Genomic DNA, 144,179 nt, shown 5'->3' on the forward strand with positions numbered 1-144,179 from the left:
TGGTTCTGGGGAATCTGGGGAAATTTAATAGTAAATTTTAATGTTCTTGTAAAGTGAAGTAAGGAATGTTTTTTATTGGAAAAAACGTAAAACTGTTAAAAAAGTTTTATAAGTATTTTTTTTGGCTCTGATTTTATATTCTGTGAAATAAATATAGCAAGTACCTTCGATATCTCATAATATCTCGATGTATTTTACCCTAGATTTTTTATATTTAAATGTTACATTTCCATTCGAATCGGGAATCTTGCAGACTTTTCGTGTTAGTTATATGTGGTTCTTTGCTAAGTTCATACGGTGCCAAAAAAATCTTCTTGACAAACCGGAAAAAAGAAAAAGAATGCACTGACAGAATGTAAAAAAGAACATAAATTGTCAATAAAACAATATAATTCAAAAATGTATAAAAAAGTAAACATCTACTAAAAAGGTACATCGCCTCACGAATTTAGCGCGAAAAATTTTTAAGACACGAATCTTGTAAATAGTTTATACGTTTGGGAAAAAAGAGATGAAAATAAGCAGGTTTCGCGCCAAAACTCGTGTAACGTGGTCTTCCAGACTCGGTGGCTTCGTGGAAATTCACACGGATTAGGTTGTGGTAATTACTGAAGTCTAATTAATAGTTCAGACTGCAGGATCTGAACCAGATTGGTTTTAAGGATCGAAGCCCCTTGCAGCACCGCGTCACGGTTTCCAGGTCAAATAATTTAAATTTCTCTTATATTCTATATAATAAGAGTCTTCTCGTAATTTTTTTCATTTTAAACACTGTGGACCTAATATAGCTCCCAAAGAACCGATTGAGCGAAATTTTAATTTCACTTAGCTGTCCTTTATTATTTTAAGGAAACAAAGTACTTTTTTTTAACGTACAGTTCTGTAATTCCCTTAATTTCATTTAGTTGTCCTTTATTATTTAAAGGAAACAATTCTGTAATTCCCTGGTATGACAGTAACGCTGGGATCAGATGCCTATTGTAAGGTATAAAACTATTTCTTGGTAGCTGAATGAAATGCCTTCTTTAAACACTTGTGAGCACTTTGTGGTCATATTATTGTCTATATTTATTTTCTTCTTAAGTTAGGTTGTTTATGAATATAAAAGTAAAATATAAAAACAAGCATGAACATTGAAACATAAGATTGATTAGTTTTGTGATACATTCAAGTTGCTGTTTAGATCTAATAAGATTCTGGGTAGAGATGCCATCCAGGCCAGTCGCCGATCCTTTTGGGAAGGATGGCAGGGCTGACACTACCTCCTCCTCTGTGGCATGTAGGCAAGCTAGATGGAGGGTCAAAAAAGATAAGAGAGGAAAGGCTTGGGGGATGCTTGAGTTGTAATGTGTCACGTTACATAAGAATGGATAGAAGTATTAGTTAAGCGAGGCAAGAGAAAAGTAGTCAAGAGAGCGAGGGTTTCTTGATGGTGCGGGGCCTGCCTTGGCCCCGGACGGACTCTTAATTTGGAAGAACCCCTTAAGATCCCCGTCATACATCTTTTCCTCGATTTTTTTACATAAATTATAATTAAGCCCCGAGTCCGATAGGGACGCCCCCGCACGGACCCTTAATTTGGAAGAACGCTCTTTTTGACAGCTGGCGATAGATTAATGTAAGATGGCTGCTGGGCTTCTTTTATACCTGATCTTAGGAATAGGAGTTACCTCATTTAAAATTTTAAAATTAGTTATAAACCCGTTATTGTTTATATTATAGCTAAATTTTGAATTACCTTTCTAGAAGTTATATACCAGAAATTGAGAGGTTATAAGTATCGAAGGACCCGCGGAAGCGCAGCCCGAAGATTAAAGGGGGATATGGCTATGAATGATAAGATTAATAAGATTATGAAATTAATGGGGCCAAACTCACCTGGATATAATTTGTAGGTATTGTGGCGGCCGCCAGATATGTGGTTCGTTTCCTCTTCTCTTTGTCCCGTTCACACACATGCACTGCTTATTTATCCACTTTATATTTTCACACGGGAAATGTATTTAACCTAGACTATTTGGTAGTAAAATTGGAAATATTGAAGGAATATTGGCGGATTACGCCAATCACATAAACAAACATGTCAAAATGTGGCAAAAGCCGAGAAAGATGTGAAATGAAGTAATCCAAGGTACCCAGAAACCTCAGAAAAAAAACTTGTGACAGTTAAATTGTGACGTAATCTTAAAGAGAAAAAGTTTTTTTTGTAATGGGTAAATTAGAGAAGTTAGGGAAAAGTAAATAGAGTAAGTAAGTAAAGCAAAGAAGAAGAGTAAGTTAGTCAGTTAAATATTAGTAGGGAATAAAGGAAAAAGCAAGCTCGTAGTAGGTACGAGTAATAAGATGAGAGAATGAATGATACAATCAATGGAAGAAGAAGACGAAAAGATCGAGGAATTTCTCTGCACTCCTACATCGTCTGACATAATCACACATATTCATGTCTCTAACAAAGGAAGGGGATGTGGTTCACGTTCTATGACGCATACTCCTAGGAAGTCCTCGCTATGACCCAAGGCTTTTTGATAGAAGGGAGTAGCGGCTGGCTCCACTAGAAAAGATGATGAGATGATGATGTCCTAAGGCTTATTTAATGAGTAGTCAACTGCTCAGTTAGTATTTACAAGGAAAACCCAAGTCGGTTTAGAGCCAGAGATGAGTAGTAGGTTTAGAGCCTACTTAACTAGTTTGTGGTAGGGGTAGACCTAAAAGCCACAGTAGAGTATAAAAGAGTTTGACCATAAGGTTTATTTTTTTGCAGAGTTGGCCTACCGCTCTGAAATATAATAAAAGAAGAAGAAAGTTGACCATGAGGCTTATTTTTTTTTCTCCAGAGTTGGACGACCGCTCTGGGGGGTGAAGGAAAGAAAAAGGAAAAAAGGGCACTTGGCTGAAAAGCCACCCAAGAATGTAAAGAATTTATTTACAGGATGAAGTAACACACACACGATGAATGACATGGAGAATGAAGATTAATGAAGGATGGACGAGCTTGAAGAAGGAAAGGGGAGCAGGACGCGCTAAGTTAGAGACTAAAGATTAAAAGAAGAAGTATGATTAGTATAAAGTTAAAGACCTATAAAACAATTCACTTATAAAAATAAAAGTGATAAAAATTCGAGTCTAGCGTAAATTGTTTAGCTGCTAAGTTAAGATTGCATAATAAGACGTGCCATATTGAGTTAAGGTAAGGTAAAGAAATTTAGAGCTTAAAACGGAATCGAACTTATGACCGAAAAGTGTGACACGCTGGGTATAATTTTTAATTTAGTGAGAAGGGCTGGAAAATATGGAGTTGGGCGCCATAACTGTCACATTACGAGGGGTATTCAAAATATTCTCGGTATGAGAATGAAAACAAACAAGTACGAAAAGTTTGATATTTTTATTTTTCAATATACTCCCCCCCTATGTTCATACACTTAAAAGATCGATCAATTATTTTTTTTAATCCCTCGTAAAAATATTTTTTATCTTTCGTGTAAAAATGCTCCTCCACTGCCGCCTTCAATGCTTCATCGTCAGAAAATTTATTTCCACGCAGATCCCTTTTAAGATTGGGGAGCAAAAAGAAGTCGCTGAGGGCTAAGTCCGGACTATACGGTGGGTGAGTAACAGTTTTAAACCCACATTCAACAATAGCTGCCTTGGCAATATGAGCAGTATGGACGGGGGCGTTGTCATGCAGAAGCAGAATACCTTTGGTTAACTTTCCTCGCCTCTTTTCTTTAATTACATCCTTTAATTGACGTAGAATGTTAGCGTAGTACTGTCCTGTGATATTTACACCTTTTTCTTTATAATCGATTAGTAATACTCCTTCACAATCCCAAAATATCGTGGCCATGACCTTGCCAGCTGAAGGGATGACCTTGAACTTCTTGGGATGAGCTGAACCCTTAATGTGCCACTGCATGGACTCTTGTTTACTCTCTGGGTCATAATGATGAACCCAGGTTTCATCTCCTGTAACTATTCTTTGCAGCACCTCATCAGGATTTTCACCGCACAGGTCAATAAAATCTTTTAGTTAACATTGTCAATTCGCACATGATGTTCATGTTTGTTCAGCAATTGCAGAAAAACAAAAGACCATCTCGGTTCGAATTATACTTTTTTTTAATGTCAATGAATAAACCTTAGCGGCCAGTAACGAAAGAAATTTTAGAAGAGGTCGTAAGATATCAATACCGAGAATATTTTGAACGCCCCTCGTACCTAAGAATGGATATAAGAATAAGTATTTAAGTGAGGGAAGAGAAAAGTAGTAAAAAGAGCGAGGGTTTCATGATGGTGCGGGGCCTGCCTTGGCCCCGAACGGACTCTTAATTTGGAAGAACCCCTTAAGATCCCCGTCATACATCTTTTCCTCGACTTTTTTATATAAATTAATGCCTTCTACACTCTACTTTTCATTTCGAATACGAGGAAAGTAAAATGCATGTTTTTTTTTAAAACATGATTAAGTAGGTATATAATTTTATAGTAAATCTTAAGGGTACTTCAATAAAAAATTTAGGCAAAAGTATCATTATTTATGGAGTGGGGAGTCAAATATCAGAATGGAAATTGTATAACAAATCCATTAAATATATTAAGCCCCGAGTCCGATTGGGCTTAGTATCTAATGGCAAGTTAGGTGTACATATATGAGGGAATAATGGGAATTGGTCCCAAATTGAAACGGTGTGCTCAATAATATAATTCAAGTACTAAGCGTCATCCCCTAATTGAGTTTCCCAACTTGGCTGAGTGAATTTGTCTTTGGCTAAAAGTTATATTAGTTAAGAACGAGCCGCGGGAAATTATTATAAAGCGGTTCGAAGATACGGAATTCGGATACAGTTTAGAATAAATTGAGCGTGGGTCGGATTAAATTATTCAAGGAGTTTGATGTCATCTTTGGTTTTGATCGTTTTGTGTATCCTTTAGCTTGATACTTTTACTTGCCTTAAATATCTAGAGTAGGTTGCTGTATGAACATAGTACTTTAATATTTTGCTTATTATCCTCCTTTTTCTATGTATCTCCTCTCACAAAACGCTGAATTGATTCTCTTCAAACATGTTGTCTGTCCCAAGGCAACCCGGAGGGGTCTCTTCAAATATATGGATTTATAATTTTGCGAGGTGTCCAGGTGAGCATGTCTGAGCATTTATTCTTTAAATATTTCGTGGTAATGGTAGTGTTAATGATAAGGCGTACTGGTTCTGGATAGTATGTTTTTATTACATGAAACCTAAGAGAAGACTGACAAAAATGGTATATCAAAAAGAACATCAAAATATATAAAAACAAAGAAATTCAAAATTACAATAAAAGTATAAAAGTAAACGTATAAAAAGGTGCATCGCCAAGAGGTAGAGAGCTAGAAACAAATATAAGTCCTTATCCTTAACCTTAGTTAATCGCAAAAACTGAGCAAAAACGCACAATTACACGCATATCTGCGATCATCATTGATCCGATAGAATCCGCTTAGCAATGTTCCATCATTACAATACCCGAATCACTAAAAGCAATGAATAACCAATTTTCTGATTAGGATCGAACTCGCTGATTATTCAGCAAGTTGTAGGTGGATGCAGAAATTTGCATGGCAGATGACAGTGTTGCTCATTAATGTATTCAATGTATGCATTCCAAGAACTTTCCCTGCATAGTCAATGAATAGTCAGATCACATACATGATACTTTACTTGCTGCAGCTTAGGTATTACAGCGATGTCACTTTGTCCAATTTAGTTTATTCATCCTACTTTCAGTTAAGTTATTCAACAAATTTCACACTAATCAAAATATACACTTCAGATCGTTTTACTTTTCGTATAATGTTCATTTGTATTGCGCTTTGAGATATTCGGCGAGAGAGAGATACTATCGCCGTCGCTCTGTCGGCACTAACTAAATCGTGTACACTCAGCGATCTCAGATCGCTGTGGTTGCAGAATCTGATGTGGTTCGGTTACCAACTTTACCAAATATTCAAACGGTTTATTCTCGGGAAGTGTCGGTGAACATTGATCGCAAATTAAATATATGTCACGTCACCGACCACCATGATCAGCAGCGAAACATCCACCTTCACTTTCTTTTAAAAACATGTATTGTTTACTCGTCGGTATATAGGCTGGTAACTGCTTCGAGGCCCAGTTGAATGATTTTAATTTTCTGATTTAATTTAATTACCAATAACATAACAGATTTAAACCGAAAATCAATTATTTTTACAGTAATAATATTAAAACTAAAGCTAAACCTAGAAATAAAATACTAACACAAACTATAAAATATACACCTACCAAAAAACCTAACCAATTATAAAGAGAATAACCCCTTCTAACAAGTCGGACTGCGGCATGGACCCCATGACACTGGCGGCGTTGCCTCCCTGTATCGCAAGGGAATACGATGAGAGAAGTACGCGCACGCCCTGAGGTCTCCTTTGTCTGTTTATATTGTGTTATAAAAAGGTAGCCGGCAACAACACATTGTTGTACCTCGCGTAACCTAAAAACCACATTATACTTATAATGTGAGCGCACGTCCCTATAGTTCTGTTTTCTGACCGACAGGAGCAGTAATGGTTTAAGATAGCGTGCCTCCCTTGCTCTCCGTTGTTCACCAAAATATAAGAGTAGTGGATTTTGTGCCCTGTCAGCCGAAACCTTATTCGTCCTCTTAAAAGAACGCCCGTCTCTATATTTATGCCATACTGTCTCAGGTTCGGAATGGCAGTTTCACAAATCTCAATTTGGTACACCCCATTCCGAACCTGTTCGCTTTAGGTATGAGCGCGCGAACTTAATTTGATACGTGCCCAGCGTTATGAGGACTAATTCGTCAATTGTGACCCTAGGAAATCTTTTTATTTCAACAACCTCTGCGTCTGTCATATTTCGGAACGCTGCTCTTTGCCTATTTATATTATGTTGAACAACATGATTTCCGAGCATGTTTGGTAGTTCCCGTCTTTCCTCTATAATTTCTATTATGTCATTGGCATATGGTGAATCACCTAAAGGCTCTTTGGAAACGTTCGTGAGCGCTGCTGCAATACGTACGTCATTGAAGGTATTTGGCAGGGCTCTATTCCAGTACTCCGGTCTGAGTAGATTGAAGTCTCTTTTGAGCAGACCGTTTATCACGTCAACAACCCACCTTTTTAGTGTTCTGTACAAAACTGTTCACGGAACACTTATTTTTTAACGGAGTGGCAATGCGTTTAAATACGGTGTGTGGGACTCGCCGCTCCTTTTCCCTCTCATTGGGAGGGGGGAGAATTTGGCCCTACCCACTAATCCCACTCTGGCGTTTCACCCTTTTAGCCGTTCGTGAGCCCTGGGATCGATGACATTCCACCGCGCACCCACTTGATAATAGTTACCAGACGGGATTTGTTGGCGTCTTCGGTGCTTAATTGTGTCTGATGAGGTAGTTTAGTAGATGGCATATGTGCCTCATACCCGTATGCCTCGTTGTCGGGGATCTAATTTCTAAACCCCCTATCTACTACAAACACATCACCGGCTTCCAGCACAGAATTCATTGGTCCGTCTACTGCTAGCTTCTCCGACATAATGTCAGCATCGGACGTTGTCGCTGCGTATGCTCCTGCAACCGTCGAGGCAGACTAACTGATACGGTTTAATCAGATTCCGGAATTTACACTAGGTATAGGTTTTTTTCGAACAGTTCCCGCGTTTTGCATGTATTTGTGTATGTCGCATCAAAAATAAGTACGGCTTTAGTACCTATGTCTTCGTATAAATGATTAGCTATAGCTAGATTTTTTCCATGATTTGTTCTCTAGTTATATGGTCCCAGCCCAAATGGTTCGGTCAAAATCATCGAGTAAGCCCTCGCTGCCTACTTTTAATTTTCTTTCTCATGTTGAGCCTGCGGGCAAGTCTGGTCGGGTTCATCCGTACTCATTTTAATTAAGTACAGACCTAGTACGGTTTTAGGGCGACGCGACCGTTCAGTGAGGGAAGGTGTTTCCTGGAGCAAGTTGTGTTCAAATTGTGCGTGATTTGGCCAACACAATAATGTAGTTCCGCGGGCGATATGTTCTCAATCTCGTCGAATTAAAAAAAAGTTTGATAAGTTTATTTCAAATTTCGCTTGTATTTAATGAGTTGAGCATATCTTGTAACTGCTCTGCATAAAATTATTCCCATTGGCCATGAGAAAATGTGCCATTGCAGACATGAGCACTCGGGGGCAGATAGAGCTTCGAATCTACAAGAACTCGAAAAAAACATTTAGATTGCATTATTTACGAAAACAAACAATTTTTTCTGAATAGGTATAGAATGTTCTTATATTTTAAACACGACACTCGTTTTATGCGCAGTTCGGTATCGAAGTCGTAGTAAAAAAATTGTCGATAAATAAATGGCCAGTCCAATAAAATAAGTAATGGATCCAAATAATTAGGTTTTTTTTAAAGTCATCTGTCTTCATTGATTCGATATGACACGTTTTAAAAAAACCTCTAGTGGCCAGAGGGCAAGAGAAGTTCAAATCTGTCACATATATTATGTGTCGTAATACACAACTACAACTTCCAATATTTTCTGGATATAAAAAATATTTCATAACAATTATAGAGAAATAAAATATAGTGCGGTAATAAATAAAACGAAAATAAATGTTCAGTCGTCAATCTGAAGGTAATTTTATATGGACGATGTCTTTTGGTTTTCTTTTATCGTCAGGTTTTCTTTGGTTTTACCAAAGCGTTTTCCCCAAAAAGTGAATCCTCTGTTGGCCACAACACACATCAGCTCTCAACATGGCGCCGGCTGCTGAACGATTTACGACTCGCCAATCACCGGCATGTGTCGCTGAGTTACGTTAGTTTGCACGAGTGTGCCCGCTGACGTGTCAAGTGCGCTGTGCCATATTTGAATAGGCCGTTGCCTGAAACTGATTAGGCTTATTGTTTTATTTTGTAATGTATGTCAGTCAGTCAGTCGGTCGATGTCAGGTCATCACGGAGGTTAGAAGCGACACACACCATTATTTGATATATAGTAATCTGAATTTTATTCTCAACCCACACCCGCTATGTTTGGTAACCAATAGCTAGTAAATTCGATGTTAAGTGTTGTCCCCCACTGCGGAATACTAATATGTAGCTAGTCTGGAGCTAGGGCTAAAGTGTCGATAGAATAGAAGTGTGGAAAAAGGTAAAGTATTTACATACCTTAAAGCTTTATTGTGTTCATACATACCGTGCGCTTCACCGTTTTAAGCATTGTTAACGGTATAAATAAGAAGAATCATTATTTTCAAAACGCAAGGAATGTTTCTTTTATTATTTGGTAGTCGATTCCTTTTCAATTTTTATAAAAAAGTTCAAAACTACGTGTTATGACCCACTTGACAATTTGTGTCATCATTCCTCAGCTCAACCTTGTCACGATCTTGCTAGGATTTCGTAAAAAATGCTGCTGAAATGATTAATCCAAACGAAAGACTATTTATCGATAGGCTTCTAGGCTCTATATGGCAGTAAAATTGCTTGTCACGCAGAACGTGTGTCGGCGTCCGTACGTGCCGAGCGACCCCTTGCGCTTCTTGAACAATACGTTTATTGTCAGCAGTTCCTTGATTTATTTACTAGCGTTTACACGCTGGCGTATGAAATGGTTTGAAAAGAACCATAGGTATTAATGGTGGTTTATTTTCCAAATGTTCACACGAAATAACTAAATCATAATATAACCAACCAATACCTATGAACTGAAGTGTTTCTTTGTTTGAAGTCAACTTTGAATTTGAAAACGACGAAATAGTCTTCACCACAAAGATTCTGCAAAACATAGATGTCTCAATATTTTTTTTCCGGCTTGGGACTTCCAGGTCTACAACGTGTTTTTATCCATTTGCTTTAACTTCGACATAGTGTTTTGAACATTAACGTAAACTTATCCCTTAAACCGTTTCACGATATTCAAATATTTACACACAAATTTAGCTTCACTGCGTTTATACATATATCTCATATTATTGTACCTATGGTGCTTCAAATCTTGTTTCCATGAAACCAAAACAGTAATTTAATACTGCAACTTAGTTTCAAAGTGACCGCCTTCATTCTCCAAACAGTCGTTCAATCGCACCCGTTTCGCGATACTTATATTTTTATTTTTTTATTAGCCTATTTGGTTTCCTACTGCTGGGCAAAGGCCTCCCCTCGTTTCCTCCACTCGACCATGTCCTCGGCATTTTCCCACCATTTGGGGTAGAATGCGTCCAAGTCACCCGCCATCTCCTTTCCGGTCGCAATACTTACTTCCCGAGTTCGTTGTTCTCTTGTAGCCGCCGGTTTTGCGTTATAACAAGAAATGTATCACCCGGAATGTGTCCTCGAAGTGGAGATTGTTACGTTCTCCTTTTTTTTTTATTTCGTCGCTTGGCGTGCAATATGAGATTGGGGTTCCTTATGCGTAATTAATATCTAAAACGCGAAAACCTGGGGAAACTTTACGCTAATTTAGCATCCTCGTTCGCTCTAATGTGCAGCAACTAAAAAAAGCTCAAGAGAATGAGGGGTATTGGGCCATGTATTCTTCCAATTTTCGCGTCTTGTTCGTGTTTGAAGGGAAGGCTGTAAGCGTCACGACGAGTGATGGAGTTCAATTTCCTCATATCTACAAAGAAAGCCACTCACTGTTCTTAGGAGTTATAAGTACCGGGGATAGCGAAGGGCTCTCGCAGGGCAAGGTAAAAAAAACCTTGTTCAGGTGTAATAGTGTTGCAATGTAGTTCGTTAAGAAAGTTTGGTTTTAATAAACCATAAAAAATAAGATAATAAGATTTAAAGCTTTCCAGAAGTCTATACCAAGAATTATGGAAGAGTGTGTTTTGTTGTTAAAGGTCATAAGTAAGGCAATATTGTATTAACATAAACTACTAATACATTTCGGTTAGGTTTATCAATTTGTAGACTTGTAAGTTTACTGTATTAAGTCAATATACTGTTTGTCATATCTCCTACTGTCTCTGTAGTTCTTAGGGGAAAATCACGTTGCGTAGCTTTTAATCCAGTTATGGTTTTGGTCTCAAGGAAAAGATGAGAGCAATTGGAAGGATCGACGGTTTGAATCATTAAGTTAATTTCGCAAACGCCTCCTCTACAAGACAAACAGATAAGTACAGTATTGGTCTTCATTTGAAAGCATTGTGTTTCACAGAGGGGAAAAAATCCAACCTACAAGAATTTTGTCATAATATTTTTAATTTCTTTCAAATAAAAGTAACATTCATTTTAATTAAAGCTTATCCACGCATAGAAATTACAAATATAGGGAATAACTGAATTATGATAAAAAAATTACCTAAAATTAACCTAAAACCCGATCCAAAGTCCCCATCATACTAGCAGCGTTGCCCCGCTGTATGGCGATGGAGACCTGTTGGACAAGCCATGACTCAGAACGGGGGTCATTCCCCTTCTCCCTGATGTTAAGATATAGGGATGCGTCAATAAACCACAGGGTAGTGTGTTGGGATGCATACTATTCCTGATATATATCAATGGGTTGCCTAAAGCATTAGACACGACGTGTGTAATGTTCGCGGATGATGTGTCTCTGATCTTTAAAAGTAATAATAGTGACCACTGTAATGTTCAATTAGAAAACACTCTCCTGACAGTAGATAATTGGCTTGTGGATCACAATTTAGAAATTAATTTTAAAAAGACAAAAATTATTCAATTTCGACCATATCAAAAAAGTCCTCTAGATCTTAACTTAACATCAATCCTTAGATGCTCAGCGAAAAAACAAATGGGTCACCACGGTCGAACAGATGGACTTTAAGCGTTCGAGCAGAAAGGCATGGAAGGTACTAAATAAACTGACAGGCAACTTTAAGTCAAACAACCACACTGAGAGCCAGAAGCTTACCGAGTCTATAGCAGCCAAAATTGTGGAAACTTCGCGAGTAAAGGGTGATCGAAAACATACTGCGAGTATCAGAAGAGCAGTTCTTAACCTGCAGAAGCAACTCCCAGTTGACGATAAACTTTCCAAACTATTTACCACTGATGAAATTAACTCTGCAATTAAACAGCTCGCCCTCGGTAAAGCTGCTGGGCAAGACGGTATCTTTAACGAATTCTTAAAGAACTTGGGACACAGAAGTAAAAAGTGGCTGCCTGAATTCTATTCCGACATACTGGAAAGAAACAAAATACCTGATGGCTTCAACTTTGCTAAAGTGATTGCCATATGTAAGCCAGGAAAGGAAGTGAACGATCCGAAAAGTTATAGACCCATTGCCTTGCTCAGCTCACTGTACAAATTACTGGAGAAGCTTCTGTCAAATAGGATCACCCCCTTAATCGACAAAGTGGTACCCGTTGAGCAGGCTGGATTCAGGAGAGGTCGGAACTGCTCGGACCAAGTGCTCTCCCTCACCACACACATAGAGGCGGGTTTCCAGAAACGACTTAAGACCGTGGCCGTTTTTGTGGATCTTTCAGCCGCGTATGACACGGTGTGGAGAGAGGGCTTGTTTTACAAACTCATGAAGACAATCCCATGCCGGCGGACTACCAGCCTTATAATAAACATGCTCGGTAACAGGGAATTTATCGTGTACTTGGGAGATAAGCAAAGCCGCACCAGGAAGCTAAAGAACGGCCTACCCCAAGGTTCAACATTAGCGCCCCTGCTCTTTAATTTGTACACCTACGATCTTCCCGATACCGTGTCCAGGAAGTTTGTTTATGCCGACGACATCGCCGTTGCACACCAACACGTGGGATTTCAGGAGTCGGAACAAACCCTTAGCAAAGACCTAGAAGAGCTAACCAACTACTTCAATATATGGCGCCTGCGGCCTAATGCCAACAAAACGGAAGTGTCTGCGTTCCACTTAAACAACAAGCTGGCTCCATACAAACCCAATGTTATTTTTGAAGGGAAAGCTCTTTGCTACAACCCCCACCCTAAATATCTAGGTGTTACACTAGACCGCTCCCTTACGTTCAATCCCCACCTAAGCAAGCTAGGTAAGAAACTGGGCACCCGAAATAACATACTGCACAGATTAACCGGCACATCTTGGGGAGCCTCAGCGGATGTTCTGCGCACGACTGGACTCAGCCTAGTCTACTCGGCAGGGGAGTACTGCGCTCCAGTTTGGCTAAACAGCGCACACACTGAAAAGGTCGATGTCCAACTGCGAAATACCATGAGGTGTATAACGGGGACGGTCAAGTCGACGCCTATTCGTTGGCTGCCAGCTTTGAGCCACATTCCACCTCCTCACCTCAGAAGACAGCACGCCTTGGTAAGGGAAAGCGAGAAAATAGTCCAGCACCCAAACTTACCCGTCTATCAAGAGTTCCTACACCCACCAAAGCACCGCCTGAAATCTCGGAACCCACCATACGAAACAGCAAAAATTCTGCGGGAATGTGGGTTCAATATAAATGAGGAATGGAGAAAGGACTGGATGTCAGATCCGCCTAGACAGTCCCTATCGAACTTCGACCCTACAAAAAAGCCAGGATGTTTTTCGTCTCCCAGAAAGGAATGGTGCCAGATCAACCGACTTCGAACTGAGCATGGACGCTGTGCCGATTATATGTTCAAGTGCGGGTGGCGAGACTCGCCAGAGTGTGACTGCGGAGCTCCAAAGCAGACTATCCACCACATAACAGTCGACTGCCCTAAGAGAAAGTTTATTGGCAACCATGAAGACTTGCTCGCTCCTAGTGAAGACGCAGCCCTATGGGCCAAGACATTGGATATAGTTCTTTAATTATTTATTACTTTCTAATACTTTAAGCGACTCGAATCTTGCCATACGATTAAATAAATCAAGTAATGGTCAAATAGAAGAAGTAGAACATTTTACTCTATTAGGCATTACAATAGACACAAACCTAAATTGGAAAATGCACATTATACAAACAAAAACAAAATTGACAAGATTTATCTATGCACTCGGTGTTTTAAAGTCCAATACTAATTATGAAACGGCACTTTCAGCATACTATGCGCACGCATATGCCTGGCTCCGGTACGGAGTAATTTTGTGGGGAGATAGCACAGATGCTGACGACCTGTTCATATTGCAAAAGAAGTGCCTGCGCATTCTCTTAAATATGTGGCATGCAGAACCATGTAGACGTTATTTCAAAGAGTATAAATTTCTCACCCTTCCATCCATTTATATTTTAGAGGTTGGCATGTTCGTCAGGGAGCACATGCACCTTTTCCGCCAAATAAAAGATGCCCCAAATAGAAGAATGGCAACTCGGCATGAAAACAGACTAGGCCTGCCGAAATCAAATTTAATGATGCATAGAAACAGCCCACATGTTAGGTTTATATATATCTATAACAAAATCCCGGAAAGTATAAAGGTCGAGGGCAAACACCACATATTTAAACATAAATTAAATAACCTGCTTACAGAAAAAGCGTATTACTCTGTTGATGACTTTTTAAATGAAAATAACTTGACTTTTTAAATGAAAATAATTTGACATGGTAATAATAATTATTATATTTAATTGTATAATCTTAATTTATAGTCCGACTTTATTTCCTATTGTATTATTTTTGGAATTGATATTTGAAATTTTATATACCTAACTTGACATGAAATATGATCTAGATGTAAGTGATTTTAAAATGTAAGTGCAATGTTTCTAAAAATATAAATAATAAATATAATATATAAAATTAGGAATATTAGATATGAGTTTATAAAATTTTTGGGATTATTGTAAATTAAAATATGTATGACATTGCAATGCCCTGCCAGGGCCCATATGACTCTAAATGTACCTAGTTATAAGATCTGTACTACACTATGGTTGCAATAAATAAATGACTAAATGACTAAAACTACGTGCTCGGATCAAGACTGCTGGTATATTCATAGTTCATACACATGCATATTAATAATAATAACAACCTACCCACACCTGAGACGCTTGCCTAGCTCTTGGAAGAGCTCACGCGCCTCCCGTCTCCAGGGCCCGGCTCTCTCGACGGCGACGGGCACAAAGTCGTAGGTGGTTTCCAAGGCAGAGTATTTTAGGCGCTTGTTTTTTGCGGCAGTCTGCTGAGCCTGCCGTCAGCAGTGTCATTAATTTTCTACAAAACATATTCAACACAACTCTCACTACTCATTCAACAGTTCCTAGGAGCTAAGATGTGTATGTAGCAAATTTAGTAGAAAAATAAATATAACAAGATTGCCACATGAGATAAACGTTTTATTTGGAAACTAGAAATAATGGAATTTATAATTACTATAGACAGAATATGGGCAGAATTAATTCTATTTTGTGATTAGCTTTGAAAATATGCATAAAATATCTTCACACGTTGACACCAACTTCATTTATTTTCCTTTTTGTCACTTGTCAAACCAGACGTCGGGAATTAACTCATAGAAAAAAGGTTTCTGTCAAAGCGTAACGCTGCAGATGTTATTATGACTGAGACAAGGAGAAACATCAAATTTTATTTTATTTTTTATTAAGAAACAAGCTGTTATTTACAATTAGGTATGCATGATAGAGAAATACATATAGATGGTCAAACCAATTTGTCAGTAAATAGGAACAAAAAAAACTATACTCATCCTTTTCTTTTGGGTGCTAGTACTATAGTGTAAGACAAAGATAGTATGACTCTCTCTGTCTATGTTCGAAATAAGACAGTCCTTTGACACACTATATTTGTGAGTGAGTGATGATCAAGTTAAGACATCGATGTCTTAAAATCTATAAAATGCCTCTGCTGCATTATCAAAGATACTGCCAGCATTCCCTCGTTGTATATGTATGTACGTATAGTAATTCTGAAGCGCTGCGAGAGGAATAAAATTTTTATGTTGTAAGCACCCACTTATACTCTCGCCGAAAAAGTCTTGAATTTTTACCCAGTTTAAAAAAAAATCTCAATGATAATTTCGCTCGAACTTATAATGAGTTTAGTACCTAACAACAGAGCTTAAAAATCTGGATCATCTGAGTTCACATGCGCAATGTTAGATGAATGTAATTACGACACTGAAACGCGCATTTTTTGTCGCACGGCAATTATTTACCCTCCCGGTCTCCGCTTACGGCAGTGGGAATAATATAAACAGTATGACAATTTAAACTTACTTAAGGGCCAAAACACGATGTGACGTCGTACTGGTTGATTCACGTTACCATATCGTAACGTTGTACGATATGCGCATAACGCTTTCCATTTCTTTTTTAGAGTATCCTTGTAAATATTATTCTATTGTTTTATGCCATAATGCACGACGTTCTTTCACTAGGGATAATAAATTGACAAACAGCGATATCATGCATCATCTTTCTATTCCTAATAGCTTAAAATGGCGGGCGGACGTTGGTTTTGACTTTTGACGACACATTGTTGTGCCGTAGGTACATCGTTCTACGATTCGACGCTGTGTAATTGGCCTTATTGTAAAAAATATCAAGTCTTATCGGTTTCTGTTTTATAAATAAGTCGCATTGACGACCTTTCTTCTTTAGCACATCTTTGATTATCACAAAAACTTGTTAAAATCTTGTAAACTGCATTCATTTTTAAAGATTTTTCTTCTTTACAACTATTTTTTTTTTATAAATACCATAACACTCTTTTCTTTTTTAAATAGTGTCAACCTTTTCGGTTTAGTGGCCAAGGAGCCCAGAGTGACTTGACGTCATTGCCACGCTTAATGATTCGAATTCACCGTGCAAGAAAAGAACCAGCCTCTGGTCTTCGATAATATTGATTTAAAACTGTCTACTGTGCCTGTTAGCTAAGTTCGTGACAACGTAAAAAGTAATTTACAACACTGCAGCGCCTGCAATGTTTTGCTTACAATGTTTTATAAGGTTTTAAAATGAGTCCGTTTCATTATCGTGTCGCCGCCTTTGACAAGACACGGTTTAATTAGATTGGTTTATACACTCGTATTTATGTAGGTAATAAAATGTATTAGCTCAGCTCGGTCTTTATATAGATATTTAATATCTGGAAGACCGAGCTGTGCTCGGAAAACATAAAAACTCAAAAGTTAGCTATTCCCCAAAATCGATCTAGCTAGGTCTTATCTCTATAAGACCTAGCTAGATCGATTTTTCGCCCCCGAAAACCCCTATAAGATAACAAATTTAATCGAAATCGTTAGAGCCGTTTCCGAGATTTCCGAAATATAATATATAATAAATAAATAAACAAGAATTGCTCGTAAAGGTATAAGATTAAAGATCACGCATTTCCACAATTATAAAAAAAATACGCGTTTTTATAGTGCAAAATAAATAAGAAGTCACATTGTGTCATATTTTAACCATAAAAAAGTATAAATTAAAGCGCATGTCAACTGGAGGATGCAAAGTCACATAAAAGTAGTAGGGTTTAATGAAGATGATATGATGATGATGATGGTGATGATGGTGATGATGATGATGATGATGATGATGATGATGATGATGATGATGATGATGATGATGATGATGGTGGTGATGATGTTGATGATAATGTTTAATACCGAACAAGTGGTTTAAGCAGCTTTAGTTTTGTAGGAATTGACCAATTTTGATCTGAATGTCCATAAGGTAAATACGGGTAAGTGTGGTTGGCCTTCACGTCACATTGGGACCTGTTAACACATTCGTGTTTGTGATTTCATTCATTTGCTACTTGCGTTTAGTGGCAAATGTATGAAGTCGCCCGAAACACTAATCAATGTGTAAACCAGCCTTATTGAAATCAAGCAACAACGGTTGCACTCCGGGAGTGCCGATAGAAGTGAAAACTCACCTCACTATGTTACCGACGCCCGGTAACACGATACGTATGTTTAGCGGAGGTATTCTATTTATTTATTATATATTATTATCATTCTCAAATAAGATCACACTTTTTCATTGACATGTTTATTTACATACTGCCATGACAACGTCAAATTATTTGAACATAGGTAAAGAGTCTTGAAAAGGAGTCCGCAACATAAATGTCAAATAACATTGAGTTTTTCTTTATTGATTTAAATGCCATTTAAATTATGAGTGGCCACCTTACGGGGCTTACGGTCACGTGATCGCCTTACGCCCCTTACGGTCACGTAATCGCCTTACGCTGTCTCGAGTTTATGATTTTTTCCCCACCTCAAATAGTGCCCAGCGCCGCTAAAGAAGTTTTCACTTCAAAAATTTTGAACCGCTCAATGTTTATAGTTCTCTGTTTTATTCATAATTCATAATATCTTTATTGCGTCCATGTTCATTTTTACATACATTAAAACATTATAAAATCGGTACTTACATGGTACCCTGTTAGGGCATGGCAATAATCTTAATATTAAATACTAATTAATGGTGACTATTTACATATAATACTAAACTTGTCATAACATAATTTGAAGAATACATTGCAAAATTCATTATAATAAAGAATAGAAAATCTTAATTAAATAGGATTTATGCGGCATATTTATGTTTTTAGAAGCTTCAAATTGTTTTTGCTTTCGATTTATTTATGCGATTCAAAGCTACAGCAAGAAATGTACAAAACGCCGACTAAGCCAACAATCTTCATTTCTTACAAAAAACGTCAATGTCATTGAATGAGTGCCCGAGGCTATCAATTTGCAAAGGAAATGGGAGCCATTTTGCAACAAGACGAATTTAATTGGTTTTAATCAAATTAGAATCTTAAATGAGGAGTTACATTTATGGTTAAGCGTTGAAGGACCTGCGCAATTTATATTGTTTCGGCCAATTATTATTATTTGTTTTGTTTCTTTTATTAGGGGCGGACGAAACAAAAATCACATTAGAATAGAATTTATTCAGCAAATAGGCCACGGGGCACTTTTATATGTCAATTTTTTACAAGCAATAAAAGTAACCAAAATTACAAAAACCAATTACAAATATGAAATCAATTAAATATAAGATAATTTATTAGAGATGTATACAGTCACTAAATGTCGAAAACACAACAAAAAAAAACTACAATAATAATAATAAAAACAACTGACAAATACTAAAATTCTTTAGAGATGTGATGATAGATGATATTTTTTCGGATGTCGCCGTCGACGGATACGTCTGGGAGGACATCATCATCATCACTTGTATATTACTTTTTTTTTCACATTAGCTTAATATTATTTATTACCTTAAATATATACACTAATTCGCCTTTTAAATGATGTTAATTTCTTCTAACTATATCTCTTTGAATTATACAGTTGTCAAGATGCTCCAAAGATGACGATCTGCACGATAACGCCCTTTGTAAAACCGACCCTGAACTGAATTACTGAAATCTTTCAGTTACATTTGAAACTAACCCTTACTGTCTTAACTTAACTGTGATTTTAAATTGAAATTTAAGGCTTACTTGACTTAAATTAAAATTTTGGGTTGGAGTTGCCATGTTTTCTTTGTTAATGGCAGACGGAAAGATAACGCATGGTTAAAGAAGTTTGTGCTCTGTGGGTTTATTGTTACGATAATTGTTTTAAACCCGGGGACAGATTGTCTTTGTTTGAGTACATATGTTATTTTTGTGAGGGTTTTGGTAAGTGGCTTGGGAAAGAGAGATCTGATTATTTCTTATTCGTGTGATTTGGGAATTGGGAATGCACATTTCAATTTCCTTAACTGTGCAGTGAATGGAGAATTAATCTTGAAGCGCGTTTAACCACCACAATTTGGTTAATTTGGTTAATTTCCATTCCAAGTTGGATAGAGTTGTTAAAATCTAGGAAATGTTATGGTCTCAATCAGTAGGTTTAGCACAGCAGGAGCGACGAGCCAGTATTTTGCTCGCGGGATAAACTAGCCATCCCGCTCTAATTCATACTGTTAAAAAAGACGGGTTATCTCGCGGGCGAGAAGCAGTCGCGCCGCACCTTTGCTTAGCTCACTGTGCCATGTCCGACGCACACACATACTTGTAGCTCGGATTATGGAAATTATGATATCCGAAATCTATTCATTCTGTTTTTAAAGTCGCTAAACCCGAATCCAACTTGCAATTTGTTTCCAAGTGGAAATTTAAATTTAATCATAATATTTAACCAACCTTTAAATTACATAATAATATTATTCTATTTTATTTAGGAAGTTTTTTACTCCATTTTCTATTTTAATAGAATATAGAATAAGTCGTAATAACACAAGTTTGTGTTTTATAAACAAATGGATTTGAGGGTGACTTTAAATAATTAATGTTTGCTTTTCACGATGTCCCGTGGGTTGAGAAAGGTGACGATTTGATCCGAAATCGATTAAACTTTTTCAATCATAACCGTGAAATATCTGTAACAACGCAAAAGATTATCCTCACTACCCAAAAGTCTTAAATCTCTACAATTGTTTCATCTAATTCTAAACTATACTTAGCTTGAAATAAGCTAGTATTTGCTGCGCAGAATTACGCAAGTTGAGAAGTTTTGAAAACAAACTTTTGACATGCCGTGTTTCGGCCGAGACGAAATTGAATATGATCTTCATTTAACTTTGTGTTGTCTTTCACTTTTGTATGGGCAAGTTTTGAAATTTGAGTGACTTTTAACGCGTTTGTTTCTTAATAATCATGTTACTTGCAGTTCGTTATTAGTTTACGAAATCATTCGAAGATAAGTATTATCATTATTGTAGTGATTTCAGTGATTAGGTTGGCAGGTATTTCATTCGTCCAAGATCTTTGTCCAATGTGTATTTGCGTCTCACATTTTGCTTTAAAAAATGTGAGATGCAATGCACATCGGACAAAGATCTTGGACAAATGGAATACTACCCTTATTAAGAAGATGAGCTTTTGGGAAACAGTTTTTTTGTATTGTATCGTATTGTTATCGTAGGTTTCCGCAACTGTAATGGTAAAGCATGTAGCAAGAATCCCTGTCCGACTCCACTACCCCTTACAAAACCTTTGTAAATTTTGAAATGTTTATTTGACTGTCTTTTTTCGGAATTTGTCATGATCATGACATGACTGTTTTAACAAGTACGGTTGAAACAGTAACTATTATACAACACATGGCGTTAAATTCAACATTTGCGACAATTAACCCCATTGTCGTGTTTTTCGCAAGGTCTACTTTGTAAAACTTAAAGTTATTTATAACATTTTTTTTTATTATATTCAGGTAGGTACCTTCGTTTATTTAGTAACTTTTTGAGACTTTTTGTCGTTATCTTCATTTGTAATAAACAACTTATTGAAGTTATCCAACGTCTTCCTTTTGTAAAAATACAGATATTTGTTTTATTTGTAGACAGATTTTTAAAGAATAAAATGGAAAAAGCATAAAATGATTATTCGTAAAAATTATACCTATATATACCTACGTACAAAAACTTATTACTGTGTTTAGAAATACACAGACAAAATTAAGCTAATGCCGCTAATAGCCAAACATTTTCAGACTGTCTGCCCAAATTTTACAAGTATAAAAAGGTCTAATAACCTAGAATGTATTAATAAAGCCCTTATTACGCTAGAGAGGCTGTAGGTAAAATACCTTTCGTTTAGCCGGCGATATCGCACGTCTTAAACTTGCTGCTGAGGCGCCGAAAACTGAGGCAGATTATAAAATTATATAGTCTGTCGCAGAGTAGTTAATGTTTAGATGGTTTTGTCTTAATTTTGTTCATTTTTATTTCTTATAATGTGGTGAAGAGAGATGAAGTTTAGTTGAAGACTATAAAAAATATTTTATGAGATAAAATATATATATATTGTATAATATTTACATGGTAACTTTGAATAACAAAATGATTACTTCAAAAATCTAGCCCTAAACTTGCCTGGGGCATTGTACCCAGGATACTTGCCGCGTTACCCCTCTGCACAGTGAGGCTGAGTTTTTGTGCAAAAAATTTCTTTTACTACTTTTTTGGTGTCTGACGACCAAGGACCGAGAGTTTCAATTGCAAGTGCCGCAAATACATAATTCGTTTTCAAGAATGCATATTTGCGACACTTGGCAATTTGGGCGTCGTCTGCTGCCGTCCCCGGCCTCCTGGCAGAGCCCCGGACGTGGGATGGGGCCAGCGTATCAACACATGTTACATCCCACGCCAGGGGCCGCCCCAGGAACCAAGGTACGAACGAGCAGCCGTCGGGCCTTTTGCCATCCGCCGCAGATAGACCAACTGGCTCCAGGGTTGCTGGTATGGAGGCGGTACCGAGTGCTCTGCGGATTAGGTCATTTAGAGCCGTGTGTCTATAAAATTGGCCGGCGCTTGATTGGCAGTGGAGTCCGTAGTGGCCATATGCGTCAACATGGCTTCACAGCGAGAGCAAGCGTGTGGCTCGCAGGCTTTCAAACCTAGCCTGAGGCATACAGCTACGCGCAGTGACGCCGGGTCTAAAAGGGAACCAATGTTCCGCGACGGCAAGGCGCGCAACCAATGCCCTGACTCGGGTTCCGATACTGCGAGCAGTCTAGCACGGTCGCGGGGGTTCGAATTATTTTCCAAAAGGTATTTGTGGGTTGTTTTTATTTTTATCAGGTCCCAGGCTGCTTGGCTGACTTTTTCGGTAGGTGAGCTCTCGCCGGGATTTCCAGCACTCCAAGTTGACTCTGCATCTGCCAAGCTCACCACTACCACACCCGTGGGATTGGTGACATTAAGAATGCCACGGATGAGATGAGCGACGCTATGGACAGACGAGAGAAAAGCGGGGAGAGCCAGATCGCCCGTAGAGCGGATACCCAGGCCACCATAATTAATAGGCAGAGTAGCCTGAGACCAGCTTTCAGGGCTGAAAGAGACGTTTAGAATTTTGCAAACCGAATTTTTTAATATGTTGTCAATGGATGACGTGAGATTTGAGAATTTCCAAACAGGGCTGCAACGTAAAATGTATAAGAATTTTGGAGAAAATAAAAACAGACGTAAGATGTAAATAGCCATATGGGCGTTAATTTTGTATAATAAATCTGAACAGTTGTGAAAGTTATCTAATTTTGAATTTATTGCTAAAGGGATGGCGTCTTCGAAGATGGGAGCACCGAGTAATACGAGGGAATCTCGTGTAACAAAGGTGAAATTGGGCGCGCCAATTATGTAACCTGTAAACCTAAGAAACTAAGGAAACTGTACCCGGCTGGTTACATAATACCTAGGCAGCCAGCATGTAATAAAGGAAAGAAAATACAAACAAGAGTCCACTTGATAGCTGTTTTATTTCTTCTTTAAAACTCCTACATACCCTAAAATTACAACTTCTAGCTCAGACTGCTAACGGTAGAGCTGTTGGTTCATTAATATCTGTATTCTTACCTTTAGGATAAACCACCAACAAACTAGTTGTTTTGCAGTAAAACAAATGTTTTTTTGCAGGACACGTATAATTTCATCACTTAAAATAAAATAAAAAACACTTTTACATTTTCACCCTGTATATCAGAGCTTGAATACGAAGAAATCCAGAGCAATGAGCATTAAGTGTTGCACGTATTCAAAAAAATGAGTCGTATTTACGAAGACGTACAGTTGAGATAAAATAAATAATATAAGTAGTTTTTTTTTGATAATACATGTATTCCAATTATGCAGCTTCCATACCATGTCTATTAATAATTTTGCTTCATCTTGATTTGCTTATTACACGAACAAAAATAATAACAAAGTACCTTGAACATTTAAAATTGTAAAACTTTACTTTATAAAACCAAAAAATATCAATCAAATAAATAAATTTAATATGTTAAATATCTTAACTAATACATTTAAATTCATGGGATTCAGAAAGTTATATTTCTGTATTTTGACTTGTATAATTATTGGCAATAAAGTAATTTAGGGAAAAAATAATTAAGTACCTACAGTTTTTTTGAGATTAATGTTTTGTTTTTAGACATTAAGTAATCATTTCAAAAATTACATTTTCAGCTCACGCCTTGCTAGGACCGCCACAGTATTCACTTAAAACTAAATTAAATTTGTTTCCACTTACAACATTTACAACTTGCAGATAAATCAAGCATTTATTATAACAATCATAATACATAGGCAAAGGGGTAGATAATACATAGGTAGGGTAGAAAAGGGGTTTCAATCGATGTGTGGAAGGACGGCACTTGCTGATAAATATCAACATGATGTCTCTAACTTCATCCCATACTCTGCCCCACCATAACGCTCAGGTGTACCGCTTTTAGCGTTTATTAAGACAAAGTTTCGCTTTCCCGGCGACCATTAGCCGTGTGCCACACTCGCTGTATTCGGTAATAGTAGTTTTCGGAACTAATTCGTTCCGTTTAGAACTTGAATGTTATGTTTACTACGTTACTAAATATAAAATGGTCGCATAACTTACATCTTTACTTAATATTTTATTAATGCGAAAGTCACACTGTCTGTCTTCCTTACTGCAAAAATATATATAGGGTAAGGCCACCAGTGAATGAACACTTAAGCAATTACCCAAGTTTGAAAAATTATTGCTCAGCATTCATCAATAATTGGAATAATTAACTGCAATTTAATCAATCCTCATTTAATAAATAAGAAAGTAAATTCTGCGATTTTTAATTATTTTCATCGTTTTTGAGTTATAGCAGAATTTATTTTACTGGTTTCAGAACATTTAATAAGCCAGTAATGGAACTACAAAAAATAAAGACTTAATCGCTTAATACGCCGACAACGTGTACATTTATAGAAGGTTTAACTCTTAATCTAACCAAATAACTAAACTTTGTACAGGTAAATATTAAATAAGCACTTCATATGTTGCACCAAACGTACACTGTTCTTATCTGGGATCTAATTTTTCCATACAAAACTTCAAATCCAGAAACACGTAGATTTCAAACGCCAGTCTCATTCCAACTGGTCGAAAATAAATTTATTACGGGTTGTTAATAAGAAAAAAATACGGCAAGCGGTAGAAATTCCTGTATTTCTTATATTAGACAAAAAACCGTGATTTTGTTCATTCACTGGGGGGTGTTCATTCACTGGAGGGTTTACCCTACTTACAGATAACATAAAAACTCAGACTCAGCATGGTGTGTTAGCCTGGATGGGCTAACGCTGGTCTTCTGTCGAGGCCATAAACAGCTAGCTATCTAGGTGACAATGTGTCCTAAAGCATGTAAACAGCATTTTTCAAAATTAATTAAGGATAGCGTTTTGTTTGGCGTTTTTTCCCGCCGTGCAAAGGCCTTTGGCTGTTGGTTCCTTGTTTTTCTATATTCCAAACACACTATTTGGGAAACATTTGATTTGCTTTAAATGTTTAGGTATGTAAGTTACATAGTTTCTTTTAGAGAATTTATGTGATGACACTGATGGTTCGATAATCTAATTTTTTTAAGCGTGATCGAACCGAATGAATGAATTAACATTAGCAAAGTTTAGACAAGACACATATTAACGTGAAATAATAATGTTGTCATGTTTGAAAACTAAGAACCAGTCCTTACATTAAAAGCGCCAAGGTCAAAGGCGTTCCGTAAGTATGACACGCTCTAGAGCACGTAATAGGAGTTTACATTCATTAGTTTGAGACCTTAGGTGTACGCGAACCCCTGGAGAGGGCCGTGGCGCGGAAATGGGTAAGACGACAAATTTAATTACCACCTAGTTGAAATTAATGCACGAGTTAGTCTTGAAAGCCATTTGGCTCTAGAGCAGCATTTTTGTGTTACGAGGAGACACTTAAAAGAAGGCTTGTAAGTACTTGTACGGTTTAGTTAAGGCAAAAAATATTGAATGTCGAATAATCATGCTGCCAAGCTACAGGCCAGACCAAAAGTGTGGAAACAAGCTTTATATGGCAATAAAAAACTTATTTTTGACAAATTTTAAATAAAATAATCAAATGATAATTTTAAAAGTAAATAACTCCAATTCTGTTTACGATAATAGCCAGTACAAATTTTCATACAGATTTCAAAAGACAACAGTCTTATAAATAATGACCTCTTAACCTTCTAAAAGAATTATTAATAAAAAAGAAAGGCATTTCTTAATTGATCAATCGCAAATTAAAATAGAAGTAAAAGGATGATTCTAATTAATATAAGGCATATCGGACAAAAACCGAAATTGCGAGCGAAGACATCTCGTTAAGTGAATTTTGAAGGCAAAGCAAAAAGAATTATGTTTCATTAAAATAATAGCCCTAATCCAACTGAAGGGCTAAGAAAACTTTATAAATTTCTTCAATAATACTCCAGTTAACTTATTAACAGATATTAATCATCTATTCTTACAAAACACGACGAATGCCCTTCATTTAAATTTCTCGAAAACAAAAAAGGGAATCTTTCACGAAATTTAATACTTAAATCTGGGAGCGGGCATTTGGAAACAATAGGCAGTGCTTGGACTTCGAAACGCCTCCTTCAAAAGGGTTTGTCATTTGAAGCAGAAATATCGTAACTTTATAAGAAAAGGTTATCAGTTACGTTCTTTTGTCGGAGGGCTAGTTGGTTTAGAATTAGCTGTGGCTATAAAATGCAGATGACGATTTAGCCCTAAACACCAGGACTGGATAAAATACAGAGGCGTTCAATGGTAGGAGGCCTGTGTTGTGTTTTTGTCACCTAAGATTAGTGCTTTGCATTCACAAATCATTTTTTTTACAAATTTTTGAGCGATTTTTATAGCTTTTTCCGTATATTTGCTTGGAATATGCTGTACTCTCGTTTTTCGTCTTCATCCACGGCCGTCGGAAGCGTGTTCCAAGCAAAACAATGCCTAGCCTGCCTGGCCGCCATGATAATAAGCTATTAGACTTATAAAATACCTAACAACGAACCCCATAAATATTTTCCTAGCGAAAAGGCTTGAGGTTTTGTAAGTGCTCGTATTCGTTACGTCAAAAATTAATCCTTTAAGTCTGGTTTTACCTGGACCGCATTTTTAACTCGCATTATTAATTTTAAAATGACGCGGTATAATTTCACCTCGAGTTAACCGCAGCTAGCTATATTACGAATATCCCAATTAAGCGTTGAAAGGCTGAAATGCCGGACACAGCCCGCTGAGGGATGGGAAAGCGCAAAGGCTCGTTTCGACTTAGGCGTCGAGATTTTATAAGAGAGAAAGCAGACGTCAAAAAACAAAATATGAAGTCCTCTATTTTTTTTAATTTTACTGTGCAATAAAGTTTAAACTCGGGGAATAAATAAATTACCCAAATAATACGTACTTAAATTTAAAATTACAGTTTATAGAGAGTTGAGCTGAGTTGAGCTTGGGTTTCATAGGGACTTTTTTTAAATCGTAGGTAATAAATTGATTATCTCACGTCTTTACATATATATGTAATTATTCAATTCACTTACTTTTTTTATTTAACACCATGGAATCAACCTTAATTTCAACTAACCTATAAAATAAAAATGAATATTAAGTAATACTATATTACAAATAAATAAAGATAGAAAACTGCGAAATAAAGTTCTATAAAACTAAAAACGATAACTATCCCACTTATAAAAAGAACGCTACGCCTAAGAGCTAGGTACCTATGCCTGCGGTGTAGTGGCAAAGGTATTTATTCATCAGCTCTTTCCTTTTTCTAACATATTGAGAGAATAATTTATTTTGTCGTAAACAATTATATATGGACGAGACAGTAAATTTTTTTTTATCTTTTTTTATATGGACGAGACAGTAAGAGTTGAGGAATCCTGTACTGAAAATTATACTCATCATTTTAATTTTCAGTACAGGATTCCTGCTTCGTCTTCGCATTCAAACGCTTTGAAACGTCGACTCGTGCCTCTGACTCTTATGGAGATAGCTCTTAAATATTACAGAAATTTGGACTTTAACTTTCAGCCAGAAATATATTTGTAAATACGCCTTACCCCATTTGTCATTAAATTTTTATCAGCTCTTTCTCGTTTCGTTAAAATGTAGTTTCGTTTCGTTAACCTGAAACAAGTTATAGTCGAATTTTCGATCAAAGTTGAGCAACAAGTCGAATGGCCCGTGCCCATCACTAGCGAGCGAGCTTCATTATAGTCTTGGGATTACGTCGGGACATATTTGTGTTACCAGCTCAAAATTAGGACACGCCCGGGATTTCTTATTTAATTTATTCACGTCCTGAAAGATGCTTGAGGTGTTAAGAGTCGCGTGCAAAGCACTGGAAATGTTAAATGGCGCTGGATGTAATTAATGTTGTAAAAACTATTAGAGGAATTCATCTTGCATATGAAAATTTATTGTTGTTACATAATTGCGTAACTGAGAGAGAGAGATAAAAATAGACAGTTTCGTTTCTTAGGTTTGGCTAGGCCTTTACAGTTTTGCCAAATGTATAGTCCGTCTGTCTTTGCGGTTTTTCTTAACCATGTTACTAAAGACGGCAAGTAGAATTAACACATCAAGCCATTTTTAAAAAAACTTCGATTAATAAATACAAAGATATTAAATCAAGTTTCCACCCGTGCATACACTTTACTATCGTGGCGACCTGGCGACTCCGTTCGCTACCTGTAGTATTGATAACATAAGTAGCAAAAGTTTTGCATTAGGAACGATACAAATAAAAAAAAAGCTTATTCATAAAGTCTCTATTATAAATAAACAATACGGGTATTAAGTACCGCATTCGGGCGAGAAAAATGTCGGACCGAAGAAAAATTACCTTTCACCTTATAAATGGCTTATTCGAAACTTTTTTTAACCTTTATAATTCTTTTGTGGGAATTTAAATAGGCCTCTCAGTGGTCCTCGATCGCTAAGTTGAAATGAAGTTTTTGTTAATTAACTTCTTTAATGATATAAGTTTAGGAGTGCCGATCCCAACTTCGTTGTTCGTATCGCGATTTTTTTCTTTTAGATTAAGGGCCTGTGTTAAGGTTCTAATGAGTTTCCTGATTGTTTTGTGGATCTGAAAGTAAAATTTAGTAGGTCATCGGCATATTTTAGAAACATTTTTTTAAATAATTATAAATAGGTACATAATTGTAATAAATACTATTAGAACTTAAGTCTAGGATATAAGTCCCCCGCACTACCTAGTTAGTAAAATCTTAAATATTAAAGATTGTAACTAGGAAATTGTAATACTATTATTATTTGAAATAAACAGTTTTTTTTAGCTATAAAAGCTACATTATTTAAAGGTTGATACATTTTGTGCTAAACCGCTTCCACGTCTTCTTAGGGATCGGAAATTCTGACTCCGTCCTGCTGCGTCGAAGCTTTTTTGGGACCCATGCGGCCTGGCCACAGTGTGTGAGACCACCTCGAATGTACGATACCTGTATGCTCTAGTAACTCATATTATGTAAAATAAGAACTGAAACGCCAATTTGCAACACAATTATTTATATCATAATAAACGCGAATACATGTTAATTCGGTAAAGAATATTGCAAAAATGAAAAGCTTGACAATGGCCGCTACTTATATAGGTTGCAGGAAACTCAAAACGCGCGATGTGTGCAGCCGCAACAATACCTAAGCTTTATCTTTTATATTTTTACTAATGTTTAATTTCATTTACCATATTTATTATCATGTATTTATTAAATTAAATTATAATATTAGGTACAATATTAAAACTTAATAAAAATATTAAGTTAAACCTAGAAATAAAATGAAGACACAAACTATAAAATATATTGATAATTTTTTACAGTGCGCGCCTTATGGTTTCGTCTTGGCAACATTTTACATGAAAATGTTTTTACGTTTACTTTTTTTGTTCATCTCCTTTCCTATATCTTTCCACACATTGTCTTTACCTAAGAAATATTAATGTTACATAAGATGAGTTAAATTTTCAGGTTACTTACCTAAGAAAGTCAGGATTCTTCGAATGAAAGCAATAGCCGAGTTTATTTGATCTCCTTTTGTTATTGTTTACTCTGGGTAAATTTGTTAACTAAAAATTTTCCTTTTCACTCCCTTTCCTTAAGTGATTGGTGACAGAGAGAGTGACCCATATTATGTTTAATATCTAAAGATCAAACTTTAGTAAACCTAAATTAAACATTTGGGTCACACTCTTTAAACCTTTAACATACCTATTTATTTAAAAAAATATGATCTACTTATTCTTAGTTTCAAGCAAAGTTGCCGTTTTGATATGAAAAAACAATACAAACCTATTACACAAAACTACTAGTAGCTGCACGGGTCGGGCAGAAGAGAAATTTAAAGTTTACTTAAACAAATAGTAACTCTTTGTTTTAGTAAAAGTTAAACTCTAAACATACAATTTTAAGTGAAATTAAGCAATCCTTTGAGAAGTTTTTATTACTTTGTCTGAATTAACAAAACCGTAACTTAAATCCAGGTCCTTTTAGTTGGCTTTGGTAGAGTAAGACCAAAGAAAGTCTGCAGCGCTAGATTAAAAGTAGTTTTTAAAAATCAGTATGTGACAACACCACAGAAAATGGATTATATAGTCTTGATACTTGTGAAATTTCTACCATATTTACTGTCTATGAAAAAATTAAGCTGTGCATAGTCTGCATTATGACTAAGTAAATTTAATTCCAACAATAGATGTCACTATTAATATGTATACATATACTAATATTGATAAATAATATTGGGAGAATATGACATTTGGCTTCATCAAAATTATTGAGCTTTTGTAATATCTGCCACGGCCTAGTGGTAAATAGGTACAGAGGGCCTACCGCGAACACCGAAGTTCGCAAATTGCGGGCATCTTTCTCTTTTACTCCCTAATGGGATTTTACTCCTTAATAGGCGTAATTAGATTGACAGAGAAATTGCCCGGAATTAGCGAATTCTTCGGAAGTTTTCGGAAAAACGATATAAACCATAAAAACAGTAAACTAGTAGGTACCCATGCCATAAGCATTAAGCATGGAGGTTGTGGGTTCGAGCTCGAAACCCGGCTAGTATAACTGAGTTTCTCGAAATGTTAGAAGTTTCTCAAAATGTTAAAGGAAATTCATAAGGTACGTAAGTATGCGTATAGCTATTAAGTGTGTTCAATTTGCTATGAAACCTTAGTCTAAACTCTAAACCAATATTGTATTATCTACATATGGTGCAAGTATTAAGATGTCCCATTCCACTTACCCGTCGCCAACTCCACATTTTGTAAACATTGTCGTTTTTGAGCTTGAATCACCTCGTGCAAATTTTTTACTAGTGTATAATTATTCGTCATGCGGAAAAGTAACTCCCGCACGCCGGTTTTTTAAGGTTTCACCATGTTTTTTCCGTTCATCACAAAACACAACGAATATTTTAAACGATTTTGACAAACACATACCATAGTGAATGACGTTTACTGACTGCTAAAAACATTGCCATATATAGTTTTTTAATTCGCTGTCAAATTATTGCGCTGCAGACTTTCTTTGGTCTTACTCTATCTATTCCGATGTACACAAGTTTTTTTCCTTACGCAAGCCCTGAACCATAGCGCGTAGATTTTCCGCTCGGCGAGTGAGTTATATCTATTTTCTGAAGTTAGGGAGCGGTTTCGTCCGTGCTCAGAATAAAGTTAGTTCTAAGATGTAGAATGTAGGATGATAATGGAATTTTACTGCTTTTGTGAAACCAAATGCCAACTTTGTAGACCATTTTGTTATTTATGTAATATTACTGGATTTACCTTTGTCACCCAGCTGACTGAATAGTTTAAAGATAATACAAGTCTCTATCATAATAGCTTCTATTTAAAACAAACAAGAAAAGTACCGAAGACTCAGATACAGCATGTATATCCTACAATTATTTGCTGTATAAACAGGCCGTTAATCGCAAAGTTAGCGTGATGACTCTGAAGCCTTATACAGATTGGGGCGGAAAGTATTATCAACAATACTAAGCAACGGTCGATCTTATTCCATTGCAATAGGGTTTACGGAGAGACAGTTAATTGTGCCAACAATAGGATGGGAAACAAATCTAACTGCTAACTCGATTCCAACTGATAACCAATTAGGTACCTATGAGGCTTTTATGGGTCTACGGTCGGTATCGAAGATAGTCACTTCACTATAGCGTTTCCTATACTGACAGATGAGATAAATTTATAATAAAATACACAACTGTTTAAAACCAATAGAAAATCCAATATTTATCTTAATGGACTTATCTTATGGACTATTCAACACAAGATAAGACTTGTACAGGCGTAATCTAATTTTAATTAAAGGATATTAATTCGATTTGGATTGGATATGAATCGGATCTTCTGTCAGTGACAAAAGTGACATTTCTTCAACCAAAAACGCCACTTTTGGCACTAACAGATCCTATCCATTATATATCTTATCCATGTAGAATTCATATCCTATAGGTAATTAAAATGAGAATACGCCAGATAAACACGATGTGTATGCGTAGACTTGAATAAAAATGTAAATGTAAGAGTTGTGTTAAGTATTCCCTCCTAATACAAGTCACACTGCTTGCGAGACGCACGCGTGCTCACGTCACACAAGCGGTGAGACCTGTCCCACGGAAATTTATGCAGTAGAAAGCGCACGTTAAATACATCTGGTGTCCTTTACATATAACAGTTTTAATACTGATTTTCAATCAGGACTAATCTCAGTCTCTGAGTTTAATAAAAAAAATCAACAATAAAAAAATAAGTACTACTCTGCAAATAAAAAAATGATAAAAAAATGATTGAAAATATGTACCTATAATGGACACGTGGTTATCGTTTGGTATAAGTATGAAGTTTTATATGAGTTAACTGCTATTAACAAAAGTAAACTTCATCACCTGGATTACATAAAAAGAAGGCATTTTTTACCTTACATGTTAGATTCTCCCACCGAATATTTGTGTTAGTTTTTGTCGGACTGTCACAACAGAATGCGCAGCTGGTGCACCATCGGGTTGAGGCCATGTTTAATTTATAACGTTATAGGTTAAAGTAATCTATCACGCGGTGCCGTTGATTAATTCTAAAAAGGTGCCGTAGCGTATTTACAGTATCGTCGTACTGGTCGTCGTAGGTTTGTCGTACTGATATGATGGTTTGAATTTGGAGGAATGAGGGCGTGAGCCGATACTCTACAGGACAATTCTAGTCTCGTATTGTATCAAATTTAGTCTAATTTAAAAAGGTCTTGAGAAGGTACTACCTAAAACTAGTCCTTTAGGGTTATAATCACCCAAATCTAAAAAATCCGAAACATTCGCGGTTTTATCGATTTTTGAGTTGGACTTTGTCCAAACGTTCAGGGAAAAGGGGTACCTGCTGATGAGCTGTGTGTCGCATAAGAAATGAATTGTTACTACTCCAGTAATGTGTATTTTTTTAGGTTCCATTTCCCATTATCTGTAAAAGTGGATCCGTCCATATCATATTACGCACAAAATTTTGGTTTTCGTCTGTCTCAAAAACCAATAATAATATGCAATATGCAAGTCGCACTGGGTAATCACGCGGGAACACGGTTTGCACTTTGTGGCCTGTGAGTTGGTCGCATTTATAACCTTCTTAATAGGCTTGGGGGCAGAAACTTGGGATACCCCGTGATACATGTTTTGCCCCACCAATCGTTGTTCATATTTTTTTGGTGGAAATGTTTCCTATTTAAATATAATATAATGTCCTCTGCGTCCTTGGGTCGTATGTTGAGCACGCGTATCCCATGAAGAACGCCCGAAACCCCCGGCAGGTTATATACTTTATATAGAACCTATCTTTAATTTCGTTCCATTCTTCTGTTGTTCTAGGAAAAAGTTTATTTTTTTAGAATGGCTGGTGAGTTAATCGAATTTATAACCTCCTTAATTGCTTTCGAGGCAGATGCTTGGGATACCCTGTGGTACATATTTTGACCCCCCAATCATTGTCGTTATATATTTTTTTTTGAGTGGAAATGTTTCATATTAAAATATATGTCTTCTGCGTCCTTTGGTCGTATGATGGTCACGTGTCCCATCAACAGCGCCCAAAATCTCGGGCGGGTTATAAATTTTACAAAACCTATCTTTAATTTTTTTGAGTGGCAATGTTTCCTGATAAAATATATTTCATCCGCGTCCTTGGTTCGTTGATGGGCACGTGTATCCCATGAACAGCGCCCGAAACGTACTTTATATAAAACCTGTTTAATTTCGTTCCTTTATTCCAAAATTCTAGGAAAATGTATATATTTTTAGAACGGACAGTGAGTTTATCGCATTTATAACCCCCTTAATAGCCTTGGAGGCATATTCTTGGGATACCCCGTGATACATACTTTGACCCACCAATCGATGTCCTTATTTTTTTTTAGTGGAATTTTTTCCTGTTAAAATAATATTACCTCTATTAGTTCTTCCGCGTATTTGGTTCATATGATGAACACGTTAGTCCCATCAACAACGCCCTACACCTCGGGCAGGTTATAAACTTCATAAAACAAAACCTATCTTTAATTTTGTTCCGTTCTTGAAAACAATGGGTACTATGTTGCTGTTGTAGGTTGTTTAGCTTCTTCTTCTGCTATTTCTTCCTATAAGTCGGTGTATTTCGGTAATTTTTCAGCTATTACGTTATGGATGGCTAAATGTATTAAAAGTGTTGTTTTATTTGTGTCGTCTACCACAGTTATATCTGGTCTATTATAATGTGTAGTTCGGTCTGTTAGTATGGCTCTTTTCGTCAACTTTTTCCTCAGTAAGGTTTCTAATTTTATCAGAGTTAAACTGGAAGTGATAAAGGTAGCCAGTTTTTGGCTTTTCTATCCTCTCTTAATGGTTTTATTGGACAGGCATTGGTTTATAGTACTTGGATTTGACCAATTATTAATTAAAATACTGTGTTTGTTTCTGTAAACGTGATACCACTTTAATAACTTTACATTTTTTGTTTACTGTATGATCACTTCTAATTACATGTACTGATATTTTCAACGTTTAGAGTGGTACATCTACCCGCCAACGTATTCTTATAATCTGTGCTCACTCCGCATATGAAAACATGGTCGGGATTGTACGCAAACCTGACAACTTGACAAGTTAAGGACTGATTGTTTTATTCATCACTGTGGCAGACCGTGACATGTTTGCACGGATAAGCTGATGTTCGACGATTTTGACACTTGTTTACGTTTGATTGGTTGTATTTGTTTAGGACACGTCCGTTAGTTAAATGTTTAGTTTTTCATTATTTTTTATTTGTAATACAGCATACATGTAGGTAGGTATACTTACGAAAACCATTTGTTGAAACTGGTTGACTAGAGTTCATTGTAATGACGTGCTTTTTAGTTGCCTCTAAGCATGTAACAACTAACAACTCACTAATAATAATAAAAGACTACTAATTTATACTACTAAATTATTTTGTTTGAAAATTTCAACATTATCTCTGCATCAATTTCAATTTAATTTCAATTATTTATTCATAAAATTTATATTTTATACGTCATAAAAGAAAATATACTACATTTACAATTATCCCTTTTTTACTTACGGGGAGCTGTTCTTATTTCGAAATAGTTTTCTTTGATAACTGGCCGCTCTTGTTATTGGTATTTGTAAAATGTTTATTAATCATTTCATGCGTACCTATACCTATTTAATTTTAATATTACCTATTTAATTTTGTTTGCGCTGAGCTGAGTATACCTACTCAGCGATACGTTCACTCAAAGTCGTTGAGGTTACACGCCGAGACTGTCACCGTGGTTCGGTCCTGTGTTTCTCAATTCTTGGGACCGAATACTGGTTTAAATACTTATTCATATTCATGTACATACTTAATTATTGTTTTGTGTTTTTAAATTTGTAGGTACCTACTAATAAAATATGTTCCTTTGTTTCAGTATATTATGTCAACATGGTAATAAATAATTACATTCGTGAGTACATATTCGTCACATACATTAGCGATGACAATTATTTCAGGTACTAAATTGCAAATGATTTACATGAAATTATTCTAACGATATGTTGCTACGTTGTATGGCGTTGAGCTAAATACTGGCCACTCCCTCTGGTCGCCTGTGCTATGGTGCCTATAAGACGCGTCACTAAATCCTTTTAGTCCCCACGGACCCCAAATAATGGGAAAAGGACAAGGTGAAGAAGAAGACTAAATCCTTTTAGAGCCGATGCGCACTTGATCCCATGGCTCCAAATATTATGATATGATGACACATGTTGAATTTTATAACAAAATCTAGTAAAATAGATAGCAAAGAGCAATGTATCACAATATTGTGGATATTAAAAAAATATATGGAAATAATACAAAAATACAGCACCTGAAAGTTTAATAATTTAATATTTTTTTTAACTTTCAAAAACGAAATACGTAAGTAAGAATACCATTCGATTCCTCACATTTTATCCAAAAAAGATTGTATAGCAAATAGTGCGTTTATGTATAGACATAAACGCAATATTTCACCGACAAAAATGCATTTTTTTTGTTTTGTTCATACTTCAAGATGCGATCTCAGTGACCTTGACGTCACGTTCATATAGCGATTTGTTAGAGGCGTTCGCGAGTGAAGTACGACTGTCAGACTTTGACTATCATTTCTGACTTTTGTAATACAAAAATTGTATTGCTTTAATGCAATGGGTCCCATATAGACATTTGATCCTAAAAACAAACCTGATTGATTGATACCATACATTAAAATTTGTCATCTAGCCTATTCGGCTCCAAACACCTCATGGCATATTTACGGCATTTGAGGTCGTCCGTTAGATAGGTGTAAAAAACCGACCGACGACCGGTCTGGCCTAGTGGGTCTGCCTGTGAAGCCGCGGTGCTGGGTTCGAATCCCAGTACGGGCATTTATTTCTGTGATGAGCACAGATATTTGTTCCTGAGTCATGGTTGTTTTCTATGTATTCAAGTATTTGTATATTATATATATATCGTTGTCTAAGTATCCACAACACAAGCAGCCTTCTTGAGCTTACCGTGGGGCTTAGTCAATTTGTGTAAAAATGTCCATTAATATTTATTCTCTTTATTTATTTGTCTTCTCTAAGTTAGGTTATTTTATAATACGGATATAAAAATAAAATACAAAAACATTTACAAAAACAATACAAAATACTTATAAACATATTATAAACATATCATATATATTATTTAAAAAAAATATATTGCTAGGGAAAGCGACACAGCACAGTTAATTTATGGACAACCTGCTTCAATCCAATGAGCATGAAAGAGCTGATAAGTGACAAGTAGGAAAAATAATTTTGAAGCAGTTGAAAATTATGCTCGTTGGATGCACACAAAAAAACGAAAGAACTTTTATCAAGATATATAAATTATGATATAATCAAACAAATATAAAATTATCATATTTTTTTTATATGTACCTACTTTCAAAATTCCTATTACAGACCTTCATTCTTTAATCTTAATATTTTTATTTAATCATTAAATAAATATTATTTTTTCTAGTGCTGAATAACAATGTGACATTCAGGATTTTTTTTTAATTATTAGCCTATAAGAGTGTGCCACTGTTCAGGAATAGGATGTCAATTAACAAACACGTTAATATAGAAGAAAATTTTAATCACTCATAATTTTAAGCTTATAACCTTAACCTTCACCTTCACCAAATAATGCCCAGTTCTTAAGTTTGCTAACTTCCAAAATTTCATACTTTTATAAGTGTGAGTGGGTTCAAATTTTGTGTCTGTGTCCATAAACCAAACTGCTAGTTCATATTAAACATACAAACAATAAATAAAAACTATATATTCCTATCGTAATAAACCAATCATTTGCTTGGCTTGTAAATACTACATAGCCACGAGCAAACCATTGTCAGTTACAACAGAAGAGCCGGTAATACTTCTCGCTCTATCGCTGGCTATAAACAGAATCAAATCAGCTACCTCCTCAGGCTCTGATATCTTCTTCAAGGCTGTATTGGATTTGAACGTCTCCCAGATTTTATCAGGGTTTGGCGCACCCGCGTTCACCACGATGTCAGTATTCACCGGACCTGGATTGATGCTGTTCACCCTCACACCATACTGAGCCAAGTCCAAAGCAGCACAGCGGGTGAAATGATCCACTCCAGCTTTCGACACGGCATAACACATGTAGTTTTTCCCTGGAACCCTTATCCCAGCTACACTTGACACATTGATCACATTACCCTTCGTCTTAATCAGATGAGGAGCGGAAAGGCACGTCAAATGCACTGTAGCGCGTAGATTTGTATTAACGACTAGGTCATAATAATTGATGATCTCTTCGTCTAACATAGAAGAAATTCCGACTATTCCAGCGTTGTTAATTAGGATGTCTAACTGTCCGAAGGATTCCACTGTGGTTTTAACGATGTTTTTGGCTTCTTCGTCTTTGCTGATATCTGCTACGATGATGAGGGGTTTAGATCCACACTCTTCGCATTTCTTAGCGACCTGGTTGAGTTTGTCACCGTTTCGGGCTACAAGGGCGATTTTAGCGCCCTCTCGCGCGAGTGCGAATGCCGCGGCGGCTCCGAGACCAGAGCTCGCTCCGGTCACTATCGCCACTTTATCGGTAAAACTCATTACGTCAATTCAAAGAGAATACTGTGGGATAAGTCTTTGAGCTGGTTACTTATATAGGTACCTAAGATGCACGTGTAAACAACAAGTTAACGTCAAATTTGTGGCTAGGTTTTTGTTTCAAGGTTAGAGTTAGAATTATTAATTTAAATAACAAATTAGTGATTAGTGAATACATCAAAACACTTAAATGTCTGTCAGTTACCTACCTAATTCTCTGGATGCTTGATTTTTTCTACAAAATGTACAAAAGATAAATACCTTAGGGTAGGTATGTTACATGTGCTATTACAGAAGTACCTATATTCAATTATTGTATTATTGCTCCAAATACAATAGGTCTTTCGTCCTAATAATGTACGCAAGGCTATTAACCTATGTAATAATTCCCCCAAATATATACTTCCTTAACCACGCATTTCTGATGTTATAAAGTGCAAATAATGTTACTCTTAAGTCAAATTCAGCAAAAAAAATTGTGTGAGTGTTTGTGTTTTCTGGACACGACACTTTATTTATTTTTATATATTGGCCAAAAACAAACATTACAACGATTAAGTAACGTTTTTTGTTTAATTTACAGAAAAACCAGAAAGGAGTTATTCACCGAGTAGTTAGAGCAACAATTTTTCACAAGAATTGTCATTATCTCTAAATCAAGACCGATTTTAGAAATAGAAAACTTTGTATGACATTTTAGTGTCTAAAATGCAGTCAAGAACACAGCTTTAAATCTGTCGGGTTATTTCTAGCCGACGGACGTATATGTGCCGGAGATGTGCTGTTCGGCGTTATTTGCTAACAAAAAAATCTCGGCTCTCTCTCAAAAATTATAACAAACAAACTTTTACTAAGTATTAGGGCTTCCAATACCGGGATCCCGGTATTTCGGGATCCCGGGATCCCGTCTTTTTAAACCCTTTTTCAATACCGGTATTTTTAAAGGCAATACCGGGATCCCGGTATTTAAAAAATGAGGGAAATGCGCAGTATAAACCCTTTAAATCCATTATATTCGGCTGTATCAAATAGCTTACTAAACGTCAGACGCATCTAGAGTTAGACCAAGAAAAGTCTGCAACGATTTTGATAGCACGCGCAGTGCAAGTGTTATATTAAATGTCAAACTTCTATGAAATTATGATGTACAAATAACACTTGCACTGCGTACTGCGTATGCTATCAAAATCGTTGGAGACTTTACTTGGTCTAACTCTAACTGGTCTCTAGCCCGCATTTTATTATTGAAACAAGATCGTTGCCTAATGCGTTGATAAATATTTGGTGGTTGGTGGTGGATGAATCCTGATGAAGTTATGTGAGTGATGAATAGGATAATATGATAGTGACATTAACATTAACATAATTAGTTCTTATAATTTTATCAAAAAATAAAACGAAAGAGCAAGGATAACTGTGATAATGGCAAACCAATTCTCTGGTTGGTTAAGTTGGACTACAAATGTGACTGGTGAGGTGAAGTCAACAAATTGGATAAAATTATTGCCAACCTGGAGTGTGAAATAAAAATATTGCAGATGGCGGCATTGATTGTTTATTGTTGTAATAGCTTTTAGGACATATCTGGTATTCCAGTGAGCCTTTCTAATTCCCCTTTTTAATAAAACTATATATTTTTAAGCGATTCATATCCAATACCGGGATCCCGGGATCCCGGTATTGATGAAGACAGTTTCGGTATTAATACCGGTATTGTGAGAAGTCCGGTATTTGGAAGCCCTACTAAGTATGTACAAAAACCTTTGGATGAAAAATTTGGCCCGTAGCGCCAATAAATTATACATGAGCGGGGGGCTTGTTGTAACAGTTTTAGGAAAAAGGCCTGCATTGTCTACAATACCTATGTATAATGAGGGTTTGTAATCTAAGTACTAATTCCTATTACAAAATAATTTTAAATGTTTACGCATCCTTTACATCAGACACTTTTTGAAAAACTGGGAGTTGTTGCAACGTAATTTTTTTTCAGTACCTGGTCGAAACAGAGCTCGTATGCACATCCACTCGCTTCGATCTCTGGCGGGGCAATGGCGGTGTTTACGTTATTCCTCGAGTTATAAGAAAGTCATTCAGCAAAAAAAAAATTAAATGTTTTTAATTCCCCGTCAAAATTGAGCGTTACTACTTACCCCTGTTACATTAAGCCCCCGGCTCCTCTACCTATTTTCTTCAATGACATACACAATATGATATTTTTGTGTATCGCCTCGAGTGCGGGTTAAATATACAACCTTTTCAAGTGTCTGCGCCTCCAAATATAAATAATGTCACGAATATAATACTTTAGCATAGAACATTATTAATTAAATAATTTTAATTTAATGTGTCTATTTTAAATTAATTTTATTTTTATTGTAATATTGTTTTAATTTTAAGTTATTATCTTTTTTGTGTTAGTGATTTTAATTTTAATGTAATATGGATCTTTTGTTATCTGTAATAAAATATAAATTGAACTGAATTGAATTATTAATACATATTTAGTTTCTATGACTTCTGTTTTTTTTCGGAGCAGGGTGACAACTCTGTTAAGTAAAAAAAATCAGAAATATATCGACTTTATTTAATTTTTCTCTAAATTTTCATGTAATATTTTTTTTTTGTTGGATGTACGTAGGTATAGTTTGCATTATTTTATTTTATTTATTTATTTATTTAATCTTTATTGCACATAAGAAAACACACTGTACAAAAGGCGAACTTAATACACATACATAAACATACATAAATATATACAAATAATATATTATGTACATAAATATATGTATGTATGTATATTATGTAAGTATATTTTATGTTCGTAAGGTCTTGCTTTCTTTTTGATGAATTGAATAAAATATGTTAGGGGTCTATGGCAATGTCATGTTAATGCCATTGGCCATCCGTATCAATCGTTATTTGTGCGATTTAGTTATTTATTATTTATTTATTTTTTTCTCGACCTTCCATTGAGTACCATATTTTTTTGCAAATTTGTACCATAAAATTCAAGTTGGCATCTAACATCACTGTACTAACCCTTCTATTGTATTGTTTGTACGCTGCCTTCGAACGCACAACATACCTATGGATTTTGTGCTTTTTAAGCTGCTTCGAAATAATGTCCCACGCTTCCATGATATTTTCGGGTTCACGAGGCTCCATGCCTCCCCTTTTCGTCACATGGCCCGGTTGTAATGGAAAAAACATCCTCTGACGGAGCCTTTAGTAAAAAAAATATTAAAACCGTTTACCAAAGTAATATCATAATCACATTTAAACTGAGAGCATATTTTTAATTTCAATAATATAATGTAAATGGCAGCAGTAAATTTACTACTATTTATGTGACATTCTACATTTATATTTTACTGATTATAATAAATTAAATAGGTATATCGAATAATATTATTAAAACTAACTAATAACTAAACTCACATTCAAATAAAACTACTTAAAAAATTAAAACTAGTATAATATTAAATGAAACTAAAACATATAAACGAAGTTATAAAAAGAATACCCCTTCTAAAACCTCCGCCTGCGGCATTGAGCCCATAACGCTGGCTGCGTTACCCCTCTGTATTGGCAGAGATTAAGCTGGCAGAAGTAAGCGCCAGCCATGGTCTCCCGAGGCGTCGACCAGCCGTGTTGACAGGTCTCCCATGAACGTTTCATGTCTGTCGATCAAGGCCCCATTGTCTCCACTGCAAGCGCCGCAAACTCATAATCTTGCAGTCTTGCAGTAAAGAGTTTGCGGCAATTTTTTTCACACTTAAACCTTTATTCCTATTTCTTATAGCCCGCCTTTAACTGTTTCGAAGATAGGCCTCTTTATTACAAGGTCATAGTCGCTGAAAAAAGATCTTGGGAACAGGGGTGTGGTGTAAAGCCAATGGTGGTGGACTAGCTGTAATTGCTGTACCTATACTATACATGACCAAGGAAGGTGACTGGCCTTACCGGTAGTTTTGTGTTCTGCAGCTGGCAGAAGCTTCTGTGGGTTGATGGCTGCTTCCTGGTTATTTACACGCACTTGAATGAAGGTTTTACTGTTTTTCTTGCGAATTAGGAGATCATTTCCTTCGCGATTTTGCGGTGACACTGAACCTGTCAGTTCTTTGATGTTTTACAGACCTTTTTTCCTGTGTCGCTGGCCAGTAGCCTCGCTACATCCAATAAGTCAGTATAGCAGTATTAAGGTGGAATACTAAACAAGGGGCTTCATGTACCTATAGCTGTATGATTGTAGGCACCACGAGTTCCGTGCCTCGTTCTCCACGCTTGTCTCCATATGAGCGGTCATTTTTGATACACGTCCGTCCTAAAAATGTTAGTATAAGTTGTATAGATTCACAGAATAATTACTTAGTACTTACCTATATGATATTATAATGATTAGGTTAAATTATATGAAAGATATGAAAAATTCAAACACTGTAAACGATCTCGCAATTATCACACGAGAATGTCATATAGCTTTAACTACCTTGAGCTTTGCAATAAAGAGTTATTATAGTCATATTTGTCGTAGGTATTTACAAGACTTGTTAACTTTACATAACCACCTTTTAGTCTTTTTTCCGCTCGTGTTGTTCTTGACTCTCCTGAAAACAAGTGTATGAAGCAACATGTTTTCAAGCAATATCAATAGTAACTCAGCTAACGGAACATGAAAGGCGCTCGCCGAACTTACACGAGCACGTGAAAGGGACAACAACCGGTATGTTTATGTGTTTAAACTAGTTTACACCTATTGTTAGCGTAACTTAGTGCAGAGAGCTCACTTGGTCACAGGGCGGACAGGCCATACATCAGAAATCATTTGCGTTTATATGTGTGCACGGCACGTCTGTACACGCGTCATTGTGTATGTGTGGGTAAGTCGCTTTACTGAGAGCACGCTAGAAGTCCGCCAGATTCATGTCGCGGGATGGTCGCGGGGCGAGGTAATGCGAGTGGGGGCGGGGCGGTGCGTGGCCATTCTGTATCATAATACTATTACTTATTCTGTGACTTGGTACTAAACACGCCCATTCGGTTATTTCACATGAGCAACGAGAAAATTACAGTAGGTATTTACAATTTTTTTTTTCAGGTTTAAGAATCTTTATATCTCAAGTAAGATATAACAAAACTTCCCTTAAATATATTTACTTGAATCGAGTTTAAATATGCACTTTATTTGGATTAAGATAAATTTATAAAAAAAGGTTGTAAGTAAATTTTCCCACAAAACTGGAGTGCCAATGACTGGCACGACCTACCAACTCTCAAAATGCCTGATGAAGCGTTTCCTTCACAAGTGGACTCTCTATTCTATTAGCTATCTGAAATTCAGTGAAACACTCCTGACATGTTCCAAGAATGCGCCCAGTTTATACAGCGGCATAAAGAGTTCTAAAACGGGAACCTTTTGTACTGTAGACAATTTGGTGAGCTCGCTAGGAAGTGCATTTTGTTAGTTTGTATTCAGCAGTGGTTTCCAAACTTTAGCGGACTTCTAGAATAGAAAAGAAAAGGAAGAATTTTTCAGATTTTATTTGCATGCTATGCGTACTAGAATCAATGTGTTTTAAATGTAAAAAAATATCTTTTTATACTTTATAATAAAATTTAAAAGCAATATATTCCGATTTTTTGATAAAATAATAGGGAAAGTAAAAGAAAATATTTTGTTATTAATATGATACAAAAAAATCATTCTGGCTAAAACATCTCTCTTCTGACCACCATTTGAGAACCACTGTTTCACATTTAGAAAGTTAAAGCTTTCAACGAGCTGAAAAAGTGGGCGATTGCCGTTAACTTAATGTCGGTGTTATATTTTAAAGCTGCTTTAAGACTACGACTTTATTAGCGTAGGATCCATTTTTGCTTTAGGTGTAGTGGAAGTAAAGTGTATTCGTTTACTTGTCCTATCACGTAAACACTCGAAGACACTGTCACACTTTTTCTCTGGAATTACACAATAGTCATCACTTAAAATGTTGTTGTATAAAGAAACTCACAAAGTACCTATTGAAATCAACCAAATAACCACTGAAAATCATAATTTCTAAAAAGATTTTAATCAAAAATCGCAGTAACGAATGGATAACCTCAAAAACATCTGACATTACGATGTCATTGTCTATGAATCGTATTGTTGGAATAACACGTTGACGTCACGTTACATAATAATACATGTATGGATCTCACTTTAAATCCTAAATTCACATTTTCATGAAAATACGAAAACTCCAAAGTTGGGTGTACAGTCACCTGCAATAATATGTTACTCTACGAAGGCCGCAAAAATATGTGACACGCTCTTATGGCTCTACAAATTAGATCGTGTCAGATATTTTTGCGGCCGTCGTTGTGTAACATATTATTGCAGGTGACTGTACAAAACTTAATCTGATAAAAAAATTAAACGGCATTTTATATTTATAAAATTATAACTTTTATAAGATTAGATATTAAAGACTTTGTTTTTCGACGTTTCTTAATTATAAAGCTTAATATTTAACAAACTCGTAATAATACGTCTATCAAAACCGACATTCAAATTATCACAGCGGCCTCTGTCTCTATCTTCCGTGTAACTCACGTTCCACAATAGTATGAGGTCTCTAGCGACTTTTATATTGATTGTCACTGTGACATGGTACGAAATCGGTCGGAAATTATAGTACAGTCGCATGTTTTAATTTATGACTTATGACCCACTTTTGTACCTTGTCACAGTGAAAGTCGCTAGAGACCTCATTGCTATTGTCACTGTGACAAGGTACAAAAATGGGTCATAAATTAAAACATGCGACTGTACATTGTTCAACGTTGGGGGGTAAGTGAAATTTTGCATACGAGGTCTTTAGATGCACGACAGCCGCAGACTGGAGTGCATTAAAGACTGGAGTTTGCAATATTCTTACCCCCGGACACACAATGTTTTTCATCACACTTGCGAAGAAAAAATTAAATTTTAAGTGAAATAATTATTAAATACGGTGACATTTCAAATATTCGTCCGCCATATAGTCGTTTCTTGACAGGTTTCGAAGACACAGACCTTCGGCATTCAGCCACGAATGAACATATTGTGTAAAAATATTTTAAACGGCTATTAAATTAAATATCTTTAAACATAAACATAAATATTAAAATATAATCGAAGTATTTTAAATGTAAACCTCCCTGATACCTTGACTTTAAACAAAGTATTTTACTTATAACCTAACTTGGTTCGTAGGAATTAGTGATATAATTAAAAAAGAAAGCTAATATAACTCCCTAAGGGATCAATATAGGCCTTTGTCCTTCAGTACACCTGCATGAAATAAGATCTTTTACAGTAGGTACATATGGGGCTACTTTTCCGCACTAGTGCGTAAAATAGCACTTTTCGTGCGTATGTCGAAACTTTAAAGTGCCATATGTACTGTAAAACGTTGTTCGATACACGTGCGAATATGTAATTCGCAACTCGTGACGATTTAAAACACTCCCTTCGGTCGTGTTTTAATTTATCGCCACTCGTTTCGAATTTCCTCTTTTTCGCACTTGTATCGAAAATAACTATTTCGAGCAAGTGTGATGAAAAATCAACAAAACGCCACCTGCACAAGAAAACAAAAGATGATCGGCATAATCGAATTTGCGCATCCGTGAGCGAAAGGAGTTTCACAAATAAGCGACTACGAGTATATTTATGGTGCTTTACTTTGAAGCCAAACCGAATCTACATCCCTATAAAAATGGATAAAATATGATTCTATAAAAACCTGTTACTCCAAACTCCAAATAGCAGATAAGGATTCTGCGCTCGATCCAAACGTCTTGTGCAAGAATTGAATCAACATAAATAGCATTACAAGATCTATTCATGACGGCTGTTCGCTTCATGCGAAAGTATTTTCCATAAATGTTTTTGTTTATTTTCGCTCTTAGGCTACCTGCTTTACCTGTTTCAGCCGCGTCCTTTTGAAGGGCGACCGCTTTCTGTCGTTGACAATTGTTGTTTTTAGGCATAGCAATATTAGATTCGTACGTTTCTGGAAATACATTGTACTTGACCGTTACTCGTGCTTGTCATATTTGCATGCAACTGTTTACCTATTTATATTTTCCATCGTTTTTTTTTATATTGATCCACACGGGGTCCCGTTGTTTCCCATAAAGTTTTAAGTCATAATTAGGGCTTCCAATACCGGAATCCCGGTATTTCGGGATCCCGGGATCCCGTCTTTTTAAACGCATTTTTCAATACCGGTATTTTTAAAGGCAATACCGGGATCCCGGTATTTTAAAAAATGAGGGAAATGCGCAGTATAACCCCTTTAAATCATTATATTCGGCTATATCAAAAAGCTTACTAAAGGTCAGACGCATCTGAAACACTGAAAACTGTATACTTTGCTCTAGCGCAGTCCTTGTTATCTTATTGTGTTTGTGTTTGGGGTGGGGCAGGTAAAACCTTACTTTTGAAAGTGGAGCGGGGTCAACGTGCTGTATTAAAGGTTATGACTAAAAAACACTTTTTATATCCTACTTCGAAACTGTATCGGGAATGCAAATTATTAACAGTAAGAGGATTATTTATTCGACAGGTTATTATAAGGAAACATAAAACCCTTGAAATTACAGAGGATGGCACCTCAAATAGGCGTCGTACAGACCATGTCTGTGAGGTCCATAGTTTCCGTCTGGCACTAGCAGGACGGCTTTTTCACTACCTGAGCCCAAAATTATATAATAAAATAAATAGACTACTTAGAATTTATAAATTGACATTTAGAGAATGCAAATTGAAGGTTACAAACTGGTTGGTTACATTAACATATGAAGAAATTGAGGATCTCCTTTCAGCACATACATACACAATTACACATACACACACACTCACATAACACACGTATTTTAAACAAAAATAGGCATGCAAATTACTTTATTTTCATATATTTAGTTTTAAGCTCTTCTTTTTACTTTTAAGTACCTCATAAATTATCATTGTCAACACACTATTACTGCTATTTTATCACTGCAACTTGTATTTCCGGGGTGAGGGCCTGGAGATCTGTAATACAGGTCTAACCTAGTTCAGACTCCAGTCCCTCACAAAGGTAAAAATAAAATCTAAGTTTATTTTGTAAAATTATCCTTTGTGAGGTGAAATAAAAAACCTTTATTATTATTACTATTCACTCTATTTATTTTTCATCACAAGTTAGGTTGTTTATAATATGGATATAAAAATAAAATACAAAAGCATTTACAAAAACAATACAAAAACTTATAAACATATTATAAAAAACCTAACCTAGGGCGCCGCCAGCAGCGGGGCAAGGCCCAAGCTGCCGGTGGTCAGGGCTGCAGAGAGAGGAACCGGCGGACTATCCGCGCCGTGTCCAAGATCACCGCCTTCTGCATCTGACCCTTGATCCAACCACCTAGCGAGAGTCTCTCAAGATGTTGGTCGAGACTCTTCGCTATTAGACCGTTCGCTGAAACAACTATCGGGACAATGATCGTCGAATCAACATCCCACATGGCGGTTATCTCGTGAGCCAAGTCTAGGTACTTACTAGACTTGTCCTTCTCGGCTTTCACGAGATTCTCATCATGGGGGATGGTGATGTCAACGAGCACGGCCCGGCGCTGCGATCGATCTATTATAACAATGTCAGGCTTATTGGCTACAATAGTCCTGTCAGTGATGATAGATCGATCCCAATAGAGCGTGGCACGACCATTCTCGAGAACTTGCGCAGGTGAATACTTGTAGTACGGTACTTCGCGGTCCACAAGGCCGTATAGAAGAGCAAGCTGCTGGTGAATAATCCTGGCTACGAGATTATGTCTGTGCAAGTACTCGCCGTTAGCAAGATGAGAACAACCGGAAATGATATGCCTGAGTGACTCTCCGGGACGGCGGCATGCCCGACAAATGTCGACCGTACCGTCCTTCAGGATATATTTCCGATAGTTGTTCGTCATCATTACTTCGTCCGCAATTGCACAGGCAAAACCCTCGGTTTCTCCGAAGAGGTCCCCGAATCGTAACCAGTTCACCGACGCGAGCAGGTCCACATCAGGTCCCGTGAGGGCCTTGTAGAACCGCCCGTGTAGCACCTTACTCTCCCATGCCGCCTTGCGATCCGCAGTACTTAGTACCACAGGTTTGCGCCAGTTCTCGTTTGCCAAGGAGAGCGGCGTGAGGTTCCTGTCTACTGCCACCACATCACGATGCATCCCACACTCGTTGTTAAGGAAATAATTCCTGAGATTGTACACCTCGCGGTTGTGGAGATCCTTGGCGTTTAGGAAGCCTCGGCCTCCACATTTCCGTGGGATGTACAATCTCATAACTGACGAGCGTGGGTGTAGCATGCGATGTGCGGTGAGCAGTGATCGGACCCTCCGATCCAGGGCGTCCAGCTCGGTCTGAGTCCACCTTAGTATGCCAAAGGAGTATGTGAGTAGGGGCATTACCCAGGCGTTGAAGGCGCACACTTTGTTGCCTCCTGACAAAAGACTGTTAAGGACTTTTGTGAGCCGACTGAAAAAGCGCTCCTTCACCGACCGTCTAATACCCTCGTCCTCAATACCCAACGACTGTGACATACCAAGGTATTTATAGGTTTCTGATTCAGAGATAGATCTGAAAGCCATTGTCTCAGAGAGTTGTAAATTTGTTGAATTTACAACCCTCCCCCGCTCTACATGTATAACCGCACATTTATCGACACCAAACTCCATGTTGATGGCACTACTGAAGACTTCGGTAGTTTTCAGTAGGTCCAACAAGTCTTGGTTATTTGGTGCAAATAATTTGAGGTCATCCATGTACAGAAGGTGAGAAATGACTTCACCCTCTCTCCGAAGCCGGCAACCTAGTCCCAAATCTTTCAGCAGGGTGCTGAGGGGATTCAGAGCTAGGCAGAACCACAGGGGACTCAGACTGTCACCCTGAAAGATTCCTCGCTCAATCCTTATAAAATCCTGCGGACCAGAGCGGTCATTCCCGCCTCCTGGTTGACGAAGGACTGTGGTCCACCGCCCCATACACGCGCTTAGGAAGGCTCTCAAAGTTGCATCAACTTTATACAGCTCTAAGACCCTCCCTAGCCATGAATGAGGCACCGAATCATAGGCCTTCTTGTAGTCAATCCAAGCGGCTGAGAGGGCCCCCTTGTTCCGCCGGATTTGTTGGCATATGGTCATGTCTATGAGGAGGAGCTCTTTAGTACCACGGGACCCAACCCTACATCCATTTTGAGCGGAAGCCAAAATATTATTTGCGACAATGTGCGCGTTGATTTTTGCTCTCAAAATGGATGTAAGGAGCTTGTAGAGTGTAGGCAAGCATGTGATGGGTCTGTAGTTTTTTGCTTCCGTGGTACTACCGGACTTGAAGAGCAGGAAGGTGACACCAGTTGTTAAGGAAGGTGGGAGAGAACCAAGCTCGAGGGCTTGTTGAAATTGTGCTGCCAAGCAGGAGTGCGAGCATCGGAACCATTTTAGCCAGAAGTTGTGCAATCCATCCGGCCCAGGACTTTTCCAGTTCTGGGTCGTGCGGATGGCACAACTTACGTCATCGGGGGTGATAGTGACTACCCCCATAGGTTCAATGGACTCGCACTCACGCTCGACAACATTCATCCAACTCCCCTCGGTGTGTCCGACAGGCACCGACCAGATGCTACGCCAGAAGTCAGTCATGACAGTAGGATCCGGCGGCTGCGTGTCGGACTCACGAAGGTTGGTTTCCTCCCACTTTCGGTACACCTTCCTTTGGTCACTCTGGAAAAGACGATTCTGCTGGAATCGATCCACACGCTCTCTGTAGCGGCGAATACGGTTTGCCCATGCATAGACTTTCTGCTTTAGAAAGTCGATGCGCTCCGTAACGTTGGCCATGTAGTCGCGGGGCCTGATATCCGTCCCCGCGAACGCCTGGTTTACAAAGCGCATTACTCGGGGGCGATTGTTGCCCCCCCTGAAGCAGATCAGCTTTGCGATAAGAGTCCTAAAGGAGCTGATACGTCGCTCGATCCGTATTTGCCATGCGGGGGCACCTCCGGCGGTCCTAGGTGCACGTTCAGAGTCCGGAAACTTGACTCGTGCAACACGGCACGCCGCGATGGCTCCGCAATACATGATCGCGTGCGTATCATCTAAATCTTTACTAGTCCGCAAATATGGCTCTAGTAAAGCGTTTAGGGCTCCCATTAGCGCTAGATTGCGTTTATTCATAGGCAAACGTGGTAATCGTGGCCTAGTGTTGGGAGTGGAGCGATACTGCGTAATCGCCTCATCCAGAGTCCTCCTCAGTTGCTCATTGGCTGTACTACTCACACTCTGCGCGATCTCCTCCTCGTCGGCGTTGAGATCCAACCGCGGTGCCCCCGGTGCCCGGTCGGGTGCGGGCACCGGATTCGGCGACGTCGCGGGCGGGTCCCGCGCCGAGGTGGAGGCCGCGCAAGCAGAGAGAGCCTCCAGGCGAAGCCGATCAAGTGTCGAGTCATCCAACCGCTTTAGCCGCTGAATGACGCGCACCTGATCCGATAATCGCTGCTCCGACACGGTGATGGTGGGTTCAAGAGCCTGAAACAGAGGCAGTATTCTTGAACGATAGGCGGATAGCTGTGTTCCCCCCTCTGTAGCCCCATAATAGGCGCGCATGACATTCTCGTTCATTTGTCGAGTCCATCTCATGCGACGCACTATACCACCGGCAGCGGGAGCCGTGGGCGGGGCAGGATGTCCCGCAGGCCCCAAGCGTGCCGGCAGCGGTGGCCGCCCTCGTCGCGCAGGTGGTCGTGGCGGCGGCGGCGGCGGCCCGCACTCGTCGCTCGACTCGCTGGTGTCGGGCGCGGTGGCGAATTCATCGCCCGACGACGGTTGCGAGGAGACGGACGAGGCGGGCGAGGGTGGTGAACGTGCGTTTCGTGGAGACGCTAGTTGAGCTCGTGTTTATTATTATTATTATTATCTAGAGTTAGACCAAGAAAAGTCTGTAACGAATTTGATATCACGCGCAGTGCAGGTGTTATATTAAACGTCAAACTTCTATAAAATTATGACGTACAAATAATACTTGCACTGCATACTGCGTATGCTGTCAAAATCGTTGCAGACTTTACTTGGTCTAACTCTAACTGGTCTCTAGCCCGCATTTTATTATTGAAACAAGATCGTTGCCTAATGCGTCAGATAAATATTTGGTGGTTGGTGGTGGATGAATCCTGAAGTTATGTGAGTGATGAATATGATGATAGTGACATTAACATTAACATAATTAGTTCTTATCATTTTATCAAAAAATAAAACGAAAGAGCAAAGATAACTGTAATAATGGCAAACCAATTTTGACGGAAATTTGAAAAAATGTTGTCTGGTTGGTTAAGTTGGACTACAAATGTGACTGGTGAGGTGAAGACAACAAATTGGATAAAATTATTGCCAACCTGGAGTGTGAAATAAAATTATTGCAGATGGCGGCATTGATTGTTTATTGTTGTAATAGCTTTTAGGACATATCTGGTATTCGAGTGAGCCTTTCTAATTCCCCTTTTTAATAAAACTATATATTTTTAAGCGATTCATATCCAATACCGGGATCCCGGGATCCCGGTATTGATGAAGACAGTTTCGGTATTAATACCGGTATTGTGAGAAGTCCGGTATTTGGAAGCCCTAGTCATAATGTATTGTTTGTCATATTATCATAAGTCATAAAACTGAAACCGTTAACATTTCAGGATTTTCGTTAGGTTATCCTATAGATAGGTTAGGTTAGGTATGTTTTATGACAATCCTGAAAAGTGAAGCGTTTCTGAACCAAATGAATTATGAGTAACGAAAATTCGGGCAAACAATACATTATGGCTTAAAACTATTTGGGAAACAATAGAGACCCTGATCACACACCTATTTTGCGACTGTTTGAGACAAAATACTGCAGTACTGACCATACAAAAAAGATGTAAACAAGTAGGTATTTGTAAGTATTTGGTTGGAGGTTGGGTTACCGGGTGCTGAGGGTCCTCTCATTTGTAGAGGCCGGATTTGGTACGCTGGCGTCTTGCTATTTCTTCTTCAAATTTTACTGAATATTATGATAAAAATGATAAACTTAATTTATATTATGTGCTGTTTTTCCGCGATTTGAAATGACACTGACTTTATGTGTCATACGTAATTTGTAAAGTAACCAAACAAAATAATCCACGTAGTTTCAATCTACATTCAAATAGTCTTTGAAACTGTATACGAGAACCAATTTCCGAAAGTACAAACTCAAATGAAAGAGCGAAAGTCTAGCCTTCAATCTCTTAAAGTCGTGACTTTCAAACGCCCTACATACGTCAGCGGTTCCCTGATATCGGACGAAAAGGTATAGTATGTAAATGTGAAATGTTTTAGTCATTGTATGGCGTTTGATCGTACTTAGGGTCCTAGTGACGAAGCGCGTCAGGGCGAGCCATTGAGGGGCAGGGCAATCATACGGTAAGGCTGTGGGTAAGGGCGAGCGGAGAGTTTTTGTTTTTGAGGTTTGTTGGTTAGGAAGTTTTTATGCAGTGAATAATGCACAGTCAGCGTCAAATATATATTGACAGCCAACGTTGTATTGTAACAAAGATGGCCACTTTATACTGTCACTATTAATTTAGTTGTGACATATATTAGTACCTACTTTCAGCATCAGAGTAGTTTTGGATAAGACTACGAGTCAAACGTTATGTTGTGTTGTGTGTCCTTTGAAATATTTACAGAATTAATATATGTCTACTTGGCGTGAACTTATTCTTGAATCTTGTACTAAATAAGTAGATATATGAAAAATAAATTTTATAAGGAATTAATGAATATTTTCTATCGTATTTTTACAGAACTTTGTTGACAATTATGATAGCTGAATAGAGGAATGCCATGATCGAATTTAACATTTTAAAAGTAGAAACCGCGCAAATAGTAGACTCAATATGGCGCTAAACAAAATAGGTTTGATCGTTGACACGCGTATCTTTTTTATGATTCGTAAAAAATAGTTAAGTAATATGTTTTTAACTACACAAATTAATTATGTCTCTACACGTAAAACAATTAATAATAATGTGGTGGATATTTATAGGCTCGTAACTGTAGAAACTAGAAATAATTACCGTAAAAGGGATGGTAGATAATTTTGCCTTTGCTGCTGACAGTACTCTAGTACACATTATTTCACCGAGATCATGTTATATGTATTCGCGGGCTTGGTTTCCGCAACTCGACGTCATATTATTGCGCCTATTTTGCGTGATGGGTTGGCGGCACTATTCCTGCCAACCCAGCTCTACCAGGAAGCCTAGCAGACCCTTGACGTTGCCGACGACTTCTGGGAGCGACCCCGGTGAGCCGAGGTGTTGTGCCCGGTATTCTGCCACCCCTGGGCATTCGAGAATGACGTGAGCGGCTGTCTCCTCTGCCTCCATGCACGCCCTGCAGAGGGGGCTATCTGTAACACGTAGGGTTAGTAGGTTTTTGTTAAATGAGGCGTGGCCGGTTATGGCCCCAGCTATAAGCCGGAGCTGTGGTCTCTTCAGCTGTCGCAGCCTCCGTGACAGATTGGGGTTCCACCGAGATCATTTAAACCAGGGATGTTGCGGATGCAGATTTTTTGACATCCGCGGATGCGGATGCGGATGCGGATATTTTAAGGCTCACATCCGCGGATGCGGATGCGGATGCGGATGTCAAGATTAGGTACTTAGAAAACGTCAAATCTTACATTTTTAGTATTTTTTTATAAAAAAAAAAAACCATACGATTAGTATTTGAGCAAGAATATAGGTGCGTTATATTCACAGACAGTCCAACCTCTAGACATAGCATAGTCGCGCTACCCCCTCTGCCACATATAGGGTAGCGTTACTCCATCTTCGAGTCAATCCCGTGCCGTGATTGGTCCGTGTCTTTGAACGGACCAATCACGGCACGGGATTCGCTCACCTCGTTCCCCCGCACGCCCGTATTTTCGGCAGCATCGGTTTCATGAAAGAATTGGCCTAAGCTCAGTCTAGAGGTTGGATTGTCAGTGGTTATATTTAATAAACAGTAACTTGGCCGACTTTTCTGGATCTAGACGATTTCGTTATAGGTAATGACGAAATTACCTAGCACTTACGCCGCCACTAAAACGTTCCTCTACCGACTTGTTTGACATCCGCATCCGCATAAGATCCGCATCGATTTGATGCGGATGCGGATGCAGATGCGGATGTTGAAAATAATGCGGAAGTTCCGCGGTTGCGGATGCGGATGCGGATGTTCGCAACATCCCTGATTTAAACCACCGCTAGCTACAGAAACTGAAACATTTCCTTCAGGTAACACGCGCCGCTGAAACCAAGGCGTGACCTCACTGCAGCCGTACAGCAGCTCAGATTGGCGCGAGACTGCGTCTCGGACGCACGCGTGCGTCACCTGCGACTAGTCGCGCGACTGACAGTGCAGTGTGTGTGATGTTCTGTGTTTGAATTGGATTGAGAAAGTAAGTTTCATTGAAATATTTTTCAAGTTTAGGTGTGGTTGATTTTGTTTGCAAGTTTTCATTCGGTAGTTTTTTTTTCCAAGTTTAAGTGTGTTTAGTATAAGAAAACACTAATTAGTGTGCTAATTTAATATTGTTGGCTTTTTATATGTTAATTATTTTTACAATTTGTGTATATTTATGGTTTTAGATAACAGGGGTACCTACCTAATTACGTTTCCGATAAATAATTTAGTTTTAACTTTGTTTAAATAATTTTGAATAAAACTTGACACCTATAACTTCAAGTTGGACTTGATTGAAATACTTAAGTTTATCACTGTAATGATGGCGAGTAGAAGCAAAATGCGTAAAATAAGGTTACAAATTTAATATATTATAACAGTTTTTTTTTGTCAATTCAACTACTATTTCACATTACGACCATTACGTGTATGTATGGACAAATATTTTTTTTTATGAAATAATAAATCTAACATTTATTTTTTTAATTACACCGCAAATTTTAAGAAAAATTCATTTAGCAACATTTAAGAGGGTCCGTCAATGTATCGCGCAAGAAGGGCGTCACTTAGATTCGAGCAACTACAAATAAACAAGCATTTATTATAACAATAAATTAATCTAAAAAAAAAACACCAGCCTGTAGTATTTATGTTTTTCCAATTCTCCATTAACAATAGGTACCATGTTATACAAACACTACGGTGGATTAAAAACATATTTTAATGCGATATATATTGCGATATTAGGCATATAACTTAATGCCATATGTTAAATTGTTAATAGACAAGATATCATGATACCTGTACATATTTTTAAACCTGTATTTAAATTTAACAAACTTTCAATTATTTTTTTTAGTAAACGTTACCTTGAATTCTTATATCATAATTTATTTAATAAAATACAGTGTTACGCTTAAATATATTCATAATTTCATAGCCCCGCAAAACTCAACAATGAGTTTGACTGTGGGGTCATCAGTCTCCAGTTATGTAACTTAAAATAATTATAGCAGGTAATTAATTAATTACTACAATATATTATGGTAATATTTTTTTTACATCTTAGATTTAGACTTGTTATTTTCACGTTTTATGGCTTCAGAATCTCCGAATGCCATGCCAAAGTACTTAAAACACTTATTGCAATCATTAGCCTAAATGAAAAGAAGACCTATAATTTTTAATGAAAGACATCGGCACGTCTTTAATTAACACAATTAAAAGGGATTACGGGATAAGGCATTCTGCGAACGTTTTCCGAACACGCACTTTTCTGCACCAAAGAAATGTATACCCAACCGTTGTGTTAATAGAGTTTAAAGTTGTTCAGCTTCCATTGATTGATTTTCAGGTTTTTGTGACGTTTGACATGACAGCGTAAATTGGTTGGTGGAATGATGGCAGAATCTGAGGATTGAAAGTGAATGAGTTTTCATTACTGGGGAATACTGGGGAAATCATTAGTTCGCGTCTCCGTTAAAGCTTTTATTGCGTTCTAGTTCCTGCTCTTTTATAATCAGATTACGTTTAATAATGGAACCGGAATTCTTTGTAAATAAACTTATTCGACTGTATCGTAAGCCGCTTTACGATTTACCGCGAAATACGAAAGAAAGTACATTTTTTTAAATTTTACGAGTTTAAGAACTGTCTTGCAGACTTCGGAAATTGTCTAGCGTTTTTGAGTAGATGGAAGTGGAAAACGGTTGAGGTATGTTGGTACACTTGGTACATGGCAAATTGATGGCCAATAAATTTACATTTTCAGCCTTATCACATGCATGTTGATATCTGTTTATTTAATTGTGTAGCAATTTTATTTATTGCATGTTAAATAATGTTTTGCAAAGATGTGTCCCGCCGAGTTTCTTGCCGGTCCCATGTTGGAATACACTCCTACAATTTTGGAGGGATTTAAATCTTCTCTGGTCAGAGGTGTAGGGTTAGCGCCGGGGTAGCTTTGTTTGACATTCACAAGTGCATTGTAATATGTCTACTTGATGAACAGACCTAGATTTTGGTTCGCCTGCTATTCATTGTTTTTAAAATTTTACTCCAGTTTGACACAAACGCAATAATTCGGTCGCTAAAAAAGTTAATGTAGTTGAGATATATGAATAAATGAAACACACACGGCCGGCCACTTAGATATTTATTACGAGACTAAACGGCCTGCGATATGAGAACAAGACAAGTACCGTTAGGTAAGTAAGTATAGGTACATACATTACAGTAGTGTTGATTCTGAATGTGTAAAGGATGACTCACGATAGAACGGTCCGGGTCTGAGGACCTACCGTGAACCACGTTCGACGTGTTGCCTCCCTGTCACACTTACGTACGAATTTACAAATGCCTCACAGAGGCTGAGTCGACGCGTCCGACACTTCATTTTTTCTGATGAGGATCAGTGATCACGTGATACTTTAGAAAACGCAATGTCGGGCGTCTCGACCCGGACCCGGACCGTATTAGCGTGAGTCGTCTTTAAAGTTCCCAGAGCACTCACAGATGTGTACATTTGTCCCAAAAATAAATAAAAAATAATTTAGAAATCGAACTTATCGTCAAGTAACAGACAACTTAAATACCCAATTTTATTTTTCATTTAGAACTAGAACTAGATCATGAATATTCTTGGATAGGGGTCTCGAATGTTAGTGACAGTTTGATTTAGGTAGGCTAGAACGGCGTTCTATTTGACCTAGGTATTGTGTATTTTAATTCCATAAAAAAATATTTATTTAGACGGTTTTCAAAAAGCCGAAGTGCCCACCTCTAAATGAACTCTATATTGTGCTACCAATAAAAGTGTTTGCCGTGTAAATTTACGAAATTTGACTAAAAAAATAGCTGGTCAAGCAGATCTTGTCAGTAGAAAAAGGCGGCAAATTTGAAAAATGTAGGCGCGAAGGGAGATCGTCCCATAGAAAATTTGGATTTCGCGCCTTTTTTTACTGACAAGATTTGCTTGACCAGCTATAAATTCGGGTAGTCGTATATTTATATAGTTGGGTTATTTTTATTCATCATTAATTCCATAGTATATTTTCGGAATTACTCGACAACCCGATGTGTTCGGAATATGAAATCGTCCGTTTTGTCTACCCCACCTGATAAACAGTAGGTATCTTATTCTTATACTTTTAAACGAGCAATTCTTGTTTATTTATTTATTTATATAATTCAGGGATCTCAGAAACGGCTCTAACGATTTCGATGAAATTTGGTATATGGGGGTTTTCGGAGGCGAAAAATCGATCTAGCTAGGTTTTATCTCTGAAAAAAACGCTAATTTTTGAGTTTTTTTTTATGTTTTCCGAGCAAAGCTCGGTCTCCCAGATATTGTAACAATGAAGTCACAATTGTATTGTAATACAGAGTTATTAAATATAATCGTTTGAGAAACGTTCATCTCCAAAGCCTTTCATGAACATTGTAACTCATGAAAGGGATTTAGGGAAATATCAGATTTGCGGAGGCGGAAAAGATACTTGTAATTAAGAGATGTTTTATATTTCGCTGTTAATTGCGATTTGCCTTTAATAGCATTAAATGTATGGGTTAATTTAAAAAAAATAACGGGTTGCACTCCGGGAGTGCCGGCAGAAGTGAAAACTCAAATGACTAGTGCAAAATGTCTGCAGCACTATGTATAATTGAGGTTAACGCCATCTAGCGTTATTTCGTCGTATTACTTGAAACCCCTAAGCACATCACTGTTAGTACTCGAGTTATATTAGTACCAGTTAGAGGGAAACTCACTAGACGGCATTTAAATCAATAAAGAAAAACTTAATGACATTGTAACAGTTTTTCGATCAGGTCACGTATCCGTCTTACTCTTACGTCTTACGTCTTATGAATCTTACCTCTCGCGAGTTCAACATTTTATCCCCATCACAAAAAGTGCACAGCGCTGCTAAAGAAGTTTTCACTTCAAAAAAAAAATATCGGTTTAAGAATTACAAATACAGTTGTAAGTGTTGCCGCCTCTTTTTAAGTAACAAATACCTTTGTTAAGAGGCAGCGCTCTTCCTTAATTGGCAGTTGAACAACAATATTTTTGAAAAGTAAAATAGAAATTAGAAGAAATAAAATGAACACATCAGAGAATAACAAAAGGGCGATTCTCAGAGATGACGTTCGGTGCCTGATTTCGGTGCCGAATTTTATTTTTTACTTATTTGATACACAACTTTATTTCCTAAAATCTAGCCTTAATATAAAAAAATATTGGTAGTGGAGGTCTCCATTAGAACCTTATAGTTTCTTTGATATTCGAGATTTAAAAAACACCGAAATCATGTGCAGGCACTGAAATCAAAAATGCTTACACAAAAATCACAGTTCAATTTTATATCTAAATTATATTATAATTTATTAATATTTTTAGTCTTATTTGATGATAAGCGATGTAGCGAGGCTAATGATATAGCATAGCTTACATAAATTTAATAAATAGTACCTTTGTTTACTCAAGATTTTAAAATAACCAAGTTGCGGCTTATGAAACAACATCTCTAGAAGATATCCCACACTAATTGACTATCCTCATACAATAGGGCGATGTATGGTCCTGAAACGAGTTTCAGACATGTCGACCAAATTCGCACATAAGTGCTATGAAGAAGAAAATGTTTGTTTCACACAATCCAACGGCACACTCATCAAAAAGAAACTTATGTTACCTATACCCGATAAACAAGATACTTTTGAGTGAGGTTCAATGCTCAAAAATATTTAATACACTTATAAAACAATGTAAACAATACGGAAAACGAGTATTTTGCTAGACTTATAAATATGTAGTATTTTTGAATGACAGAGGTTTAAAGCGTGAACTCCCTCAATTTAAAACTATTTGAAGTTGTTGACTAATGCTTAAAGATCAAATCACCTATTAATTATCATCTCCTGCACCCTCACACACTTGAGCTAAATTGTAACTCCGATATTTAAACATAAATAAATACATCAGACATTGAGGATTGTTAAAACATTGGCTATGTTGAATTTGTGTTCATGGCTATGCTTTAGCAATATTGATCAGTAGGTACGTTCAGTGCCTTTGAAGCGATATCGACAATAGAAGGCCACTTTATTATTAATCCCTTGTTTTGTGGGTGCACCTTGCATAGTATGTAAAAATACAAATTATTTTAAACGAAGTGGGATCTAATTAACTGCATTTATTTAATATGGCTGACACGTTTAAAGGTATCGTGGTGTAGGGTATCAAGTGATACAGAGGACAAATTCACATAATATACTCCATTGGTTTGAAAAGAGAGAAAGAAACATTGGGTCTACGATTTTCAACATACATCTTGTGAAAAAAAAAACACTACTCATTGTAAACTAGTGATTTTGTTTACTTATACTATGACTTAATTTACGTACAAGCATAGTTTTACGTTTATAAAGCGTATCTTGTACTTTTTAGATGTGCTAAGTTAGAAAATAAAGTACAAGAAACTAGTTTACAAAGCAGGATTTGAATTTGGTGATCACTTTCTTGATATCGGTGGTCAAAAAATCCACCGAAACCAAGGAAATCAACACCAGTGATGTCAAAATTAATCGCTTTTTAGCAATTACAGAAATAGTATGAATGATACAGAGAAGATGTAATAATGATGGGTTTAGGTACTTTCGAGGATTTCTTAATCACTTGCATAGCGATAAATGCACTAAAACTGTGGGAGAAAATTGCACCACCGATCTCCAAAAAAACATAGAACCAAATCCACCGAATGACAGAGAAACATTTAAAAAACTACCTTAGTATATACTGTGACTGCACCTCTACTTTATTCAACGGTTAAGGCACAACTAAAGCATACTTTGTTTGAGCCACTGAGTTCCTGGTCTACAACTTTGTAAGAGTACCGACATGGTTTGTAAATTACACCGAAATCAGTCAATAGCCCGGGACACATCCTAAATTTGGTTTTATTGAATGTGTTGAGCAAACACATTATTTTGATATAAAGAATATGATCAGTTAATACCTTATGCGTGAACACCGATAATAACTCCGATATAATGCCCCATCTTGAGTAATAATTTTTTGTTTCAAAAAATCTGGGCGCGGGACACGCCCACCGAACATCATTTCTCGCATTTGGATATTTTTTTAATGTATTATATAAATAATAAATAAATAGTTTGATAGTGTCCCAGACAGAATATATGCTGAAAATCATGCTTGAATTAATTCTGATTTATTGAACAGTAAATTCAATAACTATTTGCCGCGGACACGTAAAAATGGCCCTCCTGAGAAATGCCCAAAACTAATTACTTAAGTATAGTTTAATTTAACCTAATGAGAAAAAGGACTTGAAAGTCCATATGAGTATGTGCTTGTGTGTGCTATATTTTTTAGAACAATATATACAGCAGAGTTTATTAGCACAAGAAAATACGAACAAGAAAGTCAACATGATATTTACATGACATTACAGTTATAGGTTTATACTATTTGACAGCAAAGAAACCTCTAACATACTTGAACATTTAATACAATCATTAATAAACTTGTACATCGTTATACCTAAGTAAGAACTTTAATTACCCTCATTCATTGGCCTTTGCGTCTATTGCAGACGATTTATGATGCAAATCGGAGAGACAATGACCTCTCCGGACTTAACACCGCCTGGGACGGAATTAAGGAAACGCCCTACAGTTTAATAGATTCAATTATGTTTCCATTTTATTTTTAAATAACACCGCCCTTTTTAAATAAGACAATGGGAGAAATTAAAATGAAGACACAGTATGTATACGTAAACCTAAAGGGGCCCACTGATTACCAGTCCGCCGGACGATATCACCCTGTCAGTTGTTCGGAACTATCACCAAAGCTGTCCCAAAAACGTTTAACTGACAGGCTGATATCGTCCGGCGAACTAGTAATCAAGGCCTTAAAACATCCTATAATATTACGTAGGAAAGTGTTGTTGTATGTAAAACTACTACTCAAATGTCGTTTTAAAATGAGAGCGTAACTTCGATCGGCGGCTAAGTTCGTAACTCTTAATATCTTAGATTACATAATAGTTCTCTCTTAGTCTTAATGCAGGTGGCTAACCATTATTCATTAACTGAATGAACTCTAAACAAGCTATACTATTTCCTACTAGCCAATTCGAACATACCTACACTGATATAAGAATGACATCTAACTGATGTCATTCAGTAATCGTACATTTCATCGTAAATGTGCGAATATGTATATTGGCGCAGGCGAGACGCGCGATAACTAAATATCATTCTGATATCAGTGTACGTTCGAATAGGCCTGATAGTCCGATGTAAATTAACAGAAACAATGCCCACTAACGGTTTCGCCTACATTAATCACAATGACAGATCACTTAACAAGAACCGTGATTGATATCCCGCAAACAATACTCGGAGAGTTCTAATAAGTCATTAACTTGAGATATCTCTTTTAATGAAGTATCCTGCAAATGGCGCAAGAAGGGCGATTTGGACTATTGTATTGGTTGTTTTTTTTTTTATTATTGTACAGGACCTTTGTACTATTGTACCTGCATATCGGCCCTATCAAGTCCACTTCTTATATTAAAAAAAATGGAATATTTAAATATGATAGGACAAATTTTATATTAAAGGAAAAAATGGAAAAAGTTACGCTTCCGGCAGGACTTGGGATATGCATAAGGGAAGGAATGGAAAGATTTGCGAGGTCCTAGGCTTCCGTAGCTCAATTGGTTAAGAGCAACACACGGATTGTGGAGGATGCGGGTTCAAGTCCTGCCGAAAGCGTAACTTTTTCCATTTTTTCCTTTAATACATATAAAATTTGGAATATCGCTCGCAGACGTTAGGACGATTTTACACAGATCACCCTAGTCCCATAGTAAAGCTGATAAGGCTTGAGTTGTGGGTAGTAGACGACATTATATAGTTTTATATAAATATTTGTTTACATAAATAACTCGGGTATAAGTATTTGTGATAAACACAAATAAATGCCAAACCAAACCCGAGACCTCCTGCTTCGCAGGCAGGATCACTACCGATTAGGCTAGGAGGCCGTCAAAGTACTCTTACGAATTGAACTTAGAATTACTCTTTTAATGGAATACTCTTTAAGTATTTAAATAGGACTCAGGAGTAATTACCTACTTGAGTTTAGGTAACGATTGTAGGTATTTTAATCATAAAAGCATTAGCTGATTTAAAAATCGTGGCTTTTTTAGACTGTCGATTGTTGAACGTATAATAATGGTTAAGTACGCTTTTAATTGAATGCTCTTTAAAAATGGATCTGCTGAGTGGTTACCTACTCGAGCTTAATACGATTATAAGTATCGGATGTTTTAAAATTCTACTTTTTAAACTTTTATTTAATTTAATAATAGGTATTATGCTTTTAAATTAATCTACATTAATATTATTTACTAATTAATTCTCAATAAAATATAAGAATATTATCAAGTCGCGTCGCGCAAGCGATAAAATATTAGGTATATATCTTTATATATTTCTTTGTGACTGCCACATCCGTGAACACTAGAACCATGCTTGAGGGTCGCTAATATTTCTTCCTTGTGGGCCGGATGTCACGAAGAAATATATTAGTTTACAATATCAAATAAATTAAAATAAAACTATTCCTATTAGTAACATAAATTAAATATTCACAACTCTTACCCGATCCGGGGAAAAGTACACAGCATATTAAAAAAGCGATCAGCAACTGAGTTAAGGTTAGTATTATATTATTATTTTACATTCAATATATTTAAAAGATTATTTGAGAAAATATATATACAATTTATTTATTGAAATAAAATTTTACAGCGTTACAGCTAAGGGGCGCAAATACGCTGTAAAATTAAGTAAGTAATAATAAAGCTATAGGTAATAAAAATTGTAAGATAAATATTAAATATGACAGTAGGTAATTAATAAGCTAAGTAAGTACCTATGTTGATGACTTTGGTCGGCAAACAAGGCAGTCAGGTACAAAAGATAAAAAAATCATTGTGAAGTGTCCGGGAACGTGATATGTGAGCAATCTTCACCATTTTTTCAAGTGACAGCTTTCCGAAGGAAATTTTAAAATGTTAGGTTTTTACAACCAGCAGCCAGCACAAAGGGCCTTACGCGAAGGAGGTTTTATAGCGAACATTATATTATTAGAAAAAAAAATCTTACTATTAGGGCCGGAGCCAAGGTACCAGTTAAACAAATTTACTACCGATTGGCAACTATAATATAGTGTTGTAGAGCATGTTTCGGAGAGAATGAAAAACATAAGTCTTAGGGCTCATTTAGACGGCGCGCGAGATCGTGTACGATTTTAGTTACATTGCGGACCATTGAAGTTACAACAATTCTGCCGACCGATAAAATACCGCAATGTAAGAAAACTCGCATGCGAGTTCTCGCACCGTCTAAATGAGCCCTTAAAGGTCCTAGCCCGCCTTACCTACCCGGTGTCTGACCTAATGACCCCATTCAAAACAGTCGCAAGGGTTATAATTTTTACCTTTTGGTACGGAACCTTATATCCAGCCTGTATGTTTGGGCACAAATTTATACAAATTCCATTTAAACATCCACTGATAGTATTTTAATAATTAAACAGAAATTGAATTTAAACGATTAATTGTTTCTGTTCTCAGCTGAACGCGCAAATGGCAGACGAATTTTGACACGCTTCCGCTGCTGGAATTTCACCAGCAATTATTAATTTAATTAATGAACATAGTTAAGTCCGGCAATTTAAATAATTTAAAGCGTCGGTTTCTCGGAACTCGGATTCATGCTCTCATTTTATTATTTAATCGTAAATTTTCGATGGCGTTTGCATGTCAGGCATTAAGTTTCATTCAATGTCTGATTTCTACAATTATCATCCCTTTTTTTTATGTCAAAATCATGTGTTAGTTTGTGCTAAATGATTTGGTGGTAATTTTACCCGAGCGTCTCGCTTGCGAAAAAGGGATGACCTATTTATACAACGTCCAATACTTGGATTGAATCTTGGTTCACAACGAAATGATGTAGAATACAACGTGCTTTTATGATGTCTGTTGCAAAGGTGAAAGAAGCATTTAATGGTCGAACCAATACCCTTCCTAGTTAGCTCACGGGCAAAGAATATAATACCTAACACCTACTCACCTCATGAGTCTCACGACATCGTATCGTGTCTTAATGCGAAGCGAGGCTGAACGGTCGGTCGTAATCTTTTTTGTTCGGTTGTCTGTATTGAACTGGTTTCATTTTACGTCGTGTATTGTCATGTCGAATTTAAGTTTCAAATGTCGGTCGTTCCAAAAATGTACCTAGGTATGTCAGTCAGCCAATCAGTCAGTCGGTCTATGTCAGCCTTTCTCTACGGACAGCCTTTCTCTACGGACGTTAGAAGCTCCGACAGAGGTAGGTATAATTTTTAAACTAACTTTTTATGCAATTAAACCAATTTCAAATTATCAAATTTATTTACTTAATTTCGTGAAAGCAATAAATCTAGCCTAAAATCGGAACACCTGGCGTTAAAATTGTATATTAAAGTGACAGGCGATAATCTGCGTCGTTAACTAAATAACCAAATAAATTTGGATTTTAGGTTTCAAATAGCACTAAAAATATTGGTGCGGAATATAACACAAGTGAAGTAGACTTTGATTAAGTATCGGCGAAATTGGCGATAAATTGATCGTTTTAGGCTCGCATTTAGGCTTTTAGAAAAACTCGCTCCTTTTTAGGTTTATTTTTGCCATTTGTAGTCGGAATCACGAGTTCACTAAGTATTGACAATGATAAAATACCCTTGAATGTTTCTTATTCAGGAAATACGTTTTTTTGCCATTTGTAATCACGAATAGGTACTTACAGTCAAAGCATTTATTTTCAGTGGGTAAGCAGTAGCTAACCTACCATTCGTACCGTGCCACAATGAGAATGAACGTGAAAGTCACTAGGGACCTTATACCATTGTCATTGTGTGACAAGGTACGAAATGGTACTGAAATTAAATTAAACGTACTATTGACGGAAAATTAAAAACACTAAACTTGTGAATGTCCGTTTGTCAGTAAGTTTGTTAAATAGGTACAGAAAATACTCGCACAAAATCTGTACTATAATTTTAAGACGATGAATTAACATATTTATATTGAATTTCTCCAAAACAATAGATGTTAAATGTCCTACAAAAGAACATTGAGCGTTTTCGTTTAATATTTTAGTTTACAAGAGGAATGTTGTAAACAATGCCTAAATAAACTTCATTATTATTCATGAACTGACAGACTTAATACAAAGTCCAGACGTTGTAAATTACGAACAATTTACAAACATCACATCGGTCACGTCATTGAATTTTGGCAAGCTTGTAAAGGTAATTAATTACACATTCAACGTTATAAAAACAGTAGGCACTTAATCGAATACATGACAAGTACAATAAAAATATCCAGGTGTAATTAAAAAAACCATACATAGTGAATTAATAAACTTTTTAGTGTTACGGTTGTTTAATGTCCATGGTGGTTTGTTGTCTAGGAGAAAAATAACTCTTAATATCCAGTTTTTCTGTAGTTATAAGGCATTTCCATTATAGATCATCTACTAAGCATGTTAGTACCTACAGCGTGGTATAACATTTTTTCTAACAAACTGTGCCACTATGCCCATGTCATTTCGACAACGACGCAAAGTGAAAACACAAAAAAGTTGATCCACCCAATTACATTACCAGAAAACAACACACAATACCTAGTTGTTTTAGTAGTCAGTTGTAGAAAAGCTGAAAATGACTGATCCAAGCGGGTCGACCTGCTGACAGCTCACCGCTGACGAAGGGCGATGGGTTTAGAAGAGAAGGCTGCCATAAGGTGTCATCGTACGTCTTCCGCAAGGCATCCCATACATCCTTCGCAGTTTTCATCTGCACAATGTGAGGATAGCTATTTTTTTAACACTCAAACATAGTCTCGGTCGAGCCTTCTCCTTTTTTTACGAGCTAATTTGTCAGCGTTCTCACCTGAGGTTTCGGATTTTCCAGTAATACAATGCCACAAATCCTCGAATACGAGTATATTTTGCATTTGAAATGCCCAATCACGATAGTTTTACCTACTGGTACATCGCGACTGTAGCTTTTAGCTTTTCCATCGTTCCTTTTCATCCATATTTAGCGAAATATAATACACACATGACACGTTTACATAGAAAATTAATGTCGAGGGACAATCGGAACAAACACAGGCTTTGACATCTTCAAATTCAAACTATATTCTAAAGATGGCCAGTGTTACACTTCCAATATTACTAGGAAAAATACATCAAAATTACATGGGTATTTACAAAAATTGTAAAATGAAATAAATAAGTCCTGGATTAAGTTTCCCGAATAATATGTTCTCCACTCCATAACCAGCGGCAACAATAATATAATGCCTTTATTGGGCGTTTTGAAAACTTCAGAAAAACTCTACCACTCCGTACTAGAATAAGAATAATATTTATTTAAAAGAAAAAACCTTATTAACAATTATCAATGTCCTGTGGCCCCACACTAGGCTATGCCTGTTACTTACCTACTGTTTTTACTTGTACACTGTGCATCCCAAGCCTAGCCAAATGGCTCTCTGGGATTAGCAAAGGCAACGACCAACGACCTTATGACATGCCTTTGTTAAGCGAGGCTGGAAAAATGCGCTCTCGTGTCGGCTCGTTGATTAGTATTATTTGAATCCTGGCACGGGACGGGACGCTTTGCGGACAGCCTTTTTGTACTCAAATTTAAAGCTAAATAAAAATTATTCGTCGCCTCGTAGCACGAGTTTAAATTCGGAGGCCACGGGGTTAGTTTTTTGAAATTTAGGTATCTATTTAACATCATTTGATATTTACCGATTGGTTTTGTATGGCTTAATCATGTATGGAGATAGCCACGTGACTTTTCGTAACATTATTCCCGATTGTTGTTATTGTTTTTTTTTTGTTTGGCATTTGTCGATTTACGATTGTCGTCTTGGCTAGGCTCCCAGGGGGCCTACCGCGAAAACCAATATTGGCAAATTGCGAGATCTTTCTCTTTTACTCCAATGAAGGCGTAATTAGAGTGATAGAGAAAGATGCCCGCAATTTGCGAATTTAGATTTTCGCGGTTATAGCCCAGATATCTGGAACGTGTAACTGTCTAACCTAACCAATTATAACAACAAATGTTCACCTCTATCCCGTTTCATTCAGCTCAATCTTCCGCACTACTAAATTTTTAGGCAAAGAAAAATAATTTGTAACAAAATTCTCCATGATACAAAACAATCGAGTCTCCAGAGTCCATAGTGAGATTTATCTCTGAGCGGGGCACTAACTCAGCCGGACCCGTGATCCCGGCTTAAGAGCGGGTGCGACCACAGTGCGAGCGATTTAGACAGCTAGGTACATATTTAGAACGTACGTACGTAGACTAACAAATATTCACCTGTTCAGCTTTGTCCAGCTCAATCTTGTAAATTTCCAACGGACGTAGCAAATTCTCCATGATATTATCGCCATCAGATTTTGATATATCTTTGATGAGAGGCCAAAGTATTCACACATAACTAAACAAAGGCTGTGTCATCAAGATCTTGTATGTTTTAATATTTTTGAGCACCTTGGCCGCTCCGATATATCTGAAGGTGACTATAAAACAATCGAGTCTCCAGAGTCCACGGCGAGATCTGTGAGATTTATCTCTGAGCGGTGAACTAACTCAGCCGGACCCGTGATCCCGGCTTACGAGCGGGTGCGACCACTGTGCGAGCGATTTAGACAGCTAGGTAGTTGGAACCTACGTTACGAGTACTGTCCAGCCTAACTTTTAATAAAAAATATTCACCTGTATTCAGCTTCGTCCAGCTCAATCTTGCTGCACTAAATTTCCAAACGGCATAGCAAAATTCTCCATGGCATAATTGACATCAAATATTAATATTATCTCTGATGAGCGGTCAAAGTGTTTACAAATAACTGAACAAAGATCAAGACGTTAAAGTGCATGTTCAAATACTTTTGACCTCCTTGGCCGCTCCGATATATCTGAAAGTGACTTCAAACCAGAGTCTCCAGAGTCCATGGTGAGATTTATTTCGGAGCGGGGCAGTAACTCAGCCGGACCCGTGATGCGACCACTGTGCGAGCGATTTAGGTACAGACTACACAGACACCGCATTATGAAGCGTTTACAAAGGGCACAAGGTCACCACAAAGGTGCAATTTTACATTTTTAGGGTTCCATACCTCAAAAGGAAAAAAATACACAAAATAGTTATTTACCTATAGATGACAGGAAACTTGTAAGAAATGTGCAGTCAAGCGTGAGTCGGACTTAATGTACGGAACCCTTGGAACACGAGTCCGACTCGCACTTGGCAGGTTTTTTTAGATTTGAGGAGCACAACTGAGTTGTATAATATTTTACACCATTATATTTTAAAATAACCCAGTTACACTCCCAAAACTACACGAAATTCCTATGAACATAATAAGTCCGCCATTTTTTATGTGCAATAAAGTTTAAATAAAATAAATAAATGTTTATTAGGTACTATAAACATTATATTCAGTGCCACTGTACTGTAGTTCACTATCCTCCGCAACAATAAATCGCTCCGCTTATCACCGTGCTAGCACCCACACCAAGCATTACCTAGGCGGCCTAGCTAATGGCTCCTCTACACGATGGGCCAACGCTGACCACTCCAAGGGACGCATTTATGCGTTAGAAGGAGCAAGTGATATTGCTATCTCATTCTACCGCATGGCTGCGTCCCTTGGAGTGGCCGGCGTTGGCCCATCGTGTAGAGGAGCCAGAAGGTGACAATCGCTATTGCTTCGCCATCGAATCGCTTTGTGTCTCTCTATCACTCTTCCATATTAGTGTGACAGTGACAGTTGCTTTTCGTTCGCTACGGAGCGTTAGCGATTGGCATGTTGTCTACGGTGCCAGTCCCTTTAGTCATGGGCTTATTTTCGGCGCTCGGTCGCCGTTAGCGTAAAGATTGTACCATCATTTAGGGTCATGTTGCACCATTTAGGGTCCTAGCTTAATTGGTGGTTTAATACTTACGCTATAGAATTAACAATATGGTAAGAACCCTAAATGGCATAACAATCCCGTGTGGTGACTACATCGACCCCTATTGCTCGTCAAATGACCCGCTGCGCTCATAACCATGCTAGATTGTCGATCCATCTTTTATCTTTTTCGGGGTCTCTACATTTATCAAATTTTGTAATATTATAATACTGATAAGATCCGGACGTACTTTTATATTTTAGTTAGATCTCAACTCGATCTCCTTTATGAAAATTGATATTTAATTACATAAACGGGTCTACCGCGATATAATTTCATTGTTTTTGCCTTTAATTCCCGTAGACCCGTTTGTGTAATTAAATATGTGTACAAAACGCGAGAGTTTAAAGTGTTATATTATAAAAATAGAGTTTAAACAAGATGTTTATGACATGATTGTTTCATTCGAAAAGTTATATAAAAATAGAAATAGAAAACACTTGTCTGCACAAAAGAGGTTACAAACTACAACAATACGAACTCATAAATATGAATTAAAACAACACACGTTCGTGAGCTACGTTAGTTTCGTGACTAATATGAAATCAGTTCTACGAAACATTAATAGCACCAATTAAAAGCATAGCTTTAGCACTTAATGATGTCAAATATGGGTGTTATCAGAAAAGTGAAACTGTTTTAATGAGGGAAAAATAACAAAACCTTTTTTTTTTCTATAACTTAAACTGCCTGTAATTATTATGTTAGCTGTGTAGTGTCATAAGTACCTAATTATGTAAATTGAATTTCTATATTTCTCTTAGATAAACAAATTTTAATCGCCTTAACGTTTTCATAAGACATTTGTATATTCTTTTTTTAGATAAGAAAACCGGGTATGGTACACACTTGGTTTCAGATACAAATCATTTTTACTATAGTTTCTTTAGGTACTAACTTTATGACACAATTTTCATTGATGATGTGGATTTGCCGATTCTCTAGAATATCTTCCGCCCAAAAGAAAGTCGAATATTAATGATTATGTACCTACTTCATCAATAAATAAGTACTTACATTGTACCTAGTTCTTAAAGTTTTAGGAAAGAAAAAGCGAGACATAATCGCCTTTTCATTGAAAAAGTTTCGGAACAGGTCGCAAAATATCCGAAGTTATTTTTAAGGTAAATGAATCTCTAGTATCAAATAATAATGAAACTTTGCTTTTACTGACAATAATTGAGGAGTAAGAGACTTCAAAAGGGCTTAATTTTGTTCATAGAGAAATAAGCCCTTTTGAAAAGACTCTCCTCAATTATAATTAATTAATGTATACATACAGGTTGTTTTTTTCATAACCTGCAATATTTTACGATGTGAATGTATAGGTCATAATAAGGATTGTATACTATTGGGACCAACTCGATTTTTTTTCTTTTTGCTCGTTTTTTTTTCTTCGTTTCAGGGTTGATCCCATAGTAAAAGTTGATCAGTATGACCTATATGTCATACATCGTAAAATATTGCAGGTTATATAAATAAAAACACCTGCATTTCCATCTATTTGTATAAGAAAATTGCATAAGAAGATTTGTAGTTGTAAGAAAATGCCGTTTTGAATCATGCTCCTGAGTTTATACGCAGTTCAAGATAAACCCTCTTTAACAGAACTATTTCCTCATAATCAAACTCCCATTTCTACAGACCAGACCCAAACTACTTTAAACAAAAACTAACAATCCTCTTACTTAAGTTAACTCCTCACAACTTCCCGGTCACTCGTGTAAGACAAATTGAGGAGTGATCGGAAGTTATTGTGCTAACCGTTGGGTGAAGGAGGGAACAGTGGCTTGGTTGAAAAAGGCCGGGTACAGTGGCTAACTCAACCTTATTTCAACACGAGCCGATATTTGGCCGACTGAGCCACAGTTCAAGCTGAGCCACTGTTTCCAACCCTTCTCTTAACTGATCATTGTTAGATCTAATCTTAATGTCCACGGGATAAGGTTTACATAATTAAGTTATTAATTGTAGACGAGACGGTAGATTATTGCGTATTCAGCATTTGTCTCCATAAGCTGCTCATGTCAAAACTGTGTAAACTTACAGCATACGATAAGCTGTTATCCTTGAGAAATAAACAATTGCTACTCATACAAGTGTTTTCACAAAGTATGGTAAAATATTGAAAAACGTCCTGTATTAGTAGACAGGGTGCGCGGGAGTGGCAACAGCATTTTAAGCATGATAGCCAATAAGTTTGAGCCAGAGGACCAAATCACTTTTATATAGTTATCATTAGTAAACTAACATGTAGATTAAGTAGATTAAGTTCAAAACTAACAATATGTGGACCTAATGTTGTACTTATATAATAAATAAGTTCATTCATTCATTCATTCATTAGTTCGATGGAGGCGTTTGCTCTCCTAACGATGAGAATAGCCCTCGCACGTCAAACCTGACTAGTTTGAAACTTGGGTTTACTTAACTAACTCGCAAGGTGTGGGTTTGCGTTTGTTAACACGTTCAATTTAACAAGTTGTGTATTTACTGGACAAAGGAGATGGTGTTTGTTTCTATGATTTACAATTAATATCGCCATTTAAAGTATCATTCTATAGAACTTGCTAACTATGTAAACAAAAATCTCTAGTAAATTGACATTCAGAGACCATTTTAATATGGCGGTTTGTTTACATATTAGTTAGCAAGTGAGATTGAGATTGAGATATTTATCGATAAAATCATAAATAATTTTACACGTCACAAAGCTATACTTATCAATTTATCACTAGATAAAATGATTAAGTAGTTACATTTTTACATTGAGTTCAGTTCTTATAAATAAATAAATAATATCATTTTTGGACATCAGCAGTTCTCAACATAAATTCACTTATAGTGTAACAAGCTAAACCAATTAACATTTTCTTAAGTTTACTTAGTTTACAAATATTGCCTCACTAGCTGAGTTTCGGAAGTGTGTTTTAAATTTTTACACCCATGACACCATGAAATTCCATTGAATAACACTTTAGGTTACAAGGTTAACAGGACAAAGTTTTTAAGTAATATATCACACAGGGATCGGATACCGGTATTTTTTGTATGGGAACGGAAACGGTATTTTTTCGTTCTTTGCTAATTACTTCATTTCTAATTGGGCAATCTAATAATACGAAGTCGTAACCTAAAAACACAACTGAGTCCTACATTTCGAGCATAAAATAATTCGAAAAATGTGATTATTTCTAAGTTTTTGCAAAAAACCGGTTCCGATCCCTGATATCACATTTATTATGGACCTTTAGATTTAGAAACGAACCCACTACGATTAAACATCAAGCACTTATTGTATTATTAAATGTTTAGTTAAATCCCCAGGAACAATTCTACTAAAATATTATACATTAAACATATCACCCGGGACAATTATACACAATTGAGTAGTTCTATAGTAAGCTCAAAAAGATTTGTCTAGTCAGTACTAGACAACGATATATAATGTAATAACAAAGGAAAATTTGAAGGAATTGTAGAAAACTGATATAAAAAACATATCTCGCATATCAGAAATAGCTAAAAGGAGATACTATTTTGATTGGATGGTACGACCAAATCCTACTATCCTACTGTGACTAACAATACCACTGTGGCAAATGCTATTCGCTGAAAATCCCTGTGAAATGGTCCTTTTGCTAAAAAGTTGACGCAGCGGAAATAAGTTTTGATTCGATTTGCTTTGACGTAGCTACCGACCTTTGCTTTTTAGTTTAGCCACTTTATAGACAATTAGACGAGATGAAAAAAGTTTTTAACGGATTTCACTGCAAAGCCGTTGGTGATTCTAAAAGGTTTCAGATTTTAGTTTGAATTTAATAATATAAACGGCGACAATCTTATAAAAACCTGGCTGAAATGTAAGCCGAGTCTGTTATAGTATTTAATTGAATTTATTTTCAATTTTAATACATATAATATAATGGACTTAACGTAAAAGCCTGCTCTGGTGTAGGATTTGACAGATTTCCACAAAACCACCGAAATATCTATGAAAATCAAAACCATATATTCTATTCTCTTCTATTTATTTCAACGTAAACAATTGGACATGGAGGAGACAGCAGACAATAAAAGTATAAAACATATATATACATATATATCATGTTTATATCTTGATCTTCGGTATAGTTTTCAGTACAGGATTCCTGCTCCGTCTTCGCATTCGAACGCTTTGATATGTCGTCTCGTGCCTCTGACTTTTATGTAGACAGCTCTTATTACCGAAATTTGAACTTATAACTTTCAGCCAGCAAAAGATTTGTGAATATGCCTGCCTCATTTATCATTTAATTTTGATGCTGTTCTTCAAGAAACTATTGTATCGAGTCTCTAGGGCTCCATCCATCGCATGAAATGACTAGTGGTGTAAGTAAAGGATGCTCTTAGGTACTCTGTTGCTCTCGTATTTTAGATGTTTCTCTCGGCTGTGTCACTGCGAAGTCTTTTTCTGGGTGAGGTTGCTGTATGAGGAAGCGTCAGCATTTACTATGCAAACGTCAAAGAACGCTTTCCTTGCAGGTTCCCACACACTGTTTAGTAATAGATTCCCTAAATATATATACCTACTTCTTAGAGAGTAATATTTTTTGAGCAAAAACTATTCCACTCCACTGACTTTCCGAGAACAGAAAATACTTTTTGTTACCCATTAGACCCACGTGTAACGCTTGTTTATCCTTATATGCTCAAATAAGAAATAACAAAGGCATCTCGTTATTATATCCCGAATACTTGCCCAACTTTTTCAAAACAGTGGAACACAAAAGAAAAAAAAACTTCTACCTTTCCTACTCGTTTGGGATTCTTTGCGCAAATAGCTGGTACTTTTATAAACTTTGTAAATAATATGCCGAGTTTTGTGGCAACTTATGAAATATGCCGTTGGCTTTAAACCTCGGGAAATGGGTGTTTTTGGGCTTATCTTTGGTTTGTTTACGTAAATGGTGCGTTTTGATTGCTCTCTTGCGAGCCTGTTTCCTTGCGTTAGTGTTAAAATAAGACAATTAGATATAATAATGTATACATTTCTATAGATACTCATATTTATATTACTTAAGTAGGTATCAAACAGAATAATATTCACGCGCACAATAATGCGTTGCGTTGTGTACCTACACATTAGTCTGCACCATTTAAAAATTACATTTCATAATAATATATCCATTTTTTTTTATCTGAAGCAACCTTTTAACCTTTTTTTTGATCAAAGAAAACAAACTTAATGTTCCCATGCGTCAGTCGTTTCATTCACCTCTTTCTTGATTCGAGACCTTATATTTATTTATTTAATCGTATGGGAAAGATATTGTAAAAATAGAAACAAATATAATTATAAGATTTATAAAAGTCTACACTAAGACCATTATATTAGTAGACCTTATATTTGAAATATATTATTATGTTGAATAATTGTGTTTGGCACGTTCCGAATCTACCTTTGTACCTACATTAGATTCAAATGTCGATACTGTCGATTGCCAAATTCTAAGAGATAGAGATAACCGAGGAGTTAAGTGGCACTTTATGACACTTATGGTGTTGTTTATATCTTCCATCTGTCGACAGATAACAGATAAGTGTCCATCGATGGACACTTCTCAATCAAGCAGTTTATCTATTTCATTACATCATTGAATTTGTATCATAGTGACGGCCAAAGTGGTATTTTTATGGTAACAAAGGTGTGTTACGAAATAATTGGTGCTTGTTGACTGTACTTACCAATCACTTAATGTAGCCACGAGGCATTACAATCACCAAAAACTCAACACTTTGGCATTATAAAACATTTTAAATAGCGCTTTAAAAAAACGCAATATTTATACAAGCTGTACAATAAAAATGTCCAAATACGGAAAAGGGAGAAACTATAAGAGGGATAGGTAAATTTATTCCAAGCATTTTTGCACCAGGAATGAAGTCAGGCAAACATACTTCAAATCTAGCAAATGTTCAAATACTTACACACATATCATGCACCTACGACAGAAAACGTTCAGAAATTCAAACCTCACATATCAGCTCAATCTTATGTAATATTTGTCCCCACGCCACGTAGAGTTGTGAAGTTCAATTTTCTCCATGAAATCGCTTTGGCGTCTGGCTGCCTTGCTTGCCTTTAGAGGTACGACGAGTCTGTCGTTTAGATCAACCACACTAAATATGACCTTCAGAGCCGTTAACAGTAACACTTCTGTTTTTATTATATTTAGCATACGGGACGAGTCCTGAGGAATCGTAAGAGTTTCGCTTACCACCTATTATAGACACTAAATAACAGCAAGTGGATCTGACGTTTTATAGACGACTGTATATTAAAGGCACTGGTTTTCGGGCACAAAGGCACAAAATGTAAATCTGACAAATAGTAAAAAATAGATAAAACAATATCAAAAGTTAATTAATAACAAACATTAAATATCAAAATTATCAAATAAAAAATCTAATCCTAAATTAGCCTGAGGCATTGTTCCCAGGACACTGGCCGCGTTCCCCCTCTACACAGTGAGGCTAAGTTTTTGTGCAAAAAATGCGCCAGCTCGTAGGTCGCCAGACACTCAGACTAGTTTGGTAGAAATTTCTAGATTTTTGGTGTCTGACGACCAAGGACCGAGAGTTTCAATTGCAAGTGCCGCAAATACATAATTAGTTTTCAAAAACCATAAACAAAAATACGTAAAAAAGGTAAATTTATAAAAAAAGGTTGTGCAATCTTGCACAGACGTTTTTGCAATAAGATTAACGAATCCAATTTATTATCAAGCAGATACGTATCCGAATGATTCTACATTTTTTTATATTAAAAGAAAAATTGAAAAATTCACCACTTTTGGCAGGACTTGAACCTGCGACCTTTGCAATCCCTGCCTCGCTCTTAACCAACTGAGCTACAGAAGCCTACCAGTAGCGCGAATCCTTCCATTCCTTTGTTCATATACGAGCTTATACACTCCTCGTTGCGAGGTGAAATTCTTTATTTGACTGGATAAGTTTTTTACTGGTTTTCCTAATCTTTGGACTCGCCTGCACTCCACACCCCAATTCCTGTTAGCAGCCCGTCGATTTCAGTCACACGAGCTATTTCTCAACTACATACGATGGTTGAAAAGTATTCGATAATGCCGTCCTTATCGCACTTGTGACGACTGACGAGTTGCTTTGAAAATAGTTCTCCTTTCACGTTCCATTCGGTTGTTAGGAGTCAGGGGCTTCGACCGAGAATTCGTTGAATAAGAATTGTAGTTCCAGACAAAAAGAAAACTCGATAAATGTTGTTTTAAGATATTCTTAATAAATTAGATATCTCGGATAATATTATATCTAGGTATAGAATAATAAATTAGAAATAAGTAATAAAAAGCAAAATACTGTTTCTTTGTTAAGGGATTAAATAGAAAAAAAAAGATATTTAATTTTATTTAATAGGTAGCGAGAACTTACAGCGGAGTATATCTCAACCATTTTTTCACTTTAAAAATGCACTTAAAAATTATTCTATTGAATTAAAAACATTGTCAAATAGGTTTTAACATCATAAAGTTTCTTTTGCCTTTGCATAAGAGTAGGTACGAGTAATCCAAACCAAATAAAAAAATGCTGCAGCTCAATCCTTCACTGCATTTGTTTCCCAAAACATATTCATTTTTCTGAAACAGCACTCCAATCAGAACGTGTTGCGGCTCGATTTGGTTTCAGACTTACACACTAGTCGTCCTAGTCGTTTGGACGTGTATAATATACACTATATACAGTATGACCCGTTCTTCGCTACGTGCACGGCTGGTGCTGCCCTCATTTTGTCGGACTTTCTACGTTAAATCTTATGGAGTAAAATTAGTTCAAGCGGCTGCCGCTAGTACTAATATCGGACATTCCATAAGATTACCTGTGTTTGTGACGATCAGCGCCACTTCCCCCTCCACCGACTTCGCACATTGCCAATAAGTAATAAATAGGTTATATATATGTTAATAAAATCCGTTAGAGTTACCTTTTTAAATATTATTGCAATGAGAAAATAAAATGTGTGAAAAGATTGAAGAAGGTTTTTTGAAATTCAACGTTTAAAGCGGTTGACAGTTTTTAACGACTTTTAAGGGGCCCACTGATTAACAATCCGCCGGACGGTATCGGCCTGTCAGTTGTTCGGAACTGTCAACTTTTCGTTCTAACTGACAGGCCGATACCGTCCGGCGGACTGTTAATCAGTGGGCCCCTTTATGCGTAGGAAGGTACTAAATCGCAAAAGGATAAGGTAAGATAAGGTAGTATGATATAATAATATCTTTAGATTTTGATCACGCTACCGATGACATCCTGTAGGAACTAGGCGACCTAGATTGCCTAGACTAGTCTCATACTTTCAGAACTTTCTCCTTTTTGGAGGTTAGTTAGTCCGGTCCAATCGTATCAGAAGGAATTGGATTGGATTTTTCGTCGCATATTGGGCATGTATTCGTAACTTGCAGTTTAGTTACATTGCTCCAAATGTTCTAGCTTGTTTTTGTCGTATAGATTGTGTTGATGCATTTGAAATTAGCTGCGGTCCGTGGAAATGTTGACGGGACGAAATGGGTGAAATGGGACAAACGGTATAGGTGACGTCTCAGTTTTAGTATAAAATAGGTATATTCATAAAAAAAGGTTCAGTACTTTTGAACTGTTTCCATATGAATTAAACCTTACAAAATGAGTTATTGATAGCTCCAAATCCTTTTCTAAAAGTTAGTTAATAATTACAACAATCACCTGTGGAAAAAATATGGTTTTTCTAGTTAGAGAACGACGAGAAAATTCTTGGACATTACTTAGTAATAAAAATATTTGCTAATTAAATGACTGTCAAAAGTATTTCAAAAATTTATTCCAAACCTAAGTATTTCCGAACACTTTTATTACTTCCTAGGCTTAAGGTTGTCTCACTGACCCAATTACAGAATATTCTGCCACTAGCAATTTAATCTCAATTTTTAAAAAGGCCTATATCCCATCACAGTCGTACAAACGTCAGTCCTTTTAAAACTACTTCGGCAATTTCGTGAACACTATCAAAATGGGGTGTTGATTGAAGAAGACTGTTCGTATTTGACTTTAGTGTGGACATATGACGTTTTGAAACCCCACGAGCTCACATGTCTCAGTCGTGACGTTTATTAGAATTAATGGTCGTTTCGATTCAATTCCGCCGAAAAGCGCGATGTCGACATGATACGGGTGTGATAGTGAGAGTACAGATTACTTAAGGGCGGCCGCTAGCTGGCGCGGGTGCACGGAGCGGGCGCACGTACGCGGTTGCAATAGGGTATTTGACTGTATTTAAAATAAATTATTTCACACCATGCTTGAAATGAAGCACCAGATAATTATTAGAAACCCATGGATAGCAGTTATTTTTAAACACAAGTTCTGTTTAATAAATCTGATAGAAATATAAAAAGTGGGTGAGGTGACCGTGACGTCACGATGTAATGTTTCATATAAATTCCATATTAGCAAATCGTTTTGACAGTCCTAAAAAAGAAACTAATTTGACTAGTTGGAAAATACCCTATTGTAAAATCTGTCGCACGCGTCCGCGCCAGTCAACGTTGCTAATACTATTTTTCGTAAACTCGCTCACCCGCTCCGTGCAACCGCGCCATCTCGCGGACGCCCTAAGGACGATTTTGTTATGCCTGAGATAGTCTTTGTGATGTGAATTATACTAAACAACTTTTATTATGGAAGCAATCTTGGGCAAATTTAATATATTGATATTTTCTATGTAACAACTCTTTCTTTTTCATAACTTAATTTAACTAAATTACTCTGCGTACCTAAATACTTAATACCTAAATAATAGTTCTATTGCCCCAAATTGGTGCAAATTAGGATGATTGGGTGATAGATTGGTCAATAGAACAACATATTAGGTACCGACCTACAAGTATTTAGTTGGAATTTTACTTTTTAGGTTCAATTTACCTATACTAGTAGATAATTGTTATTTGCTTTCGTATTAAAATCTAATTAAATGTGAGTGGTGTATCTTCTACTTCCTATGTAGTCTGTGAAATGGTTGTTGTCTAACGAGGTCACTGAACTTCCCAATTGTCATTTACCTAAAATAGGGAAAGGGACAAAGGATGGAAATGGCGGCGTAGGAAACGGATGTATTTTATAAGGAAAGGAAAGTGAGAAATGTTTATAGGTATTTGAAATAGTAGTTTGTGTTACAAGGGATCAAAATGATATATTTCCGTCAAGGGCGTACATTGAATCCTGAATGAAGCGATGGATTCTACAATAGAATCCCGAGCGTAATGAGGGATTCAAGTGTTAACGCCCAAGACGAAATAATTTTGATACCGTGTGGGACATACTGCTTTTCACATCAACTATGAGGAAAATAAAAAAATCTTAGTGTTGCACAATCTGATGCTTAAACAGATTATTTAAGCTAAAAAAATAATGTGCAAAATAATGTAAAAATAGTGTGCTAGAACAGAAAAGTGTTACTTTGATCCCTCCTAACAGGGAGGAAAAGTGCCACTTTGATCCCTCCTAGCAGGGAAGAAAAAGCTCTTTTCCGAATAGGTGTGATTTTTTTTTATATGGCTAAGTAAGGGGCGTGTCAATTAAACCATATCACAGTACGGCCCACTTGCACCATCCCACTAACCCGGGGTTTAGCGGTTAAACCGTTAACCCAGTGTCAAATTGTACTGGTAACCATTGGTGGTTTGACTGGTTAACCCCGGGTTAGTGGAATGGTGCAAGTGGGCCTAAGCGAGCCTGACTCTGAACTGATCGTTTTACTCTAGAACACCTTATTAGGCAGCAATTTAAGATGCGGATAACCTCTACGCAGTAACGATACGACTTGCGAAAATCACTAGATCCTTATCGTCGTAGCTTACCTTTAGGTAGGGCACACACAGCCATATTCGAACTTTAAGATACGTCAAATACTAGAGATTGAAACGATATGGATTGGATATGTCAGTGTCAAACAAGTGTCAAAAGTGACGCGTTTGTTTGAAGAAACGTCACTTTTGACACTTGTTTGACACTGACATATCCATTCCATATCGTTTCAATCTCTAGTATTTGACGTATCTTAAAGTTCGAATATGGCCGGCAGTTCTTTATCTATACATAATTTATCGTCGCCTAGTAAGTACCAATAGTACAATTTGCTTAGTTTGGGACTCGGTTAATACAGTTTCCCGTGATTCCTATAACTTTTTCTGAAATTTCCTACAACTTTTTCGGAACTTTCCGCAACTAACGCTCCCTGCTGGTCCATCGTGACTCATACTATTGGCTCCATTTGAAATCCTTAGATACAGAACCCTTAGGGTTCCCCCACATATGTCGACGCGGAATCGCTCTTATTACGCAGAAATAAAGCTTTTTCCTATCGGCTTTTGTGAATGCGCGTCAATATATCTGGGGAGACCCTTATTATTAAAAACAAAACAAGCTTACCGAGTAAAATGCTCAATGTCGCTTTGGAAGTGTCAAAAGTCGCATTGTTAAATCTTAGTGTAAGTTTGTATAGTATAAGTCTGTTTATTTAGTTCCGATCACAATGCTATCCTAAAACTATTGTCACACCTCCTAGTGGGAATTGTCTTAGGATGTAGGCTATATCTACCACTTTGTAATTCTACCTGTAAATATTATTGGCCTGTATCTGTTTTTTTCCCCAATAAAGAAAATAATAAATAAATAAATAATAAAAGCTTACCGGTTCTTAGATTTGCTCCACCACCTTCCTTTACAACTGAAAACTCCAGCAATGACAGTCAGGCATTCGCCTCACGTACCTATAGGAAGCCAATGCAATGTCTCTAAAACAATATTAATGTGAAGGCCCGACTCCTCAGCTCCTAAAGGACATCTACGCCTTACAAATAACATGGAGTTAAGTTCTTTTAATTCAGTACCAGGTCAGGTCACTTGGCGTTTTGCCAGGCGCAGTGCTGTTGTGCCTGATTTAATTTAGCTCGATTTTCCAAAAGAGCTTTAATAAAGCGTAATGAAACGAAAAAGGCTTTAAGCATGCGTTTTGCTGCAGCTTACGGTTGTTAGTAAGTTTAACAATAATTTTGGCTATAGAGCGGCAGTTGTTTTTACGAGAGTTTACAAGGAACTTTTCTTTTTCATTCTTTAAGGCTCATTTAGACGGTACGAGAACTCGCACGCGAGTTTCATTACATTGCGTCATCTGATCGGTCAGCTGAATTGATGTAACCTTAATGGTCCACAATGTAACTAAAATCGTATACGAGTTCGCGCGCCGTCTAAATGAACCCTTATAGCGGTTTGTTACTACAACAAATTATCTTTTAGTATTCTGTTCTTTTCGGAGGTTTGTTTAGGCAGGCGTGGCTCACTCCGCGATTTCGTCGCTTTGCTACAGGTAGCTAAAAGTACATCCGTTCCACACCAATTTTGGTGGCTAGCCATAAGCCGCGCGCGGCGCTGTCGCCACCTAGCGGCCATATCTGTGCTGATCGTAACAGACGCGTTTTGTTAGAGAGTGAGTCTTCTGTACCTAGTACTATTTATTCTGTGGTTTAGGTGAATTTTATGCGAAGGAACCGGAGTTTTTTTTTGTATCGGACATATCATATCTTTTACAAATGATATCAAGAAATTACTATTTGAATAGGGCTCCGGGCTACAGACGTTTTTCGCTTCATAGCGAGCAAACTCTTCTACGAGCTACGATGCCGTAGCAAACGCACCGTAGCTTGGTAATTGATAATTTCCATTACCACATTCAGTGCCAGCGCGAGCTACGCGCTACGAGCGTAGCCGATAACACGAAAAACCGTAAGTAGCGAAAAGCGCCTACGAACAGTGAACTCCCCTAGGGAGTCGCTGACACTGACGGCGCGATTCGGGAAATGATTTAGAGATACACTAGATATGAAATAGTAAAGATATGTGACGTTCCACTGCAAAAGGTACCATTGCCCCGGCTGAATATTGGAGCGGCGTTAATAATAGCGTAAGCGCCAGCCGCTATAAGGTACCTTTTGTCGTGGAACGTCACATATCTTTACTATTTCATATCTAGTGAATCTCTAATTCCTTTCCCAAATCGCGCCGTGAATGTGTTAAGATGCGTTCAGATCTCGCTAACTGCTAAATTCTTTGGGTTTTCTTTTAATAAATTTTGTAAAATACATCACAATTTGATTTACTTAATTTGTCTGACCGATGTGTCATTTTAGTACAATATTGGTACAAAAATGGAATGACTGGAAAGTTATAATTTTATATCTGATACGGGACTTCATTGCGTGCATTTACGTTTATTATTTGGCCTGACGTTTCGAACGTGACGTTACGTTCGTGGTCACAGGCAGACAAATAATCGTATATGATTCATAATTGTTACATATTTGCCATGACTTTTTTTTTCAAAAGTGTTTTTAATAAATACACGTTAAGATTGTTTAGCTTTTTTTCTAATCCTAAAATAAAGAACTATACGTATGGCAGGCCTGTAACTAATAATGAAAATTTAATAGAGAAATTATGATAAAAATAAACTTTCTAACGCTACGCCACACGAAACACACTGTACTACCTACAATAAACCCTTTTATAATAAAATAACAATATATCTTCTGTTAATTTGACATGAACATGAACATGAACATGAACATGAAGTTTCACACGAGTTCTCCAGTGAACCATAAATTAGGACTATTACATACATAGACATAAATACCAATTATACTTAATATAACAATATCTCAGAGTAACTATGTTGGCTTTTAGAAAATAATATTACATTAGAAATTAAACAATAAAGACCAAATTAATAAACGAACAATAAAATTAAATTAGTGATGATAAACGCAAAGCGTTTTGACAAAATTAAGCGTAATTAAGTACGTAGCTAATGAAGTTTAATAAGGCGGTCTAGACACAATTAGGTTCAACTTTTAACTGTCTTAAGTTGGATTTATTTGTATTAGCCAGATGACCTAGCTAGATGTAGCATCTTTAATTTTTTTTCGTTGCTGGGGGGCCAACCAAGATGACAATCGTAGATCGACAAACGATTAAAAAAATTGTCTCGGGATGTCAGATGTAACGAAGTCACGTGAATATTTCTATACATTATTTAAGTTCGATCGGCGTTTCTATCAACGATTGGCATCTTGACTAGGGCCCCTGCACAGTAATGTTGGGATGAATGTAAAAAAAATTCTATAAAAAGTGGCGGATAATTCCGAAAAGGGACTATTATTACAACGGAATATGACATATTTTTAAATGATTTTCGAGATTACCCTATTTCTGAAATTAACCGAATACACCTTAAGTTTATAGAACCATGTGATGGGACTTTTTTTCCATTCCATTACTAATTTTCATTAAAAAGCGCGGTGCGCACTTTACTACATAAGTAGTATAAAACAAAGTCGCTTCCCGCTGTCTGTCTGTCCCTATGTATGCTTAGATCTTTAAAACTACGCAACGGGTTTTGTTCCGGTTTTTTTAATAGATAGAGTGATTCCAGAGGAAGGTTTATGTATAATTTCTTAACCCGTGCAAAGCCGGGGCGGGTCGCTATCGCTAGTTATATATAAAATTTGACCAACGAGAAATGAATTTCAAATTTCTTCTAATAAGAGAGGTCTAGCGTTGAGCAGGCAAGCACGTTTTACTCAATTTCAACACGTAAACTAATCTCGTGGGTGGACATTTAATAATATTCTGGCATAAATTTCTCCTCCGGTCAAATACCCCCATTAATCCTGGCTGCGGTTTATTAGTCTAGGTAATCTAGGTGCCTTGTCCATTAGGGCTGAAACCTAGGGACTAGGGACCAAAGATAAACGTGAATATTTAAAGAAGGCTATTAAAGCTGATGCTTTCTTTAGAAACTTTAGTTTCCATTAGAAAAATCGGATTAAACCGAATTAGATTTGTTTTGAAAAGTATCTTTAACACCAGGTTTTTTTATTTGTGACATCTATCTGGATTCTGGATCAAGCATATTTTTTAGCATTACCTACTACTAGACTTAAAAAAATGCTTTTGATTAGTATTTCAATTCAATAATATATGTATAATGTAACATGTACAAGTATACACCTAGTATTAAAACAGATGGATTTAAGCATAATCAGATATTCAAGTTTCTAAGTTTCGCCGTTTCAGTCTGTTTGTTAAATATTAATATTTTAAAATGATATAGGTAGTCTAATTAAAATGAACAGCGATGTTTTTACACATGTTATAAAAACACTGCAAAGGTACCCATCGAATAGAAATTAATTAATATTCAAACACAAGTGTAGGTTTACAACTTTACACTGAAATATTATAATAGAATATTCTACTAACCAAACAACCACATGAAAATGTGTTTATTTTAAATAGTTGCGAATATATTATTTTACACTACAGCGCACATTGTCGAGACCCTGTATAATTTCATTAGAGAACAAATATGTCCCGAGGCCCCAAAACCGTATCGGATACAAACAAGCAACTAATTAGAGCGACGCAATAACAAACCTCGAAACCCTTTGAGCCGTATTCGAAACAGAGACGTCTCAAATCCTTTGTTGCTCTCACGTCAATCATAATTAGAGAAGGGCCTATCTAATGTCAGATCTTCATTAGTCACGTACATATATAGGTCAGTATGACACGCCACGGTGAGCTACTATTAATTATCGTATATAATCAAGGGCCTTTGAAACTCCCCGTACGCAAAAGGCCCTCAAAACCGATGGCCAATTACTACGCCAAGGTAAGAGCACACTTGATCGACCCTCACTAAAAGCTTTCGTTTTGTTACAGGTAAACGTCAAAGGTTCTGCTATGAAATGGGCATTCGGGCATTATGGCAGGGGTTCTGGATCCTCGTGCTCATAAACCAGGCTGGAAGCGACTGGCTCAACTGCGCTTACATCGCGCAGTGCCACTGCAAATGGTCTTCCGGGAAGAAGACCGCCTCCTGCATAACCGCCGGCCTCGAAAAAATACCTCATCTAGCAGCGGACATCCAAGTACTCGATCTCCATGGAAACCCATTGAAAGTGCTCGGACAAGATGCATTTGCGAGCATAGAATTGTTAAACTTGCAACGATTGAACCTAAGCTCGACGAACCTACGCTCCGTGAGTCCAAAAGCTTTCAGAGAGCTCCGTATTTTGGTCGAACTAGACTTGTCTCAAAACGAATTGTTGCAATTGTCACCTGACACGTTCCGGGGAAACGTCCGCTTGAGGCTTCTGGTGCTTAACGACAACCCTCTGAGCTCACTAATTGCGGAGCAGTTTCCGCCGCTGCTACATTTGAAGAAACTAGAACTTTCCAGATGCCGCTTGCGTAGTATACACCAGTTTGCTTTGGTGAATTTGCGAGCGTTAGAAACTGTGCATGTGCATCAAAATTTACTGACTTATGTACAAGAAAATACATTCAACCTCCCCGTTTTGAAAACTTTGACGCTCTCAGAGAATCCTTGGCATTGTGATTGTAGATTAAGACGGTTTCATGAATGGTTTCTGAACAGTAATCTTGGGAACGAAGAAGTGATCTGTAGTGGTCCAGAGAATGTTTCTCAGGTGTCATGGCGTTCTATCAAAGGGGAAGAAATGGTTTGTCCGCCTATTGCTGTGTCGAGTCCAAGAGTTATTAGAACAGAGTCCGGTGCTGACATACGGTTTGGATGTTTCAGTCGTGGCGATCCCGAACCCACAGTAGCATGGTACTTGCACGACACAGAAGTCCAAAACGACACGATAAATCATAGTGAGATTGTTATAAATAGATATCAAAGTAATTATTTTAATGAGTTTAGTGACGATATCATAAACAAAAGTGCGCAATGGGTCAACGTGACCATAACTAATGTGACGAGTGAACTTTCTGGTGAGTGGAAATGTAATGCAAAAAGTTCAGCAGGGGAAGCCACTGCCTATTTGACTCTAGTTTTACCTAAAGCGCGGACAGCTACTGCTCGCGTGGCCCCAGACTACTCAACGCTCTTCATGGTGGCCGGATCCATGGTAGGCATGGTGGCATTAGGATTCGTAGCGGCTTGTGTTTGTTGGAACACCAAACGCCAAAGAATGCCGCCGAGTAGGAGTTTCACTGACCAAGAGAAGAAGCTTCTCGATACGTCCCTCGCCGTCAGCTGCGACCGAACAAGCGGCGGAGGCTCATCGTACGGGTTTGAGATGTTGGACCGATCTATGTCGATGGAAAGCGAGGATACGCGGTGTTTAGAGCCCGTTCAGATAACTATTGAAGGCCCGCCTGGTTCGTTCCCACCTCCGCCGGCTGAGTTTGCTCTGCCCGCTCCTTATGGGAACATCTTTATATCCGTGCAAGTCTCGGGTCATAACGATGAGTATCCGGACTTGCTCGGTGGCGGGGCGACGCTGCCTCGAAGGAGCCGCACGTGTTTCTTAAAGTCGGCCTACGACAACATGGGACCGAGGATCACGGCTGCCGGCAGCTCCACTTGGTCCCTCCCTGGTGCCAATGTAGATAGTAAGGATACCCCCGCGCCCTTACCCCTTTCGACCTTTTCCACTGAATTTACCGCTCTATAAACTAGTTAGTAAGTTTGAAACATCATCATTGTTTATTTTGCATATTTTATCCGAGAGTTTGTTGTTGAGATAGTATTATACGCCTGTTATTTAAGTTACTTTGATAATTAACACTATTTAATAACATATCACTTTTGTAGATGTTGTTAATTTTACTAATGTTTTTAACAAGTGTCATTTTATTGTAAGTGAAATAGGACTGAGTACATAGCTAGTATACGAACGATGACTTCTTTTTTTATCCGCGTTAGTTTAAGAACTGTCTAAAGCTACTTTTACTATACAGTATTGTAAAGGTTAAGCTACACCCTAAGCTATATTTGTAAGAATTTTTGATCGAAAACTGTTGCTTTAAATCGGATGAGAGAATAAAAAAGATTGAACTAAAAAAGTTGCATAATTTCCTTTCCTCTCTCTGCTAGCAATCAAATTTAATTTAATGTCAATTTGATTTTAATATCACTAGTGTATTTCACACGCAAACGTTTTGTCCGAGAATTGTATGCAGACACGTCGAGTAAGCTTTAGTACTATTATAACAAGTACATTAAAATATCTACATGGCATTTTCAGAAAATGAATATAAAATAATAACTCACGTAATTTTAGTCGATTAACCTTTTCGACGCCATGTCAAACACAAAAGCTGTCACGCTGACGACGCCACATCACCGAAGTGTCAAAACTGAAATTGAAATTTATGCACATGCACGTAGGTCTATGTTGCTCTGTGATATGTGATCGATTAATCGGTCTTTGGCGTTGAACCTACGGTGCGGATATATCGGTCATTGGCGTCCAAAAGGTTAACGCACGACCTGTTTCACACACGTTCCTCGAAATGGATCGAAGCATGTCGAGCAATATTTAGACTAAAATTACGTAAGTAAGCAATGTACCTATTATTTTTTATATGTATTATGTAGTAGTAGTAAATCACTTTATTGTACAAAAACAGGTTCACATGAAATTCACATAAATTTAGGTACAAAGGCGAACTTATCCCTATAAGGTATGTCTTCCAGGTAACCTTAGAGTTAATGAGTGGAAAAACCTAAATTAGATAGACAATCTTACTTAACGCACAATAATATTTGAAAAGGAAAACTACACAATTATCGTCTACGAATAAATAAAATACATAAATAACAATTATACAATAAAGAGTCTATCAGGAGTTTTCAAGTTAAACCTAAATACCTAGTAGGTAATTTAAATTGGTATTCATTTATTCTAAACATTATTGCACATTAAAAAAACTACAAAAGGCGAACTGTAGAAGTCATTAATATGAAATATGTATCATCATTCCCTTCCCAAAAACGCCTCCATAAAATGTGTGCGAGGACGAACGCACAAGCCAGACAAGTAGGTAGTAAAAACTCAAACATGGATAGCTTTATTTTTTCTTCAGTTTACATTGGTTGTCGATGCATCAGGAACACATATTTGCATTACATTAAGATGAACCAAATATTGCATATACGTTACACAAAAACGACTTCCACCACATCGAGGAAGATTGCTGCTACGGGCTACATACGGCGTGCTGAATAACGTAAGTAAAATTGGAAAAACTTATTCATTGACAATATAATAGCAGAATACCAATAAACAAACAAGCAAGATGGGGACATCCAATCGTCTTAGAAATGGTGGAAATACTTAAGTAACGGATTAAAGACAACATTTTCGAGAATTAAAATAAAACAAGATGTCAAGTTTGTTGATTTTACACGTCGTTCCTCACTGTACAAAATGATTAGTCCTTGAAAATTCAATTTTTGAAAAATGGAACAACGTCACTATTCGAATGGTTCCTAATTTTGTTCAAGGAACGACGTCATAAGTAGGTACTTATAAAAAAAAGTCTTACTTTTTTTTATATCACCACAAAATCATACTTTTAAGACTTCGATTAATAATAATATCCATGTAGCGTCTTGTATGCCTAGCAAAAATACTTAATCTTAGGGATTATATAGCATAATGCCAGTTACCATAGGTAGGTACATTAAGTGAGGTATATTTAGGTAGATAAATATAAGGACGTTTCGTGATAGCTTGTTACTTGCAATATTTTTTGGGTAAACATCATTAATTACAAGAACCATCAATTATCTTCCTTGTCTGTACTTTAAAACCACTACTGTGTTCTATTTTGACGCATTAAAAGAACGCTATTGCATGAAACAAGACAAATTTTCGAAGACAAAATATTTCTCAAATAACGGTCACTTTTCCCATCCATATCTATGTCCAATTAATTAATCTTGTACATTGCCCGTGTCCGATATCACAACACAGTTCTAACTCTAACGAACTAAGGAAAATGTAACAAAATCCATTTCTTAAAAGCACATACGAGTACATACATTCACGTCACTTGCAATATAATCTGTGAAGCGATCGCGAATGGACGTCTAACAGAAAGGAAATAGAGGGAGGTTATTTTTATAGTGCACGGGAAATCGGGGAAATCGAATTCAAACAGTCCGCCGCTAATAAACGGTTTGCGAAAATTGTTAACCTAATATTGGATAATTCTGTATTCGTATTGCAGTATTTAAGTTAGTCTAACAGTTGCGAAGTTTGCTTTGGGAAGTCTAATTAACAAGGAATTAAGAAGAAAAATACCGTTAGTTAATTCAGCCAATTGTTTTATTCCTTGAGTACCTAATAGTAACATTAAACTTTGATTTGTGCCTTTTTAGGGTTCCGTACCTACCTGAAAAGGAAAAAAACTGAACCCTTATAGGATCACTCGTGCGTCTGTCCGACCATTCCCCCCCCCCCCTTTATTTCTGAAACTAATGGGTTTAAAATTTAGAAAAAAACTACCCAAAATACTTCTTTACAGATGCTCTATAGATGACAGGAAAACCCTATTAGAAATGTGCAGTCAAGCGTGAGTCGGACTTAATGTACGGTAGTGTTGAGTCGCTCACTCGTGAGGCACCTCATTTGTACCACTCATTTTGTTAATTTGTCGCAGTACTTCGTACCGCAAAAATGTCTTACTTCACTCCTCTATTAATTTTACTCATTTACTCGCGCGCATCACAAACACCTCTTGCCATACAAATCATGCACACACTTGAAATTTCAAAAAACTCTTATCCGTTCAAATTCATTCGCGAGTCTCGCGACCCTCAAAACTTATACACTCCTCACAACAGTCACAACTCGCAAGAGAGTCACTGGATCGCGCGAGGCGCTAGGTGCTCGCCTGCTTAAATATTACTATTTATTTATTTATAAAGGAAGTGATGAGTGATGAATACATAAATATGTATATACATTAAAAAAATTGGCGCTGTTGGAATTAATGGAATAGTTGACGCTGAAAATATGCTAGTACCTCACCTCATTTGAAGTAAGACATTGTAACACCTCATTTTAGAAAATGAGGTACTCATACAAACTCATTTTAAATTGATGTCCTACCCATCACTAATGTACGGAACCCTTGGAACGCGAGTCCGACTCGCACTTGGCCGGTTTTTTTATGAAGAATTATCTTTCTGATGAGATGAGGGTATTTGTGGCAAGTGGAGTATTATTGTGACCATAATGATGTGAGGCCTATGCCTTGTAGCTTGCAGCCTTTTAATTGGAAAAGTACATAAATCGCAATAATTATGTGTATCATAAATGTGTATATTAATAATAGATCCCTAACTTATTATAAATGCGAAAGTTACCTAGTTACCTCTACACGCTTAAACCACTGAATCGATTGAGGTAGAAGTAGGGTTTGCACGACGGATCCGAAATGTACGGGAAGATCCGCGGATCCGGATCCAGATTTGGATAATTTCATACATTCCGAATCCGGATTGCAAACTCTGGGTAGAAAAAAAATAATTTTGGTATTGAGATAATTTGAGGCCAGTGACCTGGGATAATTTTGTCTTTCGTCATCATCATCAAAGTCGCGGGCAGAAGCTAGTTCATATATAAGTAGGTGATTTCCCACGATACAAACGTTCACATACACACATACTTAAACTGTTAAAACACAACCCATCCAGTAGTCGTCTAAAAGTGGCTTTAACTAGGCACTTAGAGATAAATGATGAGAAATTTCCTTGGCAGTCTCCCTTTAATATTACTAAAAACAGGACACTTGTAAAGGAAGATAAGTAATTCAATTTCGCCCGAGCTGTAAAAGATTTCTCTCTATAAAGAAACATTATTTCCCAATCCACCAATATTGTCTCAAACCTTAACCATTTCGTATCTGGCAAAAAACAGAGCGGCCCAATTCTAATAATGCTTATAAGATGTCATAGCGATACGATACCAATCTGACAGTGTCAAAAGTGACGTTGAAAAAATGACATTTTTGACACTGACAGATTGGTATCGTATCGCTGTTACTTATTATAAGCATTGTTCGAATTGGGCCGTAAGTAAGAAATCACGCGGCATGGAACGGAAGGTCGAGGCTTTTAACCAATGAGGAAACGTCCGTTTAATAGCCGTGAAGATGGTCACCCTAGTGTTTTTGTCCCGGGTGATGGGGTGAAGTTGGGCACTCTAGCGGTGAGGGCACTTCGATATTATTTTTAAGAGCGTTTGTATTTCTATAAGTACAAAAGCTTCCTCCCTATGGACAGGTTGAGTGTTGTAATAGTTATTTGTTAGGTAGGTGCTGTAATATTATGTTATGTTGAGATAAAATTTAAACAAACTTAGTTACCTACATAATATTTAAAACTTTCGCGTTTTGAACACATTACACTCACATTTATAGACGGGTCTAACGCGAATTTTTTTTTATTACCTTTATTTACCGACGTTTCGACACAGGTTTCACTGGTCGTAGTTGCGGCTAACTGATGTCCCAGCAAACCACGACCAGTGAAAGCTGTGACGAAACGTCGATAAATAAAGGTAATAAAATAAATTCGCAATAAACCCGTCTATAAATGTAAACTCAGTTAAGGCATGAAAAATAGTAAATATATATTTTGTCTTTCTAACTTCCTAACCAACACCCTTTGGTGTTGCTAACAGCCCTAACAGGCAAGTTAAGTAGGTATTTTGTTATACCTAACATTCCAGTTATATAAATAGGTACAAAGACTTCAATATCGTCACAAATTCTGCTTTATATATTCCTAGCTAGCTAGGTACTGCTATATTGAAATTCTACACTCAAATTAGTGTAATAGAAACAGTAACCAGTAATATTTAGGATTTCCCAGTACTGTGAAATTATTTAAATGAAACATAATTTAGTGGAAACTAAAGGCCTCTGTTCAACCCTTCCTCATGTTTTCCATAACAACATGTTGGGATAAAATTGCATGCTAATTTTCACTTAAAACAAAGGGTAGGGTAGGGTCAACCAATTCGGATTGTGGGCTGATTTATACCTTAGTTTTATACATACTAATATTATAAATGTAACTCTACACTAAAAAACCGACCAAGTGCGAGTCGGACTTGCGTTCCAAGGGTTCCGTACATTAAGTCCGACTCACGATTGACTGCACATTTCTAATAGGTTTTCCTGTCATCTATAGGTAAAGAACTATTTTGTGTATTTTTTTCAAAAAATTTCATGTGACATAAATTCATTGGATAGTTGTAACACGATACAGTTTGAAAAACTTTATTTTTTAATTTTCTCCTCCATATTTAAAAAATGGCCTCCATATTTAAAATTCATTTATTTACGTTACACGTCCATCTTTGGGTCACAAACTTACATATGTGTGCCAAATTTCCAACATACAGATAATCAAGTAGGTAGTAGGTCTTTGACTAGTTAATTATCAACCCTACATTAATCAAAGAGTAAGCAAATGAGCGTAAATGCCACATGACCGATCCTGAACGGTCATTGATAAACCATTCCTAGATTGCTCATGCATCGCGAATTCTGAACTAAGACGCAATGGTCAGTAACTTCCTAATTAGTCTAATTAGTTATTAGTAAACGTTACCGAGTAGATTCTACTACCCGTGGCGAAAAATTACGTTAGCAATAAATTCTTAGGAACATTTTTCTTACTTACACGTCTAAAATGCCTAATTTCTATTCTTGGTTAGAGAGTCAAATTGCAGTCGCTTTGTAATATTAAGTAATATAAGTTACTAGCTTTTGCCCGCAGCTTCGCACGCGCAGGAGAGTTTTTTATTTATTTTGAACCCCCATTTCACCCCTTTAGGGGATGAACTTTGAAAAATCCTTTCTTAGTGGACCCCTAGGGGCGTTTTTTTTTTGTTGTCCCCTACACTTTTTTTTCAAATTTGGCATTTTTTTATGTTATTTCTACTCGGAATCACGAGCTCTTTCTATCCTAATAGGAGAAAAAAAGTGTCCTAAGGTTTTTATTTCCATTCCGTCACCATTTTTCATAAACTTTGTATTGCGGTCGCGTAATGGAAAGTTCGAAAAATGTATGGAAATTTTGGGACACTTTTTTTCTCCTATTAGGGTAGAAAGAGCTCGTGATTCTGAGTAGAAATAACATAAAAAATCCCAAATATGAAAATAAAGTGTAGGGGACAACAACAAAAAAAACGCCCCTAGACCTTATAAGGAATCTAGTTGCCAAATTTGGACTTTCTAGTCCCAGCGGTTTGGGCTGTGCGTTGAATTAAGTCAGTCAGTCAGGTCTTTCACGTTTATATACAGAGTGCTTCCTGTAACAGGAGCAATAAATTAAACTGTAGGCTGTACTCCTCAAACTGACCAACATTTGTTCAGCAACTTTTGAAAATAAGTCATGTTTTGATTTTTATTACACTTTAAAGTTTATTCTAAGACGCAATGTATTGCAAATTTTGTTATGTTTAAAGCGTGACAAGCAACGTCAAGCACACTGATGTCAGCGTACATTGAAGGCAATATTGATTTTGTATGAAAAAGAGGAAGTCTAAAGGATTCATAATTTTGAAAAGTTGCTGAACAAATGTTGGTCAGTTTGAGGAGTACAGCCTTTAGTTTAATTTATTGCTCCTGTTATAGGAAGCATCCTGTGTATAGAAGATAACGTAAGTAGGTACAAAATAAATCATTTTGACGGAGAAGTAGGACGAAACTAAAAGTTCCGAGTGTAAAAGGTCCATTAGGCGAAAACAGCTTCTCGGAAATCAAAAGTCCGTTTGAAATCAAAGTGCATTTTTTTATATCGAAGTGCACCTGTGGCCCTAGGTAACTACCACGGTTTTTTTAATCGCATTTTTAGTCACGCTTTACCCTAGTTACACATATTATAGGCGTAGATGGTTATAAAATAATGTATAGGTTATAGGTATAATTTGGCAAAAGTCACTTATCAGTGGAGCATAGCCAGATGTACTGTTTTTTTTATTCTATTATTAAAACCCCATGAAAAAAGTAGTTTTTTACCCTACTGATACTGACAAAATTGGTTTGCCAGACTTTATTTGTCTTGACCACCCACGTCTGTCTACGGCGATAGAAAATTATCCAATTCATTTGGTATAGGAAGAGTGCACACTAATGTATACGTCCTATCAAAATACCGCGCAACTGATATAAGTTGTACAATGCGTTAATATAATATCATTATTTCTTATTAATGTCGAAACTAGGTACAGTCGCCATCAGATATATCGGAGCGGCCAAGTTGCTCACAAATATCTGAACAAGGCGTTAGAGTGCTTGTTCAGATATTGTGAACACCTTGGTCGCTCCGATATAACTGATGGCGACTTTACCACCGTAAAGAAAAATCTTAGCTCTAGCAAGAAATGGCGGGATATTTTTTTAATATACTTTTATTTCATAAACCTAAAAATTTAATATATGTAAAGTCGCTTTTTTATATTCCGCTAAATTTGCTTGTAAGGAACAAGTACACTGAAAAGACCGTTCACAAAAATAGGTCAACCCACATTTACATTGCGATTACAATTGCGCGAAGAAACGTACAGTCACCTGCAATAGTATGTTACTGTTCGAAGGCCGCAAAAATATGTGAACCGTTACCCTCTTATGGCTCTACAAATAAGTGTCACATATTTTTACGGCCTTTGTTGTGTTACATATTATTGCAGGAGACTATACTGTGCCCAAACCGGACTGTGACAAAATGAACCCGCTGACATTTCAATTTTGTATAAAATAATAGGCACCATTGCGATTCGGGGCCCGTCCGACAATGTGCCTCGAATACTGAGTACGACCAATTTGCGTACCAAGGAGTTGTGTCGAATAAATATATTTTACGTGTCGAAGCTGTGTCGAAATGTTAGTGGGGGTTAAAATTAGCTTACGTGCTTAGTACGGATATCTGTATGGGCCCTAGATAACAAACGTATAGATGTTGGTACGAGAGTTGAATGATTACATACACACACAGCCAAATAAAAATGAAAAAAGCAGTGAATGAAAGAATGACTGAATGTGATTTAAGTTACCTACTTAGTCCGTGGTAGGAGCTTCTCTTCCTCCCAAGTAAATATTAATATTGTTAATCTTCCCTTAATTGTTATCCTCTTCATTTGCCTAAATAACTACCTACTCTTAGCTCTAAACTTAATGACATTTGGTAATAATGTTGCCAGTGGTTGGATTTTGTCTTTTTTTCTAGTCTATGAAATTCGCGGCATTCTAAGTCAGAACTGAAGAATTAAACTATAGTTATTTACCACGGACGAATTACAAACATACTTAATAAGTCTCGTTTCCTTTTACCGCAAAATTTTAAAGGAAAAAAATCACGCTCCATATATCGCAGTGTCCTCGGTCCACTCACGTAATAACTCACTGTCCGCCGCTGGCATGAGAGGCACGGGAGGCACGGTAATCCCGGCGGCCAGTGTTTGACGAATGTTGGTCTGATGCCAGCTCACTAATAAGTGAACCTTCTGTTAAAATTTTCTCTGTGGTCCTCGTCTTAGCATTTACCAGATGAGAAATAAAATTCTTTTGTCAGACAAGTTCAGGTCCACACAATGTTAGTTACATATCTCATCTTAGAAAAAATTTAATGTATGTGTTGTCGGGTAGTCGCACAAATCTCTGTTTTGACATTTTGCTGGAACGTCAGTTAGCCGCGACCGCGACCAGTGAAACCTGTGTCGAAACGTCGGTAAATAAAGGTAACAAAATAAATAAATCTGATTTACTAGTTGTATTATATTTTATATAGGTAGCCATTTAGTAAATTTCAAAGGAGTATGTGGTCCGCTAAGGCAACCTGGACCTAAGCCCCAGGCACTAGTTTTTACATAAAAAGCGGCTGTAATGCGACCTTCTAGCCAAGACGAGAAAGTAGACCTTATTGGAAATTACTTGTGGTTTGTTAACGAGGTTTTCATTTAACAACTTAAATGTGAAATAATGTATGTATTTACTAACTTAGTAAACCGGTAGTACATGAAAACAATGCGAGACACTAACCCAGGGTTACATAAAAAAGCCTTTGACCGTTTCAATGTCATTTTAAGCGGCTTATATTTCAGTCTAGTTTAAGTCTAAATTGCAATAACTCTGCCTCAGACACTGGAAAATGATTCCTATTAGCTGACAGTGAATAGACAATGGACTTCGGCATTTCAACCGATGAGCGTTTCATGTTTCAAAAGGCTTGGTTGTACAATGAGCAAATAATTTGTGTAGTACCATAATGAATCCTGAATTCAATAATTCTGACGACACCTGACATCATTCCGATTTTCGTAGTTTTTGATCTTTGACGAGCAATGTAATATTATTTTACGAAAGCCAATTCAGTGTGGATACAGTAAAACCACCGTTTTGACAATTAAGCATTGAACTTGTCGGCCATAGTAGGACAATACGAGCCTAAATCAAAAATTTAAAGGGTCATATGTACCTACCTACTGTAAAACGTTGTACAATACACGTGCGAAAAGGTAATTCGCAATTCGTGTCGATGTAAAACACTCCCTTCGGCCGTGTTTCAATTTATCGCCACTCGTTGCGAATTTCCTACTTTTCGCACTTGTATCGCAATGTACTGTAGGGTATTTGACTACTAGTCAAATAAGTTTCTTTTTTCGAACTGTCAAAACGATTTTGCTACAATGAAACACTAGCATGTGACGTCATAATCAAATTACCTATTCTTTATAGTTTTATACGGGTTTTAAAACAGATATTATGTCTAAAAATAACTGCTGTCTACGTTTCTCTATTAATCTTCTGGTGGTGGTGGTGTCATGCATGGTGTAAAATATACCATACCATAATTATTCTAAAATCATAGGTCTTTTCCTCTACTCCTACATAATCGAACGATACAAAGGCAAATAAACAAACAAACGAAGTAACATGAGATCCTTAACAATTGCACAGTGCATTCGTAGTATGCTTTTATGTCAGGTGAGTCTTTGACTGCTTGTTCTCCGTTCTCGGTAACCGATTGAAATGAAACCTAGGGAATGCTCGAACCGGATTATAGATTATCTTGACAAGATGGAGCATTCAGAATAACTCCCATATTTATATTAGCACGGAAACGAAACCTTGGAGGAGGAATATTAAACGGGGTCACCTTTTTCATATGTAGAAAGTTGCGACATGGTTAAGTGAGAGTAGTGTACATTTTCCTTACACGATAATTCCAAATAAATCCACTGGTTGTCGCCTCGGCAATACAATATTATACTACTTATGTGGTCGTAGCCATCGCTACCTAACGAAAGAAACCTTTCACACAACAGGCGGCCTAGCCAAGGTGACGATCGCTATCGCTTCGCCATCGAATTGCTTTGTGTCTCTCTATCACTCTTCCATATTAGTGTGACAGTGACGGTTGCGTCTCGTTCGCTACGAAGCGTTAGCGATTGGCATGTTGGCTACGGGGCCTGCTCACCAGTACTCTCCAATGGTCCGCTCCCGGACACTTCTCAACAATTTTCTAATTTTTGCACCTAACCGCGACTTGTTTGCCGACAAACATCATAAACTTTATAGTGATTTTTTACGTTTTTGTGAATCAACATAGTCATCATCACTATAGCTTTATTATTGTCATATTCATCATATAGTTTTATTATATACTACCTATATCTTTACTATAACATATTTAATTTTACAGGGCATTGGCGTCCGTAGCTGTAATGCTCTAAAATTATCCCTCAATAAATATCAAATATTCAATTTCAAGTACGAAACGTAATTTTTTTGGGATTTTTTTAAATAAATACTTTTAATATACTTTTAAGTATTTACATTATATGTATAATACATAACAGTAATAACAGTAGGTATCTGATTGATCATCATTACAAATTGCCAGCAATTAGTAGAAATATTTGTAGAATTAGTAGTAAATAATGTTGGATCATATTTATGTTTTTGCTGCAGAATCAGTATCAGAATCAGACATTAACTAGTAAAAGCAATATTATTTTACAGCGAACTGGATTTTCATAGTATACAAAGGAGTAGCTTACAACTAAGCTGTCAATTCCATAATGAGGAGTCTGAGAAGATTTTCTGTGATCCGGACGGTCCTGGTGCAAAGCAAACAGTGGACAAACAATCAGGTGAATGTGATTCCAAGTGTCATGATAAATGTGAAAAATAGAAGCTATTTGAGTCTTGGTTTTGTTTAATTCCTAGTCTAACCAACAGAGAAGAATGGCGCCGTGTTGTGAAGTGTCACCAAGCGTTAAAATGATGACCAGGAATACTGTCTCCAAAGTGAAACGACAAAGAAGATACACTACTTTAACACATAGTCTTAGTCGCGTATTTAAATCAACCTTAAAATTTCCTTCTTCTTTACTTTTGAAATCATTGTAACAAGATCAAAACTTTAACAAGATGTGAAATCTGAACATCTCTCAAGGAAGTCATTTCAAGCCATTAATTATTAAGCAGCCTGTGTACTGGGGTCAGGCTATTTTCCATTGCAAACATAGAACGAGCTACATATTATAAACTCCACTCTGGCTTAGTTCAGGTTTAGGACTTTACATAGGCTTTTAGATGTTATGTAAATTTCCTCGCAGTTTATCTTTACTGGAAATCTAGTAATAAATTTTAAATGATAGGTTAAGATTATGTAATTAATTGGCTTAAGAGGAAAGGTGACGACCGGCGCCGCTTCTCTAAACAAACGTAGTCCCCATTTTCCTTTCTGGATATTGACACTATGGAAAATAGTTGTACATAAGTTGATGTATATTTACCATAGCACGTTTGACTTTCTGAGATTTTTTTGATTATTATAGAAATTTGGAGCGAGAAACAGATTACATAAAGAAAATGCTCCTGACTTTATATAACGATAATTAAAAATTCGAAAAAATCATACGTAGCGATTTTGCGCGGGTCCTCCACTTTCGTCATAAACTTAAACGGTTTAGATGTTATATGCAGATTTTCTCGCAATATCTTTGTCTTTATATCGAAAATCTAGTGATACATTTTAAATAATAGGTAGTACGTATTTACGTAAGACGATTCACACACTGACTGCTTGCGGGAGATTGCGGCGTTTTTGTGAGTTCCTAGAAACGTACGTAATGCTGATTACATGACGTTTTTCCCATACAATATTATCACAGATTTACTAAGTACACATTCAAAACAAAGGGGTTGAAAGGCAGAGATACGATGTAGATACAATTTTCACGAAATAAATATTAAATTTAAAGTCATATTGCAGTTGTTTCGGGAAATTCGAAATTATTCTTTCGAAGAATCTGAATGCGAAAGAATTTAATTCGGTATCAAATGGATATTCCTCGATTTTGTTTGAAAAGGAAATAATTAATATTTTGTTTAATATTGAAATTGATAAAACAGTTGGTAAAATATGTTTTATAGAAATGTATTGTTATTCCTGCGTTAAAATTGTAATTTTTTTTTTTTGTTTTGTTAATTTTATACAATTTTAAAATGAGGAGTAAAATTACGTTATAATGAATGGAATTAAAATAAATCTTATATAAATTTACAAGCTCTCCGTAGCGGCGAATACGGTTAGCCTACCCATCGAGTTTGAAAAATAAGTAAGAGTTCCAAATTTTGTATTTTTATTTAAGGTAATTTTTTCCTAATATTTTAAATGCAGGTACTTGTGAAACGTTCTATACCCTTCCAAGCTACCTATCCCTTACCAACGCGCACAATGCCGTATTGCCGTCTCGCTTCACGGCAGTTCTATGAGACGCCATCTTGGCGAATCAGTTCCTGAATCGATGCGGAAACGCATCTTCTAATTGAAATAAATCAAAATGTAATGTGAAATTAGCAAAAACTGTTAAAAACGGAGTGAAAGTGACACAGGTGTACTGACGCTGAAGTTTGGGAAAAGTTTTATGAAGTGCTGGCCAGCTGAAGAATCCTACAACGAGATCACCAGGTATGTGCGCAGGCATTTCTCCTAATCCTTAAATCTAGGCGTCAAACAAGTACTTTCTTATTTTAATTTCCTTATATACAGTCCATTTAAAATCCCTTCTGGTGTATTTTTATTTCCGCATAAATATTGGTTTAAAGGCACTACCAAGTACCTACTATAAATTAAATATGAAACATTTGCAAAAAAATACCTACATAGACGCTTGTAGGACAATAAGAAAAAAGTACAAAGGGCATGTTAACGACCCCGAATTCGGCGAATCGCTCAGCGGTCTCAAGCCGGCAGCCCCGCCACTAATTCGTGAGCATGCGTATATATCCATAGTAAAACAAGTGGCATACCTACGATAGGCGCATTGTCTCACCACGATGACAATTGGCACTTGATAGTGACAATTTGCCGTACATCTCGTATGGTGGAACAGTTGTAAAAGTCAGCTGTAAATAATAGTTCCAAGTTCCAAATCTCTCTAGAGTAGCGCTAGAGTAGCTAAGGATCTACTTAAACGTAGTGTTTATATTCTCTTTGGCCGTACCTATAGGACTAAAACAAAACTGATCTATGCCTCAGTGCCCGACTCTGATAAGTTTGAACTACTGTGCAATGCAAATTGCGTTTTTGCCAGTTATTGTGGTGTCCAGGAGATTATAATATTGGGAAAATCATATCTTATATCCCAATGAATATTTAATTACTTACACACTACCGATGTCAATGATCAAATATCATTTGATATTTACCAGTCGCTTTTCAGTGAAGAAAAACATCGTGATGAAACCGGACTAATCCCAATAAGGCCTAGTTTACCCTCTGGGTTGGAAGGTCAGATGGCAGTCGCTTTCGTAAAAACTAGTGCCTACGCCAATTCCTGGGATTAGTTGCCAAGTGGACCGCGGGCTCCCATGAGCCGTGGCAAAATGCCGGGACAAACGCGAGGATGAGGATGATTACACACTACCGATGTCTCAGGATTACTTCAAGTTGTGATAGTAGACAGGTATATTGAGTAGAGTCAGAAATTAATAATTAATCAAAGTTATTAGTTCCTTCAAAGTTCTTAGATGGCAAAAGTTGGAATAACGACCACGTGCCCCCCTTCCCCCCATCTACTAAATAACAATAACTCTTAAGGGAATTTGTAAACGGAAATTTACTTTTGGGGCAATACCTATTATGTTCACAGTATATCCGTGGAGTTTATTAGTTTATGTTGTGTTTAAGTCACGAGTCCCAGAAGGGTTTATGATCTTTTGTGTAGCATATTAAATTGGTGTTTACGGTAGCTGACTCTTATTTCCGTAGTGGAGCAAAAAATACAATATAGGTACTTAGAAGAGACCACAAAAAAGCGATTCAGGCACAAAATAAATAAAAGGAATCAGAAGGATGGAAGCCTTTCAGAATAATAATACGAGGGGTGTTCAAAATATTCTCGGTATGAGAATGAAAACAAACAAGTACGAAAAGTTTGATATTTTTATTTTTCAATATACTCCCCCCCTATGTTCATACACTTAAAAGATCGATCAATTATTTTTTTTAATCCCTCGTAAAAATATTTTTTATCTTTCGTGTAAAAATGCTCCTCCACTGCCGCCTTCAATGCTTCATCGTCAGAAAATTTATTTCCACGCAGATCCTTTTTAAGATTGGGGAGCAAAAAGAAGTCGCTGGGGGCTAAGTCCGGACTATACGGTGGGTGAGTAACAGTTTTAAACCCACATTCAACAATAGCTGCCTTGGCAATATGAGCAGTATGGACGGGGGCGTTGTCATGCAGAAGCAGAATACCTTTGGTTAACTTTCCTCGCCTCTTTTCTTTAATTACATCCTTTAATTGACGTAGAATGTTAGCGTAGTACTGTCCTGTGATATTTACACCTTTTTCTTTATAATCGATTAGTAATACTCCTTCACAATCCCAAAATATCGTGGCCATGACCTTGCCAGCTGAAGGGATGACCTTGAACTTCTTGGGATGAGCTGAACCCTTAATGTGCCACTGCATGGACTCTTGTTTACTCTCTGGGTCATAATGATGAACCCAGGTTTCATCTCCAGTAACTATTCTTTGCAGCACCTCATCCGGATTTTCACCGCACAGGTCAATAAAATCGGAACAACAAGCTACACGCATGTCTTTTTGAAGCCGAGTCAGCATTCGCGGAACCCATCTTGCACTTACTTTTGACATATTAAGATGGTCATGTATAATATCATGTACGGTACCAATAGAGAGATTGGTTACTTGTGCTATAGATTTTACCTTCACTCGACCATCTTCCAATATAAGTTTTTCCACTTTATCAATATTTTCTTGTGAAGTAGCTACTACAGGCCGGCCAGGTCTAGGGTCATCTTCAATACTCTCCCTTCAGCGTTTAAACTCGCTTGACCAATTTTGAATGGTAGATAAAGAAGGAGCAGACTCACGGTAAACACAATCCATTTCCTCTTTTATGGTTTTTTGATTTTTACCCTGTTTTGTCAAGAATTTTATCACGCATCGATGTTCTAATTTAGTTAACATTGTCATTTCGCACATGATGTTCATGTTTGTTCAGCAATTGCAGAAAAACAAAAGACCATCTCGGTTCGAATTATACTTTTTTTTAATGTCAATGAATAAACCTTAGCGGCCAGTAACGAAAGAAATTTTAGAAGAGGTCGTAAGATATCAATACCGAGAATATTTTGAACGCCCCTCGTATATAGTTGTAGTGTTTAGAATAAAGGGTAGTTTTAAAACTAGTTAAGCAAGTCAGTCTGTAACCGACCAGTACACGCTATACTGCTATTCCTGTGTTTTATTCTGAAGTCTATCCTGAAACCTCTCAGTGGCGACGAGGATGGGATGTAGTGTTTAAAATAAAGGGTAGTTTTAAAACTAGTTAAGCAAGTCAGTCTGTAACCGACCAGTACACGCTATACTGCTATTCCTGTGTTTTATTCTGAAGTCTATCCTGAAACCTCTCAATAGTACTAGGTAGATTCGCTCTCTAACAAAACGCGTCTATTACGACAGATATGACCGCTAGGTGGCGCAAGCGCGAGCAGGCGTCCGTTCCGTAGCGGTGCGCGGCAACTACTATGGCTAGACACCAAAATTGGTGTGGGCCGCATGTACTTGTAGGTACTTGTGGCGACGCGACGAGATCGCGGAGTAAGCCACGCCTGATTCAGGCATGTTTTTTGACATTAGAAACTCCAATGGCGCATTATAGAACTCCTTGTTAAGTTCGTGCAGATTGTCGCCCCATGGCAAACTACTTTTGGAAACGCACATACGAGTATATGCTCCATCTTTCCAAGAGACCCTTGTTACGTCCCTTTGACTTGAGATAAAAAATTACTTATTTCCTTACACTCTGTTTCTATTCCTCGGTTAATAAATCGTCTTGATTTCCCCGGGCCGCTCAGCTCATTATGAATGTTTTCTCTTGAGATCGGGATCAAATCGTGTACCACGTTAAGACTTATTGTACCACCGTGCGTTAATCTACTTCTTGGGTATGATTGAATATGTCTGGATTACTACAAGTTCTGTGAACCAAACTTATCTTTCCTTATCTTATTTGAGTGTAGGTATGCTATCAAATTAGACCCAAGGCCCAAAATGACTTTAAGTTCTTGGTCTTGGGTCTAATTTAATTATACAATTTATGCAGTAATCACTATTGTCTACCTATTTTGCTTAGAACCTTTCAATTTGTACCCTAAACCACTAGGTTTACCTACTTGGATAAAACTATTTCGATGCGAAAATTTTGAAATTTAAAAACTCAAGTCTCGGGCAAAACTCAAACACGCAACGCCGAGATACCAGCCCATCGCCTTACCAACTAAGCTACCGAGAATTTGCCGTTGACTGCGAACATTTCCACCATATCCTAATTTATTTATCAACCATAAGCCAAACAAATGTTTAAAGAAGAAGAAATTATCGCATTACAAATGGATGATGCCATTTAAAATACGATTACAAAACTTTACGCCAACGGCTCGCCTTACAAAAAGAAAAACGTCGGCGAACATATCGCAAGGTGATACATTATTTTTTCTCGATTACGCTCCAACAATTTACATTGCTGCCTGATTTATCTAAAAAGATGAGCGAAAAGGAGGCAAATTCCGTCTTAACAATTTTATATGGTTTTGATACGACCAATCAGCGCGAGCCGCTAACGCTTATTGGTCCTCATGAAATGCAATCAGGAGTCGTGTCATAAAACATCTCGCTCACACTTATTGGTGCGCATGGAGATCGATCAAGATTTATTAATTTTTTATGGGCTTGAACTGGTTTTCACGACTTTCACTTCATTTTGCAGGCACTTCATTTCAAGGTCGTATCAAATTAAGTTAAATACCATGACAATTTGTTAAATTTGAATCGGGCTCACCAGTGGCGGCGCGTCAAAGATATCCATAGGCAAGCCGGGGCTAATTTGGCTTACATATTTCCTTTACAACGCTGCTTAAACGTCCAAAAACAGGCAAGCCGATGGGAATCGGCTTTTATGGACGCGTCGCCACTGGGGCTCACATGATTTAACACTTTCGGTGCCCGGCGGCCCGTTTCCAGTACAAAATGAACACACATACATGTTCTTGGCAGTGAATGTGAACTTACCGCAATAAGATCAAAACCTTATCAAATTGTCAATATAGAATCTGCCCCAAAGTATTTTTTTTTTCAATTCCCCCAACGACCCATTCCGAGGTATTATTGCATTATTCAACTTGACATCAAACGTGTTTGCAGAGCCGAAGAGAATTTCATTCTGGAAGAAACTCAAAATAAATGCAGTCCATTTGTAGGTTACCTTTGGACTGAATTTCTTTGGCTTTTAGGAGGGATTTTGTTACAACAAATAGACGTTAATAATTACTACTTAAGTACTTGTATTTAGTACTTACTACTTGACTGGCGCGATGACCCAAAATTAGTCTTGGCCTCCAACACAAGAACACCCCACTTTGCTCGGTCCAGGGCGGTATCGTGAGCTCGCGGAGATCTGCCTCCACTCTATCTGCCCAACGATATTTAGGATGACCAAAAGGACTGCTTATTTGAATAATGCTTATTTAATAAACTAAAGTCATTAGGTATATTTAGGTAGAAAAAATATTATAATATATCAACTTGTCATTCATCTCAAACATTAACTAAACCTTGAGAGAAGTTTATATTACTAATACTAGGGCAGGATAGACCCTACAATCGTTCGATCTTTAGTCGAGTAACATTGGAATTCAGACCACGGTGTAACGGCCTCTCTGAGATTCAATTGTCGGGAACTGTCGGCTTTTAAATTCAGTTTAAAATACTTCAGCTGCTCGAATAATCTTTGTAACTAACCGCGACATCACGGTCGGGTAAATAAGCTAGTTGCTGGCTTATTTTACTGGGCTAGAGACGTACATTTAGTGTTCAAATTAGCTTTAATGGAGTGGGTGACGTGACGAGTTACAGCTTGGAAAATTTAAAAGATTCCAATCTTGAGCACTGATCTATAACTTCCGTTTAAGTATAAAGTCTATTTTTTTATTCCGTAGACTGAAATGACATTTCATAGTATAAACATCATGTGTCATCTCATACTATGAAATGTCATTTTAGTCTACCGAATAAAAAAATAGACTTTAGAAATAAATTTGACAATCATTGTATTAAAAATGTGTGCTCGCCTTATAATCTCTAGTAATATTACAAATGCGATGGTAACTCTGTCTGTATGTTTGTTATTTCTTAAAGCTTTAACTGCTCAACCGAATCAAATGAAATTTATAGTATCAATTGTCTATCATCGGCAAGATCAAAATCGTTTATTGCAGCCATGGTATTACAATATGTTTTTTTTATTTTAGTCAGTGCAAGCATCGACACTATCGCCTGTAGCACAGAATAAATGGTAGTACTATAAACTTTTTTTTTTATAGGTACAGAAGATTCACTCTCTAACAAAACGCGTTCATTACGACAGATATTACCGCTAGGTGGCGCAAGCGCGAGTAGGCGTTCGTTCCGTAGCAGTGCGCGGCAACTACTGGGGCTAAACACCAACATTTTTATTTTAAAACCCGTATAAAACTATAATGAGTAGGTAGTTTGATCGTGACGTCACATGCTAGTGTTTTATATAGATTTCATAGTGGCAAAATTTTCACAGTTCGAAAAAAGAAACTGATTTGACTAGCAGTCAAATACCCTATTCTATCACATTTATTTGATTTATTACCATCGCAACATTTTTGACTCGTTCTCATCTTCTTTTAGCAACATTTGAAAATTTTAATTAAGATAAATGAAAAAAATCAGTTGTGATGTGGCTTCTCTTTTAGGTTTAAGTACCATAAATATTTTATTCATAACCATTAGACGCTAGACCTCTTAGCTTAGCACATCAATCCTCATTAAAAACCCTGTTGGAGAAAGTCTGCGATTTTTCACATCTTTTCAGCGCTAATGTCTATTTGCACGGAGTCCCAAGTGTCTCTTGGTCCCTCTGAAGCGACATTTGAACTTTAAAAAGCTGACCTTGACTTGATATTAATTTGAATTAGTGAAAATAGCAGTTTATAATAATATGTGTACGCATCTAGATGCACTGAGAGTAAACATAGCGAGCTGCACTGAGAGTATTGTATAGAGTACTATAGAGTAAAAAACTAATTGCAAAAAAAATTCGAAAAAAACGATCTTAAATACCGTAACGCCTCTGTTGTTGCAGGTGTCCATGGGCGACGGTAATCACTTATCATCAGGCGATTTGTGGAATCGTTTGCCTCTTATATCATAAAATAATGAATCGATGAATGACTGAATGTGGTCGATGCGGACGACATTCAAGATAAATAGGTACCTACATTGAAGAAACTTTTTGATCGATCTTGTTGCTATCGATGCCTAAGAAAATATCCCTCTGGCCACGTGGTCCTAATACCGCTCTTGTCCTACCGATCGGACCACGTGAACTTTTTTTTCCGATTGATCTGATTGATCGCACTACCAGGAATTATAATTCCGCTTCGTCCTACCGATCGGACCACATGACAACACCTGCCTATGTCAAAACCCCACCATCTAGATGACCTATTGTTGTGTGTGTGACCTGGCCCCTATTTCACCACGGCGACAGGAGCGACAATTCAACAAATGTCACTGTTGCTGACGTCACAGGTATTCATGGACTACGGTTACCGCTTACCATCGGGCGGAACGTATTCCTGTTTGCCACCATCATTGTATTATTTAATAGTACATTACTGCAGACGCCGGGAAAGAAGGGCTTGCCGGGTGAGTAGGTATAGCCGGCCGACCGTAGGGAGGCCGGATAGTGATACGAAGCCGGCAAGACCTTTTCACGGCTAGGCATGTATAGTGCTTTTCTCAAACATGCAATGAAATAAAAAAATACACCACTCAAAAAAACAAATTTATAATCTTTATAATAAAAATCCAACTTCACAACAAAAGTTTTTTAATTTTCCTTCCAATCCCGCCATAATTGTTTTTTTTACGGAAGTCGTCCGTATTTCGCGAGTGTAGTGTTCGAATAAACCTTATTAGGGCCATTATACACAATCTGATAATAAGAATCTAAATTTCTATAAATAAAATAAATGCAGAGGATTTTAAATATTGTCTATGGTTTCTGGTGACTTACGTATAGACAAAATTTTAAATTTATTCATCAACACATTGAATCATACAGATTCGTATTCTTAATATCAGTACGTTCGTGTATAACAGGCGTTAACGCGGATATTTTGTTCCGATAACCATTCATTCACCAAAAATATTAAAAAAATATATAATTCGGCTGTTTAGTCTGTTCATGGACACAGACCCCATGTTTACATTAGAATTTAAAAAAAAATTACTTCCCGGCCTAGGCCTTCAATTTCGTATGAAATTCCTTTACAGTTCTCTGGAGTTGCTCCGCCCTAAACGTGATACTTCGAAGCCTGATATAACGCCCGGAGCGACGACATTTCATTGCATGTTTGAGAAAAAACACTTTATTATATATATCGGCAAAAAACAGGTATTTCTCTTTCGAAGTTTATGATGATGATGATGACAATTATCACACGATTTAATAGACCTTTCGGTAATTCTTGACACGAAATGAGTTCTGTGTCGGAATTTCGTGACAATTGTCGTGTTTCATGTGACGATTGTCATTAGCTTCGCAAAATACGTACTTATTTATTGGCGATATAATGGAGTTTTTTTTTTCAAATTAATATGTTGGTGGCAAACAAGCACACCGCCCGTCCGATGGTAAGCGGTTACCGTAGTCTATGGACGCCTGTGACGTCAGTAACAGTGATGTCGACAATTTTCGCAGCCATCACCGTGGTGAAATAGGGGCCAGACCTCTGGTGCTGATACCGATGATCTCGTGGTGATATTAAATCGAGATAATATATTTGATATCCAAATCCTGCTCCAAGGATCATTGTGATCTGAGAAGTGCCATCTCTGAGCAAGCTTGCTAAGTGACGGCTAGCTTGCACTTTCTTAGACTTTTAGCGGTCTTTGATCGTTTTTACTAAGTTAAATGTTAGTTTAAACTGCCGTGCGTTATACTAAGATTTAAATTAGTAGTGTGACTGTAAAATAAGATTATAAGTATTAGCGAGTTTAAAACCATTTCATTAATAAGATAGAACATTGGTAGCTTCCAATACAACTTATTACAAGTTAAGATAGCCATCTATGGAATGAGTAGGTACTCTAAGCTTACTTATTTTTCTATGGTAGTAGGGGGTGTAACCACAGAACATGTAGTAATAAAGTTAGAATGGCGATGCGAGCAGGGTACGTGTCGCCGCGGGGTTTTGAGCAAACGCTCGCATGCTACTCGCCCGCGCTGACCGAAAATGAGGTATACTTAGATGCCTTTTTGCGCCACAATAACGTTCAGATTAAGAAGCCAGACATCAAATCTGTCTAAAGGAGGCGTATCCATTCACCACGCACACAAGGCGCTAGCTAGTTTTTACTACCGTTGCGCGAGTGTTAGTAAATGTGGAGAGGAACGAGCGGCGACACCGGTTCCGATACTAACTGCGCGCGATAGCCATTCTAACCTCTTTAATATTTTCTGTGGGTGTAACAAAACTAATTTTACATCTAAAAGCACCAACCCGGAATCACAAATTGAACGTCAAATTTTCAAGAACTAACATTGCATTAAATCCAACATCGTGAGTCAAAACTTGTGAAACTTCTCAGCTATGTGGTTGCAATTACAGTGAATTCAGCTATTCAATATAAGCAAAACCTAAATCAAACTTAACTCATAATGAAACAGCCTTAAAATATAACTACTATAATACTAAGCGTCACCACGATTAGCTCGATAAAGGCAACAATATACCTACTTATATGTATATTATATTAGCTTCTGCTCTATAATATATCTGTAAAATGGTTAAGTATTTACGATACAAGTGCGGAAAATAGACAATTCGCAACGAGGGGTGATAAATTAAAACACGACCGAAGGGAGTATCGTAATGTGTATCGTACAATATTGAACAGTGCATACCTATAGCTATGGCCCATTACTTAAAATATCGACATAGGCACGGAAAGTAATTATTCAATAGTGCGGGAAGTAGCACGGATATGTACTCGCATACTATTTACAGTAATTAATGTTACGGTTCGTGACATTATAGTACCTATACCTACGTGTTTTGGAGAGGTATCTATTTAAGTAGGTACCGATTGCCGAGGACCGGACCCCTTTTACCGATGTGGTTTTCTTTACATTATTTACCAATTTCAAAAGCAAGCAGCTCAAAGAGTAAACAGGTCACGGGGATCAATCACCTTTGATATGCAAATTGGAGGAAGGAAGGCCCAAAGTGGCATTCATACTTTCAAAACCTGGTCTTGACTTGATGTTGCATCTAGTGGACACTTATTCAGGATGATTTTTAATTTAATTTCGATCCAAAACTGGTATTCGTCATTTGATCATTAACGTTTTCAATAGTTTATGAATAATCTAAAATATCGCTAAAAGAAGAATCAAATCAGTTCCTTTTTTAGAACTGTCAAAAGAAGAATTAGTATTATCATGCATATATTTAGAGTCTGTGCGGAAAGAGAAGAGACGTGGAATGTGTTGGGCCCCATACATTCCACGACTCTTCTCTTTCCGCACAGACTCTAGAAGTATTTATTCACTATACTAGTTTTTGGTTGAAAGACGACGAATCTTTGTCTGTTAAATACCTCTTTACGCTGAAACAGCTGAACCGATCTAGATGAAATTTGGTATACACATAGTTTGAGCCCCAAGAAAGAACATAGGATAACTTTTACCAAGGAATTCGCCAATCTATGCAGAGAGTCTACCACGAAAACCGAAATTCGCAAATAGCGGGGATTTTTCTCCTTTACTTGGACAATGAAGGCGTAATTAGAGTGACAGAGAAAGTTGCCCGCAATTTGAGATCTCCGATTTTCGCGGTTATAGCCCAGAAAGGAAGAAGAGAATCACAGAAAATCACATAGTTGAGTTTCAAAAGCCACTTTAGGATTAACTGTAGCCAGATTTGTTTGACTTGAGGTTTTGAGGTCATGTTTGGTTTAAGTACGGATTTCGATGTATGATTAGGCCGAAATCTAATTAGTTGGCTTTGGATGGGATAACTTCATTTGGTTTGGGTTTCATCCGATTGACCCAGTTTAAATAATGCTTAGGGATAACACTGGGAGTGGAAGAATAAATTTAAATAGATGTTGTATGATAAAGAAAAATTTTCTAAGCTATTTGGTGGCCGAAACTGGAGTCAAACCTGCGTCCTCAGCCGCTATTGATAATATTTTCAATATATTTCCTGATTCACTCAAGTGGGGAAGGATAAGACTTTCAAGTTTGTTTTTTTATTTCAGCGTGGGTTCAAATAGGTGACAACTCTTTAGGCGCATTTAAACAATGCGGGAAGTCGCATCAGAGTTTCGTTTCATTTGCCGCATTTGATTTGATTTGATTTGATTGAATACGCAAAAAAATCGCATACGAGTTCTCGCACCGTCTAAATAGACCTGTAGAAATAAGTTTGAATGAATAAACTCATCTTTGTCTTTTAAAAAAAGTTCTATAAATTTTCATCAAACTTTTCTGAAATCAAATAAAACAAAGCCGTGTTTCAATTTAAAACACAAATAAGTACTTAAGACAATTTACTCCCAAAGTGTACATTACTAATTAAATAGCGACGAACACTTACGGTTCTCAACCTCTTAAGCCCGCAACAAACACAAGCAATAGAAGTTTTAAATACACTTAAGGCGTGAAAGAAAACATTTGCTATTATAAATTAGCTGGAAGGAGCCAAGTCGTTGACACTTACAAAGACAAAGTGCGAGCGAGGCAATCCATTAATCCGATTTCCACCGTCAGCCAATAGAGACCACGCTTTTAACTGTTAGGTAGGTACATAAACCTTATTGCATGGATATAAGGTACACCAAAGGTCAGTTAAGAATGTTGGCAGTCCAGAATTGGCTACATGCATGAGTTTAACAATACGAAATGGTATCGCAATTCCTTTGCACATTTTTGTAAAATTCGAGGGTAAAGAAGTAAAACTTTAAAAACATTATTGACAATGTTCACATTATATATAATAATGTCAGCCTATATGCGTCCCACTGCTGGGCACAAGCCTCCTCTAATGCGCGAGAGGGCTTGGGCTATAGTCCCCACGCTAGCCCAATGCGGATTGGGGACTTCACATACACCTTTGAATTTCTTCGCAGATGTATGCAGGTTTAATCACGATGTTTTCCTTCACCGAAATGCTAGTGGTAAATATCAAATGATATTTCGTATATAAGTTCCGAAAAACTCATTGGTACGAGCCAGGATTTGAACCCGCGACCTCCAGATTGAAAGTCGGACGTCATAATATATCCACTCGGCCACCACCGCTTCACATTAATGTTCACAAAAAAAGAGTAGATTCCTTGTGTTAGAACGAGACAAAAATGTACAACAAGTAATGTATATGTCGCAGGGAAATGATCAACACAGAGATTTGACCAAATCTTTAAAGCTTCAATAACTAAAAACTGTGATTCTTACTCGTATTGCATACATTTTGGCGCAGGCGTATAATTTTGTGTGTGGATGAGTAGTAATGCTTCTGGGCGTTTTCCGCAAATCGACAACCATTGTGCCTATTTTGCGTGAAACGAGGTAGGTAGCGCTACTCTAAGCACCCCAACTCCTCCATGAAGCCTAGCAATGTTTTTAGGTTGCTAAATGCCTCTTTTAGTGTGCACATAGTCCCTAGGTATTTGCTCCTGTATACTTTCTACCTGTTTGCAGTCTAGGAGAATGTGTTTTGTTGTTTCCTCTTCTTCCATGCACGTGTGGATGAGTATTTATGACTTTAATTTAATGTTAATATCGACATTATGAACTCCATAGCTCGCTTTAGTCTTACCCTGCTATAAAAACTCTAAAGCTTGGTCATTTGCGCGGGCGTCACGCTTGCACTATGACTTGTGCGGACAAGTCTGAGTGAAATGATCGCGCGAGTGATAGCTAACTGATATGATTCCAATATCAGTTTGATGTCAGTGCACTCTCGAATTGGCCCATAATACAAATACTTTATTGCACACCTCAATAAAAAAAACGATACAAAAAGAAAACAGAAACACAAGCAGAGGTAAACAACAGGCTGTCTTATCGCTAAAAAGCCTGTAATTTGAGTTGTTTTAAGCTATTTTGTTACCTACCTACGTATGTGATTGCAAGCAATGAAACTGGTGAAACGCCAAAACATTTCTTCGGTTTCAATGACGGTGCAGCCCCACCTAACCGGTCTACCTCCACCTTGCACTTACTAGCGCCATGTTTCTGTTGTTGCTCATTTCGGTTTTTTTTTATATAAATAATTTTCCATTTTTGATAATTAAACGTTTCGCGTTTAAAAGCGTCAGCAACAGCCCATCATCGCTTTCAATTTCTAACTCGCTACTTCGGAGTACTTAGAAACTCTCGCACGGGTAACGAAATCATAACTTAGGAAACAGGTCAAGTATGATGAATATCGATACTTGGTAATTAATGTAACGCATACATTTTTACGTTATTCCAATAAGGATATAAACGTACGGAGACCTTGGGTTTGATTGATTTTGACTTAAAAAAAAAACATTTTTTTATGTAACTTCACTAAAATTTCAAATTCTTTATTGTTATATTTAAGGTTGTTTACTTATGCGGGGCATAGGGTAGGTGCGTTAGTTTTCGTCCAGCTCTAGTTTTCGTCCACTTGACGAAATTGAATATAAATCTACATTGCTGCACAAATTTGGACTTCATATAATCCTTAATGTCGAGACAATATATCTATCTACATAAAAAATGTATTTGGCAAGTAGTAAATTAAATATCAAATATGTTATTTGCTAATCTGTCATGTGGACGAAAACTAGAGCATGGACGGAAACTAGCACAATGACCCTATGTATTACGTGTGTGTGTAATTCCGCTTGACATGTTTTGTCAAATTTTACACTTTAATTAATATATTTAATTAGAGTCTCGCCAATTTTGCACACGTTTATAGAAACGTTTTTTGATATTTAAGTAAGACCATAAATTAAATTTAAAATTGACCGCTTCGTTTATAGATGTTATTCTATTTACTATTCTTAAATTTGAATACAAACGCTACTATCAAATATAAATTTAATTTCCGTCCCTAAACGTTCACAATTCAAAAATACGGCTTGCAAAGTGAAGCAAGTCCGTAGGGAGTTAAAGTCCTGCTTAAACGCTTCCCGTTGCAAATATTTCATTGCCTGGTCACGGGTTCTCAAACTGTAAGTCGATCCCCGGAGCGTCACAGTATTGTTTCCAGCGTCGGGAACTGGTATGCTCGCTTTACCGGCTCTAGATCTTAAGATACACGCAAGTACCTTAATTTTACAAGGGTATATGAAAACAATTGGAATATGAAAGGGGGTCGCAACATGAAACAGTTTGAGAACCACTGGTCTAGGTCAAACAGTGCCTATTCATTTATAACTGCAAAGTCAACTGTGTGGAACGACCGCTGTCTGACAATAGAACCTGGTATCTGGATTTTGTAAAGGATTGTTCTCGATTTACAGACCGCAATTGAAGCCTTTCTTAAGCAAATAATCCAATAATTTGGATTATCGAATTAAAAGTAAAATAACATTTTAGAACAGGAAAACTTGGTAAAAACTGTCAGAAGATGGCCATGGCCAAAAACAGCTATCATCTTCCTCGCGTTGTCCTGGCATTTTTCCACGGCTCATGGGAGCCTGGGGTCCGCTTGGCAACTAATCCCAGTAATTGGCGTGGGCACTAGTTTTACGAAAGCGACTGCCATCTGACCTTCCAACCCAGAGGGTAAACTAGGCCCGTATTGGGATTAGTCCGGTTTCCTCACGATGTTTTCCTTCACCGAAAAGCGACTGGTAAATATCAAATGATATTTCGTACATAAGTTCCGAAAAACTCATTGGTACGAGCCGGGGTTCGAACCCGCGACCTCCGGATTGCAAGTCGCACGCTCTTACCGCTAGGCCACCAGCGCTTCTGCCAAAAACAGCTATGTTGGAATTTATAATGCTAATAGTCAAAGACAACCTAACGTTACATTGTGTTTATATTTTTATTATGTAGTTTGAAGTCCAAAAATATATATTCTTATTATTTAAAAGAGAGCTGCTTGAAAATACACACTCATTTAAAAGATTTAGTAGGTAGGTATATTATCTCTTTGCCTGAGATACAGGATTATATTCCTAGTTCAGGTGCACGGTGCACGTAACAATGTACGTACTTAAAATGTAAAAGATCACGCATAATGTAACATTAGCAATAAGGTTTTCTCAATCAATTATTCTATTATATTCTATATCTATACTATTTACCATACCATGCGTGACCAGATTTCATTGTGTAGGTACAGTCTTTAGGTACCTATTTACATTAATTACATTTAACAAATTTGGAATATACCCGGTGCTGGCCCAGCTGAGCACAGAAGGAAGGCGCCGGGCGCCGTAATGTGGCCATACATCAGCTAGCGCTCCTCGCGGCCCCATTCATAAATCGTATGATAAAAAGCCTCCAAGTTTACGCCTTCAAGGAATCGAGAATTTTGAAGTTATGCTTTAACGGCGATTTTTATTCAGGTTAGGCATAAATGGGCATACAGGGGAATTCAGTACGATCTCTAAACTGAAACAAATGTCATTTTACTAAGAAAAAGTGAGTAAGGCCTCCAGTGCTCCAGGATGGACAAATTAAAAATATTTTCTGAAAAGAATTTATTTTGTTCTAATACTTCTAATAGTAAGATCTCTTTTCACAAATAATCATTAATAATGCGTACGATACGATATTTCAACTGCTACATGTAACCTACCAATTAATATAATATACAGGATGTTTCCTGTAACAGGAGCAATAAATTAAACTGTAGGCTGTATTCCTCAAACTGACCAACATTTGTTCAGCAACTTTTGGAAACAATTTTTTTTTTTATTACACTTTAAAGTTTATTCTAAGACGCAATGTATTGCAAATTTTGTTATGTTTAAAGCGTGACAGGGAATGTCAAACACACTGATGTCCGCGTACATTGAAGGCAATATTTATTTTGTATGAAAAAGAGGAAGTCTATTAAAGGATTCATAATTTTTAAAAGTTGTTTAACAAAAGTTTTATAGTTTGAGGAGTATAACATATGTTTTAATTATTTGCTCGTGTCAGGCAACCTACTATATTTTTATGTTTAAATTAGTAATTAATTGGTAAGTCAGTAGCAAAATTTGGCATGTGACTTAACGGCTCAATTCGAACAATGCTTAAGTATAACATGACAGCTTGCAGCGATCCGTATCAAAAGTGACGTTTTTGGTTGAAGAAATGTCACTTCTGACACTAACAGATCGGTATTGTATCGCTGTGACATCTTATACGCATTGTTCTAATTGGGCCGTCATAAATCATAATATAGTGCACTTTAGTTTCCAATTATATGATTTCGCTTGGGGTTTCGTTCTTTTTACACCAACATAATTATTTCCACGGATTATATACAATTATAAATATAAAATAACCCTTAAGTAACTTTTAAAACTAAGTTTTTTCTTGAAGCATTTTAAAGTGGGGCCCAGCAGTCAAGTAACTCCAGGCCAAGTCAATAACGACTGAGTTCCTCACGAGTTTCTTTAAGTAAAAGTAACTTTCGAGAGTTTCGCTTCGATATTTATGGCTTAATAAACGATGAGAGTTTAAGAAAAATACGAGCAACATTAACTCTGAGGGTGGTGCTTTAAGCTTTAAATACTGGCCATTTGAGAAAATAATATATTTTAAACTTTGTCCACGCAGCAACGCAGAAATATAAATCCTACGAATATTATAGTTCTTTATAATAAAAGCTAAACGGATTTGTATGAAATATTTTATAATCTGTAATAGACAAATGTTAGGCATCCAAGAATTCACCCCCTAATAAATTGCAAGTTTGTACAGTACTAAGAAAGTCTTTCTTGGGGAGTATTTTAACGACTTTACATACGCGTACCGTACCGTAGTCACGGGCAAAGTAAGTAGATTATAAGAAGGCAAAATATAAATAATATTTACATAAACAACGTGCTACAAGATTTTCTCGTTTCTGCATAATACTGTATACACCTAATAGGAGACAGAAATTGTAAGTTATAAAAATAATAAAATACATACTTAAATCAAAAAACTTTTTAGTAAGGCACGGGTTCTAGAATTATAGTTTTACTTTAATATTTATTTACGATACAAGTGCGAAAAATAGAAAAAATGTAGTGGCGAATTTTTAAACACGACCGAAGGGCTTATATTAAACAACCAATGCAGCGAAAGGTGTTTCTTTCACAAACAACATTTCACAATTCTGCATAAAGCTATATAAACGAAGGCAGAAGTTGCGAATGCTTTTATTTCCAGCCGGGATTGGCACGGCCGGCGTGAGCCCGCGGAGACAAAACTGATTTAACTTTAGTTGTAATAGTTTCTGCGGCCCAGCTGGGGTATCTTGAGTCACGATCGTTCAAGGAGACGAAAAAGATATAAATAAATAAATAAATATTGGGGGACATCTTACACAGATCAACCTAGCCCCAAACTAAGCAAAGCTTGTACTATGGGTCCTAGGCGACGATATACATACTTATATAGATAAATACATACTTATATACATAGAAAACATCCACGACTCCGGAACAAATATTAGTGTTCATCACACAAATAAATGCCCTTACCGGGATTCGAATCAAGGACCATCGGCTTAGCAGGCAGGGTCACTACCCACTAGGCCAGACCGGTCGTCAAACATTTCATTAGATTTCCTTAAAATGATGGGCAAGGCGATAAGCCAAATTTAATACAGGTTGCGTAAATATAATTGGGAATGGTTCACCACCGAGTGCTCTGGTTAGTCTGGTTATTATGGTGCCTGCGCACGATTGTAACAACAATTGCTAAATTATACCAAAGCTATAACCGCGTAAATCGTAGTTCGCAAATTGCGGGCATTTTTCTCTGTCACTCTAATTACGCCTTCATCGGAGTAAAAGAGAAAGATCCCCGCGATTTGCGAATTTCGGTTTTCGCGGTAGCCCCTCAGGGTTAAAAGGACCACTTCTGAAATTACGAGTTGTTATATTAGTTAAAAACCTAAAAATGACAATAAGTTACGTTTAGTGCGAGTGATTTTAACGTTTATCATCATCTATAAATTTGTGGAAAAACGAAACACTTGTTTGTATAACAGAACCGTATTAAATTGTTTTTTTGCCATTGACATTTTAAATAATATTATTCATTAAATATTTTTAGTCTTAGATTTTTTAAATTAAATAATCTGTCATCAGTGAATCACCTAGTTTATTGATCATACCGATATAGACAAAGTAAGTCAATGATAAACTTTATTTTTTAAGATGTAATTTTTTTTTTAAAGATGTGTCCCGCCGAGTTTGTTGCCGGTCCCATATTGGGATACCCTCCTCCAATTGAGGGGGGATTTAAATATTCTCGGGGCAGAGGTGTAAGGTTGGAGCCGGTCTACCTAGCTTTATTTGACGTTCATAAGCGCATTGTAATTATGCCTACTTGAAAAAACTATCTTTTATCTTTATCTTATCTTTAATCATATCGACGATATTAAATCTTTAAACTCCCAATATCGTTCCCCCGCATAGCCGCGGCACTGCAGTCTCAGTGGAACGTCGCAAAGATTGCTACAACAAGTTTTTGAGACTTGCACAACTTAATCCGGGTAAGTGACGTTGATGAATCACCCTTGTATAACTTAACCGGCAATAGGAAAGTGTAATCGCGTTAATTGTTACACCAGGGTTGGTAGGATACATTTATCCAGCAAATGGATTAAGCAATTAAGAGATTCTTTAAACATTTTATTGCAAATGTAGCTAATTCTTGTTTTATTTCCCCAATTTGTACGACCGATCTGTTATTTTTGAGGACGATTTGTAGTAAATTGGATCATCCAACTTTCATTTTAGTTTTTGGGATTTTAGGCTCTGGTTTTACACCAGAGTTAAAAACTAGATTAAGTATTATAATATTTTTTCTTTTTAGTTTTATAGGTTATTATAAAATCTGTCACCTACTGCTTTTATGACTTTATTTGCACAACAGTACAATTAAAGCATAATATAAGCATTTTAGGCGCTGTTATTTACACAAAAGTACAAACGAAGCATAATATAGTTATTTTCGATACAAGTGCGAAAAAGAGGAAATTCGAAACGAGTGACGATAAATGAAAACACGACCGAAGGGAGTGTTTTAAATCGACACGAGTTGCGAATTACCTATCACGTGTATCGAACAACGTCTTACAGTACATATGGCACTTTAAACTTTCGACATACGCACGAAAAGTGCTACTTTACGCACTAGTGCGGAAAAGTAGCCCCATATGTACTGTAAAAAATATTTTAGGCATATTTAATTGCGCCTACTGCGGTGAGTTAGGGTGGCAGTTTAAATACGCAAATTACTAAAATAAGTATAAAAAATAATATTACTTGTTATCTACAACACTGACGTTTCTCCCAACATTGTACGGGTGCTATCAGTCTTCTTTGTTTACTACACTCTGCTATAAACAAAAAAAGTTATTTGCCTATAATATCATGTATAATTTTATATTTTCCTCAACAAAATACCTCGTACCTAATAATCTACTTTCCACTATAGCATCTTCGTAGAACAACTGTCTTTGAACAACGCAACTTCCCGGCGTCACCTACTTCTCGACTGTAAACAGTTGCTAATTTAACAATGAAAAGTCGCTTTAGAGTGCTTCCGGCTCCGTTCACCGGCGACCAAAAGTCGCACTTTCAATTTAATTTGGTCGCGACGAAGTAAGCTGAAAAGCTGGAATTAATCAGACGGGGTAAGGTCTAAGTTAAGAGCGACGAGCGTAAGCGTAAGTACATGTTATCATGTGTATCATTTTGACATCTAATAACCAGAGAGCATCTAATAACGATACGAATGATAGATAGATAGATAGATAAAATCTTTATTCTTGCAAGTATTCATGTAAGTCTTTATTAATGCAAGTATCAAGTAAGTGTGTGCACCTTTATGCCTATAAAACGAGTTAAACAATAAGTTATGAACGATGAGCAAGTCGTGTTTAACACGGTGAGATGTGATAGTAACCTGAGAGCTGTCTTTAATGACGATACAGATCCATGGGTCGAATCTTTTAATCGAAAAGTGACGTATCCTAAGGATATCGAGTTGACATCGTCGATATATTTCTAATTAGTGTTTCATGTGACTGTTGATGAGCTATAGTTTTCCCTTCAATCACATACTGATGAAATCGGTACCATGGTTTATTCTAATTATATAATTCTTGCGTGCTTGTAGTGTGGAAGTGACACAAGTTTATGGTGGCGTTCTTACGCCTCGCCCTCGAAACGCACGCTTGACGCTGACGCCGACAGTCACATATTGGTTAAAACAAATTTATGGCGATCTACGTCGGCGTGCGCCGAGTGCGTTTCGTGGCCAAAGCGTTACACTCTGTCACTCTAATTGCATGGCGAACTAAGAGCGGTTTCGGATTAGCGTTTTATACACGCCCATGGTCTAATAAAACATGGTCTTCTCTTCCCAGAGTGTCACTTGCCTACGTCACAATAACATTGCCACTTTATTTCAACATAACATGTTACATGGGTACATTATATCTATGGTTAGTAAGTTAAAATATTTCTTTATAATTTTATAATTTTCATTTATATGTATATTATCTTAAATTTTACAATAAAGCTTTGGTTTCCTCCGATAGCGGTGCCGTCATATGGCGGCCGTCTGCATACAAATACTACGACATCCATATTTAGCCGTATTATTTAGTATGGAGACGGCCGCTATATGACGGCACCGCTATCCTAGGAAAACCGATCTTAACACGTCATTTTTAATTATTCGTTAGCAATATCTTCCGATTCACGAAAGAAATTTCAGACGTTCGGGTAATTCTGTTTATACTACTGGCAACACAGGATAGCGCTGTCACATTTGACAATCCGCCATTTTGTCCCTGACCGTCATCCTTGTCGAACGCGTGTTAATTGTTATTTCCTTCTCGCTCAGTGTCAGCAGTCGCAGTGTTTTCCAAACTTTTCACGTCGGAAGCTTGGTAATTAATGTTATGTTACGAAAATGGTTGGCTGCTCTATTCGGAACTGTAAGAGTAGGAGTGAAAAGTGCAGTATAGATTTGTTTTATTTTACTATGTTTCTACATGAATAACTTAAAATGAATGCCGTTAAAATAATTTTCACCGTTGGTTAAAATTCTCCCACATTTTAAAGTTTGAGAACCTGTAAACAGCATGATGACGTAGGCAAGTGACAGTTAGGTCATTCGCGAATCTCTGAAGAGAGTACCAGGCGGAGTATATTATTATACCATGATACGCGCCTATAAGCTTGGTTTTGGAAGCGCGCGCGCATATAGACCTAATGTAGCGAAATATACATACCTACCTAGTGCGCGTGTCAGCGCGTAACTCCGAAACGGCCGTAGACGCGTAGAAAAAAACGCTAGTCTGAAACCGCCCTAAGAGTGACCTCTTCGCTTATGCCTTGTACCATCTGACTGTGAATAGTTTGCACTACTGAGTCGTCGTTACAAGATGTTCTAATTCCTACTTCGCGCTCCTGAATTAAACAGTACGCGTTTTATGAAGACAATGACTCCTGAATTATTCACTTAACAAGTTATTCACTAGACAATGACTCCTGAATTATTCACTTAACAAGTTATTCTGAGTAATAAAACGAACGTTAATCTAGGATTGAAATCGCTTTTTAGTACCTACAAGTAAAGATAGATGGAAGATTAGAAGTGATTTGTTGGAGATGCTGTTGGATTTACATCTGATCATTTGGCAGTAAAATTGATAAATTTGTTGTTATAGTCATAAAAAATCAGTTCAAATAGGCTTTACATATTTAAACAAATTCACGAAAAATATTGAAAAATCCAGAAAGTTTTTCCAGGCATCTATTTGATTCACAAGCGCTGGTAGCCTGGTAGAATCAGACTTGTAAAACTGCCCCTTCGCTTCGTTCACGTATGAAGTTACGAATTTGAATTTGAAAGAATTCAAATTTCTGGTATAGTTGTGTTAGACTTCATGTCGAATCAAATATTGCTTTTATTGTATGGCAGCTGCATTTTATAGTTCGTTTTTTCTAGCATTAGAAAGAACTTGAAAGAAGGTCAGCGATTTTGACATGTCTTTTAATTGAAAAACACTTTTTAAAAATCAATAACTATTACTTATGAAAGCAGAAGACTACAAAAGATCGTATTAGATTCATAATTGTTACATATTTACCGTAACTTATTTTTAAAATGTGTTTTTCAATTAAAAGACACATCAAGATTGTTTACCTTATTTCTAATGCTAAAAAAATGAAGTATAAGTTATATTAACAAAAAATACCTCGTTAACCTAATAATTTATATACGTACAAAAATACGTTTAAATACGTACCAAAATACTAAATCTCATTTTACTCGAATAATCCATGAAGGTTTGTGCTTAGAACTGAATTTGAACAAGCTGAATTAAATACTGTTATTATTGTATTCAATACAAATACTCTCTCGCGTAGGTCATGTCAATATTTGCACCGACAAATGATCACATCCATCAGATAGAATATAATGTAATATGCATGTATTAGTAAAATACCTTGCCGGTTTGTTTTTAAGTAGACCTTTAACACATTCACTGCCAGCGACCTGGAGGCCGATTTTTGAATTTCAAACGCTCGATTTCGTCACTCTAAAATCTGTTAAAAATGGCGAAAATACTATTTTTTAAATACAAGCGATAAACATTGGGAATCTACTGGTATTGACCACTCGTTTTCAATTTTATTAGTTAAATGTCTAGTAGTAGAAATATAATTAAGTGAACGAAATACACTAAATCGAGCGGTCGGAATTCAAAAATCGGCCCCCTGTTTTGTTTGTAGGCGCTTTTCGCTACATACGGTTTTTCCGTCATTGTGCATTGTAGCCAATAGCTCGAGCTAATTGTGAATGTGTTAACTCTTTACATCACAATATCTGGGAGACCGAGCCTTGCTCGGAAAACATATAAAAACTCGAAAATGCGCGTTTTCCCAGAGATAAAACCTAGCTAGATCGATTTTTCGCCCCCAAAAACCCCCATATAGCAAATTTCATCCAAATCGTTAGAGTCGTTCCCGAGATCCCCGAAATATACATATAAATAAATAAATATATAAATAAATAAATATGCAAGAATTGCTCGTTTAAAGGTATTAGATGCACATAATGAGTTAATTTCATATGTAGGTGTTCTTTATTTCAGACCAGGTCCATAATTACACATTTAAATCAAATTAAATTATAACATTCATATATTATATTACACGTGTTAGTAGCAGTATGAAATACATAATTAATCAACCATGAGTTTCATATTTGCCAACCTGCGGTCCCAAGATATACTTACGCGACCAGAGTACCTATCGCGAACACCATCCTTCGCAAATTGCGGGTATCTTTCTCTGTCACTCTAATTACGTCTTAACTGGAATAAAAGAGAAAGGTGCGATTTGCGAACTTCGGTGTTCGCGATAGGCCCTCTGACTCGGATCACTACATTGGAACTAATGCGGGATCCTGATGTAAAAGCAATCTGCAGCATCGAGACACGTGCCAAGGAAAAATGGACTCTATTCTTACGTGGGCTCAAATACTTGAACTGAACGGTGCTTATGTTATATTTTCCCTTTTTTACGCGTAAGATACTTATCGTTTTCCTTGTTACTTTACCGCCTTTGGATGTTTGAGGAAAAGTTTGATAATGGTGTTTAAGAAGCAATTGTTTGGATTTACTGCTCACAGTGGCACCTGAGGGCTTACAGTGAAAAACGAAAATCTGAATTTCCTTATCTGCCTCTCGCTCGAATATAAGTAACATGTTCACGTAAAAAATTTAAATGTGCCCAAAAGAAACTCTTACTTAGCTCAACTTTCCATGAAAACATGCTTAGCGCCATTTGCACTATTCCACTAACCCGGGGTTAAACTAGTAAAACTGGAGTTACCATGGTTACCAGTACAATTTGACACTGAGTTAACGGTTTAACCGCTTAACCCCAGGTTAGTTGGATGGTGCAAGCGGCGCTTAGTCTTATTTTCACGCTATTGCCAACTCTTCGCAATTTTTACCGAATACCAACAGGTTTTTCAAAATTAAATATATTTCGACGGGTCACTCACGTATTATATTTTGATTGGTAAGATGCTGCTCCTCGTTATTTAGCGAAACATGTCTAGAATCTGCGACTTAAAATACTTATTTACCTATTACATTTCTTGTCCCTTATATTAATTGTTTAATAATGTGTCTTTGCCGTACTACATCTGAACTTATTATAATAAACTAGCTTTTGCCCGCGAGTTTGTCTGCGTGGAATTAGTGACTGCAGCTAAAGTAAGTATAGAGCCTGGATAATGCTAATAGTAATCATTCAATTTGCTCATTGCTTACTTAAATAATTATGCAATTCAAATCTCTTTCAATTCTACCCCCCTTTGCACTCTCTTCGGGGATGATTTCCGACATAAAAACTATCATATGTCCCACCCCGGGACTCAAACTATCTCTATGCCAAATTCCAACACAATCGGTTCAGCGGTTTAAGCGTCTAGAGGTAACAAACAGACAGACAGACACACTTTCGCATTTATAATATTAGTATGTATGTATTTAGGTAATATTCAGCTGATAATTCTCCCGAAACGCGGTGACGGGCAACAGGTATTCTCTAGGGACACATCTTGCTCCATCGTTCTGGTATAAACTCTCGATATGCGGGACGGAAACCCCTCGGGGCTTTGCTGGTGTTAGGTAGCTTACTGGTATTAAGTAAGATAAGGTAATAATATACCTACATAAAAAAAATATACGCGTCGACTTTATAACCCGGTTTATTCGTCGGTTAAAAAGGTAAGTCCATGAGTTTTTAGCAATATTTTATTTAAGTACTAGTTAAAACAAATAATGCATTTAACATTATTAGAAAAGAAACAAACAGAAGACCTACGTACTTAGTACTTATCTAGTTACAATAATTATTAATAATTATTAAACAGACTCAAATTAACGTATCTTTATAATTTCTATTGTCAAAAAATCTTCATTAATCTCTTTTTGTATGCAATAATGTTAATTCTTTTCATAAATACATCATATGCTTAGTTTGCTTTATTTCAGTAATATGTTTAAAACATTTTTAACTTATTACAAAAACAGTTTGTGATTACATTTTCTTAATAGTGATTCGTTAAATACGTCACAAACTTTAAAATATTGGACGTTTTTCTAATTAACTTCAGTTTTACAATTGTTTGCTATTTAAGCATCATTGAATACATATTACATACATTACATTTAATTTAATTTGTTGGCTATGTTTTTATTAACAAAATATAACAGTGGTAGTGGAGTGGAAAAAACTAATAACTGTGGTTTTAAACTTTATTATTTTATTCATATTATAATACAATTAAAGGTACAAGTAATGCACTTAAATAAATATGAATCTAAAATCTTTTCATTTAATGTGCTAACGGCTACACGATGTTTTTGAAAGCTCAAAAAATATTTTTAATTATTGCACATCCCTCTTTACTTACTATGAAATTTAATGAAAACATAAATTTAGAACCACCAAAAAATTATAAAAAGAGACGGATTGAACTTTCTAAATGCGACTGCAATGCGTCAACGACAATAACGAAAATTATAATATTATTAAGAATCAGATTTAGAGGCTAAGTAAGTACTTAGTTGTTTAGAGCTGGAAAAGCGATAGGTACCTATCTAAATTATCGACAGGACAAAATTTTAGTTGTCAGAAAAATAGAAGTTCGTTGGTATTCTGCTTCCAGTGACAAAATAATCACGGTGAATTTACGCCTTTGTAACTGCACTTTTTTGATTTTTTTTTTCAAAATTTCGGAATTTTTCAGTTATTCCTGCTCAGAATCACGAGAGCTACCCTGCAAGGGGCATAATGAAAAGTGGCCCATAAATTCCATAAATTATTCGCATTCCGTTACCGCCATAAAAAACGGAATGAAAAAAATCTTGGGCCACTTTTTCACCGCTCATGATTCTGACTGGAAATAAAATAAAAATACCCAATAAAAAAAAGTGTAGTGGACAGTCGCCATCAGATATATCGGAGCAGCCAAGGTGCTCAATAATATCTGAACACGCCTCTATTGTCAAGGCGTTAGAGTGCGTGTTCAGATTTGGGAACACCTTGGCCGCTCCGATATATCTGTTGGCTACTGTACAACTTAAAATAAAATGATCTGTTTAGTAAGATTCTCATAGATAAGTGTGGTGCGGCGCTGGAAATATGAAACTGTCTACAGAACGAGCTTCTCCTTATCGATTTTGACAGGATAAACGAAGGAGATGTCGTTAGTAGGCTCGGGGCGCGCCTGCTCCAGTTCACGGTCGAGGTGGACCGCGTAGATGTAGTACACCAGGATGAAGTAGGCTGCGAGACCTGCGGACAACACTGAAGTTAGGCAGTTTCCAAATGTCGATGATTTTATAAAGAAGGGACGTAGAGCCAGGGAATGAAACTTATAAGTACCCAAGTATTGAAAAATATAACCATTTAAATATATTTCTGTTTCAAATTTTGCTCATCAGATCTCTCGATAATATCACTAGCTATTTTATTCTCAAACTAGCTTCTGCCGGCGACTTAGCGTGGGTAGACTGAAGATGATGATGAATGATAATAAGTATTAAATATTCTACCTCGGGCTTTAAACTATGTCTATACTAAATTTCATCTAATTCCATCCCGATTTGGATAAAATTTGGTATGGTGATAGTTTGAGGCCCGAGGATGGACATATTTAGGGTAGTTTTTGCAATCAACACTATCACTTCACCCAGACAAAGTCGAGGGCAAAAGGCTATGATCTAACTTAGGACTGGCTAAGTGGCTACCCTACTTATCTGTTGGTGTTAGATAGATTCATATTAACGAACTGACATAAAAGCGTTTGTAAATAAAATAAGCATTAGCCATCAACGTAAACCATCTGCCACAAAATGCGATTCCAATATACAATGTAAAGGATCATAACTTGACCGGCCAATTTGATCGTACTCTGATATCAGAATGACATCTAACTGATGTCATTCTTACCGTGCATTTGAGAAAGAGAGAGAGAGAGAGAGAGATAGAGAGAGATACATTTTATTTTACACCAAATAAATTACATTTTACATTTATTGTCAATCATTAAGTCATACAGCGTGGTGCTAAAAGGGGTCACGATTCAGCATCATGTTGAAGTAAAATAACTGCAACGCTGGTTTTCAGTCAGACCCCATAAAAAGAAAAAAGCAACATTGAGTATTAAAGTAAGTAATAAAAATGGAAAAAAGAAACACTCAGTATTAAGTACTAAAATTTCGCTCGTACGGACGTACTTGGCCTTGGCGCGGGCGAGAAAACTAAATAACGTGATTCAAATATCATTTTGATCTCAGTATACGTTCGAATTGACCTGTGTGAGTGGCCGTTATGACCATCCATTAAACGTGCTTGGCAAGTGCGAATAGAAAACAACAAATACTGAGAAAAATATATTTTCCGCTTTTTACGACTTTAAGTAGGTACTAGAGTTTGCGCTCCGTTTCGAAGTTTAACTTCTGTTACTGAGTTGTATTTTTAAACTTGTTTTCTGCAATTTTGTTATGTAGTTATGCTAACACTATTTTGTTTGACCGGTTTATGTATTTTGTCAGCAGTTTCTGTCGTATATATATGCCAATATCTTACTGAAGCATGGATACAGTCAGCATCAATGGTCGTGCATGAAACAACGCGTCAAAAGTATTTGCCACACTGGAATACTTTTCCAAATAGATACAAATCTCTAAAGTTAGCGTTAAAAAGTGTCTCTTGCAGTCTAATTGTTCTATATAGAGAGAAATGTAATGCTTTTTGTTTAGATATTAGAGCATGGTAGAAACTTTTGATGCTGACTGTAAGCCAATCTCGAATACTTATAGCATTAAATGACATTATTTTACTAGACAATATTAAATATATGCCAGAACATAGGCTAAAAACGAAAATGGTGTAATAATTTTGAGATATTAAATTTCTACTCGTTTTCGATTAACACAAAACCTACAAAACATTTCTGGACAGTGTAGCTTATTACAAAGTAAGTAAAAAGTAAAATTACAAGTTACAACGTACAGCCATGTCCATTTGACCATAAAATTACTTTGCTAACGTATTTACTACAAAGCATTAAAAACTGGCCATGGCTTTATTTCATACGACGTTTTAGAAAAAAAATGAGACACGACAACATCCTGTCATTAAAAATTTACCTACTGTGAATACAATTAAAGCCGTGTTTCAAAAATTACCTTTTCTCAAAAATGGACGGCAAAGTCGACGTTGCCGGTTAAAAAATAGGTCGCGAAGTGCGTAGTTTATGGTCATTCAAAAAATTAAAAAGTTAAAAACATTGCAGTCTCGATTTCGGGACTGCAATGTCGCATACAAATTCCATTATTTAACGAGTTCCAAACTTTTTAAAACTTCAAATGGCCATATCAAATAAAGGCATAGGTCCCTTAAACAGCCAAACAGATGATCAGCACTTATTATTATAAAGCCTATAACAGACTATCGCACCGCACCGCGACCTTGGAGCGTCGCACCCATAAGTGAGAGCGAGAAACAGATATCTCTTTCTCGCTCTCACTTATGGGTGCGACGCTCCAAGGTCGCGGTGCGGTGCGATAGTCTGTTACAGGCTTAATGTTGGTACCGCGACTATTTAGGTGTCTCAAATAGGTTGGCGTATTTTCAGCAGAAAAATACACTTCTTTTTTTTTTTAAAGGCGGCAAGCTAATTTTTTTAATGGTTGTATTTTTTTCTGTGAAAATTAATGGAAAATTAGAACGTTGCTTCTGTAAGTTCTGTAAAATATTTCTATTTCTTGCACCATTTTTGAGAAAAGCACTATATATGACTCGGCTGGAAGGCTACTTGCTGGCTTCGGATTCAATTAAACGGACTCCCAAGGTCGTCCGTTTAAAACGAATCCTCAGCCTGCAAGTAGCTACTTCCGAACCTCGACAATAATGTACTATTATTGCAAAGGACTAAGGATGTAACAACGTTAATTGTGGAGTTTTGAAACGCGAATATAACTTTGTCATGACTTGTGATTGTTGATATACGCTATGACGTCAAAATTAGCGGTGATGGGAGAGATATAATGGCTTTATGGTTTATCAGGTACACTCAGCCTCAATATTAGCGGATGATACAACCCAGAGGGCCTACCGCGAACCACGTTCGACGTGTTACCTCCCTGTCACACTTACGTACGAATTTACAAGTGCGACAGAGAGGCAACACGTCGAACGTGGTTCGCGGTAGGCGCTCTGCCATTCGCTACCCTGAAATACTTAACGCTGATGATAGTTATATTTTTTATAGATTTTGCAAAATAAACCCACTAGCTGCGCATTGTCGCTACGAAGTAGTATGAAATGGTTTTATGAAAATCTCGCAAATACACACGGGAGTGACCTTTTTAGGCATAACCCTAAAAAAACGTTATTTTAACGCTGTTTCTGTCACTGACTGTACACTCGAATAGGTACATTGACCGCCGTTACGAATACAAATTCTCCGCGCGTTTGAACCCGAATTTGTATACGCAAACACCTCTCTGGCGTCCCGTGAAAAATGTCAAAGGCGAGCTTTTTGACGATTCACACAGAAATACTAGCTTCTCTGTTCTAACTCCATTTGAAAACAAGCTCCAATCTGAACTTTATTCATTGACAACAAAGTATAAATTTGATTGTGCTTTCAAATGCAGATATTGCGTTACGCTTGGTGTGGAAATAGTTGTCCCCTGTGACACAAAAACTTTAATGGAACATTGAATAAATACTTTTTTAGGAATCAAAGAATTTCGTGAAATTGTAGGATTAATGTTGTAGTAGTAAAGGCAGGGCCCGAAACATGTCGCCAATAGCGACTAAAAATTCAAGTGAGTGAAACCGTTGTCGTATAAACAGTTTAGTAAAAACTAAATAATATGTTTATTTAGTACCCTATAAGTAACTATTCTATACAACAGTATGGCGAAGTAGGTACTGAAGTTGGAACTATTACTGTACTAGATTGTATTAATTATATTTAATTGTCATTGTAATAAAAAAACTAATCTTGTGTTTAATCTAGTAGCGCCGTTACTATTTTATAAGAAGCCTTTTCTCGTTTTCAATTCACTGCAACATAACGGGTTAGCTTCTAGCGACTCACCATACCAGATAATACGTATAGGTACTTATGACAGTCCATTTTGAATCAATGGTGTTCGAAAATAAAACTGAATTTGTTTCATTTTAAAATCAAAGGACGAGGAAAGCAACTTTGTTCTATTTTATAATGATTTAAATGTAATTTCAGGTCATTTGTACTAATATTAGGACCGTGGGAAGCTAGAGGTTAAAATACTTAAAATGGCTTCTATTTGCAGGTCGTCTTTATTCGTAAAGCTTCGTTCATTCCAGAGCTCGGGGAATGATTGTGATCATGATTCATTGCATTCATGAATGTAAATTTTCTATTAGGGTTTCATTTTAGAAATTGGCATTTAAACTATATTAAAGTATTTCATCATCACCAAGACAAACAGTGGTACTTAATACGTTCAACGGGAATAGGTTTTTTGCTAGCCTGACGTTGATTGTTGACTTCACACACACTTGTACTTATTTGTGCAGGTTTCCTCACCATGTTTTCTTTTACCAAGTAGTAAATAGTAGATGCTATAGGATTTCCTGGGAACATAAGTTCTGAGGAACATAGTTAGGAGCCGGATTCGGATTCTCTAGAACACTCGGGAAAATCTAGATCTAAGTCTAATCTAAAACTCACCGAGGTGCAAGCTGTGGATGATGATGATCTGAGTGCCAGCACTGCAAGACATCACGAGGTAGACAAAACCAGAAAGAGATAGTAGTAGTCGTACGGTGGCGAAACCGATGTAGACAGATCGGCCGAGACTTTTCTAGAACTTTTTCAGCAACATTCAGTTTCTTGTAAAACTTACCGAGATCCAAGCTGTGGATGATGATGGTCTGAAGTGCCAGCACTGCAAGACATCACGAGGTAGACGAAGCCAGCGATAGACAACAGCAGTCGTATGGTGGCTTAGCCGATATAGACGCGAATCGGGACGAGACTTTTCTAGATCATTTTCGGCAAAATGCAGTTTATTGTAAAACTTACCGAGGTCCAAGCTGTGGATGATGATGGTCTGAGTGCCAGCATTGCAAGACATCACAAGGTAGACAAAACCAGCAAGAGACAGTAGTAGTCGTACGGTGACGAAACCGATGTAGACACAGATCGGGCCGAGACTTTTCTAGAACCTTTTCATCAGTTTCTTGTAAAACTTACCGAGGTCCAAGCTGTGGATGATGATGGTCTGAGTGCCAGCACTGCAAGACATCACGAGGTAGACGAAGCCAGCGAGAGACAACAGCAGTCGTACGGTGGCGAAGCCTATGTAGACGCGGATCGGTCCGAGACTTTTCTAGAATTATAGAAGTTAGTCATTAGCTGAATAAAAATGGACAAATGGCGTACTAGAAGAGAGGCCTATGCTCAGCAGTGGACGATAAAGGGCTAATATGATAATGATGATGATGAATAAAAATAATACTCATTAGACTCCGATCATGCTGACCTATTAAGCATGACCTGCAAAATTTGATGTGAACTTTATTCTAAAGTAGATTTTAATTGATAGGGAAATTAGGGATTGCTGCTACTGCATTCAGTAGGTATATATTATTTTGTGAAAATACATTAGCGCTACGTTGGTTTTCTTCCGATTTTAGGTATACCTTGTCTTAACGTAGTATAATATGATGTCCTTGCACAAAAGCACAAGTTATCTCTGTTTGATTTCAATTTCTTGCTTGTCAGAATTCCAGATGTTAATTGATCGAGTTCTTATTTTTCACTCTTATTTTCAATTAGGACTATATCCGTCTTGCACGGTAATATGAGAACAAAACCAATGTTATAATTGCCAAATAATTCCTTCTTACCTTATGCAGTCCGACAAGACACGCCACATTGATCATCAGCCAAGCAATATTAGCGCAGAGCACCACCATGAGCAGGATCCCCACTTGGTTGAGGAAGGGTCTCTCAACAGATTCGATGTCTGGGACCTGGTCTGAGACCACGCGGGGCTGGTCGGAGTCGAAGTGGTCGAAGCCGTGGGTCGTAATACCGATGTAGGTGGTCAGAGTTAGCAGGGCGAGCGTGTGGTAGGTATTGAATACCTGGAAGGGAAGAAGACAGATTGCAACAAATGTAACACGATGGTACCATATACAGATACAGGTGCTTATATACAGATTAGGAGTATTCAGGTTCGTAGATATCAAGTGTACCTAATAATAAGAGAGTCTACATGAGTGTGTATTTACAAAAATCAGTACAAACAGCTTTTGTATTTAATAAGGTTCATCGATGAACAGTTAACAGTGTGGGCGATGGTACAGAAGGTACTGACTTATATCAAGATTCTTTAAAGTAATCATCACAGGCCTTTTCGTCTATTGCAGACGATTTATACATTGCTGATAATACCAACCAGGTTTAAATATCCGAGGATGAAACAGCCGAGCCTCAAAGGAATGCAGCAGCAGCATTTTGTAAACAAGGAATCCGTTCGCGACTGCGAAGTCGTGGAAATCCTGAAAAGAATTAAAATGAGTTTAGAATCGTTATGATCAGATGAGTGAGAGTTACTTTGGTCAGGCGTGGCTCACTCCGCGCTTTCGTCGCATCGCTACAAGTACCTACTTACATGCGGCCCACACCAATTTTGGTGTCTAGGCATATTGCCGCGCACCGCTACGGAACGGACGCATGCTCGCGCTTGCGCCACCTAGCGGTCATATCAGTCGTAAATGTCGTAATAGACGCGTTTTGTTAGAGTGAATCTTCTATACCTAGTACTATTATTTATTCCGTGGTTTGTTTGTTCTACCGATATCCTCATGTCTGATTCTATGGGCCCGATTCGGATTTTGAACTAGATACTATTGGACATCACCAAGATACGACAACGATATTTTTAAGATTCCGCGATTCTGGAGATAATCTTGAACGATTTCCACAATGTCTAAAACGTCTCGTTATGTACCTATTTTTAGATCTCAAAACGATTTTGAAACGATCTTACTACGATAATTTCACGTAAAAGTGACATTGGTTGCCCGAATTGAGCAGCAAAAGATATCTAGTTGAAATCTAAACTACCAGGTATCTAGTACATATCGTATCGTTCTCTTCTCTGGAACGGATCTTGTTTTCCGAATACCGCGGTATCACGTTTACAAACCAGTCTACAGTAGGTAAATTAATTCCCCAAGTTCTGGTATAGGTAACGCCCGTGTTGCTCAGAAAACATCTAGTGCATAAAGCTTTAATAAGCAATAAATTTTGTCTGCTTAGCGTGCTACTTTAATTAATTAAAAAGATTACCGCTTGTTATACACGCAATATAATATAAAGTTTAATTTTAATCTCTATCGTCTTAAGGGGCCCACTGATTACCAGTCCGCCGGACAATATCGGCCTGTCAGTTGTTCGGAACTGTCAACTTTTTTTCTAACTGACAGGCCGATATCGTCCGGCGGACTGTTAATCAATCCCTTTAATGTAATACTAATAAGTTAAGAGTAAAAATATGGGTGCGTATAATTTACCCAAACGATACTAAGTAGTAACAGTGACAGCTGACAGTGAAAACTGAACATAAAAAATGAATCGGACTAATTTAGACGGTGCCACAGAATAAATAATAGTACTAGGTACAGAAGATTCACTCTCTAACAAAACGCGTCTGTTACGATTACGACAGATATGACCGCTAGGTGGCGCAAGCGCCACGCGCGGTCTATGGCTAATAGCCAACCAAAATTGGTGTGGGACGGATGTACTTGTAGGTACTTGTTGCGACACGACGAAATCGCGAAGTGAGCCACGCCTGACGGTGCGAGAACTCGCATGCGAGTTTCATTACATTGGTACCTATTTGATTGGTCGGCTGAATTGGATGTAACACAGTCCGCAATGTAGGTACCTACTTAATTAAAATCGCAAGTGAGTTCGCGCGCCGTATAATGAGCTCTAAAATAGGAAAGATCGCTTTAGTATGTCATAATAAGTTGAGTACCTACATTAAAACTCGCAGCCAATTAGCTCCGTGAAGATGACATTTGCACTAGTGGCAAAATTATTATTGTGAACTCGGTAAAACACCTGGTAAATAACCCGGTTAGTATCATAAATGACCATATATGTTATCTTGAAATTGTATACCTATGCTTCAGAATATATAGGTAATTAAAAACTGCATAACAAATTAAACTGCATTTAAGAAACTAGTGCATGGGTGTTAAAACATTATTTTGCTGTACGTGCGTGATATGCATAATGTATATTGTGTTATCGGTAGTCATGTAATATCACATTCTTTGTTGTTCAACATCATTGTCTTGCGTAGCCGAGTTGTTTGAAAAAACATTTCAATATTTCTAAACTGTATTATCAAACAATATCATCGTTGGAAATGTTGGAATTCATTGCATAATAGAAGGCAACGTAACTAGAACATGTACGTGCAATAAGAATACCTAACCTTGAATAAATATTAACTAAAACCTGAGTAAAACACTACATAGTATAAAACAAAGTCGCTTCCCGCTGTCTGTCTGTCACAACGTATGCTTAGATCTTTAAAACTACGCAACGGATATTGGTGCGGTTTTTTTAAATAGATAGAGTGATTCAAGAGGAAGGTTTATGTATAATTTGTTAACCCGTGCGAAGCCGGGGCGAGTCGCTAGTACCTACTTACAATATTTTATATTTACTTTGATATCAATTATATATATTACTACAAGTTACATATTTTGTACAACAAGCAGGTTTCAATTTTATTTATTTAAAATACTTTAAGTGTATTTGAGTGTTTATTGGTTAGTTTATCAAACTGATAATCATTAGCGTTAATTAAACCTCTAACATAAATACAACTAAATTAAAGTTAACTCTAATATTAACTCCATTCATTTGGTAAAATTTAAATCCATTATATGCTAGAAATTCTGTGAAAAGTAATTAGTCACCAAACGGAACCACAGTCGGAACTGATATTTCAGTGTAACCTCGGCCTATTGTCTTTTTTTACAAATTCGATATAGCTTGAGGGAATGAATGAACGTTTAACAATCATTCGTCCCCTCTGGCTATATCGAATATACGAGTACAGTCACTTGCAATAACTTGTGTTCAACGAAGGCCGCAAAAATATCTGACACGATCTTATTTGTAGAGCCATAAGAGCGTGTCAGATGTTTTTGCGGCCTTCGAAGAGTCACATACACAGACCAGTGGTAACATATTATTGCAGGTGACTGTACCAAGTCCATGTTTATTGTATCTGAACTAAAAGTTGAGATAATATCGTATCAAGCAGAGTTCATTCACTCTGTCTCCGTGTATTTTTAAAATATTGCCTTATTTACTTCCGTCCAAATTTATGTTCTATTTACTCGCGTTTAAATACATATTCGAATGTACTTAACTTTGGACTTGTTGCTTTTTAACTTTGTAAACACTTTTTCTGGGCAAGTTAAAGGGTTTATAAGTGATTGAAACCGTAGTACACTTACGACGTTTTTAACCAGTATGTTTATTTTGATACGCGTTCGACCGAATCGCATTGGCAAAGGTTGTTACTTTGTAAATAGTACGGATTTTACATGACAATAAATTTACACGGTATTTTATATATACTAGTAATTATAGTACCAATATTTCAAAGTAAAACGTGTGTCATTGTTGTTTAAGTTAGGCTAAACGCTCAGCAGCCGTATTCGAACAATGAGATACGTCAAATATTAGATATTGAAACGATATAGATCGGATATGTCAGTGTCAAACAAGTGTCAAAAGTAACGTATTTGTTAGAAGAAAGTTAAGCTTCAGTTATTATATTTTAAGCACCAACAAAGGCCTCAAACAAATACAAACTAGACATAAATTGTGTTTCTATAACTTTTCATTTGCTTACAATTTTTTGAAAATATTTTCTGTGAGCATATCATTCAGGGCTATTCTCCATGCAAAACTAAAGGAGCTATAATGTATTCGTGTATAGTCGACGTCAAAGATATGTTTACACATTTGCACCTTACTCCTTTGTTGGCGAAAAATGTAAACATATCTTTGACGTCGACTGTACTTATTTTTTGTAAAAAGAGCTGCATTCCAACGGAGCCCTTTTCGCTCGCAATGGAAGTGTGGACGATAATATTAACAGCAACACTCTAACCAGAAAATTGGTGTAACTTTTGTGTTTTAACAAGGTTCAAATTGTGAGTCTTCAATGTGGGTCAATGTGAGTAAAACTGTTGGAGCAGCATATCAATAGTAGTTTGTGTTACAAGGGATCAAAATGATATATTTCCGTCAAGGGCGTACATTGAATCCTGAATGAAGCGATGGATTCTACAATCATAAAGTAGAATCCTGAGCGTAATGAGGGATTCAAGTGTTAACGCCCAAGACGAAATAATTTTGATACCGTGTGACACATATTGCTTTTCACATCAACTATGAGGAAAATAAAAAAATCTTAGTGTTGACACAATCTGATGCTTAAACAGATTATTTAAGCTAAAAAAATAATGTAAGTATAAAAAAATTTAAAAATAGTGTGTTTGAACAGAAAAGTGCCACTTTGATCCCTCCTAGCAGGGAGGAAAAGTGCCACTTTGATCCCTCCTAGCAGGGAAGAAACAGCTCTTTTCTGAATAGGAGGTGTGAAAAATATTAGGTCCGCTGTACTTATATAACTCTGAGGGCACACATCCGCGCCAGGTGACTTTATTGCGTTCATAAAATGTTTTTACGGCTGTCGAAAACTCTGAGAACGTTGGAGGATCTGAAAGATACATATCCTCCGACAGATCGATAGATATCCTCCGGCGGCAAGTTCAAGTAGTTTATTTGCTTTCATGTTGTACATAATATCTTATGAAATAAAAGTTTCAAACATGAGCCCCGTAAGGGCATGGCAATTCTTATAAGTAACTTAAGCTAACTTAAACTAATGTGTTTTTTTTACACTAGGTAACAACTGTAACACGCTTATTAGATATTGTACAAAAAAATAATGATGACATTTTATAGTTGGTCGTTTAAAAATTCATTCACAGAAAAATAGGGTTTCGTTATAAGCATTTGTTTTAGTTTATTTGCAAAATTTTTTTCTTTTTCTTCTTTTTTAATTTCTTCAGGTAACTTTATAAGTTTTTGAGAGCATTAGGGCTGATTTAGACGGCGCGCAAACTCGCATGCAATTTTAGTTACATTGCGGACTGTTAGTTACGTCCAATTCAACCGACCGATCAAAACCCGCAATGTAATGAAACTCAATGTATCTAACAGCGCGGCCAAAGTGCTCAAAATCATCTGAACATTCACTTTACCGTCTTGATAATAGATGCTTTGTTCAGATATTTGTGAACACCCTGTCCGCTCCGATGTATGTGATGGTGTCTGCACTGTGATTCATGTTTCAGCGACGTCTATTATCAATTCGACCTCATTCAGCTAAGTGATTAAAAAAGTATACAACTGAATGGACAAGGACAGCACTAATTAATATACGGAACAATTCTACGAATTTAGATGTGTCTACATATGGGATAATATTGTTAATTCATCATCATCTATCAACATAATTATATAAAACAGCCAGGTTATACCTATTATATTTTTTAAATGTTAGTAAGCTACTATTTTTTTTGTAATTTTACTCTTGAGCAAAATATAGCTTCTGCGCCTGACGTCATTATGAATATAGAAGAAGAATAATGAATGAATGAATAATTAAAAATGAGCAAAGCAAATGGGGCAGTTGTCAAATAAAAAGAAAATGTGTCTTTAACTCTTTTATAAAGACTCGCCTCGTCATTAAATCGAAAATCGGCGCAAATTTCATTTCACCAAATACAACCTAATTCAATGAAATTCAATAAAATTATTATTAGCAGTATAAAATATCATCTCAGCTCAGTCACGTGCAATACGTGCTCGATTTAGTGATAGGTAATATTTTTGTACCTACGTTATTTTCCAGTAAAAACGCCGGCAGACGCAGACGCAGTCGCCATCAGATATATCGGAGCAGCCGATGTGCTCACAACTGTCTGCACGAGGTGCTCACAAATACACGCCTCATTTATCAAGGCGCTAGAGTGCGTGCTCAGATATTTTGAGCACCTCGGCCGCTCCAATTAGCTGACCAAGGGCGGGTTTAAATTCAGCAAGCTGTACCCGCACCTTTTTCATTACTTACACAATTTGTTGCACAATGTTTAGATAAATACTTACCTACTTACTTCATATACCTAAGATGGACTAATTACCTACCTAACGCTTATATTATACCTAAGAACTGATGTAAAAAGTAATGAAATAAACGCATTTGTATTTGTATTTGTATTTGTAATATACCTGATGGCGACTGTGCAGCAACCGCAAAAACCATACAACAAATATTGAGCGGCACAGCAAAACACCATTCGAATGTTAAAAAACCTTAACGAACCAAACCGTATACAGGAGCCCTTGAGGAACTGGAAATTCGAGGAAAATTTTTCGTTCTAGGAATTTACTATTCGAGCCAAATGGACATTCAGGGAATTGGACATTCGAACCTTCAAATCTAACAACAACACATGTTTTTTTCCAGCCTATTTTCAAAATGTCATCGGAATTTATTTAAGTTTGAAGACAAAGAAGGCGTCAGAACATTAATTTAATGTAAAAATATGCAAGTATAACGGGTTAGCACTGATTGACGTTATTATTTCGCGCCAATCAACAACATCACAATATTAAAGTGGGCCAATCGTAAGAATCCCAAACCAGTACCTACCTGCGGACAATTCCGCAGCACTAGCACAGTATAATAAAGAGTACTAGCATACAGTATGGACGCTCCCTGCCTCCCGGTGAAAGTGCCGTCCACCCGCTGAGACCCGCTCTCGGTTACCTCACAGTTACCCTACAATGTCCTATCTCACTCACACAAACATGGTACGCGTTCACCTACACGAGCTTAGGCCACAGATTATATAATAGTTCTTACGAACAGATACTTATCTCTCAAAGAAAACGTAAATACCTACCGTTTTGATACCTACACAAAAATACAATGGACTGACCTTCAGCGCGCCGCTCCCCGCACCGCGCGCATCGGCACAACGCTAGGGTTGCCGACACGACGCTTAGAAATTTTAATACGTGTGAAGGCCGGTGCCTAATTCGATTGATCAAACTATCAAACTAACATTAGAACTTGCCATAAAGTATATAACAGCATAGCGTTAAATAACTACATTTAAGCAAGTTAAGTTGCAATAATTTATAATATTTCGTTTATGCGTTAGGTTAGGTTAGTGTTTGCGAAATACTCATTTTAAAAGGTCATATGTCCCTGCAGTAACCGCAGATTTTACGCCGTTTTATAAACCACGCAATGAACCCAGCAAGAATTGGTTTTAAAACTTCATGTAAGTAATTTAAAACCAGATATAGATTAATGTTACACAATAAAGAAAAATAATAGAGAACTCATGATTACTTATATGTGTAATTCATTATAAAAATAACCAGAGCATAAATTACTACCTATTTTCCGGTGTAAAAATTAAGATCTTACTGTCGATAAAATGATCATTTACCAAGTTAGCTACCTACCTATTTCAAATAGATATCTAACTATAGGTACATTTGTCGTAATAAACACTACATGTTTAATTAAAGTAATTCAATAGTACATACGTAGCTTGTAACTATCGTAAAAATTGTCAGTGCGGCGCGCGGTAACGTGCGTACGTGAGCACGTGTGGCAACCAGCTGGCTTGCTTTTCTACCGTGAACGGGAACAGAATCGTAGGTATAAATCCGAGCTCGCGCGGAGAGTTCCATAGGCCTGCTTAGGCTGTGTGCGTAGGAACGCGTTTGTTTCATACATTTGATCGCCAGTGTCCGAGGTGTGGCACTAGTAACGTTGCCATCTGAATGTAAGAATTAGAGTTAAAGACAAATAATATGTATAATAAACGTTAAGCGGTAGATTACCTGCCCACATATCCTAGCGGTCTAATTATTTTGAATTATGTCATACCTAATCCACCGAACGGTGGCTTAAGCCCTTCAGTATAATATGAGGAGATAATTAATCTTTTACGTAGGTAAAATACTAGTGAGGAATTACAATATAACATTTGTAACAACCGCGGAGCAAAAGTAGATAGAAATTGTTAATTGAATTTTCCAAAGGCCGATTCTGATTTATTTATTGTTATGTTTTGGATCTTTTTATGACCTTGTATAACTTGACAGTTCGAAAAAAGAAACTGATTTGACTAAGCCGTCAACTACGGTTATTGTTGGGCGTTTGCTGCTGATGCGGTTGCATGGGGCGGGTTAATGAAAAATAGTAATAATGTACGAGCAACGTTAACCGTTTCGTTGCGTGTTCCATTTTCGAAAACTTTTGGCTGCATGTGGCGGCGAACAATTATTTCATGACACGACAGGCGTGCCTTACGTCATAGAATATGATGGCACGCCTATCGTGTCATACGCTACACGTTAAAAACATTGATGACACGCCTGTCGTGCCATCCGCAACGAATCGGTACATGGCACCTGCGTGCACGCTCCGTACACCCCCGCCAACTAGCGGACGCCTGACAAATCAAAATCGGCCTCCAAAAGTAGTTATTAAGTACTTAAAATCCGCCTGAACTTGAGCTGAATTAAACGGAGCTAATTAAGCCTAGATAATTACTTTACCTTAATTAAACTGTTTTTGAGTGATTCGAGACGTGTGCTCGGACATTTCAGGAAGAAGCACAGTCATTTTGTTTTTCAGATCGTTCCTTTTAATTTTTTGAAAGAATTTGGTTGGTAACGATGATGTTTTGAGAACATGGCTCAATTTGCAGCATTTTTTATTATAGGACGATGGATCAAAAAAAACAAACGTAAGATACCAGTTGATGAGCATTAAAAAGTAAAATTTAAGCGTTTAAATGTTGGAACTACGGGGGGCTTAGCCAACATGCCAATCGTTAACGCTCCGTGACGTAGCGTAGTCATCTCTCTCTATCACTTCCATATTAGTGCGACAGTGACAGTTGCGTTTCGTTCGCTACGGAGCGCTAACGATTGGTATGTTGGCTACGTAGCCAGGTAACCTGTAATGATTTGAGGTTAGTCAAAATTTATATTTATATTCTATTTCTGTTCGGCATAAAATAAGTACCTTAATGATTAAAAAGTTACTTCTATTTGGACAAAGATAAAGATTTGGATAAAGATTTACTCACTCACTTTTAAGCCTTATTATCCTAAAACTAGTCGGTTAAAATTCCGAGCTCACGAAACGCGCAACTAACACAAAATAAACAATAATTATGAATGTACTTCGCACATAGTTCGTCCTCATTTAATACGGCAGAATGAGCAGTTTAACTAGCGTCGAGATACGTTTGCAAGTTTTTTTAATTGTACCTTTTTAGAGATACGTAATAATAAAAGACTACTAATTTGCATGTACAGAAATGTCACATAGCATCTGACATCCCATTCCTCTTTAAGTTTGGCGTTGGGCGATGGAATAAAATAATTGTTCTAGATATAATACGCCTAGATTTAGGCAATTAACTCGTAATTAAACTAAAACAAGGCTAAAATTAGTTAATGTGCAGTGATATTATACCTTCAGCTAATATGTTCAGCTTTACGTTACTTACTAAAACATTGCAGCAACAAAATGGAATCACAAATCGAAATAGATGAATACGGAATAAAAGAATAAGTAGGTAAATGGAATAAGAAAGTTTAAATAATTTGATTTGTTCCTTTGTTAGAATATAATAATTTCGTAAGTTATTCCACATTTTTCAATACGGATAGTTTCCTATCCCTATGAACTAAAAGGAAGATGAATTTACCTACCCCAAGTTTAAAATGAAAACAATACCTACCTACAAATTAATAATTCTTGTATATTTATTTAAATGTATTTATATTTCGGGGGTCTCTGGAACGGCTCTAACGATTTCGATGAATTTTACTATATGGGGGGTTTCGGGGGCGAAAAATCGATCTAGCTAGGTTTTATTTCTGGGAAACGCGCATTTTTGAGTTTTTAGCTCGGACTCCCAGATATTATAGACCTATAGAAACACCATTAAAGGAATGCCCTTAACGTAATTAACAAACATTTTTCTTTGATTTCCCCGATTTTTTTCCGCAGGGGAGCTCTTAATTGAATGATTTTTTTAATCAAATTAATGGCTTTTGGTTGAACATCAAACAGAAAATAAACAATTATTAAATTGTACAACGGGACTTAATCGCGTAGGTATCTAAGTTTTTAAGATTTACCTCCGACTTTTCGAGGACGGCGTTGTCCCCGTGGTCTCGGAGAAGACTGGCTGTTGACATCAGCATCTTCTAACCGCGCGAGTTTTTCGAACTACCCGCACTTGGTCTTGTTTATCCGCTTGAACGTTTTGCGCACTAGAGATGTCACTCTGTCGACACACAACACTAACGATATTCGATTTATCAACTGTCGATATTCGTTTACGCTTACATTTACTAATGACTGGATTCCATGTGGATGAGATCTTGAAACCCTCGTCCCGATTGAAATTACTAGAATAGATTGCGAGTAGATTGCGCTGCTAGAAGATGCTGATGTCAACTTAAGCCAGTCTTCTCCGAGACCACGGGGATAACGCTGTCCTTGAAACGTCGGAGGTAAATCTTAAAAACTTAGATACGCGATTAAGTCCCGTTATACAATTTAATAATGTGTGAAAATCGTGAAAGTTCAAATCAGTGTTAGAAAATAAACAACTTTTGTTTCCGTATCAGTAACTCATTGTAAGTATTTGTTAGCTGCACAGACTCGAAATAAATACCTACACAAAAAACGTAAAAACTTTATGGAACTTGGAACCCAAAACGAATAAAAGTTTTTTCATTTTTTGTTTTCTTTGTTAATCGTTTAAAAAACCTTAATTATCATTAGCAGTACCTAATATTCGTCTCGAAATCATGCATGAATTTTTTGGAAGATGTCGAATTGTCGATTCCACTTCCCTTGAGAATCAAATGTTTCTAATAAACCCGCTATTGTACAGTCGACGTCAAAGATATGTTTACATTTTTCGCCTTAATACAAAGGCGCACGGTGCAAACGTGTAAACATATTTTTTGGTTACAAACGTAGTAATTTTTTAATAATATCAATAG

The 144,179-nt window shown here is 36.9% G+C and overlaps 3 protein-coding genes across 4 annotated transcripts in view; 1 reads left to right on the forward strand and 2 right to left on the reverse strand.

Annotated features, from left to right (window-relative positions):
- Positions 1-37,714: 37,714 nt before the first annotated feature.
- LOC134654763 (3-oxoacyl-[acyl-carrier-protein] reductase FabG-like) lies at positions 37,715-38,526 on the reverse strand. The gene has a single exon (XM_063510234.1). It carries the CDS (start codon positions 38,474-38,476, stop codon positions 37,715-37,717), a length of 762 nt encoding a protein of 253 aa, XP_063366304.1. The 5' UTR covers positions 38,477-38,526.
- A 16,373-nt stretch (positions 38,527-54,899) lies between these two features.
- LOC134654438 (leucine-rich repeat-containing protein 24-like) lies at positions 54,900-88,106 on the forward strand. Its single transcript, XM_063509880.1, has 2 exons — positions 54,900-54,995; positions 85,953-88,106. The coding sequence occupies exon 2, from the start codon at positions 85,979-85,981 to the stop codon at positions 87,713-87,715; it is 1,737 nt and encodes a 578-aa protein (XP_063365950.1). The 5' UTR covers positions 54,900-54,995; positions 85,953-85,978; the 3' UTR covers positions 87,716-88,106.
- Positions 88,107-127,059: 38,953 nt separating this feature from the next.
- LOC134654441 (uncharacterized) overlaps positions 127,060-144,179 on the reverse strand; it is a 17,834-nt gene continuing 714 nt past the window's right edge. Inside the window, exons 2-5 of one of the 2 annotated variants that reach the window (XM_063509887.1) lie at positions 133,411-133,513; positions 132,857-133,096; positions 132,030-132,165; positions 127,060-127,237 (exon numbers count right to left, since the gene is read on the reverse strand). In XM_063509887.1, the coding sequence (XP_063365957.1) occupies positions 127,095-127,237; positions 132,030-132,165; positions 132,857-133,096; positions 133,411-133,513 (622 nt within the window). In that variant the 3' untranslated portion in view covers positions 127,060-127,094. Of the gene's footprint in view, positions 127,238-132,029; positions 132,166-132,200; positions 132,337-132,856; positions 133,097-133,410; positions 133,514-144,179 lie in introns of both variants that reach the window. The other variant, XM_063509886.1, reaches the window with a different exon arrangement.

Source organism: Cydia amplana, chromosome 15 (assembly GCF_948474715.1).
Source record: "Cydia amplana chromosome 15, ilCydAmpl1.1, whole genome shotgun sequence".
Classification (NCBI taxonomy): domain Eukaryota; kingdom Metazoa; phylum Arthropoda; class Insecta; order Lepidoptera; family Tortricidae; genus Cydia; species Cydia amplana.

Excerpts from the sequence above, each read along its gene's own strand:
- LOC134654763 (XM_063510234.1), bottom strand. The coding sequence starts at position 38,476 with ATGAGTTTTACCGATAAAGTGGCGATAGTGACCGGAGCGAGCTCTGGT.
- LOC134654438 (XM_063509880.1), top strand. The coding sequence starts at position 85,979 with ATGGGCATTCGGGCATTATGGCAGGGGTTCTGGATCCTCGTGCTCATA.